Source organism: Pecten maximus, chromosome 6 (assembly GCF_902652985.1).
Source record: "Pecten maximus chromosome 6, xPecMax1.1, whole genome shotgun sequence".
In the NCBI taxonomy this organism is placed as follows: domain Eukaryota; kingdom Metazoa; phylum Mollusca; class Bivalvia; order Pectinida; family Pectinidae; genus Pecten; species Pecten maximus.
In genome coordinates, this window is record NC_047020.1 from 35,345,927 (window position 1) to 35,464,123 (window position 118,197).

At 36.4% G+C, this 118,197-nt stretch overlaps 2 protein-coding genes across 3 annotated transcripts; both read left to right on the forward strand.

Annotated features, from left to right (window-relative positions):
• The first annotated feature begins 8,169 nt into the window (after positions 1–8,169).
• On the forward strand, positions 8,170–9,948 carry LOC117330162. Its single transcript, XM_033888382.1, has 2 exons — positions 8,170–8,190; positions 8,650–9,948. Exons 1-2 carry the CDS (start codon positions 8,170–8,172, stop codon positions 9,946–9,948), a joined length of 1,320 nt encoding a protein of 439 aa, XP_033744273.1.
• A 21,511-nt stretch (positions 9,949–31,459) lies between these two features.
• Positions 31,460–108,028, forward strand: LOC117329648 (carbonic anhydrase-related protein 10-like). Of its 2 annotated transcripts, XM_033887684.1 has the most exons (10): positions 31,460–31,761; positions 58,819–58,866; positions 76,281–76,414; positions 78,837–79,028; positions 88,310–88,405; positions 95,143–95,221; positions 100,354–100,508; positions 101,159–101,266; positions 104,330–104,369; positions 105,320–108,028. In XM_033887684.1, the coding sequence occupies exons 1-10, from the start codon at positions 31,701–31,703 to the stop codon at positions 105,340–105,342; spliced, it is 936 nt and encodes a 311-aa protein (XP_033743575.1). In that variant the 5' UTR covers positions 31,460–31,700; the 3' UTR covers positions 105,343–108,028. The 2 variants fall into 2 exon arrangements, with proteins under 2 accessions (XP_033743575.1, XP_033743574.1); XM_033887683.1 differs by lacking the exon at positions 104,330–104,369 and having other exon boundaries at positions 31,467–31,761; positions 105,336–108,028.
• The last annotated feature ends 10,169 nt before the right edge of the window (positions 108,029–118,197 follow it).

Sequence of the window (118,197 nt, forward strand, 5' to 3'; positions counted from 1 at the left end):
GTATACTGAATTATACACACGTACCACAAACTTTTGAATCTCTATAATGAGCGGCTTTAATGTCACAGTGACAAAAATCTAGATTCAAAGTAATCTCGGCAAAATGATATACATCATTGTCATTCAGTGGCGTAGGAAGCGGGGGGGCAGGGGGGGCAATTGCCCCCCCACTTTTTTCAGTGGGGGGGCAAACATATCTTTTTGCCCCCCCACTTTTTGACATCCAAAATCTAAAAAAGGGGAAAAAACACGAATTTATATATTCATTTCGATAAATATCTGTATATTTTCGAACCGATAATGTTTTCTTGAAGGCAACGATAAAAACTGTATCTTGTACATCCGGAACATTCCGACTTTTATACTAGTATATCAATCCTCAGACCAATCGGAACCCCTCGTCATTTTCCTACGTTCGCAGACGGAGGCGAGGTGTTCCGATTGATCCTCAGACCTGTGTGTCGGTCGTCTGCAATAGCCTGGTAAGTCAATATTTATATCTTAATACGAAATTTTGCTTAACTTCATCACATAGATTCAATAAGTTGATGATAATTTGTGAAGTTAATTGAGTTCATAATGAGAACAAGACAGAAACACAACATGAATAGGAATGCGCGGTTTTAACGTGAATAGAGTGATACTAATTACCGACAGGTACGAGGAAATACAAAAAAAAATTCAGCTCGCGCCTACGGCGCTCGCTTTATCACTAAACTACTGCCCCCCTTTCGATTGCAGATCCACAGGGGGGCTTCGCCACCCTGGGACCCGCTGGGCGGCCCCCAGACCTCTCGCAAAAAGGAAAAAAAAATCGCTCGCGCCTACGGCGCTCGCATGATCACTTAATTATTGGACCCCCCTTTCGAAAACTCCTGGATCCGCACCTGATCCCGAATTATTAGAATGTGTTATATTCATTTTTCGCGGAGGGCTAAGACCCCCTTGAACCCCCTATCAGGGCGCTGCCCTGGACCCGCTGGGCGGCCCCTCAGACCCCTCGTAAAAAAAAAAAAAAAAAGCAAAAAAAATCGGCTCGCGCCGACGGCGCTCGCATTATTACTAAATTACTGGTCCACCCGCCCTTTCGAAAATCCTGGCCGGGCCTGGTGATTCATGTTTTGCCATAAATAATATATCCTGATTTGCGTTAATAACTTAATTTGTACTACATAAATTATCAAAATTATCATGGGATGTTGAAATGATAATTATTGCCTAATTTTGCGGAGATGGCATACGATTTGTTTAGTGCGTAAAATTTAAGGTTAAACAAAATTTTGCCCCCCACTTTTTCACGACTTCCTACGCCACTGTCATTGTTTTACAAATTTTTATGGATAAGCCCGATTTCCCCATGTCTGGTGTAGGGCCAGAGCGCACTGCTATATGAAAACGTGGAACTCTCCGACACCGTTTGGTGTCGCTAGGATTTTGGTGAAAACATAATAAAAGAGGGCGTGATATAACACCTACTTTACATAGCTTTATGGCTGCATAATTCATATATGTTCAATTTTTTGTTCTTGTGTCTTTAGGAATATCTATAAGAGACATCATACGTCAACAATAAAAGAATTTATGATTTCCCTAACATCACTGACCAATCTTAGAAGGACGAAACAGCTGTGTGATTGCTCTAACATCGCTGGCGAGTCATAGAAGGTCGAAACCGCTGTATGATGTCTCTAACATCACTGACGAGTCCAAGAAGGACAAAACAGCTGCATGATGTTCCTAACATCACAGACGAGTCCGAGAACCTGACGAAACAGCTGTATGATGTCCATAACATCACAGACGAGTTCCAGAAGGACGAAATAACTGTATGATATCCCTAACATCAGTGACGAGTGGTATATGGATGAAACAGCTATATGATGCCCCTGACATCACTGACGGGTCATATAAGTACGAAACAGTTGCATGTTTCAGTATAATTAATGTCTGGCTAAACTGTATCTTAATCAATATTGCATCTCTCCATTTATGCTGAAATGTGTCAATACTTTGTATGTCTTTCATACAATCCAATGCCAAGTTCCAGACAGGACCGCCAAGGCACATATGCATGTAGACGGTATACAATTGACCAGGATACATTCCTAGTACGTCAAATAGATGACAGAAGTGATAATATCCTGTATTCCCATCTGGAGAGGATTTACGACACCCTTATCGCGAGATTCTCCTAAATGGTGACCGTTTTATATAGCTATGCTTTCTTTGGGCCATTAAAATCCAATATAAATATCCCGAATCGGACAGTAGCCACTCGCGAGTACGTGAGGCTTGCAACATTAGGTGTCTCATCTCTAAATACATTGCTCTCTATCGACGATCGTTCCGTCGCCTTCATTCTTTCGGAATCTCTATTTGTTTTGTAGTGCGAGTTGATTATCCATAATACAGGCAGCACTGGTAACATACAAGGTTTACTGGTTATTTGAACACTAATGATCAACGCTTTACGGTTACATTGATGGATTGATTGATACAAGCTTCACGGATCAGCAACATCCTGTATCTTATAGAGCCAAACAAATCGTTGTTGTTATTGTTTGGTATACTATAGAGTCAAACAAAGCTTGGTTGTTATTGTTTGGTATCCTACAGGGTCAAACAAAGCTTGGTTGTTATTGTTTGGTATCCTACAGGGTCAAACAAATCCTTGTTGTTATTTGGTATCCTACAGGGTCAAACAAAGTTTGGCTGTTATTGTTTGGTATCATATAGAGTCAAACAATCCTTGTTATTATTGTTTGGTATCCTACAGGGTCAAACAAAGGTTGGTTGTTCTTGTTTGGTATCATATAGGGTCAAACAGAGGTTGGTTGTTAATGTAATAATACATTAACTTACAAATCTCTTTTTATATAGATCTTTTAATTATAAAATATCTTAAAAGTGTAATTTTACCGAAATATCATTTTGTAGACACCTTGTTATGATATGTCTCCCTTTCCATTATATCAACACACGATTGGGCAAGAAATGTTTACTTGTGCACCTCCATTAAGACTGACCCCCATGCAGATAGAACCAAGCATCGTTTTGTGAATTCAAAGGTACACCATGACAGAGAAGGGACTGAACCCAAAGCCTCATTTACATGGGCGAACGCTCAACTCCATGGCAAAATGTAAGGAGAACCGGGGGAAATATTAGGAAGAAAAACAGAATTTAAAGGAAAATGAGCCAAAGAGGGAACAATGTTGGACGTGTACGATATTAAGAACCTTCTGATGTTATCTTTGTTCCGAAGCATGTGTAACATAGGAAAAGAACAGATTCACTTTCTATTATTGTTGTTCCGTTAGTTATTTGTTTATAAATAATGTCCAGCATGAAGGATGGCAATGAATACATAATGTTCTGAAGGACGCTGGCGTCATTTGTATTTGAATATAATTAATAATCATTTTAATGTTACTTCAGTACAACGAAAGTCGTACGCTTATTTTGGAGTGAGAAGGAAAGACAGGGATATCTAACTTAATCATAACTATCGATGACATTTAAAAATATTCAGAAGTGATCAGTTGGCCAGACTGGTGGCCATGTTGGTTAGTTTCCTGCTCTTTCTAGCGTGAGGTCTTTTTTTCAAGTTGATTCGTCATCACACGCGCCGATCTATTTTACAGATTGGAACAAGTAAACATGATGAGAGAAAACCAAACATCATTGATCAGATTAAGTTGACAAGTGTCTAGCCGAAGAAATACGATATATAGCCAATGGTCGAGTAGGACCATACATTTCATTGGCCACAACAGTGTTTCGAGACAGCCCGACAGTTTGTCGGTCGGTTTATTCTATGGTTGAAGCATTCGATTTTCCTTTCAGCTGCTGTAACAAACGGTGGCCAATTAACCGGACGCAACGCGGATAAATGGAAACATTGGTCGTGGTCACGTTTAATCACAACTTTTAATCTCGCGCTGCATTTATATAAGATACACAAAAAACGCTACTATTGGCTTCCTGTACAAAGGTGTTGGCCAGCGCATACCATTCAAATGAGACGAAAACTTCGGGAGCAAGTAAATTAATTGTCTGCAGTCTCTAGACTCTCTTTGGACATCTCGACACAGCACTCAATGGAATTAAAGTTCTCGGTTCCTGCAGATTTGTTACTAGCTCGAAGACAGTTTATCCGCATTTCAATTCTGATAATAAATTCCATGAATTAGAATCCTTCCTTTGACCATCTAACAATAGAACATATTTGAATACTTGGTTTTGTCTTTATATCGTTGTAATGGGCGTAGGATGATTATTTCTATGGATGCTGGTGATGCAAACACTCAGGTCAAGTTTGAAAACTAACGATTGTCAAAAGAGACTAAAAAGAAAGCGATCGATGTTTAACGTTACTTGGCATGCGCCTTCATCTTATTAAATTACAGATGGAGTTTGAACCCCATGTCAAATTCCACTTATGCCGGAGTTATAGTCCTTCGCACATAAGTAATTATCACAATTAATACTTGTTCTTCCTTTTTTTTCTGCTAGACAGTCACACTACCTCTCTTTAGAACCGTGTCAGGCAGTAGCGGTAAGAATGTATCAATACATATATCCATTTAAATTTGTGTTTTATTAATTTAATATCGATTTTGATGAAAATATGATTCCACAATAATGTGCGTGTATATTGGTATACATTTGTATTCATACCGATGTTTGACGAATCACTCGCGATTTGTTGAATCGAGTAGTAATACAAATTGTTTTAAGATATTATTTAATGAAAGAAAGATTTGCTGACAATGATAACAAAAAGAAAACTAATTATCCCATTACCCGCACAAACTGTTCTATCTTGAAATTCCGAGTCTCATTTGTGGTATTGATTTTGGAAAAAAGGAGAGACGAGTTGTTTCGCTTGAGGCATGTTATTCCGATTCCAATGGAAACTTATTCATATGTGACTAATTCGGGTCGTTATTCTCGTTCAGAATTAACACCCAGATAATAGTTACATTGTATCCCCGGGATGGTTGTTTAACTATTTGTTCTTTTTTATTGTGTTTTTTTTTATCATTATTATCATCATCATCATTATTTTTCGTAACGGCCTAGAATCATTAGTCATTTCGAACTGAAAGCAATAGTATTCAGTATATTACTTATAGGTCTCATAATGTATCAGTTACCAGATCAATATCGAAATGTCATATGCTTGTGTGCCTTTTGTCCATTCATTTCGGATAAACTCTATTATATTTGTTACCGTGTTACTGTGAATGTCACATGTTTAGTATAACGACTTGTGTAGTAGAATGTACAGCCGTATTAAATTGTTATGTTAAAATTTTAAAGAAAATAAATATATATATTTTTTAAATAAATAGATAAATGATAATAAAAATAAAATGAAATAAATATTAATACATAGGCCAATGCTTCTTCCCTTTTATCGATACAGCATTCCATCATTCCAATGTTTCTATTTCCCTTTTGATTATCCACCCTTTTTGTTCCACGAACCACTCACATTTTCTTCAAGGTAACAAAGCTATTTGGAGAATTCCCCCCCCCCCCCCCCCCCCCCCCACACACACACACAACGTCAAACATTTCATCTATTAAATGTTTGTTTGATAGACAATTTTGTCCGGGTGATATTTATGTATCTAAATCTAATGTATCGTTGCAATATGGAATCTTGCACTTTACATCCAGTTCGTGATGTTTTATGTTGCATGTATACAATACAAAGATAAAAAAAACTCAACCCAGACTATGATTCAAGCCTGTACCTGGTTGTCCCATCTTGGTCCGTATACCTGAAAAAGGATGGACTGTGTCTGTGATATATTTCAGTCAAATGGCAGCATAAAATGACAGCCCAAACAGCTGATGTGTCTTCCACGTGCTGGCATAACACTTAAGGGCAATAACATCAAACCCTAGACTTCTCTCCTTAGAGAGCTCTAGCGGTTGGAATACGCAGATTTCCAAACGAACAACTAACTGTTGCGTAGACGCGTCGTCATGGATACGGCAAATCCAATCAAAACAATGAATTCAGCTACATTGAGCAAGATATACAAATATTGAAACCATTAAGTTTGAGGAATTTTATAGCTTCATGTCGGAATGGATTTTGTCTGCAGGTTTAAGTCATAAAAGGACAAGACAACCTACTAAATTTAAACCGGAAGTATGTCGGATCTGTATCCCAAACTTTTAGACCGAATACATGTCGTGTGTATCGCATGACTTCATTTAACGGAAACGACTCCGTCTGCATAATGGCTTTCCTTTTTAACTCGCCATCACCAGATTGTGGGATTTTCGTTAGTGGCCAATCGTACATCGTCCGTCGTCCATCGTCCATCGTCCGTCGTCCATCGTCCGCCATAAGTCGTCCATCGTCCATCGTCCGTCATATATCGTCCATCGTCCGTCATACATCGTCCATCGTCCGTCATAAGTCGTCCATCGTCCGTCATACATCGTCCATCGTCCGTCATAAGTCATCCATCGTCCATCGTCCGTCATACATCATACATCATTCATCGTCCATCGTCCATCGTCCGTCATACATCGTCCATCGTCCGTCATAAGTCGTCTATCGTCCATCGTCCATCTTCCATCATACATGTACATCGTCCATCGTCCATCGTCCATCATACATCGTTCATCGTCCGTCGTACATCGTCCATCGTCCATCATACATCGTCCATCATCCATCGTGCATCGTCCATCATACATCATCCATCGTCCATCGTCCGTCGTACATCGTCCATCCGCCGTAAACAATCCGTCTCATCGCTATTTCTTGAGAACCACCGAAAGGGCTTTTTCAAACTTCAGATGTATGTTCTCCTTAGTCCCTAGGTATGCCCATTTAATTTCAAGTCTGATCCGGAAAACAAAATGGCCAGTTTTTATTCCGACAGTAAAAGTTTTTTTTTGTTTTTTTGTTTTTGTTATTTATTTCATAAGGAGTACTTGAATGATTTTTCTCAAACTTTATACGTACATGTACGTTTCTTTTGGTTTCTAGCTGAGTCTATTTTTTAGTCTTATCAAGTTGAATTTTATTATTGCTGCTTCTAATTCACAAAAACTTCTTCACAAATATCTCATGGATATCATATGTTGGTTCCCCTTTTTATTAAAGCACTGGAATAGAGGACAGATAATATATCAATCAAGAGCTTTCAATAGTGAGCACCAAAATCACTCTGGAATCTCTTGTTCTCAAACTACAGCGGTACATGTAGACTCCATTGATTCCTAGATGTGTCGATTCAATTTAGAGTCTGATTAGAAAAGAAAATGGCCGAATGTGGCCATCTTGAATTTTGACATTTGAAGTTTCATGAGCAGCACATGCAAAATGTAGGAATGATTGTCTTGATTTCTACGGTGCCAAACCAAGTCTAATATAGGGGGAAAGTAAATGGCCGACAGGCGGTAATCTTGAAATTCGAAAATTGAATTTTGTTTTAACAATTTCTTGATAAGTGTATTGAGCATATTTTTCAAACTTTGTAGGCAGGTTTCCATAGTCCCAGCTGTGCATATTTAATTTTGGCTCTGATCGGAGACACAAATTGCCACAAGACGCCCATCTTACGATTGAACATTTAAACTTTGTTATGACTATTTCTTGCGAAGTTCTTGAAATATATTTCTCAATCAATTATATAGGTTCCCCATAGTCCCCGCTGTCAATTAAATTTTGACTCTGATCGGGGATATAATGGTCACGAGACGTCCATCTTTATATTTAATAGCTGAACTTTAGTTCTTGAGAAGTTCTAGAAGGATATTCTTCAATCAATTATATAGGTTCCACTTAGTCCCTTGTTCTGACCGTTCAATTTTGAGTCTGATCCAGAAAGCATTATGGCCGATAGGCGGCCATCTTATACATTTGTATTTTGATAGTTGAAATTCATTATTGGTATATTTTTGCTTTTGAAGAACTGGAGGTTTATTTCTAAAATCTTATATGTATGTTCTCCTTGGCCCCTAGCGGCGCCCGTTCAAATTTTAGTCTAATGGAAAAAATAAAATGTCCGACAGGCGGCCATCTTGTATTCTATCAGTTGATGTTTGTTATGGCTGTTTTTCAGAATGTTCTGAGATTTTCCTTACACTTCACAAGAAGGTTTTCTTTGTTATCAAATGATTAAGAGGAAAAGGGGAATGAAGAGAAAAGGAAAAAAAGTCAGTCTTACATAGAATCAATAAATCACTTCCCTTGTTACCAAAGTATGAAAATAGAGAAAAAATCATAAAACGAATCAGGTTCTTACAATGGTGAGCGCCAATATCACACTTTGATCTGTTGTGTATTTCTCATATTATGAATATACAATTTTTTGTTAAATATATGACTGATTGAAATATCGCCAGGTTTTAACCTCTTCTGGAAGCTCAACATGATATTTTCAGAAATTTTCATTAAAAAAAAAGAAGAAAAAAAGAAAGAAAGAAAAAAAGCATTTCTGATGGAGTAGACAGCGTTCGTGAATGTGTTGATGGGACGTTACACAATAACAAGTCACGTTCGTTATAACTGCCGGGGGAATCGTTATAATACAAACCATAAGTTAAACATGGCTGCAAGTGTCCGTCTCAGATCCACGACCACTTCTCAATTAATCGATATATCGCTTCTCTCAGCATTGGCCCCCTTACCGCAGGTCTGGTTCTCTCAGCATTGGCCCCCTTACCGCAGGTCTGGTTCTCTCAGGATTGCCCCCCTTACCACAGGTCTGGTTCTCTCAGCATTGGCCCCCTTACCACAGGTCTGGTTCTCTCAGCATTGGCCCCCTTACCACAGGTCTGGTTCTCTCAGCATTGGCCCCCTTACCGCAGGTCTGGTTCTCTCAGGATTGCCCCCCTTACCACAGGTCTGGTTCTCTCAGCATTGGCCCCCTTACCACAGGTCTGGTTCTCTCAGCATTGGCCCCCTTACCACAGGTCTGGTTCTCTCAGCATTGGCTCCCTTACCACAGGTCTGGTTCTCTCAGCATTGGCCCCCTTACCACATGTCTGGTTCTCTCAGCATTGGCCCCCTTACCACAGGTCTGGTTCTCTCAGCATTGGCCCCCCTTATCACAGGTCTGGTTCTCTCAGCATTGGCCCCCTTACCACAGGTCTGGTTCTCTCAGCATTGGCCCCCTTACCACAGGTCTGGTTCTCTCAGCATTGGCCCCCTTACCACAGGTCTGGTTCTCTCAGCATTGGCCCCCTTACCACTGGTCTGGTTCTCTCAGCATTGGCCCCCTTAACACAGGTCTGGTTCTCTCAGCATTGGCCTCCTTACCACAGGTCTGGTTCTCTCAGCATTGGCCCCCTTACCACAGGTCTGGTTCTCTCAGCATTGGCTCCCTTACCACAGGTCTGGTTCTCTCAGCATTGGCCCCCTTACCACAGGTCTGGTTCTCTCAGCATTGGCCCCCTTACCACAGGTCTGGTTCTCTCAGCATTGGCCCCCTTACCACAGGTCTGGTTCTCTCAGCATTGGCCCCCTTACCACAGGTCTGGTTCTCTCAGCATTGGCCCCTTACCACAGGCCTGGTTCTCTCAGCATTGGCCCCCTTACCACAGGTCTGGTTCTCTCAGCATTGGCCCCTTACCACAGGTCTGGTTCTCTCAGCATTGGCCCCATTACCACAGGTCTGGTTCTCTCAGCATTGGCCCCCTTACAACAGGTCTGGTTCTCTCAGCATTGGCCCCCTTACCACAGGTCTGGTTCTCTCAGCATTGGCTCCCTTACCACAGGTCTGGTTCTCTCAGCATTGGCCCCCTTACCACAGGTCTGGTCTGGTTCTCAGCATTGGCTCCCTTACCACAGATCTGGTTCTCTCAGCATTGGCCCCCTTACCACAGGTCTGGTTCTCTCAGCATTGGCCCCTTACCACAGGTCTGGTTCTCTCAGCATTGGCTCCCTTACCACAGGTCTGGTTAAAACAATAAAACAAATATGTTGACGGTATGTAACAGTAAGTTTGAGATACAGTGTTAGTTTTTGCTTTGAAAAGGTACAATCTTAATACTACCTAAATGACATCTTCTTTATTTCTGTAACATAAAAACATGCTAATGTTACTAGTATCAGATGTGTATTAACAGGTATATTGAAGACTTTTAAACACTATCATACTCCAGTACACCATTACTGACAACAACCCTCCTTTGGTACAGATACATGTAGCTAGATTATTGATTTAATATCGGTCGGTATCTGACGATGAACTTTGCTTCCATCGGCGACTTCCTTGAAATATATATTTTTCTATAAGGTGAAATCTGTTTATCTTTATATTGCAATCAAGTAGTTAAAGTGACATAATACTTTCTTTTGATACCGAAAATACTTTCATCAGTTGTCATTTTAGAAATGGGCTCGGTAGAACGCATCAAATACGAACTGATCTCCAGACTTCATCTCGGAATCTTGGAAACATTGCAACAATTTCCGGTTGCCTTGAAATATTAGACCTTCATGATGATCCGTCAGACAAGCGTAACGGATTTTACAGCGTGATTTATGTAGGATTGACCCTATCGTATCCATAACGATCCTGTTTTTATAGACAGAACATTGCCTGAATTGGGTTCGCAGGCATGACAGAATATCACGTGACTTCCCAAGTCAATCACTATCTGTCGATCCAAACGTGTGATTACAAAATCTCTGTCAGATGTTACGTTGATGTAATAGTGTGACGGTTTTGACATCTTTAACCACAGAAATGGAATCCATATTACTATGTTTGCGAGGTCCGATCATTTATCTGATTTCGAGAATCTTGTGCGCCGGCTTCTTTCGCTTAGCGCTGATCCGTCCTGATAGCTCATTGTGAAGATGTCCATGTAGCCCAGTATCCAGTGTATCTTTCGTTTGCATGTTCATGGTTTGATATCCAAATGACGGTTAAATTATCCTGGAGACTGTTTCCATAGATACACGTGTGTATCACTTGTACCGTTTTTGTTTGGTTTAGGTGGATATCCCTAACAACCAGAGTTATTTATATCGGCCAAACAAAAGACGTTTTCAAGATAAGTAGTTTTCGTTAAACTGTTATTGATTCACATATCTCAGTTGAATGTGACCGGGTTTGGTTCCATTTTGTCGTGTCAAGGTGTGACATTTCATTTTGGCGACACTATTGAATAGTCTGTCAGTGACCCTATTATTCGTAAATAACGTCCTCATACGACATCAGGCATGAAGGATATGCCAGCCCCCTCCCCGAGCCCGAACACAATAAACTCTCAAATATAACTAAGGTTGCAGATTATTTCATTGGTTTTATGACATCCCATTGACTAATAACCTTGCAATCGCCAGTACGTGATTTCGACTCGGTCTCAAATAGATCATCACTGTCGGTACGAAGAGATTTGAAATTACCTATTTTGATTGTGTTGACGCTACGGTAACCATTTCTATGTGGAGAATGTATGACCGTTCGTAAGCTACAGCTTTAATACGCTTTCAATCGTATTACATGTGACATTTCAAGGTTGATGTTGGTCCTAAGCACAGCCTCATTCTGTTACTAGGTATACAATTGGGCAAAAAATTCAATAATTGAAAGAAAATTTACTTAGAGATCTGGGGGAAGAGCGGATTTCTAGTGAATCTCATTAAAAGCGTTGAGAAATAACTCAATGCATTTTGTATAAAAGAACTGCAGAGTTGATAAATTGCTGCAGAGCTCATGTAGGAAACCTAATATACCTTACGTTCTCAATGTTATGTAAATCCAACTCTTGAAGCTCGCAAAAATAAATGAAAAATAAAAACAAATCAAATAAAAAAGAATAAATCTGTATCTCATTCCACATGTTCATAAAGGGCAACATATATGGGGCCTGTTCTGAATCGATAATTGTCTTTATGCTTTGGGGGCATATACTCTTTGATATGAATTAATATTCTGCCGTCATTGTATTATTAAGACAATTCATGGTGCTTTTGTTGCCCGTCATACACTTTCTTTCAATGCACTATTAAATTCGTTTTAATGAAAAGCGACACAAGGGAAAGAAGTGGTTTGTTGATCAACGGTTCATCGATGGTTGACAGGGCCGTATATATATCATCTCATTAAGGTAACGGATGTTACGTAGATACTACTTCCGTCTTGTAGTGTTGTGAATCATCTTCCATACACTGTACCTCGTTTTCAGCCTTAGTTCCGACTACATTTCCGAAGACACTGATTCTTCATAGGGCTGCTCTTTTTGTTTGGTTAAGCTTACAGCAGTAGTTTACAACAGTAGTAGTTTACAGTAGTAGTAGTTAACAGCACAATAGTTGACAGCAGAAGTAGGTAACAGCAGTAGTAGTTTATAGCAGGCAGTAGTAGTTTACAACAGTAGTAGTTTACAGGAGTAGTAAACAGCAGGAGTATGTTACAGCAGGAGTATGTTACAGCAGGAGTATGTTACAGTAGTATGTTACAGTAGTAGTATGTTACAGCAGGAGTATGTTACAGCAGGGGTATGTTACAGTAGTAGGGTACAGTAGTAGTATGTTACAGCAGGAGTATGTTACAGCAGGGGTATGTTACAGTAGTAGGGTACAGTAGTAGTATGTTACAGCAGGAGTATGTTACAGCAGGAGTATGTTACAGTAGTATGTTACAGTAGTAGTATGTTACAGCAGGAGTATGTTACAGCAGGAGTATGTTACAGCAGGAGTATGTTACAGCAGGGGTATGTTACAGTAGTATGTTACAGTAGTAGTATGTTACAGCAGGAGTATGTTACAGCAGGGGTATGTTACAGCAGTAGTATGTTACAGCAGGAGTATGTTACAGCAGGGGTATGTTACAGTAGTATGTTACAGCAGGAATATGTTACAGCAGTAGTATGTTACAGCAGGGGTATGTTACAGCAGTAGTATGTTACAGTAGTAGTATGTTACAGTAGTATGTTACAGTAGTATGTTACAGTAGTATGTTACAGTAGTAGTATGTTACAGAAGTATGTTACAGCAGGAGTGTGTTACAGTAGTAGTATGTTACAGCAGGAGTATGTTACAGCAGTAGTATGTTACAGTAGTAGTATGTTACAGTAGTAGTATGTTACAGCAGTAGTATGTTACAGTAGTAGTATGTTACAGTAGTAGTATGTTACAGCAGGAGTATGTTACAGTAGTAGTATGTTACAGCAGGGGTATGTTACAGCAGTAGTATGTTACAGTAGTAGGTTACAGCAGGGGTATGTTACAGTAGTAGTATGTTACAGCAGGAGTATGTTACAGCAGGAGTATGTTACAGCAGGAGTATGTTACAGTAGTAGGTTACAGCAGTAGTATGTTACAGCAGGAGTATGTTACAGTAGTAGGTTACAGCAGTAGTATGTTACAGCAGGAGTATGTTACAGTAGTATGTTACAGCAGGAGTATGTTACAGCAGGAGTATGTTACAGCAGGAGTATGTTACAGCAGGAGTATGTTACAGTAGTAGTATGTTACAGCAGGAATATGTTACAGCAGGAGTATGTTACAGTAGTAGTATGTTACAGCAGGAGTATGTTACAGCAGGGGTATGTTACAGCAGGAGTATGTTACAGCAGGGGTATGTTACAGCAGGAGTATGTTACAGCAGGAGTATGTTACAGCAGGAACATGTTACAGCAGGAGTATGTTACAGCAGTAGTATGTTACAGCAGGAGTATGTTACAGCAGGAACATGTTACAGCAGGAGTATGTTACAGCAGTAGTATGTTACAGTAGTAGTATGTTACAGCAGGAGTATGTTACAGTAGTAGTATGTTACAGCAGTAGTATGTTACAGCAGTAGTATGTTACAGTAGTATGTTACAGCAGGAGTATGTTACAGCAGGAGTATGTTACAGCAGGGGTATGTTACAGCAGGAGTATGTTACAGCAGGGGTATGTTACAGCAGGAGTATGTTACAGTAGTATGTTACAGCAGGGGTATGTTACAGTAGTATGTTACAGTAGTATGTTACAGCAGTAGTATGTTACAGCAGGAGTAGGTTACAGCAGGAGTATGTTACAGTAGTATGTTACAGTAGTAGTATGTTACAGCAGGAGTATGTTACAGTAGTAGTATGTTACAGCAGGAGTATGTTACAGTAGTATGTTACAGCAGGGGTATGTTACAGCAGGGGTATGTTACAGTAGTATGTTACAGCAGGGGTATGTTACAGCAGGGGTATGTTACAGTAGTATGTTACAGCAGGAGTATGTTACAGTAGTAGTATGTTACAGCAGGAGTATGTTACAGCAGGAGTATGTTACAGTAGTAGTATGTTACAGCAGGGGTATGTTACAGCATGGGTATGTTACAGCAGAGGTATGTTACAGCAGGAGTATGTTACAACAGGAGTATGTTAAAGCAGGGGTATGTTACAGCAGGAGTATGTTACAGTAGTAGTATGTTACAGCAGGAGTATGTTACAGCAGGAGTATGTTACAGCAGGAGTATGTTACAGTAGTAGTAAACAGCAGGAATATGTTACAGCAGGAGTATGTTACAGCAGGGGTATGTTACAGCAGGAGTATGTTACAGTAGTATGTTACAGCAGGGGTATGTTACAGTAGTAGTATGTTACAGCATGGGTATGTTACAGCAGGAGTATGTTACAGTAGTATGTTACAGCAGGAGTATGTTACAGCAGGAGTATGTTACAGTAGTAGTATGTTACAGCAGGAGTATGTTACAGCAGGAGTATGTTACAGCAGTAGTATGTTACAGCAGTAGTATGTTACAGCAGGGGTATGTTACAGTAGTATGTTACAGCAGGAGTATGTTACAGCAGGAATATGTTACAGCAGGAGTATGTTACAGCAGGAGTATGTTACAGTAGTAGTATGTTACAGCAGGAATATGTTACAGCAGGAGTATGTTACAGTAGTAGTATGTTACAGCAGGAGTATGTTACAGCAGGGGTATGTTACAGCAGGAGTATGTTACAGCAGGGGTATGTTACAGCAGGAGTATGTTACAGCAGGAGTATGTTACAGCAGGAATATGTTACAGCAGGAGTATGTTACAGCAGTAGTATGTTACAGCAGTAGTATGTTACAGCAGGAGTATGTTACAGCAGTAGTATGTTACAGCAGGAGTAGGTTACAGCAGTAGTATGTTACAGTAGTATGTTACAGCAGGAGTATGTTACAGCAGGAGTATGTTACAGCAGGGGTATGTTACAGCAGGAGTATGTTACAGCAGGGGTATGTTACAGCAGGAGTATGTTACAGTAGTATGTTACAGCAGGAATATGTTACAGCAGGAGTATGTTACAGTAGTAGTATGTTACAGCAGGAGTATGTTACAGCAGGGGTATGTTACAGCAGGAATATGTTACAGCAGGAGTATGTTACAGTAGTAGTATGTTACAGCAGGAGTATGTTACAGCAGGGGTATGTTACAGCAGGAGTATGTTACAGCAGGAGTATGTTACAGCAGGAATATGTTACAGCAGGAGTATGTTACAGCAGTAGTATGTTACAGCAGTAGTATGTTACAGCAGGAGTATGTTACAGCAGTAGTATGTTACAGCAGGAGTAGGTTACAGCAGTAGTATGTTACAGCAGGGGTATGTTACAGCAGGAGTATGTTACAGTAGTATGTTACAGCAGGGGTATGTTACAGTAGTATGTTACAGTAGTATGTTACAGCAGTAGTATGTTACAGCAGGAGTAGGTTACAGCAGGAGTATGTTACAGTAGTATGTTACAGTAGTAGTATGTTACAGCAGGAGTATGTTACACTAGTAGTATGTTACAGCAGGAGTATGTTACAGTAGTAGTATGTTACAGCAGGAGTAGGTTACAGCAGGAGTATGTTACAGTAGTATGTTACAGCAGGAGTATGTTACAGCAGTAGTATGTTACAGCAGGAGTATGTTACAGCAGGGGTATGTTACAGCAGGAGTATGTTACAGCAGTAGCAGGTTACATCAGCAGTAGTTGGTTAACAACAGGAGTTTGTTACAATAGTAGTATGTTACAGCAGGAGTATGTTACAGCAGGAGTAGGTTACAGCAGGAGTATGTTACAGTAGTATGTTACAGTAGTAGTATGTTACAGCAGGAGTATGTTACACTAGTAGTATGTTACAGCAGGAGTATGTTACAGTAGTAGTATGTTACAGCAGGAGTATGTTACAGCAGGAGTAGGTTACAGCAGGAGTATGTTACAGAAGGAGTATGTTACAGCAGGAGTATGTTACAGTAGTAGTAGGTTACAGCAGGAGTATGTTACAGCAGGGGTATGTTACAGCAGGAGTATGTTACAGCAGTAGCAGGTTACATCAGCAGTAGTTGGTTAACAACAGGAGTTTGTTACAATAGTAGTATGTTACAGTTGTAGTAGTTTATAGCAGTAGTAATTTACAACAGGAGTTTGTTACAGTAGTAGTTTTTTGTTTTGTTTGTTTATGTTTTACGGCCCATCGACAACTAGGGTCATTTAGGGCCAAACAATATACGAACATGTTTTATTTTGTAAGTTAAAATCAGATAAAATTTGTCATTTTTAAAAGCATCCGTATTGTATATTCAGATCATTCTGATAAAAAAGTTGGTTAAAAATGGTAAAATATGTATATGTACGGATAGATTATGTGAACTTTGTTATATAAATAGAACGTCAAAGACAGTAACGTAAAAGACATCAAAGCCTATAAAATAGATCGATTTCTTTCAAGTAGCTAAATATTGTTTTCGAATCCACGGAACTGAAAAGGGTTTTCATATCCGGGACTCGAAAGTATTTATCACGAATGTGCTTGAAATCGGAACATTTTATTAAAAAATGCTCCACTGTGAATTGAGCATCACATGCATAACACACCGGTGGATCCTCTCGTTTCAAAAGGAACGAATGAGTAGGATATGTGTGCCCGGTACGGAGCCGAGAGAGGACTATTTCCTCTCTACGATCCTTACAGTAGTAGTAGTTTACAGCAGTAGTAGGTTACAGCAATAGAAATGTACAGCAGTAATAAGTAAATTAAAGCAATAGTAGCTCCCATTTTGAGAAGTGTACCTGCTGCCCAATTGCATAACGTAAGAGGCGACTAAATTTGAGATATTTTCTTTCCATTTCTTTCTCTAAAACTCACTGCCTCGGTTTTGGCCTTCAGTTGAGCGTTCACCCTTAGGAGGGAGGCTTTGTATCTATCTCTGTGTCCAAACATGCCAGAGGCTCTAAAGATGATGGTTGCTACTCCGACTTAGCGCTCAGCATTTTTGGAAGTATGGCGACTTGTTCGCCCGTTGTCAGTATTTTGTGACCAGGTGGGATGTACTGCTTGATATTTTTGCGGTATACTTCAATGAGAAAGCACTATAAAGTCGGTATCAGTTATCACAAGAAAACAAACACAAACACATCAACTATACGTGTACATGTCTCACACAGTAGGAGGCCAGTCTTAAATCGTCTTAGCTGTTGAACGTAAAACAATACTAAGCCAAATTAAACAGAAATAGTGTTTCCCTAGCCCTGGCTCCGTGGAAGTGAAACAAATGAAAATGCATCATGACAAATGCTGCTACAAAGCGATACCCATATGTGTTGATATATTTTAACGCCGAGCATGGATGTAATATGTTAAAATATTCTTATAACACACTTAAGTAATTATCGTATTGTTTTGTTGTGAAGAATCACTTTCACAGGATGCCGTACAGACGCTATAATCAGTGTCATCATGAGTTCCTCTTCACATTGATCTCATCTAGAAAGTGACAACCGACTACGTCTTTTACTTAATTGCAGTCGCCAGGGAGATATACGTTATACCTGGCGCTGATTCGTCATACCGTATACTTCGTGCCAACCTAATCGATATCAAGCGGAGATTTAATTGATTGAAAAAGTCGTACACTTGACATATATAATTTCCAAACGACAAACGCCACCACCAGTTGACCTTAACTTCCATTTTACTACTGAACATTACAGAAAGTGTAATTAAAGATGTCCGACTTCAAGGACACGCGTGTACACGTGACTCGTTCAATACAGATTTAGGAATGGTAATTCCTTGGAAGAAATGTCGGAATTGACAGAAACACTGATTATCACCCCGACTAATTTACAATGTACTTTTTGAAATGTCGGACTTAAGATGTGTGTGGTTTTTTTTAGTTTGATGTATGTTACGATCATGTGCTAATATGTCACAGACATCCCCAATGCATCATACACTATCTATTGCACACGAGACACATTGCTATCTTTGTAACCCACAGAAATGAGGAACCTACAGGAAATATACTGTAGGCGTGGTTTCTAGCATGCACTTGATCAATCTAAATCCTGTGCGTTAATCCGTCAGCGTTTTCACACGTTTGACATTTGACGGTCTCTCGCGCATCACCATAAATAGTTAATTCATTTTATAAAGTCATAATAGCATTTTTTAAATTTAACATCCGGAATCAAATGTCTACTTTTACCGCTCAAGTAAGAGGAGTATCACAAATGCATAGGTTTGACTAATGATTCACAGACATTTTAATCACCCCAACAATTCATGGGTTATTCGAACCAAGTCTCCAAACAATCCGATTTTCGCGAGAACAATACATTTCATATACTGCAGTACACAGTACAATAATTTCGATTCTGACGTCTTTGCTTAAATCAGTCAACATCAAGACTACGACCTAACCCTGTGTTGCGGTATATCATGTTACGTAACTGTTAGTTGTCCTCAATTCTTTGAGACCTCCCTTTCACCTCACTTCGGTACTTATGCCAAGGTTATATGTCTGAGTGCTAGATAGTATCCGGAATTTTATTGTTCAGTCGCGAAATTAGTTTACCCTTAAACGTTTGGGTAGAAGCTTGCGATATCTTAGACTAGCTAGAGTCAGGGGCAGCGTTTTATGCCGTACATTTCAAATCTTTGTGACCACAGAATTGAGGGCAGCGTTTTATGCCGTAAATTTTAAATCTTTGTGACCACATCTTCAGGGGCAGCGTTTTATGCCGTAAATTTCAAATCTTTGTGACCACAGAATTGAGGGCAGCGTTTTATGCCGTAAATTTTAAATCTTTGTGACCACATCTTCAGGGGCAGCGTTTTATGCCGTAAATTTCAAATCTTTGTGACCACAGAATTGAGGGCAGCGTTTTATGCCGTAAATTTCAAATCTTTGTGACCACAGAATTGAGGGCAGCGTTTTATGCCGTAAATTTCAAATCTTTGTGACCACAGAATTGAGGGCAGCGTTTTATGCCGTAAATTTCAAATCTTTGTGACCACAGAATTGAGGGCAGCGTTTTATGCCGTAAATTTCAAATCTTTGTGACCACAGAATTGAGGGCAGCGTTTTATGCCGTAAATTTCAAATCTTTGTGACCACAGAATTGAGGGCAGCGTTTTATGCCGTAGCGTTTTATGCCGTAAATTTTAAATCTTTGTGACCACAGAATTGAGGGCAGCGTTTTATGCCGTAAATTTCAAATCTTTGTGACCACAATCATTCTGCCGTCTCGGAATCAACACTAGTAATATGCATGTTATCTATTAATATTGTTCATGTTGTTATATAACCATTGGTTCGCTGGTTATATAACAATATCATTTGCAATAAATGTATACTATGATAATCATGTTTATTGACAGAATTTACACGTAATTGTTTCAATCCATTCCTGAACTGGATTTGGTTTATTTATTCATTTATTCATTTTTGTTATATTAACCCCGTATTAATATCTAGGGTCATTTAAGGACGAGCCAGGTTTTGTAGGTGGAGGAAAGCCGGAGTACCTGGAGAAAAACCACCGGCCTACGGTCAGTACCAGGCAAGTGCCCCACGTAGGTTTTGAACTCGCGACCCAGAGGTGCGGGCTATTGATAAAGTGTCGGGACACCTTAACCACTCGGCCACCGCGGTTACCCCTCCCCCTCCGCTTCCGAACTAGAAATATATTACTAAGCATATACAAGTAAGAAAGACGCCAGTTTGCACTGTTGTCTTGCAGGTATCAATATAGGCAATGTCTACTTGACCTAAATTCCAACACAAATATCTACCATATACATGTCCCGTCATTGTAATACTGTAAAACGATAGGATGCATGTTGAAATGGCCTAAACAAACTAAATTCAGGACTTGTCAGACAAGGATAGATTAATTCATTCATTGTAACGCCAGTGTGAAATTGTAGGCGTCGACATGGGGTCGCCATGGTGTATAATTTCTCCTCTCTTGCCAAGAGTTTACATCGCTTAGGACCGATCTTTCAAACTACCAGACGCCATGTTGCTGACAACTTGAAACCGGATCATTCTGACCACGAATCGAATTAACGCGACGTCTGGTCACAACAAGGATGGTTCAAATGTATTTTCTCGGGATTGGTACATGGATGCGTTGATTGCGTCATTTCTACCTTATTTCAATGATTTTCTATTGCAGCTCAGTTCGAACTGACATTTAATTGCCTAGGCCTAACCTAAACGCATTCTATCGGGACGGTAACTGCTAAAACCTGATCATTAACGTCGATCGTTTTCTATGCCTGATTATTCAGATTACAACAATTTGTTGCATAATGGATTTAACAAAGTGTGACATCTAGAAATGTTGTAAAACCGAAATATTTGCAAGTCGTGTTACATGATTAAAAATATCTTTATTACCTTATCTAGATCAGTCTTTTAGTTGATAAATATTTTGATAAAAATCTACTATTTGCAACTTTGAAAACACCTTCAAACCTGATTCACTTGAAAAAAAATTATTAATTCGTATTAACATCAAACAAATGAGTTTCATATGACAATATTTACAGTTCTTTTGTATTTATCCAATGCAATGAACACATTGGTAATGCAATATATGTTGTGAGGCAATGACGTCTGATCACGTGACTACTATATGAACGCTGTCGTTGTGACAACACTGATTGTGCTGCCCATGAACTTCAAAAATTGAATATATTATAAGAAAATAACATAGGGAGACTACGATACATTGTATTCAATTGAAATCATGCTATGAATGTTTTAGCAGATGTTGTTATTGTCCCATAATACGCATTGCTACACATTGTAACGTTGATAAATCACCATAAAGATATATATCGAGCTTTATTTCGTTAGCGTATTAAAGGATGATTTGCGAACTTTATTTCCAATTAATGCGTCAGCGGCAGTTAATATGCTGAGAAGTCGATAATCTTTATTCTGAACAGCATTTGGAATAGATGCCTGACTACAAAACATGTTCCCCTTGATGATCTGTTGCACATTAAAAACAGAATTTATATTTTAGTAGAAAATAAGATAAGACTTATTTCATTTTTTCTCCGTCTACACATGACCTTGACACTGTTTTTACATAATCTGACTCCGTCTTAACATAGCCTTGACACTGTTTTCAAATGACCGTGGCTGGTCTACACATGGCCCTGACATTGTTTTCATATGACCTTGACTCTGTCTTCACATGATCTTGACACAGTTTTCCCGTGAACTTGACTCCTTCTACACTTTGCCTTTACACCGTTTTCTATTTTCCAAACCACTATTGTTTGAGGTCATAGCTTTTCAAAATTTTAATGATAAATAACTGTACACATGTAACAGTACAGAAACATCAAAGCTGCTATATTAGGAAAACAATCAAAAGAGAAGTGTGCTATTGTATTTTTGTCTCGAAGTAAAATCCAATCTGCTGTTTGCTGTTCATAGGAATACAAAATGGATCGTTATGCCACAGTGCAGGAATACTGACGTCAATAATTGCAATTAGCGATTGTCACTTAAACTGGTGAAATGGACATCTTAATTATCCCATTTTAAACAGTTTCATTCTTAATTATCACCCCATCTCATTTGGAGCTTGCTATATTAGAAATCGACATTTCCGTCTAGTTAACCATGCGACATGGGAGAGTGATACTAGAGAAGCAGATACTGTCAAATTTACACTTCATAACTTCTAAAAGAACTCGTTAGGACGAGTCAAAACGATATAGGTTTTTTATATCAACACATTGAAGAAATGGCAAGGATGAGTCTTCGGTATCTGGCTGTGTGTCGATGGGTGCAACTGATGCTGGACCCTCGGCGGCAAAGACTTGTTCTACCAATGATGATATTACACGATCTAACATGTGTTCGGGTACTACTCAAATGGGGACCGCGGTGGCCGAGTGGTTAAGGTGTTCCGAAACTTTATCACTAGCCCTCCTCCTCTGGGTTGCGAGTTCGAAACCTACGTGGGGCAGTTGCTAGGTACTGACCGTAGGCCGGTGGTTTTTCTCCGGGTGCTCCGGCTTTCCTCCATATCCAAAACCTGGCACGTCCTTAAATGACCCTGGTTGTTAATAGGACGTTAAACAAACCAAAACCAAATCAAAGGGTATCACACTACAGTATCGTTGCGTTGATGGACCTCTTCCTTAACCGAGTTTGAAAACACGTAAACAAGACCAAATAGACCTTAAATATCTTAAGTATCCTCAAACTTCGGCATTACTGTCCCTACCGCAGACCCACCCAAGACTTTAAATATGGGTATTAGTTGTGTCTTGTATACAGATCAATTGACTCTTTAATCCATCTTTCCTGCCGCAAAACCAAAAACAGATTAGCGAAACAATGAGTAAGCGCACCAACAATGATTGCCATAGAAACCAATGTAGATAAACTTAATTTAGCGCAATCACACTTTAATAAGATGCTTCTACCACAATATCCGCTAAAATAAGACTACTGCTTAAATGTGTACGTTTACAGTAATTCAATTTGATAGCACTATAAAGTTTTTTTCTTGTTTTTTTTTAATTTAATCAAAAGAATTGTAAAAGGCACGAATATTAATAAACCTGGATATATATACAAAGTACGTAAGAAATGCGGTACATGATGGCTAAGAATTGTAGAGGATATATTTCTTTATCTACCAGAACAGGGATAACACTCGGTAAACGCGACTATGAACATACGTGTTTAGTGCCACTGAACCCTATCTGATGATAAAAGTGTAACACAATTGCGATCAGTATCAATTGTACATTAACCTATACAAATAAACCCCGTCTTTAGGGAGTAAAATGTTTCTTCGTTAGAAAGTAGGCGGGACTTCAGGCCTATCAACAACACAGAATTGTTGTGCATGTGTGTTCGATTGTGTACAGGTTCTTCACTTAGGGAGAATCTGAACTCGTGGTTCAGTGGATGAGTGAATGCAAAATAAATCGATTGTTTCATTAATTCGAAACGAGTTAGCCGAACGTTCGAATTCCTTACTAACACCAGTTCATTTAAATCCGTGTTATCCTATAGCTTCTAACCTAAGTACAAATGCATGACAAACTTTTTGTGAACAACATCTAGCGGGCTGCTACAAGGAGATTATCTGAAATTACAAATATGCACATTTTAACAGCCCTGGTTGCAAGGTGGAATCACAATTTTATAGATGTCAGTTCAAAAGAGGATGATAATTAAGGATATATTCAGTGAGGATGAGTATCATATATTTTTTCATGTTCATAGATGTCGGTCTAAATAAAATTGATGATAATACAGTAATAGATAATGCTGATGATGATGATGATGATGACGATGATGATGATGACAACTTATATATTAAGTGTGAAACGGCATGCTTATTGTTTAGTTTAGTTTATTTTGTTTAACGTCCTATTAACAGCCAGGGTCATTTAAGGACATGCCATGTTTTGGAGGTGGAGGGAAGGCCGAATACCCGGAGAAAAAACACCGGCCTACAGTCAGTACCTAACAAATGCACCACGTAGGTTTCCAACTCGCAACCCAGATGTGAAGGGCTAGTGATAAAGTGTCGGGACACCTTAACTACTCAGCCAACGCGGTCCCGGTGTATAGAGATGCATATTAAATGAGAAACCTCCTGTGTGAGTTCAATTTGTGGATATCTGTGATGATAGAAAAAAAAATCTAACCTGAAAGAATAGATCGAAATCTTATATAAAACATCGGTTTAACGACGACTCCGATGCCGATAAAGTCGAAACAGTAAAAAGAGAAGCGTCAATAATATCAAATACTTTTTATTCGGGGGACGTTTATTTCTAAATGAAACACAGTAATTGGTGATAAAATTCATATTTTGTTCTTATCGTAAAAAGAAATAAGTACAGTGTTGAAAACGACATATGTACATTGTTGAAAACGACAAATGTACAGTGTTGGAAACGACAAATGTACAGTGTTGAAAACGAAAAATGTACAATGTTGAAAACGACATGTGTACATTGTTGAAAACGACAAATATACGGTGTTGCCAACGACACATGTACAGTGTTGAAAAGAAGGTAAATGTCAGTGTCGAATGCTCGCCAAACGAGCGGAGATATGCAGCAACCTTTAATTATGTCTGTAGTTTAACGATGTTACAGTCAATTGATTGACACTGGGAAAACATACTCGTGTTAAAGTTTCCGCGGCTAACGATACAGTTAGATTAAACCTAGAAACACTCCTCCGACGTTCCCAGAGTGTCATTACTAGGACTGCCTGGCGGGTGCCCTTAATTAGCACCGAGAATATCCCACAGGAAATTTCTGTTAGTTAGTACAACTTAAAAGACAATATGCACATACGCACTTCTGGATAGATCATTTAATCAGAAACTTTTCTTTTTTAGAAATACGGTATAGTACATTTTTGTCGAAGTTGTGCATTTTTCTTGTTCTTTTTGCTTTTCTGTATTTATTACAAATATATGAGGTTTAGCTCCTACAGGCAAATGTTTAAAACTAACACGGATAGGACTTCCAGAGACTTCAGAAAGACATTAAAATAACCTGTCTGGGATGATGAGTGTTGGAAGGTAACGTAACCCAGGGATATTTCGTTCCAATTAATAGTTCAATACCTTCTGCACGAGACAAAAGTGTGACAATTTGTAAAACGTCACTTCGGTTATTACGTCATGACTGCACTGCATATGGACTTCGTGTAAGCAATTAAAATTACGCAACAGAACGCAATATTGAGTAATATACAGTATTGCTTGGTTTACGTTTACGGTTTTTTCCACATTAACTCTTTTCAGATTACGAAACAATTACAAAAAGAACCAGATTGAATTTTATGTTAGATGTATTTTGCCAATTGTTTAGTAGATGAAGCATTAGAAAACATTCAGTAACCATTGAGGACGATAAACCTTCAACAAGACGATTCCACTATAAAGTTGCCCTGACTTTGTTACAATTCAAGTACATGTAAGTGCCCTCCTTTTAATTTATCTAATATGTTAAAAGGACGTTTGGTATGGTATTGTTCTACGTCCAACTGACAGAATAATGTTATTGCAGAACGGTATCCCCTAACGATTGGGTCACCGATAATTTGTTTTACAGTGCTGTCACACTTTTTTTTATCCCGTTGAACATCGTCTTTCCGAATAATGTAAAGTAGTTGATTTTTTTACCAATATATAGAAGTCACCCCTAAGTCTTAAGCCTACATCGTCAAATCCGGCCGTGAAGTAAAGCCAACAAACTTGTAAAAATATCACTTCCATGAACCATTTTCATTAATCGTTTGTCTTAAAACTATACTAAAGCAACAGCCATTTTCACTCACATGTATATTACAAAGTGTTTAATTCAATTGTTAACAGATCCGATGTTTGTCTTGTGTAATGGTCGATCGAAAGTTGAAGCCGAGAACATAAAGATGAACTAAAATATTAAAATTCTACTCATTAGGTTTGATATCTTTAGGTAGTTGTGAAATAATCATATTATATTCTTAATGTTCATTGCATGTGATTAATGAAATGTTCCAAAAAGACCAACTATTTCTATGATTTTTAAGATATATTAGATACTGGAATATAGGTGAACCATTTTCTATTGACCAAATGTTGGCGATACATTATTGGCCTTGCTAACGTTACACAATTTAGATTTCACAAGGGAAATATCTGTCATGTCGACTTGGTTAAAATAATTCTAGGCTAATACGATTACCCTTACTAACGTTCAGCTGTAGTTAACTGTAAAAGAGGAAAGTTATGGGAGTATCTATCTGACAACGTCTAACCAAAGTCGCTAGAATCGTTCATTGCTGCCTTCATTTTGACGTTCATTTTTAACTGTCTGGCAGTAGGGTATTACTGACTCGTTATCAGTATATCAGTGACTTGTGGAATTATATGTTTTGTGTTAAGACTCCTGAAAATCACTTATATTTAGAGGATACTTTTTTCAGGAACTTATCTCTTAAGACATATTTGCGAATATATAATTTCGCAAATACATATCTAGAAATGACTAAGTGATTGTCTGCAAGACTCCTATATTGGTAACCGATAATTTACTGGTTTTGATTTCGCAGTTAACCCTCCTCGCATGTTAACGCGAAAATATATCCTACGCGAAGTGAATTACAGTATATTATTTCAGTACGTTAAGAGCTCCTTCCATTATCATACTGCTCTTTATACGCATATTTGGTATACTTCCAAAAGGCATTAGAATATTATCTGTGACATTCAATTGATTTAACTTATTTTTCAAGATTATGACATGAAAATATAGCGCTGGAATCTTATTTGTCGTGAGAGCTTTAAGGGACATCGTATTAATTCTGCACATATAACACGATTCAATTGAACAAGGACATGCATCTTTTGCTGAAATACACACGTTAATACTCGGTGGACATGCACAATGCATTTATGAGACTTCTTTTTAAGCTATGGTCATGTAAGGACGGCCTCCTGTGTGTGGAAATGGTTTGGTTTGTATTATTTAACGTCCTTTAAACAGCTATGGTCATTTAAGGACGGTCTTTCTTGTGTCGGAGATGCAAACGTGTCCTGAGTCATTTTAAAGACATTATCTACTTAAATTGGACCAATCTGAGGACCTTCAAAGACACATCGGCATGGCTGTTTGAGTTATGTTCAGGAACATATGGTGCTGGCACCGGAATGAAGTTGGTATGGATCTTTGTGCATCCTTGTTGAGCGCTTCTGAGGAGGAAGCAAGTGAAAAAAGCTTCCACCAAGAGTTAAACACTTAACTATGGGTGAACAATGAGACATTATGAAGATAACGTCTTCGACTGAAGGACATCATACATTTTTTATAGTGTCGTCACAATGGAATGTCACAATGATGACGTTACTGTAGAATGACATCCCGATTGGTCATTTTAAATTTTCTATTCACGTTTTAGCAACTCCGCTTCAGAATTTCTTCAATCGACTAAATTTACAAATGTTGTTATGTTATTATCATATTTATGTTCGTGTTGTTATTATTCCCCCGTTGAGGAAATTTTAAATTCACTGGTCCGACAATCAGTAAACTGAGTTTACTCCCGGGGCGTCCTGTTGAGTCGGGCTGGTTGTCAGGTCAGTGGTACATGTAACGAAACACAAGCACTCGGTACTTGCTTTTATTGATTTGTAGAAAATCTCCGAAGTCTTCTTATTACACTTTCCGCAAAATGGTTCCAAGCTAGCTCTTAAGACCGCAACACTACGGCCATATCATCAACTTAGCTTAGCCTGTCAAATTTATTTCCAACTTGTCCTTTAAAATCAATTAGAAAGATGTATTTCCTCATAAACAGCATGCAGATCGTCTGTGCTGATGGTATGCAAGTAGCTTCAGCTCGTTTCAAATTTTGTGCTTAGAGACCGTTTGGGATTTGTGGTTTGTCAACACTCTATAAATAGATCATGGACTCTTAAATCATATCCGGAACTTATGCTTTATGTTTTGCGATTCGAAAATTTGATGTCTTGCAGAATGTGTTTTATGTCTTCTGAACATATTGGGGATATCAAAAGTCTTTCAACAATTCCTTTAATGGTTTAGCGTTAGATACATTATACATTGTATTCCATATAAATTGTAGAAAAAAAACCCAAACATTATACAATTTCTTTCGGGATGCAAAAGCGGTAAAAGATTACACTTATTTCAATATATGATTTCTATAGGTTTTTACTCTTTTTTCTATTTTCCAATGACATTTTCTCGATAAAATTACTAACCGTTACCTGGTAACCAGGGCGGGTGTCGTGCTTATGTGTATGGCATTTCATTGGTATGACACTATACAAGCGTCTGTTAGCGACCAGTTAAACCGGCGCCATCTAATTGACCTGGCTGTTGATAGGACGTATCAATAAGTGTGCCATACATCATTTCCAAAAAATAAATCCAGGATTGTGTATGGTAAGTTATGATAAAACAATTTAGAAAACAACCTTCGTCTGTACGTCACTAGTGGGTTGTTATAAATGTCAATTACACAGACATCAGTGGATCTGTTAAGCAGGAGTACGCGGACAAGAACAATGCTTAAACTAGTGATAACGAATCCGTCAAACAACCAAATTTAATTTCTTTAGCCCCGATGAGAAGTAAGGTTCCGGTGTTTGTTATGTCCTTTCAGGACAGCATGAATATTAATGGCTGACGATAAAGGTTTATATGGACACTGATGACAGTTTCATAGTACCATCACACCAAAATTCCTCATTCCATCCGGTGATATCATTCTGACTATTGTGGAGCCTGTTGTAGCGTCATGTATAACAATGACTGAGCAAAGATCAGCAAGTTCTGATTTAAACAGCGTTTCAAACTTTGTTTTTTCATGACCAGGGTTTGAGTGGGACTGGGTACTAAGGAAAAAAATCTGTCGCAGTGCCATTCAGAAGAAAAAAGTGTTTTTAAAGAACAAAGGGAAGAGAAGCGAGAAGTTTTAAAAGTTAGTCGCTTCCCACAAATCATAAAATGATGGCAGCAGGTAATATTTATACGCCCCACCTGCAAGCGTTCGAAGGAAAGGGTCAGGTTGTTGAAAATCATACAAATACTCCTGTGCTTGATTGCTGTGAATCTGTAAAGTACTTTCAACTCGTGCTACTTTTACATCAAATTATATTATAATTGATCAAACAAACAGTCCGAACACGGCACATCTCCCAATACACATATATATATATACGGGAATGAATATCGATGCCATCATCTACTTACAGAATTAATCTCCTTAACACTCGTCCAGATGTCCCGAAATACATAAGTCTATGTGTTGTTAGTGCCAGTTTGTTTGGAGGTCGGTAACCGTACTGCCGCCAGCTACATTACTCAACCATGCAAGTGTAAGAAAAACAGTTTATCTCTGTCTATGGCCCGACTCAATGTGGCCATCTTGGCTGTTAGACCTAATATGGTGTCATCGTGTTATGTTTCCTCACAGAAATGCCCTAGGTCTTTGTTGACCGTCTAGATCGATAAATATAGAAACACTTTGCAGGAATGAATTAATTACGAACATCGCAAACGCTTGTAAGTAATAGACATTCGATTATTTTGTTTACCCTCTGGAACCCAACCCTTTTATAAGCGTCCAAGTGATGTGGAAAATAATCTAGTTCTGTCTGAAAAAAGTGTGAAATGGTTGTATATATTAGGTGTATATGGCTTTAAAGGTCTGTGTCAACGTCGTGTCGATGTTTGTACTTCATTGTTTTGTAATGCGTGGGAATAAAACACTCCTAAGATTTCTCTGTAGGGTTCACATTGACACGCATATATGTGTTTTATTTTCTTTGTACCATGTCCGTGACCAAATCTGTTGATTTGATTATTCAAACAATCGATTGTATTAAAACCGTCTCGTGAAAGAAGGCAGCTTTAATGTTTTGGGTTTTTTATGTTAAGGAATCTAAGATTGATTCATCTAACTCGATCTATTTGCTTAAGACCAAAAGTAACATACAGTAAAAATGTTTCTCGGCTCAATTTTCTTATCAATTTAACAGTATGGCATTTTTCATACGGCCGACTGTTAACGCTTTTTTGATGACAATATTTCAATAAAGCTCTGAAATTTAAACCACTTCCTTGGTTTTAAACCATCCCTTTATTATGTTAAGGCGGCCGAGGGAGGATGAGTCGCTCCTTAAAACATGAAGTATGATTCAGTAATCTGATAATTATCATGTGCCAGTACCAGCTCTGCCTGCCAAGTAGGTAGTTACCTGTTGTCTCCATTCCTTGATCGTAAGAGGCGACTTAATGTTGGATCTGATTGTTAAAGTTCATTTATGAACCACTTTCTTCTTTATATTTCCCCTGACAACTGCTTAATTTTTGACCTTAAGTTTAACGTTCGCCATTGTGAGGAAGGCTTTTGGTTCTGTACCCTGGCCGCTTGTCCGTATAATGTGATTTGGTGTATTGTCCTGCTTGGTGTTTTCGGTAGTATACTTCAGTGAGGTAACACTATAAATTAGGCTTCAGTCTCGTGCTATCACAAGGAGACAAACACGAACATGTCATATCGTATCAAAGCGCACATACCACAAACATCTAACACACACTGGGGAGGCCGCCCTTAAATAACCATAGCTGATGACAGGAAGTTAAACTACACTGAACAAAACAAAAATAAACAAGTGCCACAAACTTTGAGACTATTAAATATTTTTGTTCGATACTTGTCCTTTCTATTGTCAGTATAACGGATCGCAGAAGACGTCATTTCAGTGATATGACACCATAAAGCGGTCCTAGATTTGGCCGCTTCAAGTAAATAGCGTCTTTATTCTCGTTTAACGGTAACACTAAAGCCAAGATGTCCTTTTATATGCCAAGCTGTTCCGCCGTCACTAATTTGGTTCTCATTCAGATATGATGATATTGCCTTGATGTTGCCTGTGTTTACAACCCGAGTGTCTGGTCGCGTAGCGATACAACAGTCGGCTACCTATCCTAAACACCTGATCCATTTTGTCTCTTGACACTTTGGCCGAATGTTATCGATTTTAAGTTGAAATTATGGTTTCGTTTACAGGCCATTATTCGCTAAAGATTATATGGGGCATTATAATTCAACATATGATTGAAACCCTCATTATTTTCTGTAATACTTTCAAGAATTAAATCAAAACATGATGTTGGGGATAAGTTACAAAACAAAAATAAAATAAAAACCAAACTTTGGTATAAAATTGATACTAATAAACAAGACAAAACGCTAGGATTTACTATTACCATGGAGCTGCGTTATTATGAGCTCAACTAAGAATACATTGCATTCACAGTATCTTTATCAAACGACATATTATCATAAAAACAAATGTATTGAACATATAATCTAACAATGTATTGTTAAGTGATATATATCAGTATCACTTACACCAGGACATAGTAAACGTTTAAGATCAAGACACCAATAAGATTAGCTATTACCAATTATAACTCATGTCACAGGCGTTATATCAACAGCGCACGCGTTTCCATGACTATCGTATAAAAGAGAATAATATACTCAATTCTGCCGTAGACTTACATAGACTCCATACTTCCCTTACACAGATTCTTCCAAGAGAAAACTGAAGTCGAAACAGAAACTATCGCAATACCGTTAAATACCAACACTTAGCAATACTGCTTCGTAGACATCGGCAGGCGCGGCGCATCAAATTGAGAGACATGAGGAGTAGTCCGTGAGATTATTGACTAATCAGAGGAGACCGTTGGGAGGCCCCGCCTCCCAAAACACAGGAGGAAACGCTATCTATATCAAACCTTTCTTCATAAAGCAATGGTGATTCTTAGTTAGCAAAATCATTTATTTTCCTTCTCTGAAGTCTCTGTTCCCAGTTTTCATTGATTCCATACTACACCCCGTGGACGAGATTTGATGTTATTCCACTTTACACTGGCGTCTTGAAAATGAACATAGCACGTGTGTTTTATTCCGTGGCTGTGATCTGCGCTCTTGTTTACTGTGAAAGTAAGTATGATCTCTTTATACATATTTTTTATAAATACTTTATATATTTTATATATATATATACAGTGATAACTTTTGCTAATTTTCTAACAATCTTAGTCACTTAAGTGATTATCATTATATAAGATCCAAATGACATTTTCCTGTATTAACATGATGGACTCGAATCACAATACAAAACTTATTGTTGGAATCTTTGAAATATTTACAGTATATACTTGTGTACATGCCCACATTATTCGGTATATCAGTACTGATAGACATACATAAGAATAGTCTTATGAAGACTCAGCATCAGCAGCCTAGACATTCATATCAGTTGATTTGGCTGCATCAAGATTTGATTCAATCATCCATAAGAAATTAGAGAATATGGCTTCGCTTTCTAGAACAACACTATAAGGAATACACGTGTAGTACAGTTGTATCGATCAGAGAAATGAATGGAAACTCGACGAGACCTGGATCTAAGCTAAACATCAACTGCCACTTTGTTCAATAAAGTCATGGAGTTTTGTTTCCCTTTTGTAGTATCGTTACTGATGAAATTATAAAAAAATCCCAGATGATGTTGACTCGACGTGATTGATATAATGACGAATTCACTCTTTGTTTTAGTCTGTGTACTGTAATGCAGTGTTCATTTTAATTCGTTAATTGTCGTCTTAGAGACATAGGAAGAGCGCGCGGAGGCTTTGAGTGAACTAGCTGTTTTGGCAATAAAGCTCACTAAAATACCCAACAGTACACGCTGATCATGTTGCACACCATTTCCCCTAGAGAGTTAGAGTTTTAATTCAATTTATTATCTTTAAATACCATTGTCAATGAACAAAGTTACGTATAGTAGGTAATACGTCCATTACAAGTCGTTTAGGCCATCACATCATGATGAATATCAATCGTTTTAATTTATAAGCAAAGACGCTGCCTCTATATGAAGTGCAGTTGAGTGTAAGTTTCATACCTTCCATATTTTATCATTTTCGTGAATTGATTTGATTTATCGCTCAACAAAATAATGCATCAGTTATAAGTTAAAACTTAGCCTCTATGGTAGGAAGTTCACGAGCTCACGTGTTAGTTTGCTTAGCGTTTAATTAAATCATACACGCTGGGATTACAGGCGCCTTTTTATTGTCCTAGCACGTGTCGTTCTCCAGTTTTGTTATCAAGCTAAATGCTGTATCAACGTGACAATACCACAGGTTCGATTACGTACATTGTAATTGTTTTGTTAATGTGACATGGTGGTTCTTGTGATATGTAGATAGTTTTCCAGGTGACTTGCATCCGGGTTATTTATCAGGGTTTAACGCCATTGTACAAAGAATATGATTGCTAAGAGAGACACACGGATCCTGATTGTCGCCTTGGGAGCAGCTGATCCTGATCAGGTTAAGTCAATTCCCGTTTTAGATAGGGAATCTCGATATTAGTTGTCTCTTATGCACACGATACATAGTAAAATAGAGAAGGCAATGTTTTTTACCTGGACTATCTCTGTATGTCTCAATCATGCAAATATAAACCCTAATGTCTGGATATCCGTTTTGTGACTGGGGCTGGATTTGGTAAGTATCGTGTTGATGTACGGCTCACCCACTGTGTCGACACGTTCCTACGCCTTTGAATGGTTCCACAGTTGTTGATATGTTTAATAGGAAGGACTAATTAATGAAAAAATGGGACTTGAACTAGTGACTGCTTGCTCTGCAGGCAGACATCCCACCACTAGGATAAAGGGAAATTCCCGCAAACCTAAGCTGGTGAGGTGATCTGTACTCTCCGTTTTAGTATTGTTGTTACTGTGATTTTATTCAAAGACGCCAGATAACGCTGGATTGGATCATGATGGTTCAATGTCACTACCTAGCTGAGCGTTCATCGCTATGAGGAAGGCTTTGGGTTCAGTCCTCTGGCCGAGACATACCAGAGACTTTAAAACTAGTAGTTTATGCTTCCTGTATCATATATATTGAAATGTGCAATTCAATAAAAATGACATTTATAATGGCACCTGTACCATGATTCTACGAGGCCAAAGATTCGCAGTGGTGTTTTTGGTCATATCTCCCAGACATTAAATCCCTTACGAACGAAAAAAAAATCTATATCATGTTATAACTTAGCACTTGATATATTAAAACGTGATCATAATTCATGTTTGTATCTGTTTCTAACTAAATATCTTGCTCTTGTTTGCCTTTGTACAGTAATCAGAATATGGCATTACACATGTTTAACTGCAGTGTTACTTGTAACCGTAACAAATAAGGAGTTGAAAAAAGTTGAAGTTTGGCGTATCCAAGGCACCTTGAATGATTAAGTGATTGGACGTAAAGTATATAATAATGTTACCAAAGTGTAACCTGTAATCAGTAATACCGCACATATTTCAAACTTATTAATAAGTAAAAATGTTCTCAACATTTAATTAATATTCATTATAATTATGCAATTTGATATTTATACAATACGTGATAAAAGAACGACATCCACCAACGCGCGATTGAGCTTGCATAGTGTCACCACAATGAAATGACACACACTGATACGGAAGCGTGACAATCCTCCCGGTCACTGTATACTGTTAACGAACGAACCATATTTGTAAAACCCACTGCAGATTCGCATTTTGTAATGGTGGTAAAAGTGAATGTGCCTTTCTGAATAGATAAGTTATCTGATAAATGAACCTACAGGCAAAGATGTAAACATAGGACGCCATATTAGTAGGAGGTCGGCCTTTCTCAGCTAAAACCTGATCAGAGCATTGTGTCGAGTGAATGAATGTGAGCACCGTACATTCTACAAGAAGTATCTTACATATGTCTCTTTGAAGCTTTTGCACAGTCAGGCCTAAAAACCTGAACTAAATAACACTCGAGACGGGAATGCAAATGTTTGCATGTTGAGAGTGGAAGGGATAAGGTATTATGAAAATGTAACATGTTGAAAAGGGTAAGATTGCGGAGATCCTTGCATTCCCCAGAGCGTTAGAAACAGGCTAATAACTTACACGATTTAGCTGTTTTCAACATACACCTGTATAAACCATTCCTGACTGAGAATGAAAGGCTATCTTGTACGACAATTCCCTAAGTGTGACTAATAATAAATCACTTCTCACTTGATTCGGGATGTCACTGACGAAGTAGAGGATATCTAACAGTGTCTTCAGTAATACTTTATGTGTTTTACGAGTGTGGATCATATTTCAATATTTTTCTTAGCACAGATGAAACATATTAAGGTATCATTTACACGAGTGAAATTTATTTTGTATTAGTGAAGACACATTTAATTATTCTGTTTATTACATTTGTCAAGGAAAAAACTTCCCTGTATGCTAACTAGGTATATTGCGATGGTTTTTATACGTTTATCATTTTGATGGTTAGACAATCCTACGGGACAAAATATATCAAAGTACCAACAATCCGTAAACATATAAAAGCTACTGTAGCTCAAAAAACGTTTCAATCAATTATTTTATTTGAACATGTTTTCAAGTTTATATTCCTTAGAAAAGATGCCGTAATGTTCTCTAAGTATAATTTGGAAAAACAATCCAGATTACTACGGTCAATTCAAAATGGCGTGTCTAGCAGATCTAGTGATGAAAAGTCCTGACGTATGCACGGCTAGCTTTGTGGTCCTGATGATGGAATATCATCACTCTTGTAACAATTAGTTCATTATACCTACTGTCACTGTCGGAGATTACCGTCTGACTTTGGACGCGGACACCAGTACGCGGCCATGCTTTCTAATCCTTATTTTGATTTGTCAAGTCAGCAAAATGTGCTACTTTTTAAAATATTACTTTTATAGAATATTACATATTTTACTTGTAAATAATTAATAAATAAAATTGCTTGGTGAGTGATGGTCGGCTTCGTGTGACAATAATATACAACATACATGTATCAAGTTGCATTGTTCAACAGGGTAATCAGGTTGCAAATTAAACAATTTTCACTTTAAATTAACACGTTCTGCTATGACTATGATTTTTTTACCTGCTGATAATTTAATGAGCTTCCTACGACCTGTTACAAAAATCGTCGTACAACGGTCCTGCGCTGCTCGGTTTAGTACGACCATCATGCGATTGCCACAAATGATGCAAATCCCCAAGCAACCAAGCAAATCAAATCAAATGAAGTTATTGTATAATAATCCTTCGACAAGTTCCGTAGAGTCCAATAATATAGCCGGAATCGAGCTGAGAAAATTGCAAAATAGAGTTAGAGGTATGGGTTAGAGTTCTAACTCATATACAGCAACAATCATAGCTTGCTCGTACAGCATCACATGACATGCCTGTAACCGTGAAATACCTGAAACGAATGAGCAACATGTCCGAAACCAAACTATAGGGGTCTACAACTGCATTTATGGTCTTGAAAATATTCTTCGGGTGAATTTCCGTATGATGCCTTGATTTTTTGACGTAGACCTGTTGTTTGGCTAATATTAAAAAGAGATTTTGTCATATTTTAGATTTGATATTCTAATGAATAATGGTACGCGTATGGAATTATTACTTTAAGGAATACATTCTGAAGACACTAGCACCACTCATTTCATGTCCACAGCACATACAACTGAGCCGAAAATGAAGTACACTGCATCATCCTACTGTTTTGTCCTTTAAAGACTTGTGAATCTCTATTGTTGCTTTCTAGGATGCGACGGAGGAAACTAAAAAGGGAATATAAGAATCTGGACAATTAGGTGTAATAGACCCTTAATTCAACAATATTGAATTTCAAAAAACGTGTCTGAATTCTCAAGAGTTATATTTTCTTTCAAATAGGACTGCATAATTCAGCATGTGTTTTTATATAAGTATATATTGATATTTTTCTCGTAGAGCGGATACGACACATTCTCTGTCCGAAATATGATCAATAATGCTTCTTACAGTGTAAGATACAAAATTGAATCAAAAGAACAAAGCATGTCCTTTTGTCGAATCCTACATGTACTTGTAAGGCGTTTAGTGACAGACAAGTTAATGGATCTGGGTCCTATTATCATCAGTCATATCGATTCTTTTATGTCCGTTCTGTTTTACTACTGTTTTGTTACTCCGTTGAATAACATGGGTGTCTTCTTCGTTAGGGAAACGATAATTATTTATGTGAAATAGAAAGTAAGAAGACATCTCTTTAATCATACATACAATCGCAAAAGGCGACACCAGTAATGTACGTAGTTGGTACTGCGCAATAAATTGCACTGTTTAACCTTGGATAACTGTATTGGCATACAGACCGGCGCCGATACTAAGAAGCTGTTGCTCGTCCATGGATGGATCATTCATGCCTTACGAATTCGTATGCATTTCACATCATTATTATTAGATATGATAGATTTTTAGGAAGATAAGACAGAATATGATTTTAGGATTGTGATATTTCGATGACCACACTGCCTCATTCATCAGACTAATGGCTAATGTGAAGCGCACTAGTACTGTCTTATGTTGTGTCCGAGATGGTAAAAAGATTCGATATACTCTGAACGCTGTTTCGTCTTGGTCATGATCCTATTGACACCAAGTTCGAAAAAAGTTTGACGAGATGGTAAAAATAGAATAGAATCAAACAAGTGTACCAGATGGTATGATGTACTGTAGTCGAATTGGCCACGCTTTATTTATTCCATACATCAAAGGCCTGTCAAAAACCATCCAGAAGAAATCATCGTTGTAATGGTATTGCTACAGCAATGAAACATCACAAGACTTCATTGCAATATCTCAGCTTTTTATTTTCTTCACAGTTTTGTTTTTTTATCGATGCCCCAAAATTTGAGCCTGAATGTTATAAAGACATTCAACTCAAATTAATCTCAGAATGTAGACAATGCCAAAACATTGCCTTGAAGAAAGCTCCAAATCACGAAAAGAATATAATCAAAATATCATGTGGATTTTACTGTCCCATCAACACAATTAGGTCATTTAAGGGCAAAGCCTACTTGAATGCGGCAAGAGCGTTATCCTAATATCCTTCCCAGTCCATTGAAGTCACATGAGAATGGACCACCTATATTTACTTTGGAACCCCCTATTGATGTTCATAGTAACACTAGCCCTCCATCCCTAGGTTGCGAGTTCGAAAACTACGCGGTGGTTTTTCTCCGGGTACTCCGGTTTTCTTCAACCTCCAAAACCTGGCACATCCTTAAATGACCTTGGCTTTTAATAGGACGTTAAACAAACCAAACAATTCATAGTATAGCAGCACTATCCAGAATGATCTTAACTGACTTAAGTATGATACAGCCTTGTAGCAGCCCACATAGCCTTCATCACAGGCGCGAACTTGTAACAAATAAAAGCAAAGCCGTGTCTAGTGTAATTTATAAATAAAATATTGACAACATCTAATAATCAAACAACCACCCTTTAAAAAACTTTCATTTTAAATCAAAAGTAATACGCCGAAGTGTTGTAACATGGATCATGTTATAGTGAGTTATCGACTCTTCATCCGTCTGTCTGAAGCACTGTATATTGAATATGTCGTTCACCTTTTACTCATAGTTAGTTTACATTCACACCATACCATATAGGCGGTCATCGGACATGGCTTACGGGTCAAAGGTAACATTTGATAATTTTCTAAACATGGTGTTTACGATTTCATCTGAAGCTATCTAATATCTATATTCAAATCATAATATTCATATGATAATATCATAAAACCTTATTTACTCTTGTTTTTCTTCCTTTTAAGGTAAATAGTGGATATTGAAGGGTTTCGTATGACAGAATGTACTGATTTGTACTTCGTTCTCGTGAAAATATCGATTTTCTGTCATACTCCTTAAATATATGTTATATTCAACGGGGAATCATTCAATTTTCTGTTCATTTCATTTTCAAAAACGAAAAAAAGGACACATTCGTCGAAAAAGCGCGGGAATCAGCAGTATCTTTGACAGCATGTATTTTGACGCTACGGTTGACAACATGACAATGCCATTTTAAATGGGCTGATTAACGCAATCACAGCGTTATCTGCTTGAATCTGGTAAGTTTGCTTGCATAATTTATTTTAAGTGAGTATTTCATCAAAAATGTAATGCATATTACAGAAGTGTAGCAAAACATAACCACTTATTCTGCCTACGGTTCATTTGCCTCTTAACCGAAACATCGGCGGACTTGATTTGTCAGAAACAAATGTCAAAACATCACGTACAGTAATGGTGAAGGATTCCTTTATCTTCACTGTGATAATGATTTGATGCTGCATTATGATAATGACATTATCTTAAATTATCACCTTGATTGTTTAAGATGCTCGTAGCATCACTATAATGGTATAAGCAGTGATGGTGTACAAAATGAAAGTTTTTTGATGAAACTGGCAACTTTCTATATTTCACTGGTCAAAATGTAATAAAATATATCCATTAACACCAATTTACTAAGTTGACGGCACTAACTTGTTCTCCAGTTGTCATTGTATGTTAACTGGAGGGGTCTCCCGCTACTGACTTTAGGTGAAGTGTTTCTTTACGATGGCTATAAAAAGCCTCCAGCAGTGGCCTCGACCTTCGTGGTCAACGTACTTCTGTTAATGGAATGTCAACCAGTACTCAACCAAAAGATAATAAGTCTGACCTGTGCTCCGCTTTGTTTTATTTTTTATGAAAACATGTTTGTATTGATAACTTCTTTACATCCATATAAGAGTACACGTTACATAAATACCACATGGTATGCAAAACCAACATATTATCTAGTCTTACAAGAAACATTTGGGGGTTTCCTATTTATATACTATGCACTCTTTTTAACATAAGCGTACGCATATTGAAATAATTTCAGCATATAAATATAGAAACATTACATTTATGACCTAAAATATATCTGCCAAGGAACATGAAGTCGTAATCATGTCAGAACAATGAAATATATGTACATTAAATATGAAAGTTATTATCGCAATTTGATTTCAGATAATGTTAAATGTTAAACTAACAAATCTACCAAGAACATTATTAAAAGAATAAAAAAAAACCCCATTAATGACTAAAACATATTAATCACCTAACTCCCAGACTATTCATTTAGTTGATGGATGAACAGACACGTTCCTTCCTACGTCCGTCGATATTTGGGTGGCGTATAAAAGCTTGTTGAAATTTTGTAGCCAGTAGATCTGGAAGATTATAATCACAATTTAGCACAAAATGTTCTCTGTATGAGTAATGAAAGAATACATGTGAGATGATTCGAGTCTGCGTCTCAGTAGAGTTGGACGCCTCTAGACGCTATTTAGCATTACCGCGCGGGTTGAATGCTGTACATCTAAAATAAGAAAAGAAAAAAAAAATGGAAGAACCTTGTAATGCTCAAATCAATATAATTTTATTGTATGCTAATCATTCTTTGTTTAAGTGATGGGAAGTCTAATGAAGTACTCGAAGACGCTTCTGGATTATATAACGAAAATACAGCTTAACCAATGTGACCAAATCTGTATGATATAAGATATAATTATATAAGAAAAAAGTTGGGCCATTCAGCTCAAACTTTTTCCAAGGAAGCTATTTTGAAATTGGTGAATTCCACAGTAAAACTTCTAAGAAAGCTGATATTTTCACCTGTTAATCATTATGACTTGAACTTTTGAAAAAAACAAACTGAATTGCCTTATTAATATCAACATTACCTATGAATAGTTACTTATCAGGCTACAAATATATTTTGGAACTTCATAATTTACTATCAAATCAGTGGCTGCCAAACATTTTATCCCAGGCTCAATTTTGAATACACAGAAGAAAGTTTTAAAAGCATATGTTTCATTTGGTTGGTTGTTTTCAACAGGTCGAGAACATGGGAGCCTCCCGCAAAATCATGAAATATACTTCAATGAAATAACACTATGAGCGATCGTACAAAAGTCTTACACGAAATTATCACATTTCAATGTAAAGTGAAAGTTTGATAAAAGTTAGAGCCAAATGAATTAAACTCCATGGGATGCTAGGGGAGGCTACCAAAACGCGAAACAGGCAGGACGAAAGGTTAAAATATGGACGGAAAGATGCAAAGCTCCCACAATTCATCAAATCTCATAATAAACAATATTTGATTTGCATAGTTTACACTATTGGATTTACTCAAAAGAACGTTAAATACATGTCGATATTGTGAACTGTGTCACTAACCAGATGTTACGTGAGAGGATCATACAAGATATTAGCAATTTTCAAAACAAATCGAAAACTATATCAGATGGGGCGAAAATAAATCAAACTGAATTATACTGCTGATTCGTCCTTGTTTGTTTCGTCAGTGATGATAGGGTCATCATACAGCTATTGTGTCCTTCTAGGACTCGTCACTGATGTTAGAGACATCATACAGCTATTGTGTCTTTCTAGGACTCGTCACTGATGTTAGAAAAATCATACAGCTATTTCGTCTTCTGCCTAGAGAAGGCGACCAAAAACCCGAAGCATGTCAAAAACAAAACAAAAAAACAAACAAAAAAACAAATACCACCGACGCGATTGGATGGGCAATAACACCCATAATTAAATGAATTTTATGATATGGTCATTTTTTTCTAGCTCAACTGATCTAGTCCTAATAACAAAACTATGTTAATAGGGTGTGTAGCAGGAAATGAATTTCACACCCGATCCAGTTATAGCTTCCTTTTGACTTAAATGATGAACGTCATCCCGAGGTAGGAAAGTTGTGCATTTAGTTACTTTTCTAAATGAAAATAACATCCTTTAGAGCCCACTATTTTGTCACTAGTTCGTCATTATTATGTCACATTTCAGCATTTTTGACAGTAAAATGACAAAAAGATTCATGTTTTGCGAGGACGTTAATACCCATCTAACCAAACAAACAGGTTTATATTATTAGCAAGACTGAAATGAATAAATGCACATATTATCATTTGACACAGCGACAATATTTCGACCAGATACCTTCCCCTGAAACACCCTAGGTCGTATCTATTAAACTAGATTTAATAGTACAAGACGGGTTATACTTGAGGCATAGAAAGACGTAAATATCTTTGAACTTTTAATTGCAATCGGTGCTCCCGGTTGTATTGCGTGTTTATGCACTCTTTATCGTTGTTTTGAAAGGCTGTAGGTTCCTGATATTGCTGGTTTATGTGGGTTGGTGTCAAGCTAATGCGAAACTCAAGGCAATTTCAACACAGCGTCATGGACGACGGAGCTTTATGTTGGGTGGACCATTTAGTTTAAGATGTCACCTGAAGCCAATATTATACGGAAGTTGTATTACAACTGGATTGGATGGCAATAGGGAAGGCTGCCTTCTTTTGAAAGACGCTAGAGCATTGCAACATCTTGATTAGTCTATAATTTGCAGGTATAACCTGCCATTATACTATCTTTGCTATTGGGGATAATTTTCACCGATAATGTTCAAAGGATGCTTGTAATTTGATAATTTTGTTTTGCTCTCATGCTAAAGTAAAAAGGAATTCTCTATGGAAAATATAGCTTTTAAATTATAATAAGTCTTCATTAATATATTAAGATATATTTCTTTCAAAAGAAACAGACATTCTTCTTATGTAAATTTCCTTTTTGGTATGTTTTTTGTGAAATAATGAAATATATTGATTAATTTCTTAAAAGTAAATACATGTACAAACATGTATATTTGAGCAAAGATTTGAATAACATTGTTATTCCTGCGTCTCGAACAGTTTATGTTTCCGAATAATGACCGGATTAGATGTCTTAAAGAATGTCTTGATAGTTCCCTTTTCCTGGTCTATTACATGATTGTGCCCTTAAAAGTCGGTAAGATAAACGCTTGAATTTATTCATTGTTCCGTCAGGTTATATCTTTACACCTACATGTCTCCTATACAGGAAGTACATCACATAATAAATAAAGGTCTACATAGTAAGTAATTACATCATGAATTTTTTTTCTTTGTATAGGTGACATCGTGACTTATCTGAGTCACGTCAGTCTCCAAAGCAGGATCGGCTCTACTCTGCGTGATTTCAAAAGGTCAATTGTCGAATTGATTTATCCATTTATAGAAGGGTGTGAACGCTAATTTGATATATTTCATTGGTTAATCGTTACCTGTCACATTTAGTGTAGTAACTAGACTTATGTACAGCGTCCGTCTTCCTGGGTACATTTTCGCTGAAATACGTCTTTATAATAGAAATAGATTGGAAGTCGTGCTCAGCCTTTTAATGAACTACCCAACCCCACTCTGGACAGAACAGTTCTTAAGTCCTTAAATACCCCAAACGCACGTGAACTAATCAACCAACAATGTAAAATTAAATGCAAGAGCCGGACATAATTGGTTCTTTTATATATTTATTTAGCTTTTCATTTATTTAGCTATTTGTTAAGTAATTATTTATTTAACTATGTGTTTCTTTAGCTAATTATTTATTTAACTATTTGTTTATCAATTTTTTTTATTTTTATGTTTATTTATTTATCTATCTATCTATTTATTTATTATTACAGTTTCATATTTATTTTAGTTGGGATCCTGTAGCTGCTGCTCTTTATTGTACCAAAACTTATTATTATTATTATATTATTCGCCATTCATTTCGGCCTGTATATGATAAAGACTGTTATCCCATTAGCTGCATAAAGTTATTGGGAGAAGTGTCGAACTATCTGTCCATGTTAGATTTCAGCGTAATGACACTTTAATTTGTCTTCTGATTTGATCAATGATCTTTGGACATCGTCATCATGTTCATCATTAACCTTCATGGCACGAGGGCGTGAAACGTTAGATATACCAAACCAAACTGCTTTGATAGATATGCCATTTTTACCCCTAACATCATGTCGTGAAACCATGTAAAATGACACTTCAAATTGTCCTCTATGTTAATCCATTATTCTTGAGCATCGCCACAAGGTCTTGTGTATGCGAAACCAAATAACCTTACTAGTCATACATGTATGTCATTATATCTCCATGAAAATACATATATTGAATCTCAAAGACACACAGTTTATTGCTATGTGGCATGTCCGCTCTGTGTCGGACACCTAAAGTAGCCAGTTTGATATATTTTCACTTGTTTTAATACAAATTAGCTGAGTGTTGTATCGCAGCAATTCCTTTGTACCTGTTTACACATAAAGTAGTATTGATTGGGGCAAATGACAAGGAAAGAGATGACGGATTATACACTTGGTGAACAAAACTACACGTACTGATTCATGCTGTCATAAATTGACTTTTAAAAGATTCCGTACCATGACTCTGCACTTTTAAGATTTCACGATTTCCGATATCTGATCAAAACATGATTCATGTATCCTCTTTACTCATGTTTTCTCTTTGACTGAATGTAAGAGTACTGATTATGGGTCTCAGAACATCATGTCATCGTACTTGTTGGTGGATCTTTGACGAACTGCTGGTATAAGCATGACGAGCTACTGACATAGACATTGCTAATTAATTACATGAGATTGTACCATATGACCAATGCACAGATGCTTTATATCTTTGTGATGGTCAAGCACTTTGATGAAGAACAGTTGGTAATATCTGTAAGATCAACCGACGAATCACGTAATTAAAACACGCGATATCGAATATCATTTGCTTTTTCCTATATTTATATATAGTATGTTTGTACCAATATAAGTATCAACCTTGATGTATGTGTCACGAATATGTATTACGATGTTATTCCGTCCGGAACGATGCCCTATGAGAAGCATTTCATAGCGTTTTCTTTAACGAAAGAAATACATTTGATCAGTTTTAAAAGTGTATACCGAGTGTTCTGCATGGCGTTCTTGTCGTTGAGTCAAAAACGCTTATCCTCCCGAAACACCTGAGTTTAATTTCATACTACCTTGTTCCTTTCAATGGTTTACATGCACACTTAAATTTTGTTTGTATTTCCCCATGTTATATTGATTCTGCGTTAGATCGGGATTGCTCGAGGCGTATATCGACAATTTGTTATTGTTTGTTTGTTTGTTTGTTTGTTCTTTTGTTCTGTTTTGCTCGGTTTTCTATGTATGCATTTCGATTGACGCAATGTTCGACTTTACTCCAAATTCATAATTAGGTTATTACAATGCTTGTGTCTCGCTTATACTAAACAACGAAAGTCAATTCATTGTCAACGACTGCAGGTTCATATCTGCGCTTGCAACAAGCTATCATCCTAACTGACGTAGTAACACTATGTCAACAACAAGCTATCATCCTAACTGACGTAGTAACACTATGTCAACAACAAGCTATCATCCTAACTGACGTAGTAACACTATGTCAACAACAAGCTAGCATGGTATCTGACGTAGTAACACTATGTCAACAACAAGCTAGCATGGTATATGACGTAGTAACACTATGTCAACAACAAGCTAGCATGGTATCTGACGTAGTAACACTATGTCAACAACAAGCTAGCATGGTATATGACGTAGTAACACTATGTCAACAACAAGCTATCATCCTAACTGACGTAGTAACACTATGTCAACAACAAGCTATCATCCTAACTGACGTAGTAACACTATGTCAACAACAAGCTAGCATGGTATATGACGTAGTAACACTATGTCAACAACAAGCTAGCATGGTATATGACGTAGTAACACTGGTCAACAACAGTCTAGCATCCTATCTGACTTAGTAACACTGGTTAACAATAGGTATCATCTTATCTGAAAGCGTAAACATGTATATGCAAAGTGTATAGATCCACAATGCATTCTCTCATTTAGCTTATCTTATTTACATCATAATGTCAAAAACGGTATCTATTGCACTGTCCTATTGCTACTACGTGTACTCATTCACAACTGAGTAGGTTTGAATACAACACATGCGTGTGTGAATTATATTTAACACAGTTCGTGCTATATTCGTTAAATGCAGTGGGTATTTATATGCATAGAAGCCAAAAATAGTGACTTGCATTGTTTGTTAATATATATAGCACCAATAAGATGCACATTCAGACTAGAAGTGAGGAATTTCTCAATGAGGAATACTCAAAGGAAAATATGGAGTTTATTGATATCTTAAGAAGTGGTCAAGAAGCAAATACACTTATCAAAAGACCGACTACAGCTACTGTTATTTACATTTATCGCCCGTTCGTATTCGTGCTCATTTTTGTTCATAGTCCTATGAACCGTGGCGGAGCGCACTAGGTAGATGCAATGACACTGCAGTGTCAATGTTAAGACATGTATGTGTTTAAATGATGTAAAAGTTAGTGTTCATCACTAACTTCGTCATTTGCTGTCAGCCCCTTTTCTATAAGGTTGCTGTCCTCTTCACATTTGGTTCGATAAATGATGGTGTTTTCGTTGTATATATTTTGTCCTACAATTTCCGTGCTGCGTTAACCTTTTGTTGTGTTAGATTGGACCTTTAAGAATAAAAAAGATGATAATCTATACGATATTTGCCGTTGAGAGGAAGCAAAAACCCATAAAACATTCGGGTTCAAATACATTAAAAGGTATTTTGCCATTTGCATTCTTACTAAATATATGTTTGCTATAATGCTACGTACAAAAGAACAATAGTGTTTATTCATATTGTTTTACATTGTATATCACAGTTAGGTCATTAATGACAGTTACTGTTTGAATACTGCTCTCTAGAGGATTATTATATATTGTGATAACACGAAAGTGACATTTCTCAGGCACATTGGCATGGAAACCAACGCCGACGCGGTCGCCAGGGACCAACATTAGTATTAAGTAAATTGGAGTATCTGAAAATAAATTTTCAAATGGAGGGAAAAGTACACGAATCTATCCACTATAAAGTGAATTTGCAAAGGGAATTAACTTTAAATTTAGAAGAAAAAACAGCTATTAAGTGCCGATTGTGATAATACAGACACTATATACTTGTAGTTGCGCTCTTTATACCTTACCATTGGTATTCAGATCCAAACTGAACATCACAATATTAACATCATTAAGTAAAAATCATTATGGTAATAGTAAACTTTCTATATAGCTACGAATATAAATTCGAATTTCTGTTTTATTTTTTATCATTTTCATTCAAAATTTCTTAATGTGACATTAATTATAATAGCCCATATCGGTACCAAAAGTAAACATCTATGAAAAGACATTAAATATCTGCATAAATATTTCTTTAACAAGGTACAAACCATATTACGCATGCTCGCCGACGTGATTTACATTCCAGCGGTATTTCTTGCGACAGTTATAATTAGATCGAATTTGAATCTTGTGAAATTGCCTAATATTACCACCAAACTCTGTATGCGAAACAGCAATCATGTTCGGGAGCCATTAGATTTATTTGGCTGTATTTCTAATCTAGGATTAGAGCACACGAACAATTCGTAATACTAACAGTGTTATTACGATGTATACGGTCCCCATCCCTGTAGAAATACACTCATTGATTCGACGTCAGAATTCAAACGACTTTACGGTAAATTGCTTAAATAATACAAAGTGTACTTTCATCATTACTCAACTGCCGATGAAAAGTTTGGAATACAAATTATTTTTGTTAGTAATGTAGCAATAATTGCCCAGCATATTTGTCTTCTAATAGCTATTAATTCATATATGAAATCTTTTAGCAAAGCGATGTGTATTAATAGTAAAACCGTAATGCTTAAGGATTTTGTTTAAATTTGATTTCAAATTAGCAGGGATTGATATGCAAATGATTTAATCACTGAATAAAGTGCATTAGATAAGCTGTTAAGTAACCTGATATGAAACAAAATTCACATTTTCTTACTAGTATTTATATCTCTCAAGCTTGTTTCAAAATTAAAACTAAAACAAAAAACAAAACAAAAACTGAAATACAGGATGTGAAATGAGAAACCAATGTATCTATTATGGGCCATTTTGTTAAAATAAAAGAGCAAGGGCAGAACCGGTGATTTACTGTATTCGTAATAGGGACTTAGATTTTAACACGTATACCTTTACATGTTCGCGGGCCTGAAATGACTTACATCATTACAGTCCTGTGGCGTATTTTGTGCTCCACCTTTTTGGCTATATAATATCAATATATTGTTTATGTTGTATATAATATGAAGATACTGTGTATGTTGTAAATATGTTTAGGCAGCATGGCTGACATTGTTGTTACCATGTCTGCCATGTTATGCGTCATTTAATAAAATGACATTTACTGGAAACAGTTCTTCTCTGTTGTTTTTGATAGATACTTACGACTCAGTATAGGTAGCCAAAAACATAGCTAAGTCGTGACTTTGATATCGTGATGAAGATTTAGACATAAATACCTTTACATGTTATCCATTTACCGCCTGATAGGCTGATAGCAATTTAAAATCGCCCTTGACCGACCCCGTCATAAGTAGGCACTCTCTCATGATCAACGTAGGGGCCGTGGTGGTTGAGTTGTTGGTGTTCCCAACACTTTATCACTAGCCCTCCACCTTTGGGTTGCGAGTTCAAAACCCACGAGGTACTGACTGTAGGCCGGTGGTTTTTCTGCAGGTACTCCGGCTTTCCTCCACCTCAAAAACCTGGCATGTCCTTAAATGACCCTGGCTGTTAATAGGACGTTAAACAACATAAACCAAACCAAAATCTCTCAACGTGAAAATATGATGTACACATCCTTACAAACCAGAGCCAGACAAGCTTGCTTCCCCGTTACATTACTTTTTTTTCAAATTGAACAAGGATAACAGTATCTTTATATTGTAGTAATTTATTACCAACTTAACATACTCTACGGGGAGTCTAAAACTTCCAACCTTTATCATAACGCCGTTATTATTGTAACGTCATAATGGTTGTTGGCTGTTGAAAATGCTGATCCGCCTTTGACGATAACAGTCGGGTTGCAATGTAAGTGTAAATATAGTTAACTTCATGCGGTTCTTCCAAGCTCTTTGTTCAGAGTCATTAAGAGAAAGCGTGTGTTAAGAATTATCTATCAAGTATGACGTCTAAATATCTAATACAATTTAATTTCTTCTATTGTGTTGACAGTCCAGGAATAATCAAACAAAAGGTACACTTAAAGACTTTCACACATCAAAAGATTCTTTATCACATAACTGGCCCGTTCTGCCATGCCATACGGTTTTGTCATAAATATCGTAAGACATGTGTGTAATGATACTATTATGACGTCATAATAAATGTGTAACATCATAATAAATATGTGACATTGCATGAATGTCTGAGTAGACGGAGCCGGATTCGACTGTTTTATATAGAAAGGAAAATTGAAAGTGTTTTGTTTATATTCCCATAAATATTAGTTTTGTGATATAGTATTTATGTGAGAATATACCGGGTATATCAAATATCAATAATTAAACCGATACACTAAACATGTATTAAGAATGGTACTACAGACAAAATAATTAAGGTATTTAAATCTTGTAGTATAGACAATTGTTATCAAAAGCAATCACTTTCTTCTATATAGCATTGCATGTTCCATAAAGTATTTAGCTAATGCTTAGTACCTCATGAAAAGTACAACTGGTATGCTATTAGTATATATAGTTATTGATTAAATAATATTAATATTAAATAATGATATCGGTGTACATTTTCTGTAAGTCTATTGCATGGAATGGTTGGTCGGCGTCCTTCAATTTAATCCAGTAGTGTGCCATTCTGCTGTAACCAGTAAAGACTGTTCAGTGTGATCACACTATAACTACAGGATCCTTAATGATCTGATCAGTCGTCGAGATTATCCTCATAAGATTTATAAGACCATAGCTATCACGAGAAAGTGAACACTGAAGAGAAAAAAACAAAAAGATTGTAAGAGGAATACTGCAGACGGGATTGGGGATTATGGTGTTGCGGAACGGGATAGGTATGGTCCTCCTGAGGCGGGACGGGATAGGGGTGGTCGTGCTGAGACGGGACGGGATAGAGGTGGTCGTGCTAGGCGAGATGTGATAGGGGTGTCGTGCTGAGTCGGGATGGGATAGGGGTGGTCGTGCCGAGACGGGACGGGATATGGATGGTCGTGCTGAGGCGGGACGGGAGAGGGGTGTCGTGCTAGGCGGGACGGGATAGGAGTGTCGTGCTAGGCGGGACGGGAGAGGGGTGTCGTGCTAGGCGAGATGTGATAGGGGTGTCGTGCTGAGTCGGGATGGGATAGGGGTGGTCGTGTTGAGGCGGGACAGCGTTAGTGTTGCGAGACGGAATGGCGGTGGTTGTGCGGGATGGGATGGTACTGGTGGTGCGAGACGGGATGGGACTGGTCATGCGAGACGGGATGGGGTTGTTCGTGCTTGACGTGATACTGCTAGTGGTGTGTGACGGGATTTGCTGGTAGTGGGGGACGTGATGGGGTAGTTGTGCGGGACATTATGGGGTTGGTTGTGAGGGTCGGGATAAGGTTGGTGGTGCGTGACGGGATGGTGCTGGCAGTGCGGGACGGGATTGGAATGTTCTCGTGTAGCGTGTCATATAAAGACATGTAAATGAGATACGATTGATAACTAGAATCATCTTATAATGAGATTCACAGCATTAATTCCACTTGTTTTTCATAAAATTGAAAAAAAATCAAAAAAAAATCAAATATGATATTGGTACAAGCCTCAATGATGCGATTATTTTGACGGTAATGTCATAATGCGGAGACAGTGATGGCTAGGGTCTTGTACGATTTGCTTTGAATATTTTGTTTGCAGAATCAAATCAAATTCCCCCATATTCAAATATCAGTCGCTATTGATTTTAATGCTAAAGTTATAATAATTACTCACAGACGTTTAACTTCCGCTACCATCACCCTTGACATGCCATGCCACTAGAGAACGTGTCCTAGTCTTTCGAAGCGAATTTCTCTTAAAATATTAAAACGAAATAAAACAATATCTTAAAAACAATGTTTCGATTATTTTGAAGTATAGCTTTACACGATTGTTGTTTTCAATTTGATTGGCACTTTCGGTAAAATCAGTGTCCGGAACTTGGGGACTATAATAAATTGAAATTATTTAATCAAACCGATATTTTGCCATCTCAATTTATGGTTATTATTTAATATAATCAATCGTAAAAGAAAATAGCTATATCTTTTGATAGAATTATTTATCGACCAATTTGATATTGGCATTTTTAAACATGCGTTGTTCAAATCGCCTTCAGCTAGCAGTAAGGACCAAGTTGTTCAAAAGGTGATCAGGCTAATTCACAATTTAACAACAATTTTAAAATTTGATGAAAGTGTAACACTTGTCAGTCTCTTCCGACCCGCCTATTTTAAGGAATACACACACGCAGGTTTTAAAGTAATGGAGAAATAAGATTTTCACTACTTAAGTGATTAAGCTAATCTCTTTTTAAACAACTTGGCCCATCTATGATGTATGTTATACTGACGGTGGGTTATTTTGAGTAATTGATAGAGGTTTACACTTAATTTGAGAAAAGAACCACTGTCAAGTTTGTTTTTCTGTTTTTGATGCTGATTGAGCCCTAATCTCAATACAAAAGCCCAAATCGTCCGTGATCCATCTGTCTAATTCTGATCAGAGTTACGTCCCTTCGTTTCACTTTCGCTGGTAAAGCGATAATTAAGCTTGACAACCTATGGGGGCCAAGAATGGCCGATCGGGACCGAGATTGGCCGATGGGGACCGAGATTTGCCGATGAGAGCCGAGAATGGTAGGGTTGCATGAATTCACAGTTCATCTAAAGAAATCTTACGTTTCATACTGTCAACGAAATAACTGCGATTTTTACCATGCAATCCATCACAAAACCTCCTTGCGTAGATGTTTAAGGAACGGAATAAACGGAAATAAAACGGTTTTTATTTTTTGTTAAATGTGGACTGTATCGCACAGGTTACAGGGCAAAATATAACGCATCACAGGTCGTCTTCTTACGTCCGTCTATCTACCATTAAACGATTATCGTAAATGCCATTTCGCGAAATTTCTTATTGAGTTCCCTTAAATTTATGACTTTTTTTAGACTGATCACAATCTAATAGTCAGAAGAGCTAGAAATCCCAGATCTTGAAAGATTAAAGGTTTTTGCTATCTGAAATAACACATTATTTTTTTTTTTACTTTTTTTGCAATTTGTTCATCTTATATCTGGAACTGTTAGAAACAATACTATCTAAACCGTCCCAGACCGTTGACTCTTCTGATTATGTAAAGCTTCTACTTATCGGCAGAATTTTATATACTGCATAGCTGGTTATTTCTGTTGATACGAAATTTCGCAATTTCTTTTAAAAAGCAAGAATAAAATTTTAACGAATTAAAACTTTGCGGTCTGGCTTTAAGATAATATCTTATTTTCGCGAATGTTGCACCCGATGTCGAATCAAAAGCTGTTTCACACGTGCAGTTTATTTCGCGGAAAATGCTTACCCTTGTCTTAGGATTTCATGGATCAAATTTTCGCGATCAGGCCAATGACCCGCAAAATAGAGAAAATAGCATCGCCGCGAAAATAACCCGACGGTACAGTATAATGTATGTGTTTATCAGTATGTGCCTAATCAAATGGAAATGATGCATGTTACGTAATCATGTAATCCCTTAATCTGATCTGAACACCTCCTTATGTGTCTCAAACATAACTTCGGATGAACATTTAAAATTCAAATCTTAAAAAATTATAAATACAAAAGAAGCGATCTCCTGTCAGTAAAAACATTTATTCTGAATTTGTTTTACGAAAAATATCATATTTTCATTAGAATTTTATCAACCTAAATTTAGAAATTTGAGACGATATCCTGGGGCCAATTACAAACTTGACAAGAATACAACATCGACAGCAAATTGTGTAATCATCGAGTGTCTTTTTAAGTGTTGTGCTAGATTGATTTGGAAAAGGTTCTGCATGACAGCGTTCTTCAATAATCTGACTCAGCCGACTGTTGTGCTGAAACAAATAACTTCTATCTTCCAACAGGCTGAGTGGCAATCGTCACCAACTCCTCACGGGAACAGATTGGATCAATAATGTAAAAGGGGGAGGGGGTTTCTAATTTCACAACCAGGGACCTGTAACCAAAACACAAGTATAATAGTGAAGGATCATTACAACCAAAAAACCCCGGGGAAGTTTACAACTGGAAGAATGTTCCTAAACCGCAGGATGTCGAATACACATATTCAACGCATTTCGTTTATACAATGATTGATTTTATTGTATTTCCTGTTGAATACATAATGGGATTATGTCATTAACAAGGAGAAAAATAATTACTTTTAATCAACTCCGTTGACAAAGACGTCTATAAACTCCTCCAGTTGATTGTATTAAGTTTGTGCTTCACAAAAATAATGTCTGACTTTAGGATAATGTCATTTTCAGCTGACAAGCGTATTAAATTGAATGCGAAATTCAGACAATTTCGTAATCTGCACTAATATTGAAGCAAATATAGTGCACGATATATTACCTGCTGACTACGAAATATTTATCTCTTAAGATAATTTCTATTAAAATCATAATAGAGTATTACCAACTTTTGACGTTTCGTTTAAGAAATTATGATATGGACAATCCTCCATCTTATTAAGGAAGCACGTGAATTTTAAACATAAAACAGTAATATTTCATTCTGATAGCGACATAAAATTCCGGCGTTTGAACAGTGTATATAATCCTTACACCACCGCAGACTTTAACGGTGATGTTTATTGACATGGAAGCAGTTTGGAAAAGTAATGCACAACGCTGCATATCACTAAACTTATTCTGAATCAACAGTAATTTCAAGAATGAGTGCAGTTTATTAGCATGTCGCTTAGGTATAATTTAGAGAAATTCTTATTATAGTGTCGCGAATTAAACAAGCATTATTACAAATAGAAATGCTGCCGTTTTTATAATTTTCATACATTCCGGATCCGGGACAGGAACAACAAATCAAACATGACTCATTGATACTAGAATCATAATAATAAAAACTGTTGTTTTAAAAGAGAGAAACATATCATATATGACGTCGTCTCTTACAATAATGACCAGTGACTATACAAGCTAGGGCTATCAACTGACAGGAACTTCAGTGATTCTGTGATGAAGTGGTGACAACATGGCCTATGTGGTCATCATTATTGCGCGTAATAGGCATAAAAAACACACAGAGAAAAAAACATAAAAGGAAAAAGAAATGAAGAGGAAATTAATTAAATTAATTTAAAAAATTGTATTTACGACAATAGATCAATGGCGGACACTCCAATGTCTCCTGTACCGAAGACACGAAAGACAAATCGGTGTCAATCGAGAAAGGTTGGTTTTGTCCCTTAACAAATACAAACCAAAGTCTGCTAGCTGTTCTCGGTTTGACGATCGACTTTAAAGGAGCGGCTTAGAAGGGTCGGTAAGCCAGTCTTGTGGCAAAGTGAAGTATCTCGCGTTAGAGTATGACATGTCAGTTTATCACACAATAAAATGGCACCTATATGGTAAATTGAAATGTAGAAATATTTTCCATTAGCCTCAAGATGTTGATAAAGAAAACCTCAATAAAATGTTTATTTTTTCATATATGTCAATAAACCTACAAGCATTCTGGATTATCCAAATACTTTTTTTTTTACATTTCCTTAGACACCCGTTCTCGTGACGTCAGATTTCGCAATGTTTTTTACACTCAAGCGATAGGGAATGTTTTAATCTGATGTGATTAAAGTACAGTTGCACCTATTTTAGATAACGGCGGTGTTACTTTTAATATCTGTCATTTTCGCTAACACCATGGGTGTTAACATGGTATCACGGTAAATGTATATATTTAAATTGCGTCGGCTTTTCAAAGAATAAGGCAGATACGATATTTGGTTATTGCTCAAATATATAGATATCGTTTTTCTCCTACTTTATATATAAATTGCTTAATTCGAACCATTTTCTTTCCTAGCGCCTTTCCTGACAATGCATGCGTCGCTATCGCCATAGGCTGAATGTTAGATGTTTGCCCCGGAGATGATGGCTTTGCCCCTTTTACCTACATCATTAAGATATTGTGGGGCGCTTGCTTTTGTTCTGACCGGCAAAGCACTTTACTTCATTTGTTCAAGATTGCTCTCTGAACAATGCCTTGATCTTGGTTATAGTGCTACTGGTCGTTCGCCTATTGAACAGTGCGGATGATGTTCCCTGACCACGGTAAATCGTCTTTGAAAAAGATTGTTCAGCTTTAAATTTTACAGTAAGGACTGACTAACCAGTGATCTGGGATAATGTGACCGACCGAGCGGGTCAAAGTACCGTATCAAGGTCATCTCATCGGCATGGCATGATGTTAGCTGTCATATGATCTTTTGGCAAGACGTTAATACTTCAAACAATTGATGTTACCGTTTTTAAGATGAGGACGGAAACAACAAGTAAGAGGGCTGTATAAGATAACGTGTTGAGAAATTACCATTGGAAGGATAAGCAACCAAACTGTATGAGTTAATCTGGAGAAGCGTGTCTAAAATTTGGCGTACTGGAATTCACGCCATTGAGCAAAATATTCTTATTTGAAAACCCTTGCAGAAGTAAACAGAAAATAGCATGACTAAAAGTTCGTCGTACTGGAATCAACACCATTTAGCAAAATGTCCATTTTTGAAAACCTTGCGGAAGTAAACAGAACATAGCATGACTTTTAATGCTTGTGTCAGAGGTGTCAAATGAGATGGAAAACCACGCAAATTAAGTCTGATTTGATTATAAGGGTGGTAATTGAAGTTGCCTCTTCCTTTGCCCAGTTATGTCTGAGTGGTCAACCTAGAGTTCGCGTGAAGACAGATGTCCAGTACTAATTAATACCATCAAATATACTGAATTGATTGGCGTTCTCAACATAACCCTCTGACCAAAGTAAACATGCTGCAATCTATCAGCGCGAGTCCTTCAACGTAGTTGTCATATTATATTGAAAGTGGCAAAGTGAATTGCCAGAAAGCCAACATAGTTTGTATTTAATTTCCTGACCGATAATAATCTCGCGTAACTCCAGGGGGCATAGATGTTTTGATGTTTTCGTGAATCAGATTGATATAGATTGCAAAGAATTTTAAGTAAGAATAGCAATCAACGTTTCTTATTTGGTTGTGCCATTTTGAGACATAAGCAAAAAAACGTACATTTCCTATTGAACAAAACGGAAATTCAACTGATAAATACACAATTGCCTAAGAAATGGCTAATTTGAAAGAAACTCCATCAAAATAAGTTCATTTTGTAAAATATGCCAAATAAACTACTTTATTTTTTTCGAAACTCGTTACTGTTTATAGATAAATCCTTTGAATTATTTCCACTTTGATATAACGTGAGTATACGTATGGATATTAAAAAATGAAGCTTTTCGTGTAAGTTATTCTATTTTATTGAGCCTATGTGCGCCATAAAGAAAACGGATTAATAAATGAAAAAAATATGGTTGGCAAAAAGTGATGTACGCTTTATTATACATTGTAAACACATTGATTTGTAAACAGTCAACCACCACCATTGCTTCTCCTCCCTCTTCCGATCCACTCTTTGTCGTCCAAGTAGGGGACCGGCTTACGTGATAGTTATGTATACAAGATATAAAACTACTTCGGCGTTCCGTAAGTTGTATTGACGTTTGAAATGGATCTAAATACAGGATTGTTGATACAAAGACGGATCGTGGATTACACCCAATGACCCTATTTACGTCCCCGTGGACCCAGGGCACTTCTAATTGGACATCTTTCAAGTAAGACCACATCTCTGGTGGAATCGAGTTCGTGCCAAAGGATGATAAATCATATGTCTGCATCTTAGGACAGCAAGGCATGGCGGTAGAATCTGTCGCCACCCGTCATAGAGATCACGGCAAACCGGAACAGCTTTGTTGTCATTACGACATAGGCCTCGGTCTCATGGTTATGTTTTACGAGAACAGTAGTTTTATGTCTAAGTCACGTGACTTAAGCATCCGCAAAATGTATTGTCAGTTTGTGTGGAAGGTATTCGGACCGATATGACGTCACACGTTGTTTTTCATTACTAAATGTATACTATCCGGATATTCAGCAGAACTGGACTTAGCCGCAATGTTGGTCAAAGAACTTACAGCACTAAACAAAAACTTGTATTTTCACATGACCTTCGAGAAAATGTATCTATGAAATCGAAGATGCATAATATAAGTCTCTAAACTAATGTGATGTTGACCGGCCTTGCCCGGTCCAACACGACATGATGACGGCGCCACTGGGTCCCGGCCAAGTCCCATCCGATACCAATCTCCAGACGGGATAATGTTTACCGCAGTTCTGGACTTCAGCGCGCAGTTTATTTATTGATCAGTCAAGTCTTTTTTCACACAGCAATGTTCAACATGCTCAAAAAACAAGCACATGTGTGCCCTATAAATCCCTAAATATATTCCTCATCATGTTATATTTAAAACTGTACTCCCGAAACAATAGGATTTATTTTAGCCGCTTTACATATACAACACAATATACAACATATTCGTATCGGTCAATGTTTTGGTAAAAAAGAATGAGACGCTACATGTACTTTTTAAAGGAAAGCTTGGCTGTATTACAAATTATGGTTATTTCAAATAATCCTTTTTAATTCGATTGACGATTCCGCATCCTATCTCAAACTGTATTGATGATTTTTTTTTTCGTTTTTTTTCTTGTGTGTGTGTATTTCATAACTGAGAATATCTGTTCGAAATTAAATACAACCTATTCCTTGTTTCATTAATTATTTAGTATTGGTTTTCTGTTAAAATGATTGTACAGAAGACATGAAGGATATTTGCGGCTTAAAAAACAACATTCGGCAATCAACAAAGTAATTTTAACAAATTGACATTCTGAAGATAACAAGTTTGGTATTTTGAAATTGGGACCTGTTAAAAAATAAACTCCTCTCATTTTGTCAGAAAAACTCGGCACGCTTTGATATGCATTTTATGCATGTATACTTATTTGTGATTAGTCATCTGTCTGAAGGTGTGAGTGACGGTTCCAGACCAGGGTCTCTTATCTACGTGTTGAGACACATGACACGGAAATACATAACAAAACTTATAGGGCTGCACGACCCACTTCAGTATTCTACTGGGAACTTACACAGAATTGTAAAATATCACATTTTTGTTCTTTTTGTCGAAGGCGTTGGCTCATCAGTAGAACGTGTCATAGTGACCATTTCCAGCGTTGCTATATACCATAAAGAATCCCAATAGGACATTTTCTGGCGGCTATCTGACGTGGCAAGGCCTTGCCCCTGGAGCTGTCGCTCCTCACTTTGGCTAATATTCCATCAATTTGTCGACCGTTCTTCCTATTTCCCATTGTAACTGTACATGTACATCTATTAACGTACGCTCCGAATTGACGAACAGTGTAATTAGCAGAGACAAGGGAAATGACTTTGAATGCTCCTTGGTGATGTAGGTGTCAAAAGCTGAACTGACATGGCAACTTCCGATAATGACTGTCAGCCATTGTATTTTGAGTCATCTGTATCCCCTGGACGCTTCATTGGTGTGGGGCGGAGATTGAAAACTGATTTTCACCGTTGACATTTCAAAATAATTTGGTCGCGTTTAGAAATTTCTAATCAATTTCAGACAAGCTTAAAGTTTTTGGTAATTTAAATCAAAGGTTGAAATTAATTTACGTCAAACACGAATCCAGTTCCGCGTCAATCATTTTGGATATTGTTGTGTCAGCTGTATTATATATACTTTGGAACCGAGTTGATTATTTATAATTTAATATGTATAGCCCATTATGTCTTTGGGTGACACAAATCATGTTATTGAGATATACTGACATGATGAAGTGAGTTGTGATTCTTTTGACAGCTAGACAATCCTAAGATTCTGTGTCTATGCTGAAGATACATTTGCGTTAGTTGCAATGGAAGCATCACTATGACATCGATAGAGATTAATGAACAAATGCTATAAATATAAAGTGTCCAATTCAAGCGTTTGTCGTGCTTGTGTTATTGCGATGAATACTTTATCATTGTCTTTTTTTCCTTCTTACAGTTGTTGAAGATCGATGGAAACAGTGGTGGGGCTACGACGTAATTGCAGGTACGTTTGTTAAGATATTTCACCAGACATATGTTGCAACACAAAGCGAATAAAATGTCGAGTTATACATATATTATAAAAGATTGTTTTAGAGGCCACGAAGCCTTTAAATAGGGCTCACTATCCCCGGACAGCGTCTTTATTCGGCTTCATCTGTTGCAAGTATGTAACCCCCCCCCCCCCCCCCCCCCAAAAAAAAAAAAAAAAAAAACATTGTATAAAACAAACTAGACTTTGACCGAAATGTGACAAAAAGTTTGAAATTGGAAAACAAGTCCGCATTAAATGAAATAAGATCAATGGGTGACGGAAAAAAGTGCAAGGTCGTCATAGTCTTCTGGACATCTTATATTCACAATCAGGAAGACAATCACTCTTGAGATGACCAGGTCTGTATACATACTCCAGTTGTGAACAGTTGCTACAACGTCTTAATAACTCGAAACCGATTAAATTTCTACGTGTTGCTTACAACTTGCGCGAAAAAAATATCTCATCACCTGTTTAGTATACAGTTGTATGATAGCATTAAAATATAATGCAAATAATGCACTGTTAATTACTTCAGATAAACAGTAATGTGTTAACGTATATACTATATATCTAGGTATACAATGTAATACCATGCCCTTATGGAAATTGTATGGGGGGAAAAACCTCATGGAGGTTTAGTTGTTTCATTTTTTAATTTCCACGTATTTTGTCAAAACTCGGTATGACGGGGACTTGTCGACTGATAATGTGTAGGACTATTAGCAAAATTCCTTCAAGGTCAGCTGTGATTTATCCATGTATATACAGAGAGATATCACAGTGCTGCAGGAAAATTATATTGTGGGTCTCCACACGCTGTCGTTTGCTACAGGTAACTCATTTCTCGCAATATTTGACAAGCGACATGCTAATTATATTTAACTGCCCCCTAAGGAGCACTGGTGGGAAATTGGGACTACGGGGTGCGATTTAAACCCTAAACTTTCCGTTTTAAGAAATTATTATTGCACATGTTAGATGATGTAAATTATGTAACGTGGTATAGGTTTGTTTAAATAATCTAAAGCTTGGTTTTCAAAATGGCCTATATACGTTAGGTTGTATACTGTATTGGTAGCCTCTTCAGTCGTACGTTTAAAAATATGCATTTAAGTATAAACATGTACATACGCAATAATTTTAATGCCTTGTTTGCGCCAAAAATGAAAAAAAAAAAAAAATGGTTTTGATGGAAAATGCTTCATTACCTTCTTTCAACACATTACGAACTTTTTTTTTATAAAAATGAGACTGATTTTGAGCAAGAAATCGGATGGTCAAAAATATAACTTCTTGCAGTCCATTCGTAATTTTGTGTTGAAAAAAAACCATTTTAAAACAGTATCAAATAAATTGTCCAAAAATAGTAATTAGTCATTTATTAGTAAAAGTCATTGAAATTAATTGACAATATTGCTATATTCTTTTTAAGACAAAAGCGAGCATAAGAGAAAATCTGTAATTGTAAAGTGAACTAAAATATCATGTTTATGTTTGGATTCATTAGTAACAGGGACTAACACCTACACTAAAAACCCACTAAAGTGAAATATCCACTTTCAAAATGGCTCTCATATTCCCTTTTAACCACAAATATTAAATGTTCTTACAACCACAATCAATTTTCAGACAAGAACGTTACATAAGAATTATATTGGTTTTCCCATTAAGCAACCTTATCTGGGATATAATATCTCCCTCCTAGAATCTGATTGGCCACGTCAGAGTTGGTCTACATCGTAGTTGTAATTGTACAAGTCGACCATGCTTATTACCTGGAAGATGACGGTTGGTAGCGAAATCTACATTACATGATGTTTGTCTTAAACGTTTTGACCCTTAGATGCAAAGGCTTACTGGTTTTCAAATGAATGTAGTATCCTAATGAGTATACTCATACTGGATCCAAACATTGTACTTTACACTTGTCTTATGCCTCGAGTGAATATCTGACATCGTGCATTGCCCCGTGAGTGCCAATGGATCAAGATCTCGTTTTCATCATCATCACTACATGAAATGTTCACTGATGTAGACAGCTGCCAATGATATTTGATATTTGCCACAGAATATTGTCCGAAGTTATTTCGTGTCTAATTTTAGAAGGTCACAATTATCAGCAGTCGCAGTCGCATCTAGCTTGAAAAAATAGCGACTCGGCCCTTCTGATAAGATGTGTCTCATCTTCCAAATGCTGAGCTTAGGTATTTTGAACTCGTTTGGCGCGCTTTCATTTTGTCAGCTAGCGTCCTATCCGTTTCGTTTCTCTTTGAAATTCTAACTTATATGGGTCCTCGGATTCCATTGAGACAGGCTGTTAGTGTTGCAACGAGTGCCTCTATGAGATAAATGAAAGAGTTGAAGGAAAAGTTGTTGTTTTTTTTTGAGAAACGGCCATTACTTGAATCGTCAATAACATTACCCCACTACCCATCTGTAGTTAGTTAGGGATCTATCAATGATAGTTTGTAGGCTGTCGTGTTGAGTTTACGTAGATCAAACGGCATCTTTGTTGCCAAACCACGTGATTCCAAATCTCTCACCACTAAACCTTCGATCAACATTGGTTTGTTTTGGTTTGTTTTTGTTTAACGTCCTATTAACAGCCAGGGTCATTTAAGGACGTGTCAGGTTTTGGAGGTGGAGGAAAGCCGGAGTATCCGGAGAAAAACCACCGGCCAACGGTCAGTACCTGGCAACTGCCCGACGTAGGTTTCGAACTCGCAACCCAAAGATGGAGGGCTAGTGATAAAGTGTCGGGACACATTAACCACTAGGTCACCGCGGCCCCTCTTCGATGCAAACAGACTTCGATCAACAAAGTCGTCTGTTTGCATCAAGGAGAGAATATCCATCATTGATTTTGTTATCTGGGCATCATAAATCGCTTCCAGGAAAAGGTTCTACTGTGTCCAGAATGTAACTATCAGGCAGAGCTATGCTTATGAACCTAAAATAGTCCCACTTCTTCTGGCCCGCTTGTGGTTTCTTTTCTAAGATGCCCACGTCCAAGGAACAATGGAACAATAGTTATGTATAATGCTTTTTACTAAGAACTGAAATGTTTTAGTTATTCAGGAAACTGAAATGTTAAAAAGAGTGAAACACTTTTTCTACGAAGTATCTGTCTTCACATTTACCGAGAACAGCAAAAGTGCATCCTCGTGGTTTGTAGTGTTTCGAGGACGACCAAAGTGAAAGAATGTCAAGACACTGTGTGCTTGTCCAACCTGTCCAGGCTTACAATCTGTATCTGACTGGCCACCAAATAGATCCTCTATGAATAATATGGGGTGTTCCACCATGTCTCACTGTCAACACCAACATTCTGACTTTCTTGAAACACTTCGCTCACATCTACTGATCATCAGTAATGTTATTTCAACCTTCTCCTAAAACATCCAGCAATTGTTAAAGGGGAAATCATATGTTTCTAACATATTTATCAGTTTTAATTTCGCAACCTTAAGACAACTTTGTAACCCACACTTACACACCTATCTCTCATTGCGAGAACAGTACTGTATAAGGTGTTTCAAGTCTCCGTCAGATTTTTTAAAAATATGATAGAAGCACTTTAATATGATATTTCAAATTATAGATATAGAAGCTATTTACTTGAAGAGATTTGTAACAAAGTAATGTCAAACGAACACAAAATAGCAATGAGATTGGGGTAAATGGGGTATATTGTTGTCAATATCGGTCGAGTAATACATGTATATCATATTAATTGTCCTTATGGTGAACGAGGCATACATATGTCGACATTAATTGTATGCTTGCTATGGGTTGTTATATATTAGGGAAGCACATGTGTGTGTTAAGGTTTGGATTGTTACAGGGTGGTCTGTTATGTCCACTATCGTTCAACATGTCATTGGAATGACACACATCCAAGCCAAAATCAACACTTTGCACAAATGGTAAAGATTTAATCATGGGCAGGGTTAGGGTAAATGATAAAGTTTTTTATATGCTAAATAATTCAGAACGCACAATTCACACAAAAAAAGAAAGAAAAAGATATTCTTTTCACCGAAGGCTTAAACATATATCGTATCGGCGGTATTATTACTTTTTTAGTACTATTGATTTTTTAGTTTTCCTATTTCGTTTAAATGAATAATTATTTTGTGTATGTTTTGTGAAAACCTACTTTCTTCGTTTAGTAATTTAATTACGTAATTAGTTAATTAAGCAAGTGCATCATTGATTAATTTTGGTTAGATGTACATACAAGGGAACCAGCCTTGACGTCACAAAGCAATGTATCGGTTAGTGGTCTCTAATAACAAAAATAAATAAATAAATAAATAAATAAATAAATAAATTAATTAATTAATTAATTAATGACCGACCTTTATAGAAAATCAACATTCCTGGAAACCCAACCTTTCATAAATCGATTCTATCAAGGACAAATATCAATATTATTTTGTATGCGTGGACTGTGATGTAGTGATACCAATTATTAATTTGAATTTAATCTCTATCTTTCCGTTTAGGGTAATTAGATTATTACCCTACATATCCCTTGTTACGACGTATAAAGATACCATTTATCGAGTCTGTTACTGCTGATTCAATTAAAGAACGTATGTTAGAAGTTCGCATTAAGTGAGAACCCAGGTGTTTTTTTGTTTCGTTTTTGGTCGTTCAGTAAATTGCATATTTTACATATATCGTTAGTGACTCGCATAGGACGTCATGTTGAAATATCTGAAAATAACATTTCAAACGTTTACATTTTATTAGCGCTACTATAGAAAAAAACTCAATAGTCGTCATTCATTTGACGTTACACACACTGAAGGGACAGTCAAACAACTGATAAGGTAGCAAAACAGCTGATTCCAATTTGATGGGGAATCTGGTTAACTACAGGATATACATGTACATAGAACATTGTTCCACATAAACATTGTCGTTTTAATCCATTTCTAGGTGACATTTTAAACAATTATATTTTCAATTCACATATTGTTTTGATTTGCATCATAGTGCATACAAAAAACATTCCCAACGTGACAAAAAAAAAAAAAAAAAAAATCCTCAAAGCCTTATCGCAGATTCACACTTATTGTGTGCAAATATACAGGACTATATTCCTACGCCCGTGTGTCAGACAATGCCATAAGCTGATAAGAATCTTGAAACCTTGTATAAGATTGGGTTGGGTCTCATTATGAAGTTTGTAATTGTGACATCAATATGTTTATATCTTACTCTAGAAATACGATATCAGGCGAATATCATTCTTATAGCTTTCAGGACCAAATACAGAAACTTGCATTAAAAGAGGTCTCAATTGTTACTAAACGATTTTTGATACACAGATATATTGTGTTTCTTGAAACAAATGACACTATATTACATAAAAATATATTATATTTTGAAAATAATTATATGCTTACCTTAATGCTCAGTAATTCTGTAATCTTACAAATGCATCAATTTCATCGATGGCCTGCTTCCGCATATATAAAAAAAAACATACTACCGCTACTATGCATTTACAAGGACATGTGTAAATAGTGCGGCGTTGGATATTTCACGTGGACGTTTTCAGTTGTTGCTTACTCACGCCTTTAAATGAGTTCGTGATAGATTGAGGAATGTACATTATTTTGATCCATTTACGAATAGGATATGATATCATTATTTTTATTTTCTCAGATATTGGCTATTCCCGCTACCGAAACAGCACAGGTTCTTGACTGTTGATATGATAGGTTACACCTTGAATAGTAAACAAAATGTTCTTTACCAAAGCATCACAGTTGCTGCATGTCTATACGGTGTGCCTTGCAGTTTTTACCAAGTATTACCTACCAAAGCAACACAGTTGCTGCATATATATACGGTATGCCTAGTAATTATACTGATAACTCTTCTCTAATACCCCATAACAGCATTTTTATTTTGTTCAACATGGTAAGTCTGGTTTAGAGAAGTTCCCGTCCTGAACAACAACAACAATCGTCCTCCACTCATCATCATATGTCACTTCAACAATTTACAATTAGTCAGGCACAATGTTTTGTTTCGTTTCTTTAATTAGTTTACGGCACTTTGACAGTTAAAATAATTCAAGACCCGGAACAATAGTAGAAAAGGCGTTAATGGAAAAATATATCTAAACAAGAACCCATAATGTCGAACAACACGTAATTTTAACTCGATGAAATGAAGCAACATTTGACAGATAGGTGACGGTCATTGTAACATTGAGAAGACCCGGTGTCTTTAAACGATAATCACCGTCCGTTCCATTGACACAATTTACTACGCAAATCTAGGTCCAGTAAAGGCAACTGCAGATCTAAACAAGATAAATGAGATGGTGGCAATAGAACAACCTAACCTATCAACGATCATTCAATTCTTTATCTCTTATTAAGGTACTTTTCATATCTACATACGCTAATGTTTAGCACTGTATGTGTATATATTGTAAACGGAAATGTATCAATATTTTGAATATCGTAAGCTGTGCATAATATGTTCAAGTACTTATAACACAGACACAGCGGTCATGGACTTTGACATCTTTTCATTCAGTTGATGGTAGCTGTATTGGTTCCATGCGGACAAAATCGTTTTTTATGGAAATGTATATTTCAAATAGTAAATATAAATGTTAAATTGATATATAGAGACAAGATGATTTCAGCAAGTGATGTAAAAGTATGTAGCGTTCTTACAATTTTATCATAGCGCCGTTTATATGATTGTTGTAGTGTGCGTGTTGTTTTTAAAAGTAATGTTGACAGACAACCCTTATAAGGGGAAGCTAAAAGCATGTCCTTTGTTTTTTTACTAGCCAATAAAGCATGTCACTGGTACCATGCGTCCCGGCTAATCAAAAAGCAGTGTTTAAAAATGAAGTTTAATATGTTTTGTTTTGCCAGCAGCAATATCAGAATGACCAATTGTATGTAAATGAATAACAAATTTGTTTTCTTATGTTCATGGTGTGAATTTCTTTTTCGAAAATTCCAACTTGACGCTGAGTGTGTATATCTAACCCCGACTATACCAGATCGAACATCCCAGAATAACATCAATATTTTCCAAATTTAACAACACAGACAGTGGCCTTGAATCTGTATTGAATAAATACCTATACACAAACGGAAATTCTTCAATCTACTTCAAGCCGAAACATGATTGAGCTTTGATTTAGATGGATGCATATCCTACCTATAATTTACTGCATTGAAAAACAAAAAAATACGCCTTGTTTACATAAAAGCACGTTGAATTTTGATCAGTTTTAGGAAATTGAACCGGAGCGAAATGGCATTTCGTGCGTTATGCTTTAATCATTGTCAGAATTATTTTCAATTTTAAATTAATGGTATTTGTCGTCTTTGCCGTAGTTGATTTTTTGCAATTAGGAAACATTGACCTATATTTTGAGTAAAAAATATCACTTAATGTCATCATTACGCATGCACAATAATGTTTTACGCTGCTAATCGTATAACGATGCCAAGGTTGTTCTGTGATCATTAACAGATGGGGACGGATTTTTTTCCGCATTTTTCTATTTCTATTCGCGAGAATGAAATTATTGCAAGTCGTTACGGTTTAATCAATTAAAGCTGATCTATGCTTCTGAAGAGAATTGAGATGTTTACACCGGAAGTCACACGAGCTGACATTGTCAATTGTTCTTTTACACTGCGCATGTGTCATCAAGCTCATCAGGCTTTAACACCAAGAACCAATTGAAGAAATAGCATATTTGTTCGTTTTGATTAAACTCACTCCTAACGAGAATCGCACTATGACAAGTGCTTGAAATAATGCGACCATATCGAATGAAATAAAACTGTTCACAAAATTGTCAACATTATTTGTTTGAGGTTTTTCTTTTCGCATCAATAATTGTTATATATAGCGTATAGCCACTGATAGCGGATTCTTCAATAACGATTTGTGTAATGACTAGCTTGATGTTCAATCCACAAGCCGCGCAGTTTTGTAGTTGGTGGTTAGGTCTGGTTAACCTATTGTCAATGTGGATAGTGTTGCTCCTTGTCCAATTATTGCATTTCATTATGTTGACGCTATAAAACACCAACCATCAACTTCTTACGACCTGCGCTTTTGCAAGAACTTAAAACTCCTATTATGTTTTTGTGGTTTGTCCTCCTGCAATCCTACATGTTGCTATGATGTAAACCCCAACTAAATAGATAATTTATACTTCAAATCTCAAACAAGAAAATTATGTGATTTCTATAACTTATTATATTACAGAATTCTGCAATTACCTAAGCCGGCATGCCTGGGGCTTTTCTTGGCTGTTTATATAGCCCTTGCTGCTTAATTGTGTTATGTGTCTGGAATTCCACCTGTCTTTCCTGCAGATAGTGTCTCCATATTGCCTTCCTGTTGCAAGGACGTTACACTCCGAGAAAAAAAAATGGCATTAAAAAAAGAAATACATAATTAAGATACATGTATACTGGTGGTCCATTTGTGGTTTCTCATTAGCGTAGGCGACTTCTGTGCATGGCGATAATTTCGTAAGTTTCCAAGAAGTTCCGTTTAGTAATTTACAGGGCATTGGTATAAATAGCACCACAGAAGTCGTGATAAATTGGTACAAAACAATTGTGGAAGAGTGCCTACTGTGTCGGTAACTTCGGAATTACACGAAGACTTCACATTCAATTAGGGAAAGCATAGACTATTTCGGAACTTTCGGAAATTGCATTCTTTAACGCTCCTAGTATCCACAGACCCGCATGTACGTATACCAGTAATCATGAACGTTGTACGGGATTATTCAAAACAACTGTAGTATGGTCACTGTGTCCGATAACAGTCCTGCTTTCGGTACATGTTTCGAAATCATATACAGAACCCAAAAGTGCGTTGTCATTTTATCATACTACACCTCTGATACAAACTCGGTAACGGGGAACAAAATACACATATTCTTTACCAAATTTAGTCCACCTTTACCCCTCAAATTAAAAGAATGTGTACTCTTACTTAATCAATAGCCGTAATTTGGTGATATCAGAATTGGGGATCATTTATAAAAAAAACTTATCATTAGCTCCATGTATTAATACGCGTGGTAGACTATTTACACATCATTTTCGTTTGCGTACAAGAAGCCGAGACAAGACGGTTCTCCAAGCAATCTTCTACAGCCAGCTGCTTACTATGATTCTACACACGGTTTTTAATTAATTGGCCCAAATTTACCCTCAGTCTCGTCCCCTGTATTTATGTGCCGTGAATGTAAATATACATAACGAGTGCTGGAGATTGCCTCGGGGCCTCTATGACGAGAAAAACGACCGTTACTTATAAAAATATGAAGCAATTTTAGACTTCTCCTGGCTAGAAGTGCATTTTCGTCTTAGCTGTTTTGATTGTATTGTTAGCTTCTTGGCGACATTTCTTCGTTCAGTCAAATTTGAATGTCGGCAATGAGTCTATTGGGCACGAAGGGTTATCATGTACAATGACAGATATGGGTCGGTAGCGCCTATGAGTACTAGAGTAATATTATTGCCATCCTTCAGTAAAATGAATATTAATCTCTGTGCATGCTATGGTTAATTATTTTGATAATTGCATTCCTTGATTAACTGCGGTTTTATACACTTTCGCTGTCACTCAATTGTTTCATGACGACGTTGCACACGTATTTACAAGTATCTCGTAAATAATTCTCCAGTGTCTCATTTCCTCGCATGCATGCTACCTTAACAAGTATTAATGCCAATAATTGCATATAATAATATTTTCAGTTTACAGCCATGTTTACATCGTTTTGTGGAATGTTTCTATTTGCCCTAGAGTAGCCCAAACGTTAGCTATTAGCCTGCATAATTAGGAATATATAGTGTTGTCTACGTAGCATGCATTCAAATAAGTTGATCTGTAATTGATATTCAAACACTTTTACCTTTGTTCTTTCTTTCTTGTCACTTTATTTCTTCCACTTATTCTCTTGTCGTACAAAAAAGTAGGTACATTTAACTCATACCCCTTGTATCAACATTCTGTCAATAAAACAGATGTGTTACTTTCTGACATCCTAAAATCCTATATTGTTATTACGAAGAAAAAGATGCTAACACGTAACTTGTATATTGACAAAATAGGTCTGGACGTATATGCATAAGTAGATTTACACTCAGCATTACATTCAAGTATAATATGAATAAAACATCGCTAAGTAGATACAGGATACTGAATGGTTTCCTGTTTTCCTGTTGAATATAACACATATTTCACCAGTATGACAAAATATCTATATTCCCCCCCCCCCCCCTTTACATTCTGTCATAGGAGTATTGTCCTCTTATTTCAACTTTTAAAGACGAAAACAAGAGGAAAACGTATATGTGCCTGAAAAAGCGCAGGAATCAGTTTAATGTGTGACGCATTATCATTTTAAATAGGCTGCTCAACGCAGTTCCCGTCTTTTCTGCTCTTACTTGGTAAGATTTGCTTACATACATGTAAATGTTGCCAAATGAGTATTCTATCGAAACCTACATTCTATATTGCAGAGGTACAGCAATAAAGGTGTGCTGTCCCCATTGTATTATTTGGTTTCTTTAGTATCTTTATCCTATCTTTTCTTTTCTGCTTTATACTTCTGTAATTCTATACCTGTTTCCTTAGTACACGTCACCACACATGAACGTGTCTGTTGCATACATGTCAAACCCCTAAAACACAACAAACCCATCCGTGACATTTGAATTGGGTGAATAGATTAAAAAATCTAGGGGGATGTGTGAAATCTTTTGGATGCGTGTCAAGATGACTGCAACAATAAGCGTGTGACATTTCATTGATCACCTCTTTACTATAGCTGTGCTTGGTACATTTACAGATATAGGGGCTTAAATTAGCAATAAGTCTAAATCTATATATCTGTATATTGAATTATCCCATTAGTTATCCAATTTAACCATCCTGATGCGGGCTGTTTAATGTCGAGGTCTTTGTGATATCTATACATGTTGATATATATTCTCAGCACTGTTGCTTGATGTTCAACACTCTGAGGGATTACGAGGAACGCGTACAAATTATCAGATCCGTTGATAGTTTCTTTGTTAAGATATTTATCTCTTGCGACAGCTTAAGGTATTTTTCGGCGATGTCGAATGAAGAAGGGCCGCTCAAGCTGAAATGTCTTACGAATTGTGAACCCAACATGGCCACCACTAGCCTCTCTACAGTTGAACACCGTTCAGAAGAGATGGTAGGTGCCAAGAAAAAAGTAGTAGTTTATTTTGGCCAAGAGAGATCCATGACATTACTCTGAAGTATGATAGATAGGGAGGGATGTCCTACTGATGTGCTTGCGTCATGAATGAAATTTCGGTGATTTGGCTTGTTATGTGTAACATTATCCTTAAATTGACTTTCATTTTATGACTTCTGAGTTTGTGTTACTTTAACTATGAGCATCGTCTTCATTGACCTTGTGAGATCGCAAGCTAAGAACAAAGACGTAATTATTCAACCAATGGAACCGGAGTTACTATATTTTCGCGTTGGGTCCGTCAGTCCCCCCTCCCTCCACACGTTTATTTTAGTATCCGAGCTCTTTCTCCTACTCCTACAATTTACTACATTAACATTTTATACTTTGGGCATGGTTTCACCTAAATAAGGCTAAGTGATGCGTTCCAAAAGCAGCTCATGCTGACCTTTATTGTGAAATTTGACCTACATCAAAGAAAACGTTTGTTCGGGATCTATCCCCTACACATTTTAACACTGGCACTTTATACTTATATTAGACAGTGTGTCGTGTACCAAAGGTCGGCGACTCTAACGAAAATTGGTGTGATATTTGCACACGAAAAAAAAACCCACACACATTGCCTTATTCATACCACCAAATGCAGTAAAATAAGAAAGCGTGTCACGAAATAGACCATTTAACAGTAAGCATCAATTGGATTTATTTATCATCTGTGTATTCTTGGTTTGTAACTTCACAACTGGTGGTAGACTGTAATTTTTTTTAAATTATCTTGTTTAACAGTATAATCACAAGCACACGTAATGATGTAAAGTGAGGGGCTTATAGAATATATCTTGGAGTACAAAACGATGTATAACCTTGTTCGCTATCCCCATATACCAAAGAAGAAATTTCCATACAGTAGTGTAACCAACCAACATACCGTACACTCTTCTGAACTAATTCGAGCAATCAAATTCAAGTTTCAAACAAGGAATATGTGCACTGTGTACACTATATACACTATATACTATATATGTATGTGTACTGTGCACACCCTAAAATTTACATGTTCACTAGAGTTCACGACTTGGCGTTAAAAACCTGAATCGAATCTAATCACAAGTCGGTCAATGTATTTCGAACGACTCGCGTCAAGAGTAATAATGAACTTGTAATAATAACATGAAACAAAAGTGCAATTTGACAAGTACACACCATAAATTAATTTTCAATTTTGTTACTGACAGGAGAAGAATAGATTAAACACAGTAGGTTATATTACTGATAAATCATTACCAATTTAAGATCTTTCTCATTCGTACAACTGATCCTCCGGAGTATGTAAACCCATCACTGAACATAGAAATAATCCCTCCAAAAATCAATATTTAGTCCCTTGTGAATGATAGCATTCTATACTAGAGATTTATTCCAGTTTAGACAATACTACATTTATTTCTCCTTTGTCAGTACTAATTCTAAATCGTCGAGAGTTTATGATATATTTTGACATTAAGGATTAGGAAATCGTCTTAAATTTGTTAAAACTTCTCATTTAAGACACTTGAATTTTGATATAAGTGTTTCAATTTATTTAGAACCTGGTTTCAAAGATGCCTTTATCGTCTTGGAATATTCCGGCTATCGAATGAAATTGCTAGCGTTGACACAGTACATGTTATAGCCGATTGATTCTAAACGTTCAGGAAACCGAATAACTATTTGAATTCGTGCTCAACTTAAATGGACATTTTAATTAACACTGTTTGGAAATGTTATTGCAGATGACGTACTTTCAGTTAGAATGATAAAACCAAATCCTTCACAATATGTCAAACATATCAGTGAGCCCACGCACGTGTTTGGTCTGTGATTGATCCCTAGCCATGGCAAACATAAGTTTCGCTGAAGTGTTTTCAAATATGGCATGGATGCGTGGAATGACCGACATTCGATGCTCTTCAAATGCTTACGACATCAAATTGTTGTCATCGTAATTTTACCGAGAAAATTGTTTCACTAATGTTCGGATCATAGCGTACCCTTGATATAAAACCTTGAAATGGCTCTAATGCACAATCGCTCAGTATCATAACCTAAGTGGAAAGGTGGATATAAGAAAACTTTTTCAAAAGTGTCATCACTAATGAGAACCTAACATGCAGAATATTATATCCCCTTTTCAAAAGACAAAATGTGAGTTAAGAATTCATTTCTTAATCAGAACAAATATTAAACGACAGAAGAAGGGATAAATTGCAAATCTGAATAAAGGGAACGAGAGAATACCAGCTCGTTATTCGTACAAAAAAAAAGCATAAAGCAGAAAAAGCGTCGAACGCGTCTGACTAAATATAGATAGAACGAAGGAAACAAAAAAGTAAGTATATTCCGATCGTGTTGATGACACCCGAAATGTAAATCAAGATTAAATCTATGTTCAAGGCTTTTTGTGAATGTATAACTTAAACACAAAACAAAACAACAACTAGGTAAAATCGATATATCAGCTTAAATTCGCACTTTGTTTTCGAAATAAATCAACTTTGACAAAATTAGAAGAAAAAAAAGTTGAATGATTGAATATTTACCTTAATGATCATGTAATGTGAGAATCAATTCACTGGTTTTTCATAACTGCAATTAAAATCGTGAAACTAACAACTGTTTACGAGGAATCTGTAATGAGGTGCTCCACTCTCTGTATGTATATGATTCGAAGAAATTATGTCATACACGCATGCGCAAACTGGTTTGTTGTGAATAAAGGCGAACTGGCGATCACAACTACGCACTAGAAGCCTAAAGCCTATCAGACATACTAGTTGCAGCCGCAAAGGTAAACTAAATGAGAAGGTAAAACACAATATCATCTACGACTTAAGATTTAACATGAGTGTATAAAACAAAGACAAAAGATAAGCAATACGTAAAAAGTCATCATGAATTGGCAGTGAATCTTCTTGGCATATCATTACGAGCCCATGCTTGTCTGTTTATTATCCGGGTGTGTGAAAAGACGTTTATTTTATGCTAAGCTTATGAATTGTTGAAGCAACTGAGCATATTTGATAGAAATAAACATTTACCAAGTGATTTGTGCAGTTTACCTTGATAAAGTTTTGAATTTATAAACAAAACAAAAATAGCAAGACTTTAGTTGCATTACAAAATTGATAAAAAAAAGTTAGAATATGAACAAAAGACACATGAAGAATAAGAATATGAAGAGTACATTTATGGTACATTTATAATGAATGCAGTCAATATTTAGTTTGACCAAGACTGATGGTACAGTGTAGAAGCCGAGATTGTATGACTTTTGTTGATAGGCAATTCCAGGGAGGATGCAGACTCCGGTTTGCCATTTATATAGTACAAGCGTAGGTATACCGTGAGACAGGATATTGCTCCTATGGGATCTTCATGGCATTCTCGGTGTAAACGAATGCCATTTCAGCTGACGCTTGTGGTGCGGTACAAAGTAACTGCCTGCAAGTCTACGATTCTCGTGCTATCAACACACTTACTTTGCATAGGTTTATAGTTTGTCCTGATCAAGAAACGGAAGTAAAGAAATCTTATTGCTGGAATCTTATATCAAATCCATTTTACATTTGGTTTATTTGGTTTGTTTAGTTTAACGTCCTCTTGACAGCCAGTGTCATTTTAAGGTCGTGCCAGGTTTTGGAGGTGGAGGAAAGCCGGAGTGCCCTTGGGTCAGTACCTGGCAAATGCCCCACATGGGCTTCGAACTCGAAACGCAGAGGTGAAGGGCTACTGACAAAGTGAAGGGACACTTTATTCACTCGGCCACCAAGGCCCCTCCATTTTAAGAAAGCATGACATGTGATATATTTATAAAGAAATAACAAATATCTGTATTATCTTTGTTTCTAATGAGCTACATGTAAAATTTCGCTTCCTTGATATAACCATAATTTCTGTTCTATTCTTAACAAAGAATTATCTTAATGACGAAATACAATGTAGTTCTAAGATAAAAGATAAATCGGTTAACCTTAATGTGTCAGTTTGGTTTGGTCATAACCTGATTACTCCCTGTTTACATCAAATGGTATTTAAATTATAGTATTTAACAATTGATTTACCACTTAAGAGATATAATCTATGGCCTTGACGTTTGGCTACATAGTTCCTCGTTTCAAACTGATAACATTTTCTTTATCAGTAAAAGAATAAGATAATATTATCCGACCCATAGATATGACTTGAAGTGACATATCGGTATTGTTCGATTTCAACAAACTTTCAATAAAAATACATAGCGGTAAATATTGACACCTTCACCTATATCTGTTATTTTGGCATTTTATCTTTAAAATATTTTGGTTCTGGTCAATTTTGCTACATAAAAAATGGCACCGATAGATATCAACTTTGAACTATTGACCTTGACCTCTAGCGACTTATCGAAAATGTTAACATAAAGCATTTGATTACAAGAAAAGCTTGTGAAAAACTATATTTTGTACATATGTACAATGCAATAACCTAAATACAAACATGTTTTATTGTAAACAATTTACATAGTGATATGGTCGCCTTCTAGCTTCACGATAGGGAAATTTCCTTTGATTTCAGTCGGTATAGCTACAGAACAGTAAGCCTAGGGTCTCAGATTCGATCTCCGGGGAAGTCACTGCTCTCTTACCTGTTACACATATGTAATGCTGATATCCCGTTAAATCAAATGGAGTTAATTTGTTCAAACCTTTTACTATGAATATTAAGTATTTGACACGAGATTCGCTTTCTATATCCATCGTTAGAAGCAATGACTAGATTTTTGCGATTTTTACATTGACCATAAAGATAAGTAATGCTTCTTATCTTATTTAGTAAATTAGCTTTGTTAGCTTAATCGCGGTAAACAGATTGATATGTTTAGTTGTCAAACATAAACTTATACATTGTTTCCCTCCATTGGATAATAAAATGGGATTAATTACTCCAGCGCTTGTTAAAAGCCTGGGCTAAATCTGGTGCTCAATATTTGGTCTAGGTTGCACGTTTGTGAAACACTGTGTCAGTATTTAGCTTAGATCGTAAAGTAATGGTTATACCCGTCAAGATGGCATATTTGATGCCTCGCAAACTAAACGCTTGTCAATATATTATGTGATCATGTTTGTTTTAAATCAAGTGTTTGTAAAAAAAGTCTGTGATGCAAAGAACGGAGAATATTTCTCCAAAATTAATGACAGCTACAAATCAGCCTTGCTTGTCAGCTGTCGCTATCGTTTAGTCTCTGTGTGATAGAAGCTGTGTTGCTTCAAATCACCAGAGATTTCCTGCAGTAGAACAGAAACTAGGTTTATTTTGAATCTTGACATCAACGACAATCTTTGTAATGACATAACCTATTTCTTATAGTAAATATAGTAGTACCAATAAGGAGTGTTACTGTATACTTGGTATTTTTCGCCTAATGTTATTATCGCCCTTGAGCAACACAAAAGATATATTCGCCCCGTTTTAATTTCGTCCTAAACTACTTTTAAGAAATGTCTTTTCCTCGTTTACAATCGGAAAATTCTGTTCGGAATTATCGATACAATTGCACTCGGAACATTCGGGATTTATCGAGTTCCTCCGTTTTCTTTTCTTTGCATATCCCGCTGAGGTGTGAAATGTATGTTATGTCTGTTCTCATCACAACAGTACTCTTTTTCAAAATCAAATCGTATACTAACCCAAAACCTACAAACCCAACTACATGTTGATCCCTTCCCCACCACCAATGCTATGTTTCTGTTTTATTCTTTGAATGTCTCACGAGGCACCAATTCACATATGAACATGCTTGTCGTGAGGTCGTTAAACACAGAAACAAAATGTCTCTCTGCTGAGTGTAGCTCCGCTGTGTATAAATTACCCCAATTAGCACTTGTTATTTGCTCGTTATTTATTCGAAAACTATTGGACCGTTGAAGGCCACGCCCATACATTGGTTTTGAGTTATATATGATAACTGTTTTATGTTAGTTTGAACGAAGTGAATAAGAATATAACACTTGCTATTTGCTCTCATCCTCTGTTATATAACAATCACATCCATACATGATCCAAAAGAGACTGGATATCACTACAATGGTTCTTCTCGTTTCAGGTCCAGAGATGTGGGGCCGGATGGGCCCCTATAAGATGTGTAGCAATGGTAAACAGCAATCCCCTATCGACATCCACCCAGATATGTTACTCTTCGACCCAAACCTCAAACATGTTAAGGTGGAGTCTGTCCCGGTAAGTTAAAACATGATCCATCCTCATGACAACTCATACAATAAAGGCATCTCATATGTGGTCACTGCTTTGTGTTTAGTTTCGAACAATATAAATTAAACTGGGTCTGTTCCGTGGACAGGGACATCTCAACCGGAGTGTTAGAATTTGGCCAGTCAGCACGAACCTTGCGAATGCTGGCCAGCCAATCTCTTTCACAAGGTTGGGCTATCCTTGTTTCTGGAACAGACCCATGTTTGATTTGATTTTTCACATACTTGCAAGCATCTACAATGCTCCTAGGAGTATGCGTCAAAATTGAGGACGTCATCATTGACGATATGGTTACCCAACGTAAAATGATTACCTAACGTTATTATGAGCAGCTTCATATAGCGCGTGTCAGCTGTCTTTACCCTCACGTGTGAGATTGATTTATATTTTTTCATAGCAACCACAGGATAACCCTGTCAAGTATGTGAGAAAACTTGAATCTTACATGGACAGGAATATCTCAACCCGAGTGTAAGAGTTTGGCCAGTCAGCACGAGGCCGATTGCGTGGTGAGATATCCGTGTCTACGTTACAGGCCAATGTTGATTATTTAAAACCTATTGTAAGGTGTTGTGAAACCGTTTCATCACGTCATCTTCCCACGAAATTTGCATTCGAATTGATGAAGTTATCAATTTAAGACGTGGTTACCCTACATAAAATGATGACGTTACGCTATTGTGTATGGCATCAAAGTGCGTGCTATCTGTCTTTCCCTTCACCGTGTGAGATCGATTTCTCTCCTACCCTTGGCAGGGATATCCGCAGTTTTACCGGGATGAGATTTTCTTTTCTCCCATACTTCACAGGGTTATCCGGCGGTTGCTAGGGAAAAGATAAATCGATCTTACACGGGATAGGTAAAGACAGCTGGCACGCGCTATATGACGCTGTCACAATAACGTAACGTCATCAGTTTTACGTTGAGTAACCAAGTCGTAAATGATGACGTCATATATTTTGACGCACATTCCAAGGAGCATTGAAGATGGTGCGATGAAAAACTTTCATAAAAACTTACGTTTGGTTGCAAGTATGTGAGAAAAATAATCAATCATGGGTCTGTTCCGCGAACAAGGATATCTCAACCCTCGTGTAAGAGTTTGGCTGGCCAGCACTCGGCAAGCCTCGTGCTGACTGGCCAAACTCTTACACTCGGGTTGAGATATCCCTGTCCACGGAACAGACCCATGATAGATTCTATTATTCTCTTACCCTGGACAGGGATGTCCGCAGTTTTACCGGGGTGATATTTTCTTATCTCACCCTAGGGGAAAGACAAGCTACACGTGCTCTTCTCACGTTCTCAACAATTGTATTTCGTCACGTCAACAATACCATGACGTCACGGCAACAGTACAATGACCTCACGTCGACAATTCAATCACGTCACGTCGACATTTCCTTACATTGATGTGACGTCAATATTAGATACATAAGAGGGTAAATAGGGTAAGAGAAAAATAATCATTCACCCCAATGGATGTGAGACAGGGGAATCTCAACCCTCGGGGTAAGATAATTAAGCTGCCAAGCAATCGGCAAACCTTGTGTTTGGCAACTTAAGAATCTTCCCCTCTGGTAAAGATTCCCTTGTCTCACTCCAAAGGGGGTGAATGATTCTACTAATCCCATCCAAGAAACCATGGGATAACACTATGCAGTATGTGAGAACATTTTCCCTTTATATTTGTTTTATTGTGAATGTGAAGAGATAAAACGTAATTGGTTGTATCTAATAACTATCGATTGGTTTCCTTGAGATTTTGATACATTTTGAGTTATTTTTCATTTCTGAGGACCGATATCGAAAAAGGATAGTATGCTCGTACATTGATACATATTCGTTCCGGTTTATATTAAAAAAAAACTTTGTATATGCATGTGAAGACATTTGTGAGAAAAGACTACTTTTGAGACATTTCTTGTTTGTATTCAGTCATAAGATATATTTCAAGTTCTATGGTATAAATATGAAGAAATAAAAAGTGTCAAGAGTCAAGGAGGTCGTTCTTGGATGTATTCTGCCTACCTTGTATAGAATTCAAAAACTGCTCTGCATCCATCTTGATATAATTAGCATATAGATAGTTCTTTCTTTTTCCCTTTTAAATAATAGAATTACTTTTCTCTCTTAACTACTTGGTTTGCGGTGAAATGTCCCAAAGTAGTAGTTTTTTTTTCTATAGCCTTGGCTTAGGCGAGGATCTTCCATCCAGTTTAGTACATATCGTTTGGAAAGACGTGCGTTGTAAAGATACATAAATCTTCTTCATTTAGTGATGGCTTCAAAATTCACTCTGATAATGTATCCCGTCATCATGTGTCTGTTGCGATGTCGTTTAACCCCATAAACAACGAACTGGTAATGTGTTTATTTTATTTCTAGGTTAACGGAAGGCTGACGAACACCGGAAATGATATCACCTTGTATCTTGACCCTGATTTTATAAACCACGTGAACGTGAGTCAAGGCCCATTGTCGTATGTATACCACGTGACAGCATTAAAGTTCCATTACAGCAAAGTGGATATCAACGGATCTGAACATCGAATAGCTGGACGATCTTTTCCTGCAGAGGTAAGCCATCACCCCATGTCAACACCTACCGAATAATGTTCCCGTGTCAATACCTACCGAATGATGTCCCTATGTCAATACCTACCGAATGATGTCCCCTATGTCAATACCTACCGAATGTTTTCCTCATGTCAATACCTACTGAATGATGTCCCCTATGTCAATACCTACCGAATGATGTCCCTATGTCAATACCTACCGAATGCTGTCCCCCTGTCAATATCTACCGAATGATGTCCTAATGTCAATACCTACCGAATGATGTCCCCATGTCAATACCTACCGAATGATGTCCCATGTCAATACCTACCGAATGATGTCCCAATGTCAATACCTACCGAATGATGTCTCAATGTCAATACCTACCGAATGATGTCCCCATGTCAATACCTACCGAATGATGTCCCCATGTCAATACCTACCGAATGATGTTCCCTGCCAATACCTACCGAATGATGTCCCTATGTCAATACTTACCGAATGATGTCCCCTGTCAATACCTACCGAATGATGTCCCCATGTCAAAACCTACCGAATAATGTTCCCGTGCCAATACCTACCGAATAATGTCCCCATGTCAAAACCTACCGAATAATGTTCCTGTGCCAATACCTACCGAATAATGTCCCCATGTCAGCACCAACCGAATGCTGTCCCCATGTCAACACCTACCGAATGATGTCCCCTGTCAACACCTACCGAATGCTGTCCCCATGTCAATACCTACCGAATGATGTCCCCAGGTCAATACCTACCGAATGATGTCCCATGTCAATACCTACCGAACGATGTCCTCCTGTCAATATCTACCGAATGATGTCCCCATGCCAATATCTACCGAATGATGTCCCTATGTCATTATCTACCGAATACTATGTGGCACTCACTGAAGTAGTTTACTGTGCGTGCTACGTCTCAGCATAATACGGAAATAAAAGGGAAAAAAGCAATGCTGATCTCTAATACAACTCTGCTTAGCTTGACCTTCACATTGCCATCAAACATTCACTTTTTTCGGCTCTAGTCTTCTTCCAACACTGTTAGCTATCCAATGAAAGAGACAGAAAAATATATATTGCAAATAGCGCATTTTTCACCTTTTTCTAAAGGTTGCTGTACAGATACATTTAAAAGTGAATCATTGTATTACAACTTCCTGTTAATATTTTTTTTAGTTAATGAAAACGTGATGTTACGGTTTGGTGAATTACCATGGTACCATGATGTGGCGTACTTTTCATAAGTCAGTTGAAGTATCAGGATTTCACTTGCGGTTTTAACTTTCATGGAAGAATAGAATTGTTGTACCTCATTGCCTGTGTAGAATAGGACAGGAATATTATCTTTATCTTATGTTTCTGCTGAAATAAAAGCAAAACAAAAACAAAAACAAAAACAAAAAACAACAAAAAACTAAAACAAAAAAAACAAGGACACCAAAATTTATTTCTACATCCATCGCTCTCTTTCTGGCAACTTATCATTCTCGCAGCAATACTACTAAGGGCGATGTCTCCAAGTCCTATTGTCTCGGTATAAGTGTGACAGTGTATTTTGAGGGAAAGTGAAAAATTACACTCGTAGCACTTAAGATCAACTTAGTATACACTACATGGCGTAAGACAGATACGTTCATAAATGGATAAAAAGAAAATGCCATGACTTCTTTTATTTCATTACATACATATCTCGAGAGGATTGATATACTTAAAGCTAAAGTCTTGTTATTGCGTTGTCTTCAATGGAATTTGTGAGTGATTCCTCGGAGAAGAGATTTTCGTTGTGTATTTCGACAAAACCCAAAGATAAAATCATACGGGTACTTGGTAATGCATCCATGACGTCATCGTATTCTTTAGGGTACCATTGCGTAATGACATCCTTACGAATCTCAGGTTGAGTATTTTGCGTAGTGTGAGAAAACATTTTTACCGACACAGGCGGCGCGAAACATTTGTAACTACATTGGTTAGGGTACCGTGTATGGCTACATGCAACAATCACCATATGGACACAGTGTACCACACAAATGTAAGAACGTTTAAAATACCATCTTACAATCAAATGGAATCACTCTGAAATTCTATAATCACGGTCTCATGGCAATTACCCAACACAAACTGACAGTGAGTTCAGCAAGACTTAAGGTTGTAAAATTGAAGGTCACAACAAGTGAATATATGGCAACATATACAAATTTGTATAAATGACCTAATTTTACTATATGAAACAGACACCGACGTTTGTTATAATTTCTTCAAATTTTTCCAGTTTTCAATTTGACCTTGTCGAATGTACGTATTCGTACACCGAAGGATACAACCTTGGGATGTTGCTTGAATAATTCCACTCTGAGACTACAGCAAAATTGAGATTACTTCCTTTTCGCCCCGTCTCCAAATAATTTTGCCGCGAAAGACGCTCTAACTCCTTAAATAGCAATGTACGTTATTCTGTTAATGTTTAACGTCTCCGGAGTTATCTTGGAATGCACGATGACACCAAATTGGCGGCAAGAAAATTGAATAATCGATAAAAAAAATATGTTCAAAAGAAGGGATTTATTTTTATGAACTGTCGGATATACAAAACCAAAGAACACCTACATCATAACAAACCAACTCAAAATCTATAAAACGGGGAGCACAATATTATCAAAACAAAGACTTTCTGAGATATTGAAAAAGTACAATGAGTACATCAAGTGCTCCAAAAGGGTGAGCGTCCTCAGCTTTTAACAAGTATGGTTTCAAAATATGAAGGAGATTTGAAATAAATTCAAAATTTTTATTCCAAGATTCCGTGATAATATGATAGCAAACATGATCCCACAACATTGAATTATTGTCACCCTGGCTAGTGGATGCCCTGCAGGTAGTGTTGCTTGATGATTCGTATGTTGCGACTAAATTTGGGATATTATTATTTCTCCACTTCCTACAAGAAATTTTCACAGCCACGCTTTTGACTTTATACAGTATTTACCCCTGTAGCTCGGAAGGTTATAAATTCTGTCGATTAAAGTCGTTAAACTGAGTATGTGCTGTGCTTTGCTAGACGCTGAGACATAATATGGTCAATAAGGACTGATTCGTCAGTTTTAAATATAATGTGACAGAATGTCGTCACGCTATGGTATATATATATACGGTGTTTCAGATTGTCATCAGTATATATGCAGTCATCAGTTCATGGGTACTGTCCTCAAATGGCATTATTGAGTAGATAGGATGTAAAACATTTACAAACAAAACCTTGGCTGTTACATAAATGTGGTTAAAAAAATCACAAGTTCTAGTAAGTTGAAGCAAAAATACGTACATAAATAAATAAAAATAAAACTATAATGTAAAAGTTTTCTTAAAAGTCCTTTCATGTCGATATGACGTAAGCCGTGATATCAAATAGCCATCTAGGTAAAATCAAAACAGGTCATAAAACGAGTAAAACTACCAGAATCAAAAATAGAAAACTAAACAATATTAATTATATCGATAAGGTTGTGACAAAATCTGTGTATACAATATTTACTTTCATTGAGATACCGATCATTAGATCACTGTTATCATTCCAGTGATAAAAATGTACAAGGTTCGAGACACCAACCTCACACATTCACACAAAAGTAATTATTGCACGGAAATGGTAAATGTTTATACAATCTGTACATGTCATGCAGTCTTTGTCGAGTTTCATTGTGTTAGTACGTAAAGAAATCATTCGGCAATGTGTGGTCAAACTCTAACACTAGACATTGCCAGAACGAGGTTAGCGAAGAAATAGCGAAACAAATAAATAGAATCCGGAAGATGAAGGAGGAAAGAATTCATCTGGATTTTAATTTCAGATCCTGTTACAATGTATTTACAATTCATCACTTCCATTGAAAGAAAATCGAAGGAGGTTGTTCAACATTCAACCATGCTGTCTGAGACAACACTCGCGGTACTGTACAGAAACAGTGTTTTGCGGACAATCCATGTAGCCGGATATATCAAAATCAATAATTTCAAATGTTTGCGTTAAATTTAGTCCTTGCCGCTCGTGATGTAAACGTCAGTCATATGCAAGCTAAAACAGTTGATTATCTCTATATTTTATACTTTGTATAAGTTCCAAATTTCCAGATGATGTCGTTTCATAAGACCTTATTATACCAAACACGTAAATACATTCAGATTTATTTTGTAAATTGTGTAAGTGTTATGCCACGATTCTTATTTAAAACTCTTAAGTATTCAAGCAAAACAATAAAAACGTATTGTCCAAAAATGTTTAAAAGAGCACGCTCAAATTAATTATTCGCGAAATGTTTGTAAATATAAGCAATGCAATTTCAGCAAAGGTCGCGAAAAGGCTGACTCACACTAAACGAACATTTATAATTTGTTATATTAAATTCAACTTAATGTCTTCATCGCAAATTAAGTGTGCAATGTTTATGTGTGGTTTAAATGTTAAAAGGTTAAAACAATCAAATTCATATATAACACGCAATATTGAGTGATATAAGAGACGCTATTGTGTAATTCGTATATACAGGTCACAAAAGGCATAAAACCACAAAGTGAGATATTTAGTACTGTAGACATAATTATATACTATAATTCACACGGCGCGAAACGTTCAAACCATAGACCATTGAGAGATAATTGGTTTCAGTTTCTCCTGAAAATTTTTAGTACCAGACAAAAAGTCTGCAATGAAACAGACAAGCACGTTACGACACTATTTCAAAAACAATTTGCGTGAAGAGACCGAGGTTTTAAAGGGCAATCGACAGATGGTGGACATTTTGTCATTGTACCATGAAGAGAGAGCAGGGCACGATTTGTACTAACTGTTCCAGTGCTTTTGTCTTGAAATTATCATTAGAAACAATATGGGGAAGTTTTCCTTAACTTGACACTGTCGTCCTGAAGTAAACACTATCATAGAATTAGACATTAAGTGGTCCTTGTAGGGAAGTTAGTCGTGGAAGCAGCATGTTACATCTGTACAAAGAACGTAGATGGCTTCAAAGAAGCAGGAACATTGCTAATTCTAGTTTTCTTGCATCAATAGTAGTCATTTAATTGACATTATGAGACAAGACTTGCGTTAGAAAAGAGACCTGCGTGAGACATACAACTCATATCGATTATATTATCGCCGATCTTTGCACTGGATGTCGAATCATTTCGTACTCAATTGGTAAAAGTATGTTAAGGAGAGTTTTATACTAGGGTAAATACTAAACATGTGTCATGCAAAGTACTCCACTGCCACACATTTAAAGTCACCTACTAAGAGGGGAATATGTCGGCTACCCAATGCATGTCATATTAGGCGACAAGTTTGGAAGCCCAACAGAGGCCAACTAATGTGACATACTTCCCCTAGCACTTTTACAGTGAGCTTTTGTGTAGAAATCTTACTGTGACTTCCCTTCTAGTCTTCATTGTATATTTCCTTTCAGTGGTACAAATAATACCGACGGCAAAGGAAACTGTAATGCTAATTCAAATTCCATAAAACGAGGCTATACATGATGTGGAATATCATAAAAGCACCAAGGGATAAATAGTTCTTTGCACAAAATTCCCAATATCTGAGAAATACATTCGCTGATAAAGGTGATGAAAAAAAAGAAGAATGAAAAATATACATTGATTTAAAATTTGTATTATTTAAGATTGTAAAAAATATTATTGCTTGTAACTGAAGCAAAATTTTGCCGAAAATAACACTCCTTGTTCTAATGTAAAATTAATATCATAACTCAATTATGCCATGCCTGTACTACGTTGAAGACATACATGCTGTTAACCAACATTGTGTGTAGACAGCTACATATGTACATTTTCATCATCCTAGTGTATTACCCGATGGAGTTAAGCTGTTGGTTATTTATGTCCCCGACGACCTTGTAGTACAATAATCCTTTGTAGGAGTCAGCAATGTGCCATACCGACAAATACGTTATTTCATTTTCGAGAGCTAGATGTTGAATTAAATCCTGCTGATAGATCAAAAGAAACTCGACTTTCCTCTTTTTATATGCACTCACTCGTTACAACCCATACACATCTTTAAAATTTATCTATGAACGCTAGAGAATGAAATACTTTTTTTACCCAATGTATGTGCACAAGAGGCATAGGCGAACTCTACAGAACTGTGATTTTACATTTATAACATTTACATTGGGTCTTCTCTACATGTGCACTTACGATTTTCATTTTCTGTTCTTATTTACTACATTTCTCTCTTCGACAACTTGTCCTCGTTTCTGCTTGTTGCTGTGCAAAAGGTTATGGATTATGTCTCCTTACAAATTAACAAATCCATAAGTTCAGTACTTTAAATAAATAAGATTGATCAGTCCGTTGTCAGTTTATATGTGCTTTACTACCGCTACAGGTTGTGATAGTTCAGTGTTGAAAAAGAAATATAAGCTCTCAATTTATTTCATAAAATGTGATTTCATGTTACTGTTGCGTGGCGCGGACGAAAATCCAAAAGCAAACAATCACCATACATAAACACAAAAATATTAATCTAAAACATTAATTTAAAAATCTTTCAAGAATATATATATATGTGTGATAGAACCGTCACAAAGAAACTAGTTCTTAATGCAGTAACACCAGACCGAAACCGATATAATGGGGAAAACACACACACAAAATACCGCAGTTAACAAATATATATAGATATATGTGTGCGTGTGTGTGTGTGTGTGTGTGTGTTATCAGAACTATCAATACCTAATCATTGTAACACAAAGAAATCGATTGGAAAATTGCCGAAACCCATAACCAAGAATCACCCATCAAGACTTATCTGGTAGCTAAAGGAGCGATTTGAGGCAGAAGTTCAGAAGTACTCGAAACGTCTCTTAATCGATTCATTATTGACACAACTGCAAGTGTTTAAAACAGCTTCCAAGAAATAAGTATTTTGTCATTATCGTTCTTATGTACAAAAGTGCACTTCATTTCTCTTTTTGGAGGGGGTATGAAGATTTATCAAGAAACATTGCTTTATGACAATGAAATCAAATTGTTAGTGCTTTCGGTCCTCATTCGTTATTAACATGGGCATATTTATGATACGTTACGAGAGAATTCACCTTACTAGTTTCGTATGTATGGTGCTTGTATGTATTGCATTCTACCTTACTTAAGCTTTAATCACTTTAACCTCTCTTTTTTGTAAAATTTTCTATTATGCTTTTTTTCTCTCGACTCAAAAGTCACGCGAAACAACACTTTATAGGAGAGTAAAATTTGTTCCGTGGGTTAATATTTGAAATAGAAATATTTGACTGACAGTGGCAGTTTTAAGAGATTTGAGTGTTTACTTAAATATAACATAACACAAGACAAACCAAGTCATCCCGATACTGGCCAATTCATTAAATAAAAGCTAACACAAGTCAAACCAAGCCATTGCCTTTACTAACACGTTTGTTATATCCCGATATTAGCAATGTATTTTTACATGATGTTTCCTGATATCTATAGCATATATTTTAGGTGTACATGGATTTCTAAGTTTCTGACTAAGGTTATTGTAACGGACGGCACAGAACAGTAACAGTGTCGATATGTCGACATCGGCTATCAAGTAGTAATATTTTTGTCGATAAACATCAATTAGCAAATCGTTGTGTATGACTTTGATGTTATCATGTGCCAGTCTTTGTAAGTGGCAAGGACAGAAAATATCGACAAATACAGGCCGCAGCTAGATTATTTCCGTCATGCACAAGGATCTCTTGATTGGATGAGCGACTCCCAAGTATTAACTGATTTATGCAAAGAAACGTCATTTCCGTTAATCAGCAGTAAATGACGAGAATATTTTGGCGTAGTAGATTATCTGGCGTACTCCCTGTTCTAAATTACAGACTGCACATCTTACTGGATTGAATTATGCATTAGATTTGAAAGGAAATAAACTTCTTGCTGTGTAACGAACAACATTTCCATTAATAAATTTAGAAATTTCAGGAAACAAACAGCGATTTATGTAAGAAGGAAGTAATACAAAACATCCAAATGTGTAATTTGCTGGTGTTAAAAACGTCTACTACAGCAAAGTATAACTTATTAAATAGGACAAATAAACATGCTAGAGTCCCGACATATACGGCTTTTATCGACTAGTAATTCCTATATCTCCATACTTGGTTGTCTCAAACTGTGATATATTGTTCCAACTCCTGTTTATAGTGATAAATAAAATACGCGAAGAACGGTTTATAGTAAACACTTTTTAATTGACTTCAATGACGTTCAACTATCTCGAACCTTCGTTTTGTATATATGTTTTCATTTGTGTGGAATCGGGCACTTAAACCGTTTTCATTACACCACTGAATGGCAATGATTGCATTTGTTATGTGGATTTAAAATTCAAGAGTAATTATTATTAATTGGTATACAAAATTAACAAATATCAATGACAGTATCGGTCGAATTTTGATTTGATTATATTAGTATTTCCTTTTTGATTTTCTAATATTTTGTTCTCTAGCATAGTCGCGGATGCTTGTAAGAGATCAGCTGTGCTGTAGAAAGCAGCTTTGTATTGATATCTAGTTGAAGAAACAATTCATTTGGGTGTCTTGTTTAATCATTAGAATGAAAGAAAAGCCGTACTTCACGGTAATCGCGTGTTAAGAAGCGACTAAAGTGAGGCTCACTACAGAATATATATTGGAAATGAAAGTTTTCGCTAATTTGAACGTTTTCTCTTTACAGCGTTATTCGAATAGCTGTTATTTAAGCGAAGTGTTTTATGACCCTCTGCCTATAACGTGATATTTTAGACATAGGAATTTACACAGGTCGGACTAGCATCAATCCCATTGTCCAACTCCCATTAAATCCTTTAGATTAACTTCAATGCTTACATTTATCATATAGATTTACTGAAATGTTTTTTAAAAGAAATTGTGATCGCTTTTAATCATGAGCAGCAAGCATAATTTCCAATCCAATCATGATAGATACATCAGTTTTGATATGTTGTTTATATTCTTTGCTGTGGTGTTAGAACAGTTATAAGTTTCATCTGCAGTAATCAACAACGATTATTGCTCTTTTGTTATTTCAATGTAACAGGTGACGGAAATGATTGTCAAGATTGTCACTTTCCATAGATATAATAACAATGTTTTTGAAGAGACTTTAATTCATCCTTTTCCCTGTGAATACTGTCTTTATAATTATGATAATAAAATGGCGAAAAGGTAAAAGTCCTAAAATTAGCTCTTAATTTTATGTTTTCAGCTCCAAATGATAGGATACAATGGCGATCTTTACGAAAATATGTCACGTGCCGAAAATTCATCCAATGGGATAGTAGTTATCTCAACGTTTCTAGAGGTAAGTGTATTTGGAAGTGTTTCGTACATAAACATGTTACCATCGGCGCCGGATATAATCTATTCCTTTCGCCATGTTTCACATAGTGGAAATTGAGAGCCATGGAATCCGGCCTATGTTGTAACTTATACATCGATTCCTCGCTCACGCATGTCTGAAGTGTATTTTTTCCATTCCATCTCTCTCTATATTTTGCCAATATTCAACGGGAATTGTCACGTGATGTACTTTATTTCTTCCAATTTTAATACAACACTTTCCATTACATGCTGTTTTCGTGTTATGTCATGCCCAGAGCTCGCATTGACCCAAACTCTGAAAGCTTGTCTAAGGTAGACGTCACAGATACGCAACTACCATCAATTATAGTATTCTGATAGCTCCGCTTGATTCAAGGGGAAGGTTTACGACAACTCACACGCGCCCATCAACGACAGATACCATGCTTGTTATCGTGCGTGTTTGGACGACATAAAAGCACCCTAAAAGTGCATCAACTAGAAGCGTCAATCCAAAAGTGTGACATTGTCGGAATGATATGTGTTTTATTTTAGGAATTCACAATAAATATCGAATAAAAATCTTTCCACATCTTTTTTAAATACTTTATCTCCCTATTTAAGCTGTCCGTTGTCATTGCAGCATTCGTTTAAGTGGGTTAGTAGAGCAGGCACAGGGTATAATTAAGCAAAATATATATATACTCGTGGACTGAAAAGAACCTGTTTAATTGTGAATTAATACCTGAATCATTTCTTAATCCGGTTCTAAGAAATAGATTTTTCGAAGAAACATCAGTACGACAAGTAAGTATGTATTTATGTTGGTGATTTATACACAACTGGTTCATTAATCCTCGTTATTCTGACTTCTGCGTAGACGATAATCCAGGCATATATGACAGATATACTACATCATTAATTTCTACTTAAATCTGACAAGTCACAATTCAAATATCTTCCTAGAATAGATCACACATATTTCAATGAATATCACCCTACTACCAGGAAGTAGTTACAAAAGAAGATATTGTCGAATTCAAATGTATTGTCGGATTTACACATTTTTACTGACGCTGCGATAATTAAAATGTGGTTGAAAAAGGCGACCGTTCATAATCTAAACCAGTTTTCTCTATTAGCAACATAAACCATTTTAGGTAAATCGGGAATGGATACCATGATAAAACAAGCACACATTAATTTGAAATTTCAAAATGTGATAAGTTTATGGCATCAATTGATATTGTAAATGGATGAGGTGACAAAATAACGTGTCAAACTATGACATTCCAGTGTTCGGCATTATACACGTGCCATCGAGTTAATAGAGCATTTGTCGACAACGCCTTTTGATAACTTTGTACAAACAAATCCTCGTCTACACAATGAAATCATCACCTGTTAAAATATACCTATAGGTAAGACCATTTCGTAGTTGGGCGTTCTAATATCCCGATACGCTTTGTTCAGCATCTGGAGATTATACTTTCATTTTCGATTAAACGGAGTTCAGTTGTATTCACCTGCATAGGATTTCAAACGTATAAAAACACCCCACAAAAACTATACAAGGTACACAAAAAAAACGCCGTGAATACTGTATAAAGTACACAAAACAACGCAATAAACCCTATATAAGGTACACAAAACCACGCATTAAATACAGTATAGGGTACACAAACAACGCCACAAATACTGTATAAGGTACACAAAACCACGCAATAAATACAGTATAGGGTACACAAAACATCGTCATAATACACAATAAGGTACAGTATAGGGTACACAAAACAACGCCAAAACAACTGTATAGGGTACACAGAACAACGCCATGAATACTGTATAAGGTACACAAAACCACGCAATAAATACATTATAGGGTACACAAACAACGGCATAAAAACTATATAAGGTACACAAAACCTCGTCATAATACAATATAAGGTACAGTATAGGGTACACAAAACAACGCCAAAAATACTGTATAGGGTACACATAACAACGCCATAAATACTATATAAGGTACAGTATAGGGTACACAGAACAAAGCCAAAAATACTGTATAGGGTACACAGAACAACGCCATAAATACTGTATAAGGTACACAAAACCACGCAATAAATACAGTATAGGGTACACAAAACCTCGTCATAATACATAAGGTACAGTATAGGGTACACAGAACAAAGTCAAACATACTGTATAGGGTACACAGAACAACGCCATAAATACTGTATAAGGTACACAAAACATCGTCATAATACAATATAAGGTACAGTATAGGGTACACAAAACAACGCCGAAAATACTGTATAGGGTACACAGAACAACGCCATGAATACTGTATAAGGTACGCGAAACAACGCCATGAATACTGTATAAGGTACACGAAGCAACATCATAAATATTGTTTAAGGTACACAAAACAACGCCACGAATACTGTATAAAGTACACAAAAAAGTTATAAATACCTCCATTACTAGATATTTCAATGTTACTTCACATAAGATCACCTTTTTCTTGTTTAGCAATATCTGTTTTTGCTATATCAACAGTACAAAAACTGGACAAAAATGTTAATGAAAAAAAAAGTAAAATGCATTAACATCACGGATATTCCTCTCAGATTCAAGAAGAAACCAAGGGAGGTAATAGTTATTGTGGTCGACAATCTTGATGACATTGTAAGCTGTTTGATATTGGGATATGTAATGAATTGAAGACAACGTTTACAAAGTCCCTCTTTCGGCCCTGGCGTGCTCTATTAAGTCTGTGTTAAAATGGCCATCTTCCTGACGTCTGGTGGTAATGACGATTAACCATTAAGCTTTAGCTCCTTCCCTTGTCCACGAAAGACACGGAAATAGGCTTGTGTAGAGATGTAAACTCATTCGGACCACGGTATGCGCCCATACATTCTGCTTATATTGACGTTATAAATATGGAATTACTTCCACCTCTTACGAGAATGTTACTTCACCAAATTACCGAACATATTTTTTGTAGCAGACGAGGTCACCATTACTGTCGCTATAGGTAATATATGGTTTAAATCGGATGTTTTCTAGTCATCCCCAACTCTAGAATATCGGGCGAGGTCACGTGTGGTCATTCCAGAATGGTTCTCTTTTTGGAAGTTCAGATAAATTCTCTCAATAGATTGCGGTTGTAATGTCCAAATGCATAATTACATTATTAGTCAGTATTTTCCCTGTTACTTTTTTTTCTGTTCATGGAAATTCAATCAGAAACATCAACATTTAATAAAACAAATTGATAATAAAACATTTTTGAACAATTATCCACCGCAACCGTCTTCACATTGCCTTTTGCGATGACGTCTCAATTTGTACAAATCAAAATCCACCGGAAATGATTTGATTTATTTTCACAACGTTGAAATGTAAGGAAGCAATTCGAACTCCTATTTACACTAATATTCTGATATATTCGTTAAATATATGTTTAAATCAAAAGCAATTTTCTAAGCAGAATCAGAAGCAATATCTTTGACGCCCAATTTTTATGACGTCACGCTAGGTCAAAGGTATTTTAAATAGATTGCTAAACGCAATTTTGACAATTTCTGTAATCGGCTAGTAATCGCTATTTCTGGAGATGTTAAGAAGTTGTTTTTTTCGCGACCCTTTTGTGCATCAATAATATAGTTTTAATTTCTATTAAAGACGAAGAAGACAAATGGAAAAATCCATCGTATTATTATCTCTATTCCTCATCAAATACTTAATAAAAAAAATCTAAATTATCATATGTAGTTACCTCCTCTTAGTTTTGCATGTTTCATTTGGGAACTGAACAGACAATAAAGAGGTGTACAATTCAAGTAGGAATAATGCGAACGTGGAGATATATATGACCAATAAAAGCATGCGATGTTGAAAGCCCTTTGGGACTCTTGTAATCTTTCTAGAAAGCAGTATGTAAAACATGAGGCAGCCAAAAAGGTCGACGAACACTCATCAAAATACTCTATTCAGTCAGCATTCTCATTGCCTTCTGGAGATACTTGCTCTGGGGAAGGGGTCCTTTCTTCACAACTTGAAGGTCACACTACAATCACCTACATGTTTGGACTTTAAGTTCGCGTGCCTTTCACATTTAATGTGATGTACCATGAGCCAGTGTGCTGAATCAAGACACACTCGCAATGTATTTTATTCGAATGTATACAAAAACATTGTTTATCTGAGTTTTTGTGTTGACCTTTCATGCCTTTTTCTTTATTTAGTAACCTTACTGTGCTGTAAAACCGCTTTTGTATATTAATCCCATTTTATTAGCTTTTGTTATGAAAACGTTTCTTGATATGATGATAGTTTTAATTATAATTTCTGTATATTGTTTTGTTTCGGTTAGTATTGCGGTTAATTCAATTAATGATTATAACCAAGCATTGCGTGTGACACCATGGGTACCAATGACTCTTTATAACATCAGAACCAGATTTTAAGACAACATGGAGGTTTTAGTTGTAACCAGTTGATGAAAATGCGCCACGTATTGAGTGTGACACAATAATCAACAGCGATGCTACTGAACTATAATATAAGCAGCATTCATTTTTATTATTAAGACAACAGAAGATGCTATGGTTGAACCGATTCATATGTATGTGCCAAGTCAATGAGACCGGATGGGGTGTTATACTGGATGTATTTAGAATTATTACGAAGCCGACATCATATCCTCACGATTACATGTAGACTCACACCAGCATGTTGCAGCCTCATAAAAACACTCGGAATCAACACAAAAAGTCACCGTAATTCCCTGTGCAATTGATACGACTTTTAACAAAACATCCACACCAATTAAGCTGAGCCAAAAACATTTCTTGTTTAGGCATATGTTTAGCTTATCTTTTTTTATTTGTTGGCCTGTTAGTCAGATACATGCTTGTGCGTACTGTGAATGGCGGTGTAACCTTAAAGAATGATTCACGTCACGGGTAATATAGAATCAGGTATGCTTCAGGTAGAATGTATGGGGAGTTTGTAGTCGGAAGAGACATATTTGTTTTAATTAGGGAGCTTGTGATAGACAGAACCCCTCAGCTGATAACGGAGGGAGCAATGGTAGAGACGGTCACATTTGTAAGAAGTATCCATATGGGTACGTGGGATGGGAGAAGTCGCATCTGTAACAGAGAGTATTGATAGTGTGTTCCAACGGTGGAGAGATTAGCATCTTTGTGTGTTAGACATGTCGAATAGGTAGCAATAGGCAGTTTTGTTTGCTCGTGGTGGGTGTCACAGAGAAATTAGTAGAAGAGAAAAAAAAAGAAAGAGCAGTTCGGTAATGAAGACTTTCGGCACCTTTACACCTGATCACAGAAGAAAAGACAGTTAAATAGGGCAAACACTTAATTCCATTTACAGCCTGCTATAAAATGTTTAATGACTTCAAAATGGACATATAAGTGGACCCCAGAGCTATCGGATAAGTAGTACCTGTATTCTGTGAGAGCCCTCCTGTGTAAAGCCAACACTATTGTTCAGGGATAATAACCCAGAGCTCCCTAATCCTGGCAACTCCTATCAGTTAACGTTATATGTGTATACAATAATTGCTTAGACATTATTGTATACATACATTTGTATCTTTCTACAGCTGGGCGAATGAAATATTTGTATCACAAAAAGTAGTACTTATACAATTGTGGAATTCAAATCATATTCGTTTTCATTTTTTATATTCAAACGACAAAGATATATCTGGTTCCAAGAAGTGCCCAATCCTAGGGAATCTTAACAACACATAACCTTACAATGCCCACACACAATGCTTTCAACATTAAATAGCCCATTATTGTAAGGTACGTTAAATATTTTTGTCTTTTGCACAAATTCTTGCAGACATCTCATGGAAATACGTACGTGAATAAGTCCTAAATATTAAGCGGAATACACATAATCACAATATATACATGAACCCCATCAACATTTTTCATAATGACAGCAAAGTAATCTCCATTGGAAGGTAATCAGTAGACCGGAATCAGGATTTGTGGTAAACCGCTGGGGATCAGTTGCATGTAAATGAACGTATATTACCTATATGTCCAAGCAGAACCAGACAAAACGGACAATTTTTAAGGCTACAGAGTATAATATGGGGAGAATTGAAGTAGTGTCTGTCACATTTGAGGCGAAACATTACCCTTACAATGTCATAAAATCTTCCAGTGAACCATTTTCCCTCTCTTGCACGGATGTGGAAACACTGCATAGAAAGCAGATTAAGTCACGTACGAACTGTTTTATGATAATGTATTTTCTTAAAGAGACATGGGTCATTTTTACTGCAAGCTTAACTTTATGGGACTCATTGATTGACTAGTACCAAGAAATATAGATTTTTGATGGAAAGTCGTTTGACTACCTCATTAAATGGAAATGGTCAGTGTTTTTTTCCTTGAATTCCTTTTTCTGTGGTTAATGTCATCACAGCAGCTAAGGCGACATGAGGACATTGGCATTCACAGGCTATTATGACTTACCATTACACTGAAGTGACTGGTCATAGTAGCATGGCAAGCCAGCTGGTTACATTTGTAATGTTAGAATGTGTATTGTCACTTTTTATGCATATACAACATAACTCTAAGAGCAAAAACAACAAAAATTACAGACTGTAGAAAAAAATAACCCCCCCCCCCCCCCCCCCCCCCAAAAAAAAATTATTTCAGCAAATGCTATATTTGAATATTTCAGATAGCACCAGGAAAAACAGACGAGAATCCGGCGCTAGATGCATTGACAAGCAAGTTGGAAGAACTAGCATGGGAAAGAGGTAAGTTATTTTAGTCATGAACAATAATTGTGCTATTCTGTAATGCGCTGACACAAACGCATTAGTAACCTTCGTACAAACAAAGATTCATGTAAATATGGACATATTTTTGCGGAAATGTACCATTGTTAAGGTATTCAATCAACGGGAAATCTTGTCTGTCCAGGATGTGTTGTCATGCATACATAAATTCTTGTATGAGATGAAGACGATGATATAAAAGACAATACATCTACATATAATTGTATTTACAGTCAAACGTAATCATTTTGCATACTTAGATGTCCAATACACAGTTTGTTTATAGTATTAAAGTGTAATTACACTACAATAAATATGGATTCTCAATTTTTCAAAAGTAGACTAGAGGATGACAGAAAGTGAAATTTCATTAATGTTCAATATGGAATGCTGTACCCAATACAAAATATGCTATTCTGTGCAGTTTTGGTGTCCCAAGCATCTTTGACGGGTCATAGAACGAATCAACAGTATTTTGCAGTTTGATATTCATCATTTTGCAAATACTCTATTCGTTGGAGCCATTACTAAATTCACAGTAACGGCTGTAATTGACCCGTTTGTCTTTTTATACAATCCTTCGGAAAATGACATTGTGACGGTCGAATGTGAAAGAAGTTTTGCCCCGGTATATCCAATTCCTCTGATAATGTATGATACCTGCATTTCCAACTAACACAATAATACTCAGGAGACCTGTCTTAAACAGATTTTGACTGTTTGTTATTTTAAACATCCTACATTCATTTGACACGTGACATTTCCTGGTCAGGCTCGCGTTATTTGATGCCGACCTGCCCGTGTGCTTACCCCTGGTGTCTTCTTACTGTCATTGCGAATCTCGCAAACACTACGACCCATCTGACGGTTATTCTCTCCAAGATATTCAGCGCATTTACCTCTGAGAGAGATAAAATGTGCGGACTAGAGCGATAGAAGGTTTTACTGTAAAACAATTCATTCTTATTACAATTCCCAAAGGTGTTCGTCAAAATTTAATTAAAATCTTCTTGAACTTAACTCCAATTCCGGGAGCAAAGCGGCCATGACGTCCACGATCTTTATATTACAGAGTTACCAGTCCGTTGAGATTCATGTTACATAACCATATTCATTTTCTTCGAAATTTGTCATAAATAAGACTATAATTCGCCCTTGTGCGACAATTGATTAGAATAGGGTAATTATATCGGAGTTAAATTCTATCCAAATTGTCATATGTCTGCTTGCAGATCCCATGGTGCCGTTGCGCGACTTCTTTCAATGAATACAAGATAATCGATATAATTTACATGCACACCTCTGCTAAGTTCGTTTATATATTTCCGTATAGTTATAGATCCTCAAAATTCCTCTCATTGATATAGACGATTTTGTCTGAATTGATAATAGAAATTTACGAGTCACGTCAGGTTTTGTTTTTATTTGATTAAGACAACTTGAGATAACAAAAATGAGCTGTTGGAGAAAAACAAAGAATGTCTGTTTTATTTGAATAACTAGAGATAAAGGTACATTGAAATTAATTTTGATTGTATTTAACAAAGGTAAAAGAGGAAATAATAGGTTAGAGGAGGAAAACAGAAAATGCCTGTTTTATTTGAATAACAACAGAAATAAAAGTACATTGAAAATAATTTTGATTGTATTTAACAAATGTAAAAGATTATCATAAATAATAATTAGAGGTAATGATATGACTATATTGATAGTCCACCCTTTATCAGCCCGAGACCATGATATCAGCCCGAGGGCCACATGTCTGAGGTCTGATATGAGGTCAAGTGCTGATACAGGGTGTGATATCAAAACAGTCATATCACAATTTTGTATCGCACGTTTTCACAACAAGCAAAACAAATATGTATTTCAATAGTTATAGGGGATAGAGTTATAAAGAGATATTGTGACATTCAACATGACCGTTTATTTCTCATCGATGTTGCATTAAAAGGTATTTCCGCTGGTATGTTACATGTACAAGCTCAGGTATGTTTAAAGTTACGGTCGTTTAACGCCAACGTTAAACAACGCCGTCTATGTTGACGTCATAATTGACGTGATATCCGCCCGGGCTTTATAAACTTATAGATGGCATGAACAACAAATGTGGTATCCTTAGATGGCCATTAAGTCATACCTCGATAATTCGGAGTCGTCGGGATCGAATAATAACAACTTATCCGAGTCTTCGAGTTAGTTTCAAGGTAGACGTTTTGGTATGTGTATATCTTACAAAATCCCTTAAAGAAACATCTAATTGATCTAATTGATTTCAAATAATAATTATAACAAAAATTTATGTCTTATTTATTCTAAAGACGATATTCTTAATACGTATATCGCATTTTATGTAATACTCTTGTATCGTTTCGAAATCAAGTAGGTGCGTATACCTGTGATTGGAGTCGTTTCTGTTATGTCATTTCGAAGTGAATGAAAGACGAGAAGATATGCATATAAACATAATTTCAACATTTCAATGTTCATTCATATCATTTCTATCGTGTTACATTTATGATATAATTGTAACAAATTGAAGAAAACAAAAACAAAAACTAAACTAAAAACAAAATGAAATAAAATAGATATACACGAAATCTAAAGTAGGTAATACATACATAATATAATGGCACAGGCTATATGTTTTGACAAGTGGAGTAGCAGCCGGAAATACACAGCGCGCAAATAAGCATATATCTTTTACGACAATCACGAAGTTTGGTGACATAAATAAGATCCAATAGTTTTAAACCCGTTAACTTAAATCACTTATCACAGTTTTGAACCAACACAAAGTCACTGTTCACAAACTCGATCCTGGAAATAATCCAAAGGTTACCCGGCTAAGGTTGTGATTTGAGCTATGTCTGATAAGATCCGCCTGATCTCGCATGTGACTTAGACCATTCGACAGTGCCGCGAGCTAAATAATTATCACACTACTTTAAAGGGACTTAATAGTTAGATTTTCATTTCGTACATGTACCGGATAAACAGGTATAATAATTAAAAGTATGAAAAACGTTATGCACTTTGTGTTCATTATAGATTCAAAATAATGAACAACTGAAATAAAATAGGAACAACCTAATCACTGGTTTCATATCATTACCTTTCGGGGGGAGTGTAACCATCGCCTTTGCGCATGCGCGATGCGAGAAATTGAAAACATCATAACAAAGATCGCGAACTCCCAAACTAAGCGGAGGGGTACTAAATCTGTTTTACCGAGATCATGAATACTCTTATTTCAAATATCACAACGCTTTCCGGAAATCAAATGCATGAAGAAAATTAATGAAATCTAACCATTTGACTCCGTTAATCAACAAAGAGGTTATGCTGTTTGTCAACATCAACTGTGTTGGATCTTAATATTAACGGGATTTAATAACAAAATAAAGCAAAAACGTGATATTGTCCGTGCTCCAAATTGTTAACAATTTACCGAGACGTACGATGAGCATTTTGTGGATACATTTTGTGGATACATTCTGTGGATACATTTTGTTTCAAAATAATGTTTGCAACTTCGGGATACCGGGTCATTTCATGCGGGTTTTATAATTTCAGTCCCTACATTTTACTTCGGGATAACAGAGTCTTATTAAATTATCCTAGTTCAAATTATTCAACAATTACTACTAAGAAAGGTCGGGACCAGAGTAATGCCTCGAGTTAAACGGTGTTTTCGATTTATTCTAGTTCGAGTTAACGAAGTTTCACTGTATTTTCGCTGATGTATTGCATGTACATTGTGCATCAAAGATATTATAACAGAAGCAAAAACCTATATAATTCTTTGATGAAACAGCGACACGGAACCTGGGAAATTATAATCTGAAGTGATACAATGCCAGGTTCTCTTTACAAACTGGAAATACTGACTGATCGAGATATTTGACTTTAAAGCATGTAGGTCACTTATTTCAAGTTCTGTACCGAAGCCCACGGGACACTTTAGGTCTTTACATATATTGTAAGATTCTAATGTATACAGACAGACTCAATGCATTTTTCTGTGTCCATCTCCTGACGTATCGATATTTTAGAACATAGACAAATTGCAAAATTAACGAAATAGTCGCAATCTCGTCAAAATGCCCGCACAATCATTGATTTTCCCCAAAGCCTTCTATAAACAGAGACCTTCGTCGAGAATGTATGGATTCAAACCATGTTATCAATATTTAATTAACAAAGACAGCATAGTTCATATATATGTACATGTAGGTCAACTTGAGCCTATAAATGTGATTTCATCCACTATAGATAATGGGGTATTTTCTTTTTCTTCCTTGTATTTCATACCTAAATTTTTCTTTCTACGGTCTGTTAGTCCCCTTAATATTTGCCCTTGTATAACACTTGCTGTTTTAAGGAAGGTGTCCCAGACAACCAATCGAAAAAAATCAGACACTTGACATTTAGTACAAATTTTTCAAACATGTATTCAACAAAATGGTTTTTATTGACGTGCACTGGCAACGGTGGAATAACAGAGTAAATAGCTAACAGGGTCTGTGATATTGGATGGCGAGGAACAAAGAGAAAGAGTGGGTTAATTTGTTGCATGGGTTGCATACATTCACAACACTCAAGGTCATTTAAGGATGGCGTCGCCGAATGAAAGAAGTCAAGGTAACGTTGAACAAAATTAGATGCATGTCTGATTTTTGTTCAGAACGATTGATCGGCAAATGGAGCAGGCACGCGGGGACTATTTTTTCTCCGAAATTATTTCATGACTTTTTCCATCAATGACAGACTGCTATGATTGAGATTATTTTATGCAAGGAACTTTGATTAAACATGGACTCAAAACTTGTTCTGCCAATTAAACAATACCAATGCTTTCTAATGGTGTTTATTTTTGAGAAGCCCATTATCTTTAAAAACCAGCACCATATCAAGGAAAGCCACAAAGAGGACGCACAGCCCGCCAACCTTTCATTCATTTTTTTTAATAATTTAGTCCAACTTTAATCAAACTTAGTGTCTAGTTAAATCATAGAGTATATCATATAGTTTCCTTATTAGGAAGTACATTGTTTTTCAATAGATAATTACGTGAAATTGTTGTGAAGTGTTTGTGTTTATATTTGTAGGTGCATACGTTCCGATAAACGCTTTTTTGGTAGAAGAGTTACTGCCCCTTACTGAACATTACATAACATACGAAGGATCTATGACCCAGCCCAGCTGCCAAGAAACCGTCACCTGGATTATATTTAATAAACCTTCATACATTTCAGAAAAACAGGTATCAGTATAATATTTTTTCACTTCGTAAGAAAATATGTATAAGTTACATTCCCGTAGGCAATAAACTGTATCATCAATTAATTAAAAGAATGAATATGAACAAAAACGCATATCATATATACATAAAATGTACATGAAAGCTCTGACTCTACGTGTTCTTATTTGTTTTAATACATATAGAGTAATTTGAAATAAGCACCGACGTCAATATTAATGTTTTGAAGCGTTTCCGTTTAATTTCTTTACCACTTACATGTAAATTAGCTTTTACCATGAACCGTTTAAGTATGAAAAGAAGAAATGAAATAAAATTATCTAATGTAATATAAAAAAAATTGAGACTTGATATAAAGACATGTTTTATTGCTAGAGGAACATGGGTAAAGACTCAAGATATGCAAAGTATATACGTTATTAAGAAGCTTTCAGACTCACCAAATATGTACATGTATAGAAGATGTCGTTTCTGAAACGCTTAAGGCTCTCGGATGGCTATCTAGAAGTTTTAAGGCATGCTATTTGTGTGACATATGATATCGTTATGAATCTATGTTAAAGTTGACATGCGACTGGTTATGCTAATCATTCTTTGATTTTTCAGAAATAATTTATACGCATCTACAACCCTCTCGTTTGTGCTCGTTTCAGCTAAATGCATTTCGTGGTGTTTGGATGGAATGGCAGATGAACAATATCCGGCCAGCAATGCCTCTAAATCACCGTGTGTTGAGGACGAATATCAACACCCGCAAACAGGTATTCTCTCTCTGTACCAGGGGGTGTCCTATCTGTACCTGATAGGACTTTAGGGGACAAATCCTGATACTTTCTGTAGCTAAAAGGGGCAACTGAACAATAATAGAACTAGTATCAAATTCGTTGCACTTTTGTATCATTAATGAACCTGGAAATATTGTCGAAAGTCAAGCTGAAATATCTGAGCAATAGGTATACTGCGATTCATGTCCAGAACATTGTACAGTACATTACAACATGCAATTGCAAAACAGTTTGTCATAACTACTCATAAGTCTTTCAAGGTGATATTTGTCGACTGGGGCTAGACGCGGAGCGCTGCCTTCAAACATGCAACAACGCAACGTCTGGTAAACATGGTATTTTACAGGGGCATTTGATACACTTATCTTACAATTGAGATAATAATCTCCACGTTCGAAATAAATGCTCTGCTTTGGATAGCATTGGAAACTAAGAAATTCGCTGGGATGGTGGATGATCCGACTTTCCCAACGATACGTGCATATATCTTAAAATGATAATTTGAAAGATATTCTGATTCAATAACTGCTTCTTATTTCTGAGATATGTCGCGAGATTCTGTTCTATCAGCCATTTCCTGTTAAAATAGGTATAACGAGATTTGATACGACAGTAAAAATCGGCGCTCACAGAACACCCAACGGATACGAAAACCATATATCTATTTAATCCACTGTTTGTCATTTACATTAAACATAAATGACAACAGCGACGGTTCAAATGTACTAGTAGCAATTCGATAATTCCACCGAGAAGTGCTGTACGTCCAACGCCATGATACCACAAGAGGCAAGCGGAGTTTAGCCTCATATAAACATCAGGTTCTAATGTCCGCGCTTTGATTTTAAAATCACAGCGGTTGAGTTTCCCTACGTAGATGCTAACGAACCTTACGAACATCTACGATGAATCTTCTATTGATGACTGGATACGACCTTAACCGTTGGACAATTCTTTATCATATATAGTGATCTGTCATAGGCTCTTGACCTATATGCGCCCACAATGAAATACTTTTTTCTGACAAAGTTCTTTTAACAGCTCTTAGTGTGTAAATATATACCTACAGCAAAGTTTCACGTCCGGAGCCTGTTACAAGCCATTATCACGAAAAAAACAAACAATTTCGATTGACTGTCTTTGTCTGTATTATACACCAGATGAATTGGGTAACTGTGAATGGGTTAACATATGGTAAGTGATAAATTACTTAAAAACCGTCCGTCTTATCCGCAAGTATCGCTCGTCATATTTAGTTGATATGTCCTTAGCCATCTGTATGAGTGTTAAAGTCTGCATTTCTACACTAATTATCTGTGCATAGATTGTTTTGGCACATCTCTCATAGTCTGTTTAAGGTTAGATACAAACAAACCTAGTGATCTCAAAGTCAACGGGATAATGGAAAATCCTCGAGATATCAGAATAATCGAGATAAAAGTATATTCTTTATACTAATGCAACTGAACGAGTGAAAAGGGTCTTCAGTAATCAGACCTCATGATAACGAACTTTGATTGCATTTTTGTCCTTTTGCATAATTGCTTATCCATTCAATGATTTCATCAAATGATGTTTTTTTCTGCATTTGTGCGCTAATTAGATTTCAGGTTTGTGTTTGTCAAATTTTCTTTATGCAAAGTTTGTTGCATCAAACCTATATGACCCTTTTGTATTGAGGGGCGTTAGGCACAAATATTAAGTGTCGAAAAATGTAACATAACGACTGTGTCTGGCTTATGAGGCTAAGTCATATTAAAGCATTACTATTGCATGAGGCGTCAAAGATTGGCAAGGTTATTTGCGTGCGTAAAAGTTTGATAAAAATAGTGTATAATTTTCATCGACTAGTCTGCCTTTCTCCCCTAAGAAATGCACAATATATTTAGGAACTATTAAGTCTTTCAAATGCTCCTTATCTCTTCTGCTCTTCTCTAAGTTTGATGTGTCTGACGTGGAATATATATATTTTATTCCACTGCCTACACGTTCAAAAATACATCTGCTTATTATACATTCTTTATCTACATGATGAAAGCATTTTGTGAATCTTACCATCAACAGTAAAAAGCTTTTTTGTCTATTACCGTGTATTTACACCATAGACAGTTTATCACCACCGGGTCAGCGTCAACGCCCTAACGATATGTCCTCTATGCATGGTATGGTGTGGACCGACGAATAATTGAGTGGCTTCTCTACGTAAACTGGTAGACTTCATGGAATTTTATGTCGACATGAGCCTTCTGGAAAAGAAAATTGACCACAATTTTCTGTTAAAAGACTATAGAGTCGCTACAGGACAGCGTATATCATAAATCTGCTAACGGCAGGTCTGAGAGAAAGCAAATCGATAAAAGAAACGATGGATACGTTCTTAAGACATTTAATCTCATCACGAAATCTTAATACAGCGTGAGAAATATTATTGTAAAATCAAAGGGAGGTAACTTACGCTTGAAAAAAATGACTCTGTCATGGAATACTTTCTATTGCTGTTATGATGATTACACAGTTGTATCTCTGTAGACAATCGATCGTAAAAATGTCCTTTGAGAAACCGAAATGTTGTACACAAACACAACAGAGAGAGGTTAATATTATAAACTAAACGCTGTATTGGATATTGATCAGGAACCTTATCCCATTCCAGACTCAATTTGTTGCAAATTTTGGTACTAATTACGAGTTTATTATGGTATGGGATAAGCTGAATGCCCTCAGAGAACGTTTGATACGGTTCGGCCGTTGTTATGATTGAGCGCCGTTGTGTATGCTTATAACATTTGAGTACATCACGGCTCTCATCAAACCGAAATCCGAAAACTAATGACAAGGCCCAGATATGTTCTTAAACCTGATTATAACACACCATCGATTACAATATAGAAGTCTTTTCATCTATATTACGCACACAAATGTGGAATCCATTCTGATACACGCGCATTGTCCCGTGTAATTGCGGAACTTTGTCATGCTAAATCGTACTACCGTCCCTCCATTTTGCATTACTTGTTTAATTTTCCTTTCCTCTTTCAGTCCGGACTCTGCAGTATGAAACGAGATTTATTTTATGATGGTAAGTAGATTTCTAACCATAGAATATCTAGGCTAAGACAATCTTATTCAAATGGGTTTTATCTGTGGCAAATTTTGATAAACACAAAACAACATAAAACTATTAGATGATTCACAGAGCTGATTACATATTCTTTGCCATAATTAAGTCTCCTGCCATCGCAGCAAAACACTGTAATACTGAATTTCCCAGAAAATTCGCAAAGAAATATTCAATGTTCGAGATAAACTACCATATACATTTGGAATCATTTGTTGCAATGACTTGCAATCTACTAGACAGCAAATGTGTAAAAGCTAGACAGATGCTGACCGGATTTTTCGTTAACGTATAAACTTACAAGTCTGCAATCATTATTTCATACACATTGCTACTCTAGACGTGGTTATTTTCGCGGGAGGTTAATTTCGCAATTTCGATATGTAATCTTTACGCGTTGGGATAATTTTCCCGATCAATCTATCCATTTATGGTTTGAGATTAATAAATTATATCAAAATAATACGCATTGGGGAAATTTTCGCGATCAAAATGAATTTAATTAGCGTCAATTCCCCCTGGCGTAAATTTTCACGTTTACAGTAATTGACATGCTCTGTTTCCTTAAAGATAAAGATACATTTTACTTAATACTCATTTCATTTTTCATAATATATTAGTATTGCTAAAAGTGTATTGGTCTTTCGAAGTCGACAAACTAGCCCTATCAATGAATCAAAAAAGGCTTCAAATAAATATAATGCCATTATAACCTGATCCGCCATGTCTGGGTGCCATTTAAAGCACTGATCCGTATCAATAGATCGTTGATACTAGGCATTACTTAAAATGAATAGCTACATGGTTTAATTGTTCTGACATCGTATCTGATAATATACAGCATGAGTCAGGCTATGTAATGTATAATATTTAATACCAAAAATTGTTTAAACATTTTGTTTCTGTTTCAGTTAATTCAAATTTTAGGACTTGACGACTGTGGGGCCTACTGATAACGGGATTACCGAAAGCCAAATAAGCACTATGCAAATAACCGACAAGAACTGAAATCCCATTGGATAGAAACCTTTCACCGTGGTCACGTGGACAAAAATATAGGATTGATCGTGTGAGGCACACGTTTAGTATTTGGTCAAAGTGTCTGCTTGGTCACGTGATCATGTTGTCTATCCGCGCCTTCTTCGTTGTTCACTTAACTAATTTTGATATTTGTACAGAAGTTAATTGTGACTGATACTATCCGTTATATATATGTGTATACAGTGTATGTAGATACCCACAAACAATAAAATTGGAAACGTGTTGGCTCGGAAGTTGAGCAATGACTTTTCCTGTGAATGTCATTAGACTTTTCCTTTACTCTAAAGGAAGAAAGATTAATACAGATGTTCAAAAAATATGACCAATCTTTATTTGAAACTTTGCTAAATCCAGGCGAAAATTATTGACGATGCCCATGGCTGAATCCATTGACAATTGATGAATAATGTCATTCATTATTTTGACTTTAACATGGAAGTTCTGTGTATACTATAAACTAAAATAATAGAAATACAATCCGAGAGAGGTGTGTTTTGGCAACAATTACTAAGAGAGAAGTATCGGTCGTTGAATTTTGGAACATTCACGAATCCAGGATGGATATGTTACTTACAACAAGATAGCTCCATGTGACCTATTTAGAGATAAATACAAAAATCTTGAAGTGTTTCATTTCATATGGAGATATTACATTCCTTTCATGCAAAAGGATGTTGGAGCTTATAGAAAACTATATTTTAAAGATAGCATAGAATGCTTTTGCTCGTAATGCCACTAACGTTAGGGCGTTGCCCTGAAATAGACTGTTTATAATCAGTTTGTAAAGCAATGATGATGAGTAAGGATGTTTGAAAATATTTCACAAGCATACAATACTTCAATTATATCGACCCGCAAGGGGATTTTACAGCGTGTACAGATTATGTTTGAAATTTATTTCGCTACAGTTAATACACTGTAGAGCCCTTATTTGAATGACAGAATAACTTGATGACAAGCGCTTGATGTTTCGCTTGAATGTGTAAAATGTTTTCTTAGTTTTATTGTCACCTGTGCTTGTCGGTTCTTTCTTTTACATTTAGATATCGTTAATGGAATTTCCTTGTTAGCCATACTATCTATATCCTAGAAAAGCTCGACTGATTTTCGGGGTCAATTTTACTCTCGAAATCATACCTATATAGTGTGGCAGCGCTATTTATATAGGTCTGTTTGACATTGTGTGCATGAATTACCAGTAGTTAGTGTATTCAAACATGCATGTACCTGAGAACATAGTTATACAATGTTGAAATATTAGTAGGAAATGCAATATACTGCAAAAGCAAACATTTCCATGCGCTGATTTGTATGTGGTATTAGTTGTGTCGTCAATTAAGTTGAACCCAATCGCTCATATATACGCAATCAGAGGATTGATTTTAAAAAAATCCAGCGAAAGAGCAGTCTTCTTTCAAAATAAGTTTGAATGATAGTCTTGACTTACTTGTTAAAGCAGTGAAATAAAATCGAAGTCATTTTGGTATTTGTTCCGTAAGGCGATCACATTCCCTAAGTCCCTCACCAGGGCCCATGATTGTCCTTTATCAACATATTCATACAGCATAAGTACTGTGATAATCTATTCTGATATGAGAAATGCGACATGAACTGATACAAATAGCGTTACAAAATGCATTTTTTTTATATAGCCAGTTTTGTCAATATATGATTCATAAACCCTGCAAGAACATATGACGTTATCTTTCCGTTGTTAGTTTGTGTAGATTTCATCGTCGGTTGAATATATTATCTGTATCCTATATATGTTTGCATAATGTCAGCTTGATCAAAATGAGTTTTCACAAAGCGTTGTACCCAATACAGACTCATTTCCAATCATAAAAACATGATGTATAAATATTTTACGTTTTTAAATTTCATTTCTATAAAAATAGATTGCCATCTATTTTTGTGTATGTCTTCCTACAAAAGTGGTCAAAAGTTCATGCGAAATTGAATGTGAAGTGTGAGTTTGTTACGTAGTCAGTGGTATTATTTCATGTAGAGTTGTTGTGAGTATGGACCATTAAGCAAATTCGAAATTTATATGTAGATATGGGGGTCGTTATATGGGAATTTAGAACGATTTTGTAATAAATTACACGAATTGACATGCAACGTTTCACAGAAATTACATTTATAGCTATCGTAAATGCATATCAATGCAGGAAGCAACTTATTACAAGAGTATATTGTAACTCACATGATTTAGTTCTTTTGTTCGTGTGATTGGAATAGGAATTCTCTAATTTAATATTTAGATTGACAAACTCCGAGAACATTGAGTTTGGCGAGAGTTTACTATTGTCTGTCTCCGCTCGACGCCATTGTTTATATCATGGTGGAATGGTTAATGATTCCGCTACCATGCAATGTTAAGTGTTATCAAGTGGTATTTTCATGATTAAACCTAACCACTTCTTGTTTTGTATTCCGATTACGCGATAACAAAAATATTCAGTTTGTTTCCCTGTTGAATGCGATAAAACCATAGTATTGATTTTTATCGAAATGTACAGCGCCTGCAGTTAAACAATATATCTTAAGGATGACATTAAATATTTTGTATTAAATTGTTTTTGTGTTTTATCTTATATTGATTTGAGAAAATAATAGATAAATATGTACCGATAGAGGGACAGTAATTGTTCTAGTGTAATGTCCATGCCGTCGAAACAAAGCTCTGCTATTATGACATTTATGCCGACACAAGAAAAACCTTTTAATTGCCAGACTTTCTATTTTGAGTTTAACGGTAAAAATGGAGATTATGACTTTAACAGTCAAATGGAAAATGCTTTGATTGTGAAAGTGATTTTTTAGTTTATCAAAACTTAGGCTTTAATGGGAAATGTTGATAAATAACTAGATTGTTGGCGCAAAAGGATATAGAGACTAGTCTGCTATGCTGCCTGAAGCTATTCAAACGAGGCTGTAGAAGTGAACAGAAAGTCTACACCGTGAACAAACATTGCCGAGTTTAATGAGGGAATGCTTCTTGCGCAAATTCCATATGCCTAACGTCAATTTTCAAGTGTACCAAGACAAAAGCTTAATTAGTAACACTTGCACATTTTCCGTAAATTGGAAAACGGCTTGCGATTATTTGATTAAAAAGACATCGTCACAAAACAAAGATAGATAAAAAGTAAAGCAGACACACGTCCTCACCCTCACACACAAACACGCCCGCAAACACATTCATAACACAACAAAAAAACAAGCAATAATAGTTATATTTTTTTGCGTTTGATTTATTTTACATGTATGTACAGTTTTAACATAGAAAGAAAAAATCCATTTAAATGTCTACGCTAAAACTGAAGGGTCAAACAAATCTAAATCTGAAATACCATAACACCAAAACTGCCACATCACATTTAAAGGATGACAAAACCGGAACTTTATTTAGGTGGGATCCAATACTACCGTGTGCGTAAATTGATCTTCACCGTAATGACGTCCCATGCACGCATTTGAGATGCTCGATCATCCGTGGACACTTTGTCCAAATAACATTTGTTGTGCTGAGGTTAAAAGCCGAAACAAATAACTCCGCACTCAAAATCGATCAACAGGGGAAATGTTGCGACAACACTGCCAACAGGAAGAATACAATCTAATTCTCTCATTCGGCAGCCTCTCAACAAGAGGGCCTCTTATTGTAATGATTAAATCCAAAATACAGTTTTTAACAATATATGTTTTTACTGTGACAAATTTTTAGTTTAAATGTTAATCACATTAGTAGTTTCCCAGAGGATATTACACAACAGCTTATTTGAAGTCTAATATCAATTTATGTTCATATTCTGGTAGTATATATGTTCAAGTCGACGTTGAATGGGCCCTGAGGGATACACAGAAGCAGAACACAGACAAAAATAAAATTTAATATAGTTAAAAACAATATTTAATATCTGTACGGTCGATATCAGCAGTTCCGCGTTGTCGCATACTTAAAAGAAAAGGGTACTTATTTGCATTGAAATCAGATATCGGAGTCGGAAACACATTGCCGTGGTAAAACAAAAGGTTTTTATGACTAATGTTTACCTACTTCAATTGAAGACGGAAATTAATCTTATTTATTTCTGGGTGCTCACTATCGTAGTCCAATCATTGATTTAAGCAAAACCGCCGTGCAATGTAACTTTATTCCATTACCATAATAAAGCAATTTACAATTGACCCATTTAAGTAGTTGTTATCGATTAGCAATAACATTGAGAGCTATTTCAAACCAACAGCACAGAATTCCTATTCATTCTCACACAGCCTTGGCGATATCGTCTCCAAGGTCGACCATCCCCGCTCCCAACAAAGACAGGAGTGGTGTCGGAATGGAAACCAATATATGTTACAACAATTGATACATCAACAGTAATGATCAACAGTCATAACCCGAGTGCAAATGGCCTGCCGTGTATAATGATGACAAAGGAAGGTTTCTTCATATATAAGCCACAATATTAATGTTCACCTAAGGACTGCTAACTACGTAACCAATGGACTAGATCGAAAACGCAGAAGTTCCGGTTCAAGGGGCGTCTGATAAATTTTGGTTAGCTTAGTGTCTCCCGAAAGAGACACCGCATTAGGTACATTCTATGATAGAAAGCAGTGGAATACAGCAGATATTTTCTTGAACTTCAAGTAGTTAGCTGTCATGTATACCTGACAGAGAGATATGCAAATGTACCCGAGACACAACTTGTCATTGAAATAGTCTAAAGTGACTATTCAATAGGCTCATTAAAGTGAGCGGTCTCATTAATTGACCTTAGAGTGTTGTTAGGGCGTAAATATGCCAACAAAGCGTTGTGTTAATCTCTGTTTCAACTATACACATGACTATTATGACCGGTTAAAGGACACTGCCCTTTTAATACGCATCATACACAGTAACGTTACGACCCAATGGCATATATAATGTGACGTGATACCACCTGCCTTCGTGCATGCGCAATTGCTTCTTGATTGCCATGTGATTAATCCAATTAGTATAGAAAACGTCATCAGTTAATCCCTTGGCTTACATTGTATACGGATATCCTCTGCTCCCGAAATGCTCCCGAAATACCCATTTCGGTGTTGGTATAAAGGACTTTGGAAATGTCACACCAATACGCCTTCATTGAAACTGTGCAATAAAATAGGTCTTAGATCATCCTAGGCTATATATCGTTCTTAAACGGTGTAAATGTGTTAATGGAATATCAACAAGCAACCAGCGATTTTTGACAAAGTTTATTCAATATTTTAAACTTGTCTTCTAGAAAGTATTTTATTTGACTTTAAATGTTTTAAAACTGTTTGTAACATAACGACATGACATTTGCTAACCTCGCTATGTTGTCCCACCAGTTATGGCTTTCCTTTTACAGCTGAGGTTACGTAAACGATCAAAGGCAACCGTTCCTCTTATACGTCCACCTAATGCAATACACAGAATAATGACTCCGACAGCTTTACTGTTTTAACGAAATATTTCAAATCAGTCGTTACATTGCTCATACCACTGTCGTTAACACCATTTAATATTTTAATAAGAACAGGCTGTGTATGGGTACGAGCGAACTAAAAGTGAGGAATACTATACAATCAACCTCAACACACAAATTGTATCTAAACAAATTAAGGTCTCCATAAAAAAGACACGTAATTGGTACGGAGCTTCAACTGTAGCAAGGTTTATCTCTTTTGACTTCTTCACACATTTTATCCATTTGAGCTGTAAAGTTTCTTTTTTTTAAATGGGTATATAGAGAGCAATTGACCCGCGAAAAGCAATAACATCAACAACACGACTTTCTCTACACATGGCACCTTATAAAATAAATGTTGTTTTGTGAAGTGATTAATGTTTGGAACCGCACCTGTTCAAAATATAGAAGCTATATAAAGGTGATGTGACTTTTACACCGTACCTACGTGTTTTTTGTAAAGTGAACCTATGTCATGGTTGACATTTATAGCACAAAACACCGACATGCAAACGAAACAAATTCTAATCTAAAATCAGTAACACGAAGGCGTACGAATGGGGACCCCTAAAGAGTACAAAATCAATAAGACCAGTTGTTCCGTAAGGGTGAGCGTCTTCTCAATTGACAACATCCGCGATAATATCTAGGTCAATTCCAGAATAGGTTACAACATCGAAAAAGGAATTATGGATTTTGACAACTGAACCACAAGACATATCAGCGGACATCGAACACATATGACTATCTCACAAAGAAATAAATTAATTTTATTGCCAAGCATACTAGACTATATTGTCAAGACAATGTGATATGTTGTGTTGTCTTCTACGTCGAATATTGGAAAGAAAATCCTTGATTTTGCAGGAGGTCACAATTTAGTGGTCCGTTGCGATCAACATGCATAGGGGTATTAAAGGTCTCGGGTTTACAAAATGACAACAGAAAATACTGAAAAGCCCAATACTGACCATGAAGCAAGAGGGAGCTATGGGTAGAAGTAGTCGCGAAAGTGTGAAATGTAGTGTCATACTAAGGCATAATCCCTCACCGCAGCTTCGTTTCTTAATAAGGCAGAGACCAAGGAAAGTCTAGTAGTAGAGACCAACAATGCACTAACACCAAAATGAAGAAGCCGACGCTAGAATTTCAAAGTACAATTAACTAGAGACAGTCGCAAAAGAGGCGCAAAAAATGTAATGACATCAAGGATCAACATACTGTACTTCATGGTACTTAACAAGAAGATCATATAGGGACGGTGTCCGCGAATGATCGACAGTTTTAGGGACATCACACTAAACGCCATTGTTTATACCATGGTGGAATGGATAACGATTCCGCTACTATGCATTGTGACGTGTTATCATGTTCTATTCTCATGATTTAACCTAACCACTTCTTTGCTATATTTGGTTTGCTAATTATGTGAACAGGACGTCAAACAATACTAAACCAAACCGTCTATATAGTCAGCTGTCAAGTTCCTATGACAACATGCAAAATCGACATAAATCGTTCCATTGAGCGTTCCCTCATGAACAGTTTTTTTGATACATTGAATACAATAAGAATGAAAATAATACACAAGTAATTAGTCTGCGATATTGCTTTTACGGTTTCTACCTTTCACTATATCAACTTAAGTTGTCCTTAACCTTATTTGTAATTCTTTTCTGTAGTGTTGTTTCTTCCTAACTTACTGAAATGGTGGATGAGATGACGGTAAAACAATAAAAACTGAAGAAAAAAATATCCTGTATTGATTAGTTTGTCAATAGGTTTAAAGATGCAATAATAATTGTGAAAGTTACTATGAATGTTGTTGGGGTTTTTTTTGGGGGGGGGGGGGGGGGGGTTGTGCTCTAGTTGAAAATTCACAATACATATACCTGTCTGTGTAACGTCTCACATGGTTCCCCTGTACTAATAGACGGTGAAACAACTTCAAAGTACAACGTAACCATGTTCACCTCATAAATTAATGCCCTCTATGTATCCTGTCGCATTTCCAAACACAGCATCAGCTGAATAAATCGCCAAGTCATTTGTCTACAGTCAGACATATCCTTGGGCAAATTGACCGACACGAATATGAAATATCGCATTTTCTCAAAATCGTGATAAAAAATAATTCACTTGAAACAAGATACGTCTATATATTATAAATAATAACATGAAAAATCACTTACAGTATTCAACGATACGTCAACTGCACGAACTGATCTATAATATTTAACAACGATTCTGGACATGTCATGATAGACGTTTTGTCGGTGAGTATTTTATGAGTACATTCATAGAGGAGCTTGATTTCCATACGGAGTACATGATAGATGTGTACAAGCGGAATAATAACCATGATAGTCATTATATTTTATTAACACATGTAAATTGTATGAAAGCGAGGCAGCAGTGAGCTACCGATTATATTTATTGCATTTTTGCCAGTTAATTAAAGAAAAAACTTATATTCCCCCTGCAGCGATGAACAGTGAAAATATAAGATTTTGCAGTAAAAATATAAGATTTTGCAGTGACAAAATAAGATTCTGAAGGGAAAAATAAGTTTTTTTCGTTTTTGACCAATCAGAGCGAACCTTTGTATTCACCTCATTGAATTTTGCCGATTTTTTCAAACGAAGCGAAGATAGATAGAGTTATTTTCTTGTATTTCTGAAATAGTCAGGCTAGTTTTTGACAAAATACTTACATGATGTTAGCTTTTCAAATACAGATTATCAAATTACAGCAGAATACTCTGAAATTGTGATTGATCAGTCCTTTCAAAATTGCGCTGTCAAGGTGACGTTGTAGCCTAGTAACATCACAAAGAGAAGACGTCGTGAATTTTATAACTGATTACCGCACTTTTTGACACTATTAATTTTCCATTTACTTTAATTTTGTTTTTATCATAAAAATGCCATCGTATGACAGAAAATATCGATATTTTTCACGACTGCTTAATTTACATATGATGCTGTCAAATTGATAGTATAGCTCGAAATCAGAAAGTTCCATATCTGAATCCATTATGTCGTCGAACGTCGGCAGGAAGTTTCCACCAGGTTTTCTGAAAATTCTGCGTTGACACTTCCAAATATAAGATATGACATATAACACACACACACACACTCACAAACACAAAACGGAGAGCACTCAAGTTAATCCTTTTGAAATAATTAATACCCTATGAAAATTTACTTTTATTGATGGCATTTTTCCTCTTAGAAATTATTACGCCACTGTATCAGCCAGTCAAAAATGACGTTACAAATGGCTATGTCAGTCAGTATTACATACAATTTTAAGCCAATGGAAATGCTTGTTATAAAAAAGGTAAGATTATAATATGACACATCTTTTTGATAGATCTAGATTTCGAACATGATTAGTATAGATTGTGTCTTATTGGCAAAAAGGACACATGAATTTATTTACTATCTTTACAATATACTCGCCTTCCTAAGGGCATATGTATAATATATTAATTGTATCATACTGTCAACGAATTGGTAAGGGACATCATTACGCGTAACAACGAATTGGTAAGAAACATCATTACGCTAAACAAATCATCCATCTGTAATTAATATAAATAGAGGGTCTGGCTTCATTCGTAGTCAAACAGAGATGTTTATTTTGACAGAAAACGTACGACATGTCAGCTACGTCCTGTAGCAGCGTCCCGCTGGGCTCCATTAGGAATTGCAAGGACAGGCATTAGTTTGATTTAGGTATATCCAAAGTACTGTTAGCTGCTATATTTCTACCTACGCTATCTTAAAATGTCAAAGTATCTTATAGTAATGACGTCATTTTGTCATAAAATTTTGTTGCAGTTTAACTAGTTTGAATAATTGCTTTTTCGTATACATGTTGAATTATATATATATATTGAGATGAAACGACACACACAGGAAAGAGAGATATAATCAATATGTGTTTTATGATCATGTTTGCAAATTAACTATATTGTGATGAACAACCTAGGCCATTTTAGATGTAAACATACAAATGCGCATCAAATTGCACACTTTCACTAGATAAATGAAGTTACAGCGAAAGATGTTGATGTGATATTGGCCATGTTTATTTCACGACATTCATATTGTTTTAACCTGCAGTACAGAACGCCAAGAACATTAAAATATATAGAGGATATCTAACAGTGTCTTCAGTAATACCAAATATATTTCACGAGTGAGGCTAATATTTTGATATGTGTTCACGAGTGCGCAGCACGAGTGAAAAATATCAAAATATTAGCCACACGAGTGAAATATATTTGGTATTACTGAATACACTGTTAGATATTCTGTTTATTACATTTTTTATCAACGAAAAACCTACCCCGTATGCTAACTAGGCCTACAGCGATAATTTGTAAACAAAATAAGTACTTTCCCCCGTCCAGGTGCTGACATATATGTCGGGCTTTCTGATTGGTCAATTATTTTGGTATTTTCTAATCATTAATTTGATTAGTCAAATCAGCAAAAGTGATATTTTTCACTAGTGAAAAATATCACTTTTATAAAATGAATAATTTTTGATATTTCACTGGTAAAAATGTAATAAAAAGACTTTTTATCAAGGAGCATTGACCTTCAATGGAATTATTACCCCGGCAAGGGGAAAGGTGGCCAAATTAGTCGCTGCTTACGGTATTAAGTGGGATACATATGTCATATGTTTCCCCTGCCCTACACGGGTGTGAGGAACACAGAGATCTCATGAATAAAATGCAATAGATATATACAAGTTAAGAGGTTGGATGATTTGTAAAGATATAGTTCCCCCAATTTGAATACCGGTATATACAGTAACCATGTTCTGTGTGCAGTCTCTCTCTCTCAATTTAAATATGTAAATATGTATTTATATACCATCTTGTTGTAATGATTATGTGTAATTATATCGGGAAAGGGCTTTATATAAGTTGTATAACTTGTGCCCAATCCCTTTGTAAAGTTCAGTTACAAATAAAAATATGTTTAAATCAAATGTGTGCAGTCACCATATGACCTTCGAAATGAACTTATATTATCTGCGTTCAATAATCGCGGTTCCGGAATCATTACGGTTCGTACATACAGTAAAGTACAACCTTGTGACGGATGATTTTATGGGATGTGGTCATAATATTTGCATCAATCTGCAACAAATAGTTTACAAATATGCGTTCATCAAATCAGAATAAAGATGGTAGTCGACTGTGAAATGGCAACTGTCGGTTTTCATTTTGAAATTCATTAAATAATGCTTCTTGTTATTAAGTTTAAACTTCTTTCTACCACAATAGGTGCACGTGGGTGTTATTCAACTCCCAAGGCATGGAATAATCGTTACAGTCGTTGAATTACATTCAGTTTATACCACACGTGGAATAAACTCTAAATGCGTTTTGATTGGTTGACACGGTATCCTTTGACCGGAACTATTTTTTAATCACATGGTTCAATGTAATTTGATTGGCTAACACTTGAAGGCCGGTTCACGATGTCCTGGAAATGATAACCCACAAGAAGTAGTTCGCAGTTGTTTGTTGTATTCTTGAAAACATATGAAAATAATCATCAATTTACTGCTTTGAAACAATAAACCTACTTATTGTTCTGTTATGATTTGTAATGCATTGTAATATTTCCATACATTTCCGAATTTGTCAGTTTTGCATAATAAGCGGCATCTTAAATAAGGTAATTTCCTTACACCACAATTGATATTTTGAACAAACGTTGACACAAAACAAGTCAATTCATTCTCATAATAGCTTTCCTGTTGTGGTAGAAACAGGTCACAAAAACTCGTAGTTGTAATTAAAGCTGGTTTTGTTTTAACTTTTGAAAAACAACTAACGAGAGTGAAAGAAATACCATATACAACAACCACTCGTTGTTAACCTCTTTTTCTACCACAATACCCTGTGTTATTCACCTCTCAGACCATCAGTTAATCATCACAGCTGTTGATTAACAATCTGTTGATACCACACGTGGTATAAACTCTGTACGCATTTCGATTGGCTAACATGGTGAACTTTGACCCAAGCTGCAATTGTTATTGACGTCATCAATAATCTAATAACGTCACATCACCGTGTCCCGAACGTCACCGGTACACTTTATTTGCATACGCGAAATTATACTTGACCACGTTTCCCTTTGATTCAAGCCGATATCATTGTGGTAGAAACAGGTCACACGACTCGAAATTGTTGGATATGGAATTTATTTCACACTCGTAAGTTATTTTTTAAAAGTTGCAAAAAACACTCGCTAAAGCTCGTGTCTTTTGTAACTTTAAAAAAATAACTTACTCGTGTGAAATAAATTCCATATCCAACAACCACTCGTTGTGTAACCTCTATTTCTACCACAATACCCTGTGTTATTCAACTCTCAGACCATCAGTTAATCATTACAGCCGTTGATTAACAATCTGTTTATACCACACGTGGTATAAACTCTGTACGCACTTTGATTGGCTAACACGGTGAACTTTGACCCAAGCTGCGATTGTTATTGACGTCATCAATAATCTAATGACGTCACATCACCGGGTCCCGGACGTCACCGGTACACTTTATTTGCTTACGCGAAATTATACTTGGCTACGTTTCCCTTTGATTCAAGCCGATATTATTGTGGTAGAAACAGGTCACACGACTCGAAATTGTTGGATAAAGAATTTATTTCACACTCGTAAGTTATGTTTTAAAAGTTGCAAAAAACACTCGCTAAAGCTCGTGTCTTTTGTAACTTTAAAAAAATAACTTACTCGTGTGAAATAAATTCCATATCCAACAACCACTCGTTGTGTAACCTCTATTTCTACCACAATACCCTGTGTTATTCAACTCTCAGACCATCAGTTAATCATTACAGCCGTTGATTAACAATCTGTTTATACCACACGTGGTATAAACTCTGTACGCACTTCGATTGGCTAACACGGTGAACTTTGACCCAAGCTGCAATTGTTATTGACGTCATCAATAATCTAATGACGTCACATCACCGGGTCCCGGACGTCACCGGTACACTCTATTTGCTTACGCGAAATTATACTTGGCTACGTTTCCCTTTGATTCAAGCCGATATTATTGTGGTAGAAACAGGTCACACGACTCGAAATTGTTGGATAAAGAATTTATTTCACACTCGTAAGTTATGTTTTAAAAGTTGCAAAAAACACTCGCTAAAGCTCGTGTCTTTTGTAACTTTTAAAAAATAACTTACTCGTGTGAAATA

What these genes read in the sequence shown, in the direction of transcription:
- LOC117330162 (XM_033888382.1), top strand. Translation starts at nt 8,170, where the DNA reads ATGAAGAGAAAAGGAAAAAAA. An exon ending in TGAAGAGAAAAGGAAAAAAA is followed by an intron (nt 8,191 to 8,649) that starts GTCAGTCTTACA and finishes CGCTTCTCTCAG; the next exon opens with CATTGGCCCCCTTACCGCAG.
- LOC117329648 (XM_033887683.1), top strand. Translation starts at nt 31,701, where the DNA reads ATGAACATAGCACGTGTGTTTTATTCCGTGGCTGTGATCTGCGCTCTT. An exon ending in CGCTCTTGTTTACTGTGAAA is followed by an intron (nt 31,762 to 58,818) that starts GTAAGTATGATC and finishes TCCTTCTTACAG; the next exon opens with TTGTTGAAGATCGATGGAAA. An exon ending in TTATCTCAACGTTTCTAGAG is followed by an intron (nt 88,406 to 95,142) that starts GTAAGTGTATTT and finishes TGAATATTTCAG; the next exon opens with ATAGCACCAGGAAAAACAGA.